Below are 144,179 nucleotides of genomic sequence, written 5' to 3'. Positions count from 1 at the left end.
TCCAACTCACCTTGCATTACTTATATATGTTGTAATATCCCAATGCATTTTTTGCATGTCTTACAGTATCATTGGTTGCCATTTGCAACACTTTCAACACCCTTTCATACTTAACCACCAACATGTGCATTCTCAAACTTTATCTCATGATTCAAATTTGCATTGTTGTACAGTATGCAGAAATCACAGCATTACATATTCCTCTTTACCCATGTCTTCACTACTTGCCAATAGTCATTTTCCTGTAGCTTTCATTAAATCTCATTTGCATTTCAATTTTCCATTTTTGCAAAATTTATTTCAGAAAACCCTGATTTCAAGGCCATAGTCTTGTTATAAGTGGCATTTTGGTCATTTTGACCACAATTTCAAAATTTCAATCTTTAATTCTTCAAATTTTCATGCATATCATCATATTTCATCATATTGTGTTTGATTTATTTCATTTGATTTTCATATTTCCAAAATTTATAAAAATTCTTTCAGAAAACCCTGATTTCAAGGTTATTAGAGGCATTTCGGTCATTTTGAGCCCAATTTAGAATTTCCAAGTTTATTTTCGAAATTTATTCATTATTTATCATGTTTATATCAAAGGAGGTATGAATCTGGGTTTATATCTAAATAATATCCGATAATTTCCAATATTTTCGGATAAATTCAGGAAAACTTACATTTTTGTGCTAACACTGTTTTCTAGTTTTACAGGAACATTCAAGAAGAAGACTTAGTTATTTTATTTCTTTTCTTTATTCATTTCAATGTAAAAAGCAATGTAATATTTGGAATAAGAGTTATATTTCAGCTTAGAATAGGATTGCATTGCATATAGTTTAATTTCTGCAAAATTTCAATATCCGATGTATCATTCATGCACATTTTTTCAAAATTCACTATGGTTGACACGAATGGCACGTGCACAAGCTCTTATGGAGTTTATAAACTCGGTGGGATTCATATTTATGGCCATAGTCAGAATGCGAAGAAAACCAAGATTTATGATCTTCATATTAGCCACATTCAGCCTACACTCTTAGGCTAACTTCAAAAATGCATTGCATTTCTTAAAAACTCAAAAGGATTTCTCAATTTCTCAATGAAATATCTTTCAAATTCATTCATTCATTCAATTTGCATTATTTTCAAATTCATTTTCCAATTCCATTTCAGAAAAATCAAATTTCCCAAAAATTTCCAAGTCTTTCTCAGGATTTGATTTTCCCAGAACTCTGAATTTTCAAATGAGATTTCAAAATATTTTCCAAGTTCAAACCATGATTTTCTCAAGATTCTCAAATCCATTTCTTCAGAAAAGCAATCCAAATCTCAAAATCAATTTTCCCAAAGTCCAAGTTTTCCTGAGAATTCATTTTTTAATTCAATTTCTTATTTTCAATGAAATTCAATTATTTTCCCAGGAATTCAATTTTCAAGTACTTTTCTAATCATTTTCCAAGCATATTTCAACTTTCCAAGCAAACATCATATTTCTCAAACTTGCATCTTTTCAAAATTTCATAGCACATGCCTGATTCTCTATGCATTCTAGGAAAATAGAGCATGATTTAGATAATTTAACTTAGTCAAAGCGCACATTTGATCCTTGGTTCAATTACCCCTAGTAAAGGCGCCAGGAACGGTTGAACCTCGTACCGACAGACGGATCCCATTCCATGGAATTTTTCCGCAAATTTTCGAAATGGAGGCGAGTAATTTTCAAAACCAATTTTCCAAACTTTGGTCGAGTTTGACTCGCGGGATCATTTCTCTCACTCTCGCAGAGGGAGGGAGAAAATTTTTGCGATGATAACAATTTCTTATACCTGTAAACATATTTTCTTTCAGTATAATACATGCACTTCATTTTACAACATCTCACTGCTCTGCTTACACTTCATTACAGCATGCTGGCACCAACATTTCGGTTTCAAGACCTGTGTAAATGCTTGCTATTATGAATTGTTATAACATTTGGGCATCTTGATTCTTGTACACCTGCTGCTTATTATTCCCAGCACAGCATTTCATTTCTTTGTCACTACTTCATCTTCATGACACTTCGTTTTAACATTTCACTTCACTTAAATTTCACAGCATTTCATGCTTTTTTTTTTACTACAACTTCAGAACCATATTCACTTCCTCACTCTCACTACACATTAACACAACATGCCATTCTCTGCATTTGCTGATTCTTGCAGTCTCCTGTAGATGTTCTACCTCTTCTCTTCTGTTTTATATTTTGCTACAGCTTTCACTGCAATTGCTTCAGTTGTTTCACTCCCCTTTTGCTCGTCACCATGTGCATCATACCATCGTGATTCATTTAATTCTTCCAAAACATTCTCACTGTGTGCACATGCATTAGGTACATATAAAATGTGTGCATATATATTGAATACACGGCCATTAAGGGCATTTCATTGGTGCTCACTGTGAACACCCCAAATTTTTCAAAGTTTTGTAAAAATGACCCTTTTGCCCCTAACCCCGTTTTCTGAGAAAATCAAGTCATTTCTTCAGATTCTCTGAATTAAAATCCATATTGATATATTCAAAATCAATTCTGGATCCGAATCCAGTGCTTTAAGTCCATATTTCTTCAAAATCCGGATCCAAATGTATTTTCTGAAGAAATTTTCTCAAAATAGCTTTTAAATTCTCAGAAAAATTCCCTTTTGTAAATATTTTTGCAAAAACACAAAAAAATAGTTTTAACCTTTGTTTTCTCACAAACTTTAGGATTTTATTCTAAAAATACAAAAAAATTGAAAAATAAAACAAAAACCAAAAAAAAATGGAAAATTTCAAGAAAAATGAATGAGTTTAAGCTTTTTAAAGTTGTTTTGCTAAAAAAACTCATTTCCCAACCATTTTTGCAAAAATTTCTTAAAAGGAGTCCTCTTATTGGAAAATGAGAAATTCTACAACGGAATCCTCCCGCGCCTTCTTCCTTCTCCTCTCCACCGTTGATCTTCCAACAGCCTCCTCTCTCCTCAACCTTCAATCCGAAACGACCTCCGTTCTCGAATTTTCCATTCCCCCTTTAAGAAGAGGCGAGCTCCTGTCTTTAGGCATCCATGATCCGCATCTTCGTCACCAAGCATCCTCCGCAAAAACCCAACACCCATTGCAATATATCTACTTTCACGCATCCATTTCTCTGGTGAATACCAATCGATCGTCGGGCTTCTCTGCTAAAATAAAAAAAAAATCCACCATCATCGCGCTCTCTGTCGAGAAGGCTTTGCTGAAGGAGCCATTACCAATATACACCCCCGCTGGATCAAAGAAGTCTTGGCTAATCCGTCATCCGTTGTTATTCAAAGTCCCTGCAGGAACGACAGGAAGAGCATCTCCGCAAGACGTCTTCTCTGCAATCATCTGTAAGAGAGTCAATCCTCAGTGCTTCTGGTAAGGCCAATACCCTTCTTCCTCTTCATCTCCTCTAGGTTAAAATTCCCTTTCGCTTAATTTCTTTTTATAGAAATCCCATTGAAGTTTTCTTGTCCCTTTGTTTCACCCTGTTGACGCACCATGGATAATGCCTAAGCTGCCTTTAGCAACTTCGACATGTCCCTGTGCAATAAAAATGGGATTAGCCCAACACCAGCTCAGATGTTCACCTTTTTTTTTTAAACTTTCGGTTGATCGTTTGCTTTATTAATGCTCTGTTACCTCCTGATAATCAGGTAGTGCATCGACCTCTTTTAATTTTTTTTTTTATCTTATTTTATCATTCTATATTTCTTTTTTTTTTATCATTCGTTGATCTTGTTCCATTACATTGATCCGAAGTTCCAGTTTACAGCCTATCCATTCCTCTTGCTATTTGATTCTCTCATCGCATCACTGATTTCTGTTATATTTTCCTTTTTGTTCTTTTCTTTTACCCTTTTTTTTGTTTTGCTTAACAATTGGTGAATGGCTGTAGTATACATCACTCTCTCTGTGCGACGCACTTCCTGAATTTCTAGTTCGCATCAGCCTATATAGTAAGAATGCTTGCTTGTATATATCTCATGCAACGTCAACCCATGTTCATATCTACTTGTAAATTAGCCTCTGCCATCTATTTGATGAATGATGCCTGTCTGCATGAATACTTTGTTAAAACGTCATGGAATTGCTTCTTTTTTTTTGGATTCCGAAAGTTCTGAGATGAATTTCTTATCAGATGATTTCATTATCACATTTGTAACAAGCCTCTCGTATAAAAAAAATCCTTAGCTAAAAGCATAAGATGGTGGAAGTCGTGAACTGGTGGAGAGAAGTGGTTCTTCTATAACAGCAGCACCCCCCCCCCTTTTTTTGTCTCAAGATCAATCACTCCCCACACATTGTATATCAACTGGGTGTATTTAGTCATTGCATTTTCTTTGTATATTAATTTATAATACCATTTGCATATTTTGCACCTGCATCATGATCTGCTAGAGGCTTCCTCTGTTTTTCTTTCATTTTCATCATCCTGTTTGCGATTCAGCATCAACATTCTTCCTTGCTCTTGTTCACTTCATCAAATTTTAGATGTTCGGGAGGCTTGGCAGAAAGTGGGAATGAAAAGGATATGACTGAAGCGCATACGCCTATGCTGATAGGCCATGTGAATAATGGAGAAATGTGTTATTTCATCTTTTTTTTTATTTACTGATGAGGTCGATGTGAACCAAGCGTGTGAAAATCTCGCAGAAATGTGTGATATTACAGTTGATGTTTTCTAAACTGTCGAATAAAATGAGCCAGAGATATAAACCCATAATTAAATCAATGCCTGATGTCAATGATCTTTTCGAGTTTTGAGTGGAGGGATTCCAGTGGTCTGTCGATTTTCTCATATATAGATAAGCTGAATGTAAATAAGTGTCAATATATCCCACATGGTGGTTCTGACGCTGATCAGGACATGGCATTAGTTGATTCATTATAACCTTAGTTTCCTCTTATGTGTATAGCCCTTCCCTTTTGTAAAATGCATCATGAGCACAGATATAGCTCCAGAAATGTTGTTGAGCAAGATCCAGGATCAGGTTAGGCATCTATATATGCACGAATCAGATACAATCAAACCATGCTCGTCTGGTCAGGGGCAGTTGGGGTCTCTGTCAGTTCATACAGGGTTGGATTTACAATGAGCCTGCCCCTGCTCTCTGGAAACCTTTTTTTTTTCTTTGAATCATCTATCCTCGATGAAAATTTTGCAGCAACGTTTGCTTTGATTGGCTAACTGAAAAGGTTGCGCAGGTGCTTCCAGACTCGAAAGAAAGATTGAGCAAATTGAAGATTTTTTTTCTGAATCTCATTTATCTTGAATGCCATCATTTGCTTATTCAGCTGACTGCTGCTGATTTGTATGCTCTCATAGCATACTCACGAGGGTAGTATATACCTCTCACATTTTTTTGCTCTTCATTTCATTTCATCACCTACTCTCACAGCACTTCCAAAACTGTTGTGATCTCACTATAACTATACTTCACCACCCTCATGGCCCCTTTCACATCTCCACCATTGCTTACACCTTTCAGCACTACATCTCCATGAAATCATCCACTCCTACACAGTGCACATGCTGAATGATGTTTTCTTGCATTTTCTGCAAATATTACCTACATGCATACACCTATATCACATGTATCATATCCCTTCACTTCCCATTCAGCACCCAGCAGTGCTGAAGCTCCCTTTCATCTACCGAAAACAATCATCATTGAGATGAGTTTTCTGCATCCACAGTAACTCCCTGAGTTGTTGTAGCTCCATTGTTGTAAATCGCAAATCAAACTTGCAGCAAACTAAGTTGGTTGTACCTGCTGAATACACTCTCATTAAGTATATGTTACATGTGATATATATATATATATATATATATATATATATATATATAAGAATATATATATATACATATATACATATATATATATATGTACTCGCATATGTGTAAGCTCTCATATATATATATGTATACAAGTACATGTGCCACTTTCCATCATTTTCATTATACATGTCTCTTCACTATTTGATTTTCACATGACATATGTGATTTTCCTTCTCTTTTCATTACTAACCTGTTTGCTTTGCAGGAAATATGTGGATAAAATTGTCATTTTGGAGTTGTAAATTTGATTCTATGAGTTGTAATAGCTAGACTTTAATGAGAATTTACATTCCTTGCTTTAGGTAGAATGAATGAGCATCGTAAATATCATTGAATTACTTGTTTTTCATACATTTTGCCTTTATTTTTCAAAATTCTCACCAATGGGAACACGAATGGCACGTGCACCATTTCATAAGAGGTAAGTTAATTCTAAGTTGATGATTTACACCAACGGCCATAGTCGGGGTGTAAACAAGACTTAGTATTTTTATCTTTTATGAAATAACACTGAATCCACATTGGATCCTTTTCAAAAATCATCATATTTTTCAAATATTTTACCTTTTATCAGAGTCTAACTTAGAATTAATTCAACATATATACCAATGGCCATAGTCAGGGTATATTGAGAGTTAATTTTATTTTAAAACTCTATAAAAGCACAAAAATGTGTTTCATTCTTCACTAGAATTTAAATATAGATTACTATATAATACATTCAATGACCATAGTCAAGGATGTATTATATCTTCAATCTTATTTTCATTCATCTGAGGAATGGAATAGCTTTTCAAATCCAATTTCAAAGTTATTTAAATTCATTCATCATATAGGATAGAATTGCATCATATTTTCAAAACTTCCTTTTCAAAATTCCAAGTGATTCTTCTTCTTAAATCAAATCTTATCCAAATTCAATTCTATCTCATTTCAATATTCAAAAAAAAAAATTCAATTTCAAAGTCCAATATTGCTTTGAAATTTCAAAATCACTTGATATTCAAACTTCAATCAAATTCAAAGTTCAATTTAACTTTGAAGTTATCTTTTGATTTCAAAATCAATTTCATCCCCTTATCTCCAATCAAGGTTTAGATTTGAATCTCAAGCTTTAAATTTGGGTTTCTAAAAACCAGATCCATTTTAAAGGTCCTATTTGGACTTCTCAAAACCCAAATCCAAAGACAAGTCCTAGTCTCAACTTGGATCCAGATTTCCAAGTATAAACTCTATTCCATTTTGGATCTCCCATCACAGATCCAAAATTTCATCTAGGATCCAAATCCTTATTCCGCTTTGGATCTCCAATTACAGATTCAAATTCCATTTTAGGATCCAGATCCTCATTCTACCTTGGATCTCAGATTCAGATCCAAAATTCCATTCTAGGATCCAGAACCCAATCCTACATTGGATCTCAGACTTCAGATCCAAACCTATCTTAGGATCCAGAATTCATTTCCATTTCGGATCTCAGATTCAGATCCACAAACCTATCTTAGGATCCAGAACTCATTTCCATTTTCGGATCTCAGATTCAGATCCAAAATTCCATTCTAGGATCCAGAACCCAATCCTACATTGGATCTCAGACTTCAGATCCAAACCTATCTTAGGATCCAGAATTCATTTCCATTTCGGATCTCAGATTCAGATCCACAAACCTATCTTAGGATCCAGAACTCATTTCCATTTTCGGATCTCAGATTCAGATCCAAAAACCATCTTTAGGATCCAGAATTCATTTCCATTTTTGGATCTCCAATTACATATTCAAATTCCATTTTAGGATCCAGATCCTCATTCTACCTTGGATCTCAGATTCAGATCCAAAATTCCATTCTAGGATCCAGAACCCAATCCTATCCCAGACTCCAAATCCGTTTTAGGATCCAGAGTTCAACCCTATCTTGGATATCAGATTTCATATCCAAATACCATCTTGGACTCTAAGTCTTGAATCCAATTCCCTTCAAAATTCCTAATCCAAAATTCTACTTTAATTCCAATTCTTGAAGCCAATTCCATTTTCATTCAAACCAAGTTCTTATTTTGGATCCTAAATCCAAAAATCAACTCGAAACTCTATCCAGAATCCAGAACTTGGATTCGAATTTCATCTTGAAATTCCAACTTTTTCAAATCCCATTTCTCAATTCCTTTTGATTTCCCACATTTTCTTCTAAATTCAAAACTTCAAAATTGGAATTCAATTCCATTCCAAATATTCATCCAAGTTCAAACTTCTAAATTCAAAGTCCATTTGTGACTTTGAAAATTTCCTTCTCTTTTTATCTCAAAACTTCAAAATCAATTTCCAAATTCCAGATTTATTTTCCCAAGCTCTTGATTATTCTAAAAACTTAGAACTTTAATCTTAAGTTCTCAGTTAGGAATCATTTCTTCACTTTATCAGATTCACTTGGAAATTCTTCAAAATATTTTCAAAAAGCGCATACATCTTTGCATTTGCACAAGCATGATTCATTGTGCATTTAGACTTAGGATAAAATACTTAGATAAATTCTTCGCAAAGCAAAAGGCATAAAATTCGACCCTTGGTTCAATTACCCCTGGTAAAGGCGCTAGGAACGGTCGAACCTCGTACCGACGAGCGAAGCCCGTCTCCTAGTTTTCCCGCAAATATTTCAAAACGGAGGCGAGTTATTTCAAAATATTTTCAAAATTAAGGTCAAGTGAGACCCGCAAAAGAATTCCTCTTCTCTTCTCCTCTTTCTTTTCTCTTCTCTCTTTCTTTCTGTCTTTTATCTTTCTCCCTTCAAAAAGGAGGAAAATAAGAGGTTGGAAAAGAAAAAAGAAGGAAGAGAGGGAATATTATAAGAGGAAAAATTTTGCGATGATCACACTCACACAGCGCAGCACTTGAGCTTTTCCACTATGTACTGCTGAACATTTCCACAGCACCATCACTTAGGCGCAGCACTTGCCATCATTCCCTGCATGTGAGCATATGTGCATTACTTACCAGCATTTCAACATACCTATTAGTTTAACATATATTAGTAGGAATTATTGCATATCTTCTGCACATTATACTTGTTCTGCACCTCTACACTTCCACTTGTTGTCATCACAATATCACCACCTCACTGCACTTGCAGCAACAACCACCAGCACAACACCCCTGCACCCTGCACTTTTACTTTTCACAGCACCTTATTTACATCCCCACAACATTTCTACCTTTGCAATTAGATATCTTCACAGCACTTCCACACTTTTGCTGTAAATTTCATAGGTATTCCTAACAGCTCACAAGCTGTTGTAACACCTTGTCATGTATACCTACAGCAGCACCTATACTCCAACACATCACCTTGCACCTTCTCACTATACATTACACGGCACCACTGACCTCCTACCACTTCATCTCACCTTGAACTTTTATTCCCTTCATCACCTGTACATTGTTACATATTTCCTGTATTTCCACATAAATATCATGTTTGCATCTTCACATGCATTTAGGTAGATGCATTTCCATATGTACCTAGGTAGATGCATTCTCATATGCATTTAGATAAATGCATTCTCATATGCATATACATTTTTCATTTAGTTTAAGCATTGCATTGCATATGCATTCTTCATTAGAAGAGGTATAATCATATGCATTTTTTTTCAATATAGCATTTTCCACTTTCTTCTATATTTTGCATTTTGCTTTTTGCTAACTCAGTTTTTGCAGGAAAAATGTAGAAAATGTCAATTTTCTTTCTTAGATTAGGAATGTCATTACTTCAATTTTGATTTGAGACTGTAATAAGTTGATATTAATGAGAATTTTTATCTTTTCAGCTTAGAATAGAATGTATACGCATATAGTTCTCATAATGGCTTGTGACATCTCATTTTATTTTTGTCTTTATTTCAAAAACTCATGAATGGTGAAACATGAATGGCACGTGCACCTTTCTAATAAAAGGTAAATAATTCTAAGTAAATGATTCACATTTATGGTCATAGTCAAAATGTGAACAATACTTAGGATTTTTATCTTTTATGGAATAACATTTTATTTTCATCATATTTTTCTAAAATATTCTTTTTCTTCCTAGACCTCTTACGAAAGAAAGAAAAAGGGGGAAATTTTGCAACAATCACAGAAATGCATACCCTAGATGAAGGATTTGAAGTCCTAGACCTCTGGCATGAACAAGGAATTAAAAATTCCTGTCTGAGGATGGAAATTGGGTATTGGATATCAGATCCAATGTTGGATCCAATCCAAATGTGAATTGAATCTCAGATATAGCTAAAATTTTAGAGAAGGAATTGATCTGAGCCCAGATTGAGAGTTGTACCAGCTTGGAAAATATCAAAATTAATGTTTTAGATAAAATAGCCTAAGAAATGATTTTGCCCCTGTAGAGCAAAGAGTGACACTAGAAAATGAGGTTTAAACTGGATTGAGCTGCATTCTAGGGTTTCTAAACTCAGATGAGCTAAAAAGATACTAACTCAACTAAACTCCTACACTGGATGACCGAGAAATGTCATCATTCTCAGAGAAATGGTGAGAAATGCATACTGGAGTGAGGTAGATTATGAAAGTGTACTGGGTTTAAGCTAAAATAGAGGTTAGTTATACTGATATGAACTAAATCTAGAGCTTAAACACTAGCTAAACTGACAAGACTTAGCTTAATTTCCACTAGAATGAGTTGAAATGCACTCCAAGACTATGGGAAACGGGTTTGAACTGGAACCATTCTACTTGAACTCCTGGTGAACTCAAGTTAGACTCAAGGGAATAGGATTGACTGGAAATTACTGACTCGGGAACAATTGGCTAGGATTTGAGCTGGATATGAGCTCATTTCGTCAGAAATGAACCAGATTCAGTTGAAATGATAAAAAATGAATAGATTTACTCATCGTCAGCTAAGGGGAGATAGAAATGACAGATATTCTAACTATTCTAAACTTAAAATGAGCTTGACTGGGTCTAATTGACAAGAGTCTAGGGTTACCTAGGAGTAAAATGATAATTTTACTGACAAAAAATGGGTAAAATGACACCTGAACTGAGACAGACCTAAAGGTTATACTCCTACACTGTACTACAGGGTTGGCATTTGAAAAAGGGGGGTGTCCGAAAATGAACAAGGAAAATTTGGGGTGTTTACAACATTACATTTTGCATTGCAATTATAAAGTTAGGGCTTGGGAGGCATTGTAGGTACATTCCATATTCAACCCTTTAGTAGGCACGCTAGGCATTAGTTAGTATGAGTTTTGGCTGTTTTTTTTCTCACTTATTGAGTTGTGGTTTCACAAGTCTCAGCTTTGTGCTAATTAACACCGTGCATCTTCTTGCTCATTTGGTTTGTAGTATGCATGTCTCTTATAACTCTTTTGTAAACCCAAACTCAACTCAGGCTAGAACATGGGTTTATAAAAATAAAAATAATAATAATAATAATAATAATAATAATAATAAAAGATCGAGCAGAGCTTGAACAACCTAAGCTCGCAGAGCTTGACTCAATGCAACCTACCATTAGGTGCCCAGCCCTAAAGCCAATACATAATGCTTCTGCATGCCAACATGAATCAATTATGTTCTGTGGTGCTAGCTTATGCAGCAAAATATTGACAATAGTTTGAAAATAATGTGCCCTATAAATCATCATTGATGAGATCACCTATCCTATAATATCATGCTTTGTTCAGATTAACACTTTCATATTCTTATACTTTTAATTTTAATTTTATATAATTGACTTTTTAAATATTTACATGTGAATGTTTTCCTGATCTTAATTTTTCTTATAGAAAAATGCCCCTAGCAAGTTTTCTTCCTCTATATATATATATATATATATATATATATATATATATATATATATATATATATATATATATATATATATATATATATATATATATATATATATATATATATATATATATATATATATATATATATATATATATATATATATATATATATATATATCTTATAGTGTGTATTGACACAGCAGAGCAAAACACTTTGCGAGTCGTTGTCGTCCCTCTCTTCTTCAGATTTCAGCTGACGGAACCCCGCTACCACCTTCACCATGAAGACCCCATATTGTATGAGTACTGAGGCCACGATTGACCAAGCCCACTATCATCTGTGTACATGGCACTATGCATGAATCTTTCTCGCCATATTCAGAACTACGAGCGCATTTTAAAAGGAAAATGCCTAGGGGCATTTTCAAGATTTTTTGCTTCTCGTAACTGCATGGATTTCAAGGTAGAAAATTTCTACACCTCTCTCTATATATTAAAATATATTTGTAAGTATGCTCCATGATTAAAATACATATATATGTCTACTCTTATACACTTACCATGTTAAATGTATGTATGGATTGAAGTGCATGAAATAAAGCTTTCACGCATGCTAGTTTTATGTATGATAATCCACATGCATACTTATCAATGTTACCTTCACATATGAGAATTTGCATGCATGCTTATACATGATGTCTTTACGTAAAATAGTTTACATACATAACAATACTTGGGAAATATACCAACATATGCTTACTTATGAGTTTACGTGCATAAAATAATGAATGATGTTACTTACTAAAAAGATGAATAATATGCATGAAATGTATGTGGCTCAAATTGGAGCCAATGGTTTAAAGAACCGGCTATGAATTATTTAATGGAATATGTGTTTTGGTTACTATAAGACGTGCATTGGCATGCATATCCGAATATTGCTCTTAAGGAGCAAGGGGTCATTGAGAACCCAGTTGGAGGCACAAGGCGCTCTTGTTCATGAAACAAGAATACACATACACACAATTAATATTGAAATCACCTTCACAGACAAGATGCTTGTTCATTTTTGACACCCAAGTATAATTAATGAGTTATAAAAACTTGCTACTTTTTCATACCCCAGAGAGGTACTTGTGCTAATGAGCCTTAGGATGCCTAGGTATGGTAGACATTAGTGAATTAATGAACAAGCTCTAACTTAACAAAAGTTTGATAACTTATTTTGTGTTTTACTTACCTTAGAGAGAGTAAGGGGTACAACCTCGAGTGACCTTTGTTGTTACTTTTCTGATGCAATGGCGTCCCTTGATCTCTAGTCACTCATAGGTTAGGAGATGGGGACTATCAAATGTGTCTTAGGTGATAGATCCTCAACTATTGAAGTTAGTCTTGGATGCATCCTACATTTTTTTATATGTTTTAGCAGAGATTTATCTCGGTCACTGATCGCCTACTTTGGTCGGTTTAAATCAGTCACCCTGGTAAAACTACAATTTCTGAATAGAATACCCTCAGAGTGGTCTGCATTATTGCATCGAATTTTCTCCATGTTCACGAGTGGATACTTATAGGTGAAACAAAGTTCTCTTTACTCTTACATATTTGGTAATGAAGATATGTCTTATTTATTCAAAATGATTAATGACCATGATATAAATGTTATTTCATATGTTGCATGAATTATATGACATGTTTTACTACTTTCGAATAACTGCATGTTGTCATGACATTCTAATGTTACAATTCTCGTAGAGTGATATGTACCTTTCATGATTTCATGAGTCTGACCCTTTTAAGTGATTTCAGTTGATTAACACCCTGGACAGTGAATGGTGGGATGCAATGATAGTGTCAGCGACCAATACTTTTATAAGATCAAAGGCCATACTTAGGATTTATTATATTTTAATCCTAAGCATTTGTTAAGTTTTTTATTTATGATTTTATGAAAAGAATTTTATAAGTAATATAAATAGTTTTGGGTTTTGTAAATAGATACTCTGATCTTATGTGGATTCACACCTATAACTCATTCCAAAGTTGTTTAAACCCTTGCATGATAAATATTGTTTTCTGCTAATTAAAGTTTAAAAGAAAATTTTCAAATTTTTAGTAAATTTTCGGGTTTGTATTATGGAGTGTTACACTTTGTCTTGTTTGATAGGGCCTACTTATCATATGTCACATGATGGGTGCTGCCCATATTGAGATATTATGAAGATTCCTGCATATAACTTAAAATCAAGGTTGCAATTGTCTTTGGTATATCTTAACAAGTTTTGATTGCATGATTTTTCCTCCTACAAAAACAACAAGTCACTTGGTTATAAAAAAGAGAAGACGAAGAATTATATCTAGAATTTCTACTTTGAACAAAATTTCTTCCATCACATCTATTATAACACCCCTAATTTTTTTTTAGATTCGAAAATTCATTACAGAGATTCAGAATTTCTTGGGACTCGCTAGATATTATAGGCAATTTATTCAAGACTTTGCTAGGATTGCTGCTCTAGTGACCAAGCTATTGAGGAAAGGAGCCAAATTTGTTTGGATGCCCTTGTGTGATGTGACTTTTTAGGTGCTAAAGAAAAAAATGATCACAGGCTTAGTGCTAGCATTGCCTAGTGGTTCAGGAGCCTATGTTATTTATAGTAATGCCTTAAGCGCCGGTTTAGGGTGTGTTTTGATGCAACATGGAAGAGTTATAACATATGCCTCCAGACAATTGAAGAATCATGAGAGAAATTATCTGACACATAATTTGGAATTGGCAGTTGTATTTTTCACTCTGAATATTTGGAGTCACTATTTATATGGAGAGACTTTCAAGGTGTTTTCATATCGCAAAAGCCTCAAATATATCTTTTTATAGGAGTTGAATTTGAGGCAGAGAATATGACTGGAATTTCTTAAAGACTATAACTTTTCTATATGTTATCGTCATGAGAAGACAAATGTAGTTGCGGATGCATCGAGTGGGAAACCATTTGTATCTTCTATGATTAGACAAAATTGAGATCTACTTTAGAATTTAATTGATTGACAACCTTTTATGAAAAAATTTGGTTATGTTTGACGTTTGAATCGGGTTGCCAAGCTAGAAATTTAGAACAGAATTATCCAATCTCAAAAATCTAGTCCAAATTATGATAAGTATTTGGCAAAAGCTCACAAGCCAGAATCTCAGTTCACTTATGATGATCTCGAGGCCGTTAAATTCATGTGAAGATTTTGCATTCCAGATGACCTCACTTTAAAGGAAGAGTTGCTTGTACCGGCACATAGATCCATGTACTTTATTAATCTTGGAAGTACGAAAGTTTTAAAGACCAACAAAGGAATTTTTGGTGGAACAGGATGAAGAGGGATATCACAGGATATGTTTTGAGGTGTCTCATCTGCCAGAGGGTTAAGATTAAACATCAGAGGCCAGAAGGATTATTGAGACCATTGGATATTCTAGAGTAGAAATGAGATGACATTACTATGGACTTTATCATAGATTACGAAAGAATCATAGATAGAATCAATCGATATGAGTGATCATAGACTAACTTACTAAGTTTGTGCAGTTTCTACTGATTAATAAGAATAAGACTCTGGAAATCCTGACAGATCTTTACATAGAAGAGATTATTAGATTGCATGGCGTATCCCAATCGATAGTGTCAGACAAAGATCATTGTTTTATGTTGCATTTTTTGAAGCACTTGCAGAAAGCCCTTGGGACAAAGCTGAGATTTAGTATGATGTTCCATCTCTAGACTGATGGGCGGTAAAAAAGGATCATCTAGACTTTAGAAGATTTGTTGAGAGCTTGTGTTCTGTAATGGTCACGCAAATGGGATAAGCATGTTAAGTTGATAGAATTTGCTTACAATAATAGTTATCATGCTAGTATCGGTATGGCTCCATTTGAATCTTTATATGGGAGGTCATGCAGATCACCTACTTGTTGGAGTGAAGTTGAAGATCGGTTGTTGCAACTATTTGAGATTATCCAACACTATTCAGACCAAGTTCTGATGATATAACAGAGATTGTGGCAGCCCAAAGTAGGCAGAAAAGTTACATAGATCGTAGACACTGAAAACTAAAATTCTTAGTGTGAGTTCATGTTTTTGTAAAGATTACACCTATCATAAGTGTTTTCAACTTAAAAAAAAAAGAGCAAGTTGAGTCCCATATATATTGGACCTTTTGGGATCCTCAAGAAAGTTGGGCAGTCAGCTTATTGACTAGCTTTGCCCCCCATAATTTTTGCAAGTGCATGATGTCTTTCATGTATCAATGCTCAGAAAATATATTCATGATCTGTCACAGGTGATTCAACATGAGGATATAGAAGTACGAGAAGAAATTACCATAGAAGAACGACCCATAAAGATTATAGATCATTGTGAGAAGGTATTGAGAAACAAAGTAATTCCACTGGTCAAAGACTTATGGCATCATCATGGATTAGAAGAATGCACTTGAGAGCTAGAAGCAGATATGTGTGAATGTTACCTTCCTTGTTTGAAAATTTTGTATAACAAACTTTGAGGATGATTATTTTTTAGTGAGATAGAATGTAACACCCTTAAATCTTTTTGTAAACCTTGTATATTTCACTAAATTAATATATATGATGTTTTCTTGCATATTAATGTGTTATTGAATGATTTATGGGTTTTTGATCATTGTCAAACCAAATTTGAGTTTGGATTTGACTCATTTGGTTTTGGAGACAAAATCATCATTATCAGTATTGTTAAAGGGTGATTCGGGCAAGGAGCATACTCGATATTTTGGAAAAAGACCATGGACAAATTTGGCATAGGGACATACATGGAATTTGGTGAAAAATGATTTGGTTTTGTTGGGTATGGCAGCTTGGTAAATAGGTTTATAACTAAGGGCAATTTTTTATAAAGGTAGGATATGTTGGAAAATCAAAGCAGGTAGGGGACATTTTGGAAATTAGGCAGGGCAATTGTCATTAAACTAAACAGCTCAGCCACCATTGTTTTACCTTAGTGAGACAAGTTATATCTTTAGGTTTAGTTTATATTAATCTAAGCTAAACTCCCCCCCCCCCTCTTTATTCTTTTCATTTTACGCAATCTATCCCCTCTTCTCTTCTTCCCTCGCCTCTCAATTGCATATTTTTTTCTTGCTGCAACCTTTGGGGCCTGCATGTTTTCCCCCATCTGGTTCCTCTCTTCTTTATCCTCTTCACGTTAGAGAGATGGAGGTGGAGGGCATTTGGCTGAAAGAGAATGAGTAGGAGCCTGGATTGTCCATCATTTTGGAGGATTTTGGGGCTATAGTTGACCTAGTACCATATATATGTTAGAATATTGATGTGGTTTATGTTGCTGTTTGTTTTTAATCAAATCAGAAAAAATGATTTTGGGGTTTGATTCTAAACCCCAATAGATTTTTTTAAGTACAACAAAAAAATGTGTTGGTGTTTGATTTTAAGAACAACAACAAAATTGATATTTGGTTTTGATTTTAAACCCCAAGAAAATTTTTAATTAAAGCAAAAAGTTGTGTTGGTGTTTGATTTTAATCACAATAGAAAATCAGTATTTGGGGTTTTAAAATTTTGATTATAACATGGATGTTGTTTGGGGTTTTAAAATTTTGATTACAACATGTATGTTGTTTGGGGTTTTAAAATTTTGATTACAATATGTATGTTGTTTGGGGTTTTAAAATTTTGATTACAACATGTATGTTGTTTGGGGTTTTAAAATTTTGATTACAATATGTATGTTGTTTGGGGTTTTAAAATTTTGATTACAACATGTATGTTGTTTGGGGTTTTAAAATTTTGATTACAATATGTATGTTGTTTGGGGTTTTAAAATTTTTATTACAACATGTATGTTTTTTGGGGTTTTAACACAACATGTACATTGTTTGGGGTTTTGATTCTTGACCACAACATATATGATGTTTATGGTTTTGTATTTTTAATTACAGAATGTAGATTTGTTTGAGGTTTTAATTTTTTATCACAACATGTATATTGTTTGGGGTTTTGATTTTAATCACAAGTACATAAATCAGTATTGGGGTTTGATTTTGAACCCTAGCAGCTTTTTTATTTACAGCAAAAATCTGTTTTGGTGTTTGATTTTTTTAAATCAATACAGGAAATATGTTTTGGTGTTTGATTTTTTTTATCACAACGGAAAAAACTGTTTTGGTGTTTGAGTTTAATCACAACAGAAAATATGTTTTTGTATTTGATTTTTTAATCACAACAGAAAATTTGTCTTGCTGTTTGATTTTAATCACAGCAGAAAAATTGGTTTTGGTGTTTGAGTTAAATCACAATAGAAAATTTTGTTTTGATGTTTGAGTTTAATTACAATAGAAAATTTTGTTTTGATGTTTGAGTTTAATCACAATAGAAAAATCTGTTTTGGTATTTGATTTTAACAACAAAAAAATCTGTTTTGGTGTTTACTTTTAATCACAACAGAAAAATCAGTTTTGGGGTTTTGATTTTTTATCACAGTAGGACATCAATTTTGGGATCGGTTTTGAATCAAGCAGGTAATCCGTTTGGGTTTACTTTTGAATCACAGTATGTAATTTGTGTGGGTTTGAATGAATCCCATCATGTCGCTTTTCTAAAATTTTGTTTTTGTGATTCTAGCATGTTCGATGTGAATGAATAGTAGCATATGCTTGATTTTTTTTTTTTAAGTTGAGCTCATTTTTAACATAAGTTCCATTAACATAAATAAAAATCAGGTTTGATAGTTTGTATATGTATTCGAAACCTAGCATTATCATGTTTAGGTAAATTTTGAACTTGATTCCTTATTAGCATGCTTTGTAAATATAAGTATAAGAGGAGGAGGATGTCTATAATGAATTTGGTGGCTCTGAGATTTGGCATTTAATTATATTTGTTTTGATTTGATGTGAGGTATGAGAAACCTATCAGAGGATGTTTTGCTTAAAATTATTTGGTGGCCTTAAGGTTTGGCTTTTAATTATGTATACAAATGAGTGTGTAAGTTTGCATATCATACTTTATGTTTGGTTAATACATAAGTTTTGCTGGGATGCCAATATTTTTCTCAGGTATTCTGTACTGCATGAGTATCAATAATGGTTGGTGCACGTGGCATATGAAATTCTACATTCTTGATGGTGTGACTTTATGTTCGAGTTGGTTTGGAATGTGACTCGGGATCTGTGTGATTTGCATAATACATGATAACAGTAACTAAAGAAGCTGCACTAAATTTGCACAATCTCCCGTAGATTCAAAATGATGGTGAGCTCTACGGTCCTATGGTCTAAAGGACTTTGTCTTCCACCACAGGAGTGTAGGAGACAATCACATAGATCTGTAATGATGGTGTGTTGGATAAACCCATCATGTAGTTTAAGAGGACCAGTCCCCCGCCACATTGGATTACTTAATATCTTTGTTTGTAGTGGTGTATAACACTATATCTAGCTCGGTCTCTGGTGCCTGCGACTTTGTGTCCTCTTGATATTTAAAAATGTATTAAAATACTTGTTTGAATTCACATGCCCTATAGGCCAGAGAGTATATAGTGACTTCGAGGAGTTGTGCCCTCGATAATGTAACAAGATCAAAACAATAACTAGGTGTGTGAGTGTCATGTAAGTGCAACATAAATTCAATATAAAGAGTTAAGATATACTCATGCATGGTTTATTGGATGTTGGTGCAGTTGACACCTGAGGGTCGACCCAGCCTAAGTTGATGGTCAATACCTTTGTGTTTTTCCCACTTAAGTTAGTTGGATCATGGAGAGTTTAAGGTCAACACCTTAGGTGGTTAGGTTGACTCTTTGTGATTGATACTTGGTTTGCCTGTGGCATGGTGTTATCTTTACTTACACTGTTGTACAAACTAGGGATGTATTGAGTTGAAAGACCTATTGAGACATATATTGTCTCACTTCTCTACTTGAATTGTTTTTAGGTGCCCAGCACTAGACAAACAGGAGACAACAGATATGCCAGACTCCTAGACTTGAGAAGATGAATCTGGGACTCTTCTGGTTGTGGTTTTTGGGGTTGCATTTTGAGATGTGCAACATATATATATATATATATATATATATATATATATATATATATATATATATATATATATATATATATATATATATATATATAAACAATGATGAATGAATTTTTGTTGAAAATGTAAATGAAAGGATATTTTGCATAAGTGTGCAATTCTTTTGTATTTTGATCCACTTTTGAGACCAATGATTTGGAAAGGAACTATAGTAATTTTGCATATCTGAAAGCTTTAAGACGTGTCTTCAAAAGAAAAAGGAAATTAGCGAAATTTAGAAATTAAAAAAAAATCATGAACAATTTGCCGATGTTACATCTATGGCCACCAAGATCTCTATGAAAATTGCCACTCGACATGTTCTCATTGTGTTGGGTTTGCTTAGAACCTAACATAAGCAACCTCTTTTCTTAATTTAACAAGAGATCGTATATCTCAACAAAAGTAGGCAAAATTTGTAATGTGATAATAGCGGTTACAAAGCTTTCATATTCTCCCTGGAGTCCGTTCAATGCACAACTGACCTAATCTTGTTAATAAACTTGGCTATGTTCAATGAATCAACAAGGAACTTCAAATGGTTGAGGTAATCAATCTTGTTCTCCTTAACATCCTGCAGGTCTTTCTTCAACTCGAGTAGACAATGACGCATGACATTTTCAATGCCCACTGGGCCTCCTGGGCTGTACTATCCCAACATAGATTTTAATATGGTGGCCTTGATCTAGCTGAGGGCAATCTGGTTAGCATGCTTCCGTAGAAGATACTCTGTTGATCTCCTTTGATAAATTGTTCAGGCATAGAAAAGGATCCATGGACGTACTTGATAAGATCTTGGCTGCATATAATGGATTCTATTTGAGATTTCCATAATAGACAATTATTCCACAACAGAAGAAAAAGCATTTCATTGCACTACTTGATGAGGAGCAAGTGCAACAAAACTTGACGAGTTCAATGACAATGTCATGACAGCAAAAGCACAAACAAGATGTTGCAGTAGGAATAAACGAACAACACAATATAACAAACTGAAGCACCATGGACAATCACATAATAACAAAAGAGCATTTTGACTATGATAACATGTCAAGGTATTAGAGAAACCACAAGATCGAATGCCAAACCATGACAACCACAAGAACACGATATTACGTGGTTCAGTCTTTTTAGACCAATCCAACCCTCTCAAATCTCACTATCTATCTTTGATGATTCGATAGAGGTGATACTCCTTGTATGTATGTTCAACATGTTACATTCATGGAGACCTTTTTGGAGTTTACAATTATATGGGCTACAAGAGACGTAACTAAAAATATGAGCATGTTGGACATTATGGGTTTTGGGTCCAACCCACAGTTCACGTAAGTGGCCAAGTAATGGAGATAGTGGGTGGGAAGCTACGAAAATGATGAGTATTCATAGCCATTATCCTGCCCGAATTCTATTCCGCATTCAGACGCGGCGGAAAGGATCCTGCTCACCGTCGACCTAAGGCCTGGGCTCATTGTGGGCGTCGACCGGTTGAGAAGAACGCCAAACTTCCTACACGAACAATGGCGAATTCAGGTACACTCTCTGTCTATGTTGTTTTTTCAGGGAATTCGCCAACATTGGGTTATGGGCCCACGATGCCACGCATTTCCGCTGCGTGTGGCAGTGTAGGCCCTTTCGGCGTTTTCGCCCCGTTGCCTGATTTCTGCCACCGCATGTCACCGTGGGGTGACATCCTGGCAGATGCAAACAGTTTGTTACAGAATTGGGTTTCAGGCAGATTGTCGCCGTGGGGCGACAGTCATCACCGGCAAATGTCACCGAAAAAGGGCGACATCTATTTCCCGGTTCAGGCAAACCTCATAAAAAATAATTGTTTTATACCTGTGGTCGTTGGGCTGCAGGGAGGATTTGTCATCGCCGGGTTCATTGCCGGAGATGTTGCCGAGGTTGAACGTCAGATGGCCGACGTCTGGGGCCTGAAAACCCCTCTTTTTCAACTGCCTGGCGTTCCATCAGGCTGCTAATGAGTCGTCGGCACCTAGGCGTCTGCAGTCGATTCCAACAGGTAGCCGGTGCCGGCAATAGCTTGCCGTCGTCGGTCGCCGATGGCCTTGCTGGAGCCGCTGGGATGTCGCCGGCGGATTTTAGGGCATCCGGAAATGGCAGCTGCGAAGTGTCACTGTGGGGAGACGTCTTTTGTCGGGGGGGCTGTCGCCAGATCGGCGTCACCGTGGGGTGACGCAGGTCGCCGTGGTCCGGCGTCAGTCGCCGTTACGGTGACGTGGGTTGCCGTGGAACCGAAAAGGGCGGAAACCCTTTTCGGTTTCCCTAAAATTTCAAACAGAAACCCATCGGGTTTCTGTTTAATTTTAATCAAGGGACCAGACCAGATCTCCATTTTGAAACGGGTCCGATCCGAACCCATTAAGAGTCGGGTCGATCCCGGGGTCCGTTTCGGACCGGGTCGTACTCGGGTTCATAAAGTATCAGGTCCGATTTGGACCGGGTCGTACCCGAGGTCCGTTTCGGACCAGGCCGTACCTGGGGTCCGTTTCAGACCGGGTCGTACCCGGGTCCATGAAGGACCGGGTCGTACCCAGGTCCGGTTTGGATCGGGTCATACCCGGGATCCGGTTTGGACCGGGTCGAACCCGGTATCCGATTTGGACCGGGTCATACCAAGGGTCTGTTTCGGACCGGGTCTAACCCGGGTCCGTTTCGGACAGGGTATAACCCGGGTTTCTGTTCGGGCCGGGTCTGACCCGTATTAAGTATAGGTTGGGTCAGACCCAGATCCCATTTAAACTGGGTTGGATCCATAAAAGCAGGATCCAAACACTATTGAGACTGAATCGGATCAGGAACCTGATCTGACCCCTTCTAGAACCGGTTCGGAGCCATTTTTGACCGGTTCTTTCCAGTTTTTCATCGGTTCCGAAATGCTGAGACCCTGTTTTCATAAATATAAAGAAATACAGGGATTTTGGCATACACTCATAGGGTTTTATGAACTTTTGTTCATATTAAGTATCGGTTTATAAGGTTTAGAACCGGTTCTGACCCTTAGATGACCGGTTGGGGGAGGTTTCATACCGGTTCAGAGTGTTTTTAGACAGGTTCCTACTTGTGAACCCTGAGTTTTACCATTTTGAGCATGCTTTTGTTATTTTTCATGCTTTATAAAGTATTTATTTTGAATAATGCATGACTTATGCATGTTAATTCATGTATTTTGCATTGGTTAAGTTATGCATGATGATTTTAAGCATGAATTGTAGCTAAATTTATGATAATTAGTTTATGCATTTTTGTTGAAGTATGAACTGATATTATGTCATGAATATACATGCATTAAAATGTGTGCATTGGCGTGCTCCATAATACGAATAGGATTTTCGGTAAAAGATTTTGATTGACTGATTCATGTAATCACCAAAGTGATCTGAATCGTGTTAATTAAGGATTCTTTAGACCATATTAAGATTCGTAATTATGATTGTGTGTGAATTTATGAAACATCGATTCTACCCAAAGGTAGGTCGTTGTGTTCCAAATTTACACAGGGTGTGATAGTAGTTGTGTATTCCAGCCCATGAAGCATGTTTGTACCCAAAGGTACAGTGCTAAATTGCCTCTGGATTCATGATCTACTAGTTTCACCAACTGAAGTCAATTCCTTGAGAATTGAAGAGACAGAGCAATTATGAGTATTATCGTTTTCATTAAAGTGAAACGATAATGGCTCAACTATGCTTGTCTCAGAAAAGGTGAAAATAAAGGGTCTCACTTTTACCTTTTCAACACGAGTCTCATCTGAGCAATAATAGTAATGTCTTTCCGTTTTCGTTCCTTGATTTATCAGGTTCCTTCCATATCGACGATTCAAGTAGTATCCCTATCTTAGACGGATTGAATTTTTCTGATTGGAAAGAAATTGTGTTATTCACTTTGGGCTATATGGATTTTAATCTGGCCCTTAGAATTGACGAACCTCCCGCTCTTACAGAGCAAAGCATAGCCGATCAGAAGGCTACCTCTGAGAAGTGGGAGCGCAAGAACAGACTTAGTCTGTTGCTATTGCAATCTCGGGTGGCTAAGAATATTCGAGGCGCCATTCCTCATTGTAGGACGGTTAAGAAATTACTGGGAGCCATTGAGGCTCAGTTTGTCACTTCTAATAAGGCAAGGGCTAGTACGCTCATGTCCAAATTAGTGTCTATGAAATATGTTGGTGACAGTCACATCCGACAGCATATTTTGGAAATGAGGAATATTGCGACTCAACTGAATGACATGAAGTTCGACATCTCTGACTCCTTCTTAGTCCATCTGATCTTAACCTCGTTACCTACTGAGTATGGACCTTTTAAAATCTCCTACAACACACATAATGATGAGTGGTCTTTTAATGACCTCTTGAGTAAGTATGTTGAGGAAGAGGAGAGATTAAAGGGTGAGAGGGTGCCAAGTGCACATATGGCCTCTCATAAAGATAAACAAAGGTCGAGGCCAAAGAAAAGCTCCTTCAAAAAGAAGAATCAGAAGAAATCCATTGAGGAGAGTTCAAACTCTCAAGCGAAAGCTAAATCTCAGTTAGGAGGCCCTTCTATAAAGTGTTTCTTCTGGAAAAAGAAAGGGCATAAGAAGGTGGATTGTTTGAAGTTCAGGAAGTGGCTCAAAAATAAAGGTAATAGGTCATTTGTTTCTCATGAGTGCAATCTAATTCGTGTTTTATTGCATAGTTGGTGGATTGATTCTGGTGCCACGGTGTACATTGTCAACTCTTTGCAGACATTTCTGAACAAAAGGGAACCAACGGAGCATGAAAGAAGCATCTCCTCAGGAAATAAGATGTGTCTGCATGTCAAGTGTGTTGGGACTTGCAGAATTGTGTTGGAGTTGGGATTTATATTGGATTTGGTTGATACTTTCTATGTTTCATCTTATAGTCGGAACCTAATTTCAAAACTTGATAAGTTTGACTTTGTATTTAAATTTGAAAAATCTGAACTTATTATTATGAAAAATTCAATGAATATAGGTTCTGCATATATGTGTGATGGTTTGTATCGATTAAGAACCAAACTCCAAATTCAGTAATCTCACTCCACTGAGAACACAATGATTGGAAATAAACGTGGTCTAAAGGATGATCAATCTTATTTGCTTTGGCATCGAAGATTAGGACATATCTCGAAAGAGAGAGTCCAAAGACTTGTGAAAGAGGGAATCCTTGGATCCCTTGATTTTACGAATATAGAGTCATGTGTTGACTGCATAAAGGCTAAGCAGTCTAACACATATAAGAAAGATGTCAAACGCAACAATGGAAAGTTAGAAACAGTGCATACGGATGTCTGCGGCCCTTTTTCACCGTGTTATGCGGGTGAAAAATATTTTGTCACCTTTATAGACGATTATGCACGGTATATATATCTCTACTTATTATCTGAAAAATCAGAGGTCTTTCAGGTGTTTAAGGACTTCAAGAAAGAAGTAGAGAAACAAACCGGTGAAGTTATTAAGGTTGTCAGGTCAGATAGATGTGGCGAATATTATGGTCGTTTCACTAAGATGGGATAAAAGGAAGGTTCATTAGCGCGGTTTCTAAAAGAGAAAGGCATTGTACCTCAGTATACCATGCCTGGTAGTGCTTACCAGAATGGTGTAGCTGAAAGGAGAAACTGTACGCTTAAAGAAATGGTTTGAGCGATGTTGAATCACTCAAACCTTCCTTTGATCTTGTGGGTGAAGCTCTTAGGACAGCAGTGCATATTTTGAATAAGGTTCCTACGAAGGTTGTTCAAAAGACTCCTTATGAGTTATGGACAGGTAGAAAACCTTCTTTATCATATATGCACATATGGGGATGTTCAGCAGAAGCTAAATTGTATAACCCATATATAAAAGCTTTTGATCCTAGGACAACTAGTGGTTTCTTCATTGGTTATCCAGAAAGATCGAAAGGCTTTAGGTTTTATTGTCTATCTCATACACCACAGATAGTGGAAACAGATAAAGCAAGATTTCTTGAAAATGGTTCTGATGGGATAGATGCGTCTCAAAATATTGATTTTGAGGAAATGCAGGATTCAGGTTCCACACTTGCTAAGGATATAGACTTGACTTTCTCTATCATTATTCCTTTGAATAATGTAAGATAAAAACCAGTCAATGAACATCAATCCCAACTAGATCTGGTTGTTGATGAGGATATACAACAACAACAGGATATAGAGGCTCATTTTGAACCACCTGTAGCACCTGTATGGAGGTCCACCAGAATTAGGAAATCTGCTATCCATCCGGACTATGTGGTGTATTTACAAGAGTCAAATGATTTCATAAACATTGATGAAGATCCCTTCACATTTGCAGAAGCCATTGAAAGTGAAAGAACAACACATTGGATCAATGCCATGAAAGAAGAGCTTAACTCTATGGCAAAGAACCAAGTGTGGGATCTTGTACCTCGACCTGATGGAGTTAGACATGTTGGTTGTAAATGGGTTTACAAAACCAAAACAGACTCTAAAGGTCGTGTGGAGAGGTACAAGGCTAGGCTTGTTGCAAAATGTTTCACACAGATAGAGGGCATTGATTATAATGAGACTTTTTCTCCTGTCTCAACTAAGGAATCATTAAGGATAATCATGGCCCTCGTAGCTCATTTTGATTTAGAGCTGCATCAGATGGATGTGAAAACTGCCTTCCTGAATGGGGATCTGGATGAGGAGGTATACATGCAACAACCTCCTGGTTTCAGTATAGATGACTCAAATAACTTAGTTTGCAAATTGAATAAGTCAATTTATGGACTTAAACAGGCCTCCCGTCAGTGGTATAAGAAGTTCAATCAGGTAATAATGAACTTTGGATTCACTGAAAACATTATTGATCAATGTATTTACATTAAGACTAGTGGGAGTAAGTTCATAATTTTGGTTTTATATGTTGACGATATTCTTCTTGCAACTAATGATTTGAGTCTTTTACATGAAACAAAAGATTTTTTTTCCTCTCATTTCGATATGAAAGACATGGGTAAGGTCACTTATGTCCTTGGAATCGAGATCCGTCATAACAGAATTAAGGGTGTCCTTGGCCTATCTCAGAAATCCTATATCCTTAAGGTTCTTAAAAGATATGGGATGGAGAATTGTTCTCCTAGTTCGGCACCTATAGTGAAAGAGGATAAATTGAGCTTGAAGGACTGTCCTCATGATGATATTGTGAAGGCTCAGATGGATGTTGTCACATATGCTTCAGCAGTTGGGAGTTTACAGTACGCGCAGACTTGCACTCGACCTGACTGGAAGGCAGCGAAGAAGGTCATGCGCTATTTACAAGGAACGAAAGACTATATGTTGACCTACAGGAAAGCGAACCACCTAGAGGTCGTTGGATACTCTAATGCGAACTTAGAAGGGTGTATTGACAGTAGAAAATCCACTACTTGATACATTTTCCTTCTAGCGGGTGGTGTTGTCTCATGGAGAAGTGGAAAGCAGTCTACCACTGCTGCTCATACCATGGAGGCAGAATTTATTGCTCTATACGAGACTACGTCACAGGCCATTTGGATAAGAAACTTCATTATGGGTCTTGGTATAGTGGACTCTATTGAGAGACCACTGAAGATCTTTTGTGACAATGAAGCAGTCGTGTCCTTTTCAAATAACAACAAGAGCTCAACATCGTGTTGACACATGGAGTTAAAATATTTTGTTGTTAAAGAAAGGACTGAGAATCGTCTGGTATGTATTGATACAATTGGGACGAAGGAAATGACTGTGGATCCCCTTACTAAAGGGCTAGCACCGGGATTGTATTCCCAACATGTAAAAGGGATGGGTCTTTTTTATTCCTTCTGATGTATGACAATACATTATGTGATCACATTTGTGTTTATGTGTTGATTCTCTAAGATTTTGTGTTATTATTGATTTTGCATAAAGAACGTCTCATATGGGTTAGAGAGAATAGCAGAATAACAATATTAAAGGACCAATAGAATAGGTGAGAGACCAACCTATTCATAAAGGTAATTTTCTACATGCCTAAGCACTAAAGGTGAATTGTAGCGTAGTACATGGAAATATGACATTTCATAAAGGGGTGTTCATATCCATGACTCATACGATTCATCCTTGTGATAAAGGGTGGCATGTGAACCCATATGAAGAATTAAATCGAGATAACGGTATACACCTCGATTTAGTACACTTTTGGTGTTAATGGGTCAAGTGGGAGAATGTTGGACATTATGGGTTTTGGGTCCAACCCACAGTATGACCCGGTTTGACACCCTCTTAGTGGGTCACGTAAGTGGCCAAGTAATGGAGATAGTGGGTGGGAGTTACGTGAATGTGGAGAGACCACATTCACGTAACTGCCTAATCTCTCATTACAAATAAGAGGTTAGGAGCTACGAAAATGATGAGTATTCATAGCCATTATTTTGCCTGAATTCTATTCCGCATTCAGACGCGGCGGAAAGGGTCCTGCTCACCGTCGATCTAAGGCCTGGGCTCATTGTGGGTGTCGACCGGCTTAGGAGAACGCCAAACTTCCTACACGAACAATGGCGAATTCGGGTACGCTCCCTGTCTATGTTGTTTTTGTAGGGTATTCGCCAACAGAGCAATCCTCCAAGTTAGAAATAATATTCTTCTTAGGATTATTGTGATCATACAACTCATCTTTCTTAAAGTCCTTGTATTGTTTTCTTATGTCATTAGCTTCACCTTCACGTTTTCTAGAGGCTTCCTTGCCGACTTGTAATGAACTTGGATCAGGATCACTTATCTTGACAGGAAAATTGTTGGGTTGGCACCCGCTGGAATGGTCTGTGCCGGTTGGTGCCAAATCCACCATTTTTTGGCCGGCAGATAGGCGAAATGGTAATGAGAGTTTTCTTTTTTTTTTATTATTCTTTTATATTTGGGTATATCTGGCTATTTTTGGAACATCCACCAGCCGAAAAATGGCTGAGATGGTGCATCCGGACCATTTTTCAAGTTGTGGGTGGTCAGAAAATAACAGACCCCTTTTTTTGTATTTTGTGAAATTTCAGCCATTTTTTTTGCCATCAACTGTCGGAAAATGGCCAGGATGGTGCTGACCATTATAAAAGATATGGAACACCATTTTCCAACCAATGGGTGGCCGGAAAATTATCACTTTTTGTTTTCTGATTTTAAGTGTTTTGGTAACCAAAAACTTGAAAACAAGGTTTTTAGCCATCCAAACAGCTCAATTAAGCTGGTTTTTGGCAAACTTGGTTTGTTAAAGGCCAAGGTTTTAGGCAAAACTTAGTTTTTGCCAAATCAGGTTTTGTCCATGTCGTCCAAATGGGAGGGTGGTGTGTGTTCTCCCCTGAAGACGGTCGTTAGCCACAATGCGTGTTCAGGGGTCCCAATGAGCACCATGTATATAAGCACATGGGGCTCGTATTCTCGTGTGTGTCGGCATCACTTAGCATCAGAGTGGTGCAGTTGCAAAGACTTAAGTACCCTTTCTTGCTATTCTCTCCATGAAACGACGGTTCGAAAAAATAACAAAAATGTCTTTCATTCAAAAAAAGGAAAATGATGATTCAAGAAAAGGACAAAAAAGTCCTCCATCTAGAAAGTCAAGGATGATGTTAACTCTTCAAAGTCAAAACGTTTCATTTTTGCCCTAAGCAGTAAACTTTTGCACCATCTTTTGTAACAGAAGCTCCTTTTGATAATGCAAACTTTGCCACCGGAATAGCAGCCTTTGTTGTTGTCTCGAGTCGAGGTTCTCGCCTTGGTTTTTAGCTTGTGTTACAAGACATTTGCCACCTGAACAATATGAATTATTTATAAATGGTCTTAGACAGAATGAGCTTAAACAAGATGTGAAATGCTTCAATACACGTCCTGTAACTTTGGGCATGAAAATATTGATGCGACTTGTAGATCTGTATACACTAACTATATTTGAATGGATTAAGAATGAGGTTATATAGGTCATGAATTGCAACATAGAAGGATGCGTGCAAACTGAAAATATGCACAAATACCATATTGTATAGGAGGGCGAAGAGCATCAGAAAAGGCAAGAAGCACATATCATGTGCAATGTTGACAACAGAACAGTTGAATGCATATGCAAAAAGTATGAATTCAAAGGTATTTTATGTCGTCATGCATTAAAAGCACTTAATCAAGAGAAGATACGAGAAATATCTGAGTCATATTTAATGTGAAGATGGAGGATACAAGCAAAGATTAAACTACTGGATATAGATAATGTCAGTCAATCCGGTGTTGATAAGAAGTGCCACACATCCTCCTGTTACCAACGATTGTATAGGTCATTTATGCATATTGCAGATTTGGCATCGAAAAGTGAAGGAGCCTATGTATGCATGAGAAAAGCGTCAAGGGAGTTACTTGAAAATGTGTAGTTAATTCATCATCAGTCCATTGCAGCTCATGAAGACCAGTCGAAGAAAATGACAGCGAACAACAGAGGTGAAAATCATGCTGCCCTTGACACTCCTGAGAAGTTACGCTGAAGTATAAACATCATCTTCAACAAGTCAAGAGTGAATGTTACAGATTATGATGAAAAAATTCATCTAGCAAAGAGTATCAAAAGAAAATTTGCCTCTGATCGCAGTCATCGGAGAACAAAGGGTGGACTAGAATTGGTTCGCAAGAAAAGATCTAAGAAGCAACCAACCTCTAAGCAAAAGCAATCAAGCCCTTCGCATGAACAAGTATCTAAGACATTATATTGTTTTTCATGTAAACTGCATTACGTGAAGCAATATTGTGAACACCTCAAATTTTTTAAAATTTCAAAATTTCTTTTTTTGCCCCTAGCACCCACCTGTTGAGTCAGTCAGAAGGGCAATTGAGTCGATCTCCAATTATTTTTTGGATTCACTTCCTTGTTGAAGATCCAAAACCCAATTTTATTTTCCATCTTTGATTCAACCTAAGATCCAGATCAGATATACAAATCCAACCTGGATCCTCTATTTTCAAAAATCCAAAATCAATTCTTTATATTGGCTCAGGTATTTTATCCAGATCCAATCTTTATTTGGATCCATCTCTCTCATGTTTCCTCAATTCAAGATCCAAACTCGATATTTGCTCAAAACCTCGGATCCAGATCCATTTTGAAACTCAATTTTAAACTTTAACCCTGTTATTTCATAAAACCTCCTTTCGAAAAATCCTTAAATTTCAAAGCAAAATATTTTATAAAACTTCTTAAAAACTTCATTTGGATCCCCTCCCTCGTATTTTTAGGTTTTTCTTTCAAAAACATAAAAGAAAAAATTTAGAAAGTAGCTTTACCCTCTTCTTGAAAATCCTTGTAATCAAATCCTCCTTTTTGAAAATCTTTAAAAGTGTGAGGGACCATTGTTGAAAAATCTGTAACGGCCACCTCCGTTGTAAACCAACGTAAGGGAAGGCAAAGGGGCCATCCATCGACCATTCACCAAGTTCTCACAACAAGCTCTTCCGATCTCTCTTCTCCCTCTTCCCTTTTCCCCTTCCTCTCTCCTCCTTCTTCTCTTTCCCATCTTTTTCTTCCTCATTAGTGAAGAACGTCCATCCGACAGTGGCACAAGAGAGAATCCTCTCAATCCAATCTGGTTCAGATATGCTTCTTTCTTCCATTTGCTTCTCTTCTTTGCTTTCTCTATTCCCTTTCTTCTTCTCTCATTCCTCTTTTCCACTGCACTTCTCATAGCATTTTTGTATCATGATTCATTCACGAATTTGTGTTGGATAGCATATTTGGATTTCATTTCCATCTATGTGGCATCCAACCATGCATGATCCAATTAAATTGCACATTGTGATTTATTTGTATTGGACAATATATTTGGACTTCATTTCCATCTGTGCGATATCCAATTGAATCACACATTTTCTGTTGATTCTTGCTATAATTCATGCATCTCATTTCAATTGTGTTGTTTGAGTAATTTGTTGCATCATATAGTATAATAAGCATTTGCCTCAAGTTTTTGTTGCACGATTTTCTGTTTCACAGCATCACATGATCTAATTTAATCCGCACAGCATTGCATTCAATTGATTCAGCAATCCAGTAGGCATCAGCTCAATCCAGCGTTGATTTATTGTGAAATCAACTGGATCTGCCGAGAAGTCTGATCTTCTGAGTTGATTTCACTGTGAAACTCTGTATTTCACCATGAAATGGTCTGCATTCACCGTGAAATACTGGTTTTGCTGTGAATTCACTATGTGCTCTGCTGTAAAATTAACGTAAAATCATTTATTGTTTGTTTTTCATCTGTGTATTTTAAACTTGTTCATTTTATTGCATTTCCTGTGTTAATCTTTCTTGTATTTTGTTTCATTTTCTGTTATGCATCTTCACTCCCTTCTCATACGCATCCCGGCATCACAACACCTCTATCATGCCATTTTGTAACCAAGCATGTTTAATCTTCGCTGTATCTGAACCACACATCGTCATCTGCATCGTGCTTCAATTCCATCATCTTCATCGCATACCTCATCAGTTGGAATCAATTGCATCGGTCTCCATTGCAACACATGATCAACAGCCTCTATGTGATTTGCATTTTAATATATCGGTTGTACATCAATGTTAAAAAAATTTTTATCTACAACGTGTTTTGCAGTCGTCAGAAATTGCTATGTGTATTTTGATTTCATCATTCTGAATTTGTATCATCATTGATTCAACATCGTATATTGTTCATTGCATTATCTTCTGCAAATTCATTGCATATGTGTGTAGCATTCAATCCAGTGTCTCCTACGCGCATTGCAGTTTAGCTGCAACTGCATCTATAGATGCTCATTCTAATTTCTCAACTGCATGTTCAGTTGCACATCTGATGTTGCGCATAGATCTGCTAGAATGGAATAATGTTTGAAGATCAATGTAAGCCTGATCTGCTGAGAATCAGTTTACTGTGTGAATTCAATTTTCTGTGAGAGATGTTGTATGAAATTGATTTGTGAAATTGATTGGTGAGGTCAATTTATGAGTTAAATCTGCTGAGTTTGCTAAGATTGATTTAGTTGTATGAGTTATATCTGAGTTGTCCCACTTTCAGCACAGCATCTTACCACTACACTGCATGTCAACATGCATTCTCTTCATTTTTTGCACACCATTTCACTAGGGGTAAGTATGTTGCTCAGCATGTAATTGCGCTCAGATATTTTCTCATTCCATTTTGATTCCACAGACAAATGTGGCTCTCTAAGCCTTTTTTTTAAAATAGAAGGCATGTTTGTAAAAGTTTTGGTTGCCTCCTTCAATATAGATTTTGGGCTTCGTGGAACCAAACCAACGCCTTTAATAATTGAAGTCGTAACACCACAAATGGGTGGGGCAACCATTTGTTGACTATAAGCCCGTTGAATCAAAGGAGTAAGGAGATTGAAACTCGTAGGCATCTCGCAACTTGTCGACCGGGGAGACTTGTAACAAGAAAAAGTACATGGAAACTCTGCATGATTTGCAGAGTCAACCACTTTATTGGTTGATTGGCTTCATTATCACTTGGATATGATAAACTAGACGATGGAATCTCAGTATGAGATGTTGATTCTGAAATTCTACAAGTTGGATTTACTTCACTGTTTATTAAACATAACAATCTGGAGACTGGAATAACAACATGATATGTTGATTCCAAAATTTTACTGGCTTGATTGGTGCTACCATTTTGCAGATATGATAAACTAGAAGATGGAACCTCAATATGATTGTTTGATTCTGAAGTCTTGGTTTCTGCCCATGGCAAAGTAGATAATAGAATTATAGCATGATTTGCTACTGCAGAATCACTGTTAGTTTGATTGATCTCACAACTTCTGAGATACTTCCCTGACTTGTTTCTTGAGCTTGATTCCTTACAGCATATCACTTGATATTTTCACAACATATCACTTAATATTTTCATAGCATGTCATTCGATCTTTCACAGCATATCACTTGATATTTTCACAGCATGCCATTTGATCTTCTACAGCATATCACTTGATATTTTCACAGCATGTCATTTAGTTTCTTACAACATATCATCGGATTTTTCACCATATGTCATCTGATTTCTCACAGTATGTCATCTGATTCCTCAAAGCATATCTCTTGATTTCTCACAGCATGCCCATGTTCTATTATAAGCTTCATTTTATGCATTTCTTCATTTAGCATAAGCATTGCACTTGGGCAAATGCCTATGCATTTCTTCATTAGCATGAGCATTACACTTAGGCAAATGTATATGCATTTCTTCATTAGCATTGCATTTGAGCAAATGCATATGCATTTCTTCATCAGCATTGCACTTGGGCAAATGCATATGCATTTTTTCATTAGCATAAGCATTGCACTTAGGCAAAAACATATGCATTTCTTCATTAGTATAAGCATTGCACTTAGGCAAATGCATATGCATTTCTTTATTAGCATAGGCATTGCACTTAGGCAAATGCATATGCATTTCTTCATTAGCATAGGCATTGCATCTTCACATGTGCATATGCATATGCATTTCCATTATAGCATACACATAATCATGTATATGTTGGTTTTAACATAATACTTTTAATTCCTTTCTGTATTTTTTCTATTGCCTTGTGCTATCTTATGTTTGCAGAAAATCTGAAAGACTCTGATTTCTTTTCATAGATTAGGAAATTTCAATATTCAATTTCAATTTAAGATTGTAATAACTTCATATTAATGAGAATTCTTATTTTTCTGTTTAGATTAGAATGTATGAGCATATAGTTGCATTTTAAATTCTCGTAATTGCTTGTGGCATTTCATTTTACTTTATTTTTCAAGAAGCACTATAGGATAACATGAATGGCATGTGCACCTTTCTAATAAGAGGTAAATAACCCTAAGTAAATTATTCGCATTTACGGTTATAGTCAAAATGCGAACAATACTTAGGATTTTTATCTTTTATGGAATAAAATTTGACCTACACTTTAGGTCCTTTCTGAAAATCATCATATTTTCAAAAAATGCTTTTTCTTCTTTTATCAGAATTCAAAGAGAAGATTAAATCAAGATATATTTGTGGCCATAGTCATGAATATGTGAAATTTAATCTTGCTTTAATTCTATAAAAGCACAAAAATTTATTTTATTCTTTCTTGGAATTTAAATGAAGATTAAATTAAAATATATTTGTAACCATAGTCATGAGTATATTAATATTTAATCTTATTTCAATTCTATTAAAGAATAAAATTTGCTTTTAAAATTCTAATTTTAAACCAACTGTTTCAATGCATTCATCATTTAAGATAGAGATGTGTCATTATTTGCCATCTTTTTAAATTATTTCAAGTCATTTTCAAAATTCCAAGTGATTTTTGAAAAAAAAATCATTTTCAAGAATTAAATTTAAAAACTATTTTTTCAATTTCAAATTTAAAATCATTTGCAAATTCAAAGTATTTATAAAATCATTTTTCAAAATCCAAAGTAAATTTCAATTTCCATTTCAAATTTCACTTTCAAATTCCTATTTCAAATCCAAACCTCAATTTCAAGTTCAAGTTCAATTCTGATCTCAAATTTTAAAATCGATTTCTAAGTTTGATTCTCAAATTCAAAAAAATCAAATTCAAATTCGATTTTCAATCAATTTCAGATTTCCAAGTTCTCAACTTTGAGTCCAATTTCAAGATCTTTAAATTTCAAGCTCTCAATTCAAATTCATTTCAAGTTTCAACCTTTCAATTCAAAAATCGATTTCTGAATTTCAAAAGTTTACTTCTTAAAACGATGTTTTTCCATTTCAGAATCACTTGAAAAATATGAGTTTCTGAAATATTTTCAAAGAGCATACACATTCTTCAAAATCATGGCACATGCATGATTCAATGTGAATTTAGGATTTAGAATAATCCCTTAGACAAATTTAGACAAAGCAAAAGGCATTGATTCAATCATTGGTTTAATTACCCCTAGTAAAGGCACCAGGAACGGTTGAACCTCCTACCGACGAGCGAATCCCGTCTCTCTATTTTCTCGTAAAATTTCAAAACGGAGGCGAGTAATTTCAAAATCTTTCTTTCAAAAAGGTCAAGTGAGACCTTGCAAAAAGTTTATCTCCTCTTTTTCCCCTCAAAATGAGGAAAAGGGGAAAATTTTGCAACGATCACAAATATCTAACTTGTGTAATTTTCAACATGCAGTAATACCCTACGAACGTAATTTCTAACATGCAGCAATACCCTACAGACGTAATTTCCAATGTTATAACCTTCAATCCTTCCGATCTGTTTTTTTGGAACGATAGCTTTAGTTTTATAAGTGTTTTGGTATGTAATCAATGTTGGGAGGATGTTTGCATTTCTTGTGAAACTTAATGTAGTGTCTTATATTGTTCTATTTTATGACAAACTCAGATCAATTCAAAAGTGAGTTATGGAACACAGGAATCGCGTGTGAATTCTGTTTAAGTCTTACCATAAAGTTAGTTGTCATGCCTCTTTGCATGACCCAATTTTCACATTGTCGAATTTGTTTAGAGTTTAACAAAACGGGAGGTGAATATGCTTATACACTGGATGGTCTTATTAAGAAGTGTTTTTGGATAAAACCATTTTTATGAATTGTGAGCCACAAAAATAAAATTATTAATATTTTTGTGGATCACCATTCATGAAAATGGTTTCATCCAAAAAGCTATGGAACAAAGGAATCGCGTGTAAACTCTGTTTAATAATGTATCTTTCACATGTATAAATCTTTGTAATATGTATTATTCACATGTATAAATCATAGTTAGTAAAAATCATAAAAATCGGGTATGAAAATCGGGTATTGTATGTGAACTCAGTGTTTATACAATTAATGAAAATCGGTGTCTCATCTAGCCTTCACATATACAAATCGTTATATATAAATTGTATCGTTCATATTGTATGGGAGGGCCTCTACAACATCCGGTATTGTCCGAGAATAATTCGTTCACAAACAAAGCCACACGACGTACAAACTTAGTAAAGAACAAATTGAGAATAATTTAATAATACAAATCGATATAACTTTATAAATACAAATCAATTTCGTTTATAAAGACTAACAAAGACATATTGTTATCGCGGTAACTTCATAAATACAAATCGATTTTCCAGCCCTAGAACTAACAAAGACATATCATTGTCGCGATAACTTTAAAACTACAAATCGATGTCATTTACAACCACAATCATTTATGAAAAAAACTAGTCTTTTTTACCTGACTACAATGGTTTGGCTTAGATAAAATACATGACCATCATCATCAAAAAAATAGATATCATCAGCAGTAGGTAATTAACGAGACGTCTAATTGTATAAAAAAAATAGATGTCTTTATTTGTCTATGTGAACGATATTGATATGTAATATAGCGATTTACTCATAATGTTTTGCAACTGTTACTCAATTGAATTTGTACTTTACTAAGACTACGCATCTTGTTGATGCCTGTACACGTGTGTAAAACCATACAAAATGTAAAACCCTAATATAGATCTATATATCAAATCCAATATGACCCAACCCGACCCTACCCAACCCATTGTCCAGGTCTAAAACTCTAATCTATTTAACCTCTCTTCCTCTTCCTTTTTTATGGCAGTGCAACTTCTTCTTCTTCTACCTGTGCTTGATAGATAGGGTTTGGATGTTGATAACGTAGTTGTTTCACACCGTGAGAAAAGATTTGTATAATCTTTGATGATGATTATGGTGGTTATCTACATGGTAAACAGGGGGTGATGTAGATGTCCATCTATTTGATTTATTCCTACTATCGGACCCTACATTGTTCACAAACCATACTTCATAGTTGAAAAAATGTTTGTCTAATCTTCGATATACTTCATGACAAATACATAAAAGAGATTTATCATGTAGCCCGTCGGCTCCTTCAAGGGAACGGTTCCTGACCTTTGAAGCTTATTGTCAAGAGCACACCAATGTTAGAGTTTCTAAGAATCAGCCTCAGTCTGAGGAAAATGGTGCAGTGGGCTGCCATTACTAACGAGCTCCTTTGTTTGGAGAGGTTGTATCCTCAGCATAGAAGGACACGATGATGAACGATACAGATGTTTTGGTGATCTCTTTTGTAAAAATTTGAGTCGATAAAAGATATGTGTTTGATGGAATTGTCCTCCTATAGATATTGTAACTAAATACTAATAATTTTTCTATATGAATGTTGTTGTAAATCATATGGATTTGTAGTTGTGAAGTTACAGAGAGAACGATGTTTTTGTTTGTATTTGCAAACGAAATTGATTTGTATTTAAGAATTTAACTATTTTTGTATCGTTGAAGTAAAACCCAAAATCCTTAAACCCTCAACCCCAATCGCCCATAAAAGCGATTAAGAAATTTTGTTGACATAGACATTGCCCATAAAAGCAAATCGCGATAGCACGTAGCCTTCATACGTTATTATGTAAATCGTGATGGTACTTATGGCTCACTTAGACAAAGCTCATTGTCTTAAATACAAACTTCATTGTGTAAATTGTGATGGTATAACGATTTACACAATGACGTCTATGTCGGTCACAACTCGATAAAAATTGCTTTGTGCATGAGTAAAAATCGTGGTAAAAGTGCATTGTCAATGCTTGTGCAAATCGTGATTGTCGTTTATGATTGTTTGTGCAAATTGTTTAAGCCTTATATAAACGCTTGTTCAATTTTAATTTATGAAGGCCGATCATTATAACTATTTGTTCAGTGACATTTGTGTGCTACTAATTAAAATATTTATACACTTATAGAAAGTCACGTTAAAGAAAATCACTTGTTTCCACTTTACACAATGTTAATCGCTTTTACAATTTTCAATTATGAAGGTCGAACATAACAACAATTTGCTTTTACTATATAACAGTCCAACTTATTTGTCGTGTTTGGTGAAATTGAAATTTTATTTATTTCAACTTAGAGATATTTACATAATTTGTATACATAGTCTTACAAAAAAATTTATACAAAATTTGGTTATACAATCTATAAAATATGTTAGAAGTCGATGTACATCATATTACTTCTAGGGGGTCGCGTTGTTTGTTGCCTTCGAGGTATTTTTGTCAGTCGAGTTTTTTTCTCTTTCGCAATTAGAAACTTCGTCAATTTTCCACATAGTTCTATGCGGAATCCAGGCATATCAACCTGCAACAAAAATGTAATGTGACATCAATATATATTGAGTCCCCAATAATATAGGGTAATAAACAACATACAACGTGGAAATTAGGTTCTTGCCCATTGTATATTGTTTTAATATACTTCATTACAAATACGCCACAATTGACGCCATTATTTTATAAAGGAGCATCGTGTGCTGAGCGAAAGATCCACTCAACAATGTCAACACCCAAAGCATCTTTGACGAATCCCACCTATGGTTAATACAGAAGAAAGTAAATTCTTGGCCATCGTATAAGATACGATATCCTTATAGATTGAAACTTATGAAATGCAAAATGTCACAATATACACTACTGTGTAACTCCAATGAATTATAGCACCATAGTTGTTTTTCATGTAAATCCATCATGTATAAGACCCAATGTGCTTCAGTTTGCCAGAGTGTTGGAATCAATATCTGCAAATCGATAGGACAAATCGTGTTAGGATTGTTATGCCTAAACCTTGCACAAGAGGTTTGTTCACTTACCTTTTCACTTGACCAAAAGTCTATGCAATGATCATCTACCTCAGTATTGTAGTCCATCTTGAAATCCAATGGAGTATGGCAATCGACGGACAATACTTTGTTGAACGAAACAGTGATAATAGTAATTGTGATAGAATAAATTGTTGCAGTGTAATCGATTTGCAACTATGATTTAAATCGGCATAAAGTTGTAAATTGTGATAGTTCATATAGACAAAGCTCGTCACCCTAAACACTAAACCCAAATACCTAAACCAAAAACATAAAATATAAAGCTCGTCAAATCCCAATATTATATATCACTATTGTTCACAAAGACAAACAAAGATATATCATTGTTGTGGTAGCTTCTTAAAACCCTAAACCCTAAACTCTAAACCCTAATCCTAAACCCTAAACCGTAAACTCTAAACCCTAATCTCAAAAGCCTAGACACTAAACCCTAAACCCTACAACTGAAACCCTAAACACTAAACCCTACTACCTAAACACTAAATCCATACTATCTAAACCATAAACCATAAACACTGAACCCTAAACCCTACTACCTATACCCTAAACCATAAACCATAAACCCTACTACCTAAACCATAAACCATATACCCTAAACCCTAAACCATAAACCCTACTACCTAAACCCTAAACTATATACCCTACTACCTAAACCCTAACCCATGCTACCTAAACCCTAAATCCTAAACCCTAAACCCTAAACCCTAAACCCTAAACCGCTTATGAAAGTTTTTGCATGAGTACAAAACGTTGTAAAAGTGCACGGCAAATGTTCATACAAATTGTTTCGGTCGTTTATGAAGGTTTGTGCAAATCTTTTCAGACTTATATAAACGCTTGTTCAATTTAAATTTACGAAGGCCGAACATTACACTGATTTGTTCACTGTATACATCGCTAATCCCTTTTGCAATTTTCATTTATAAAAGGAAAACATTACAGCGATTTGTTCACATAGACAAACTTTGCAAAAAGCAAATCATGATAGGACAAATACTATTTACAAAATGGCATCTATGTCAGAGCCAACATATGTATTGTATAATGAGGCATAATGCCTTCTTCTTTTAGAAACCACACTTATGGCCTGAAATACTTCAGATTTCTCTAATTGTAAGTAAAGATACATGTACAGAGAGTAGTCATCTATAGAGGTGACAAATAACAGTCCAACTTATTTCTGTGTTTAGTAAAATTGAAATTTTATTTTAACCCAGAGAGATTTATATAATTTGTATACAGTCTTACAAAATTTGTATATAAAATTTGGTATACACAGTCTGTACACAGCGCTAATCGCTTATAGGATTTTCATTTACGAAGGGCGAACATTACAAGCCTTTGTTCACTGTACACAATGGTAATTGCTTTACGATTTTTATTTACGGAGGGTGAGCATTACAACGATTTCTGAACAGTACGCATGTTTAATCGCTTATAGGGTTTTCATTTACAAATGGTGAACATTACAAAGCTTTGTTCAGTGTGCACAACGCTAATCGCTTTACGATTTTCATTTACGGAGGGTGAGCATTATAACAATTTTTGAACAATACACATCTTTAATTGCTTATAGGATTTTCATTTATGAATGGTGAACATTACAAGGCTTTGTTCACTGTATACAACGGTAATCGCTTTACGATTTTCATTTACGGAGGATGAGCATTACAACGTTTTTTGAATAATACACATCTCTAATCACTTATAGGATTTTCATTTACGAAGGGCGAACATTACAAGCAGTTGTTCACAGTATACAACAATAATCACTTTATGATTTTCATTTACGGAGGGTGAGCATTACAACGCTTTTTGAACAGTACACATCTCTAATCGCTTATAGGATTTTCATTTATGAAGGGCGAACATTACAAGCCTTTGTTTACTGTACACAATGGTAATCACTTTACGATTTTCATTTATGGAGGGTGAGCATTACAGCGCTTTTTGAATAGTACACAACTTTAATCACTTTTACGATTTTCATTAACAAAGGGTGAACATTACAAGGCTTTGTTCACTGTATGCATCGCTAATCCCTTTTATGATTTTTATTTATAAAAGGAAAACATTACAACGATTTGTTCACATAGACAAACTTTACAAAAAGCAAATCACAATAGGACAAATACTATTTGCAAAATGATGTCTATGCCGGAGCCAACATACGCATAGTATAATGAGGCATAATGCATTCTTCTTTTAGAAACCACACTAATGGCCTAAAAGACTTCAAATTTCTCAAATTATAAGTAGAGATACATTTACAGAGAGTAGTCGCCTATAGAGGTGACAAATAACAGTCTAACTTATTTGCATGTTTAGTAAAATTAAAATTTTATTTCAACCTAGAAAGATTTATATAATTTGTACACAGTCTTACAAAATTTGTATACGAAATTTGGTATATATAGTCTAAAACATCTGTTAGAAATCTCTATACATTATATTAATCCGGGGGGGGGGGTTGCATCGTTCATTTCCTTGTAAGTACTCTTGTCGACTAATTCTTTTTCTCTTTTGCATTTAGAAACTCAGCCAATTTTTGGCATAGTTTGGTGCAGAATCCTCATATATCATCCTGCAACAAAAATGTAATGTAACACCAATATATAAATTGAGTTCCCAATAATAGAGGATAATAAAGAGCATACAACATCGAAATCAGGTTCTCATTCATTGTATATTGCTTCAATATACTTCATTACGAATACGCCACAATCGATGCCATTAATTTATAAAGGAGCATGGTCTGCACAGAGCAAGCTCCACTCGCCAATGTCGACACCCAAAATGTCTTTTAGGAATCCCTCCTGTGGTTAATGCAGAATATAGTAAAATCTGGGCCGTCGTAAAAGATATGATACACTTATAGACAAAAAATTACCAAATGCATAACGCCATATTGTACACTAGTGTGAAATTCCAATGAGTTGTAGCACTATAGTTGTTTTTTTCGTAAATGCATCATGTATAAGACTCAATGCCCAGTAGTTTATCAGAGTGTAGGAATCAACATCTACGAATCGATACAATATATTAGAAATTGATAAACAAATCGTGTTAGGAATGTTAGGCCTAAACCTTGGACAAGAGGTTTGTTCACTTACAACGCCACTTGACCAAAAGTCTATGCAATGATCATCGTTACCCCAGCATGGTAGTGCATCTTGAAGTCCAATGGTGTATGGCTTTCGGCAAACGTAAGTCTGTTGAATGAAAGAGTGATAATAGTAAGGTTAAAACATGAAGCAACAAGAGTAAATCAAAAAAGAAAATAAATAAATAAGAGTACAAATATACCATGAAATAAGGGGTAAAAGTTGCATCAAGTATTGCTTATTGTGTTACTTTTAATATACATGATGAAATCAGATATAGTCTGTTTGCAACAAATATGAATTTGTTAACATGCATACCCATGGCATACGTAAATATATAACTGATAGTGATTTTATACGTACAAAATTATTGATAGTGTTCCCTTCTGTAAATTCATCTTGTAGTCGATTGATGTTTTGTTGGAGCTCTTTGTAGCGTTTTTGCCTATTTTTTTTGTGGATGTTTCACTTACATGAGCAGAATATTCAGTAAACGACATTGAAATTGACTTCTATAGTAGATAACACAAATCAAATATATGCCATAAAAGAGGCAAATGTTGCAGAAACTAGTCATGAGGTTTAGAAAATATATGTCTGAATCACCATCGTTGGTCATGTATTTGTGGTCGTTTCTTTCGTTGCCATCACTGGCCGTCTAGCCATCATCGTCTTCTTCATCGACATCGTTGGTTGTGTAGCTGTTATCGTCTCCTTCCTCGATATAAATACCCCCTTTGGACGAAGCAGGTTATATGTTCATTTCACGAACACATCATTCTAAAGGAATCGTCGATTCGCTTGTTCCTTAATCATGAAGCAAAGCGAAGCGACATCCTCTTGAACTTGTGCGACGTGTCATTCATATATAAAGGAAACATTATTTCACCTACTGCCCATTTTCAAAAACCACACGCAAATTAATTGCATTGCGCATTAATTAAATGAAAAAATATTATTTCATCTGACTTTTACAAAACTAGTCAACCCGATATGACATATCAGTCTAAACATCATGTCAATTTGTTTATTATTTTCTTTTCTATCATTTTTGAATCAGTCATTGTGTAAATCACGATAGAACATATCGTTCATATTGACAAAGCTCATAACAACAAATCACAATAGAATAAATATTGTTAAATTATGAAACTTAAAGTATTATGGTTGTAAGTCGATTTGTATTTATTAAATTACGTAGATTTGTAGTCTGAACAATGTCTCAATTTGTGTGATTGATTTAGGTGGGGGAGTGACCCGACCTGACCTATTCTCCTAGTCTAAAAACCTAATATATTTAACCTCTCTTCCTCTTTCTTTTTTGCGGCAGAGCAACATCTTCTTCTTCTTTTTTCTCTTACGCCTTCGTCTTCTTCTTCTTCTTTTCCTTCTACTTCCTTGTATTTTTCTTTCTTCTTTGTTCTTCTGTGTTCCTTCTACCTTTACTTGATGGATGGTATTTGACGTTGATGTCATAGTTGTTTCATGTTGTGCGGAAATATCTGTATAATCTTTGATGATGATTATAGTGGTTATCTTCTGTGGATATATTGATATATTCATGACACATATGACTATGGTGTATTTGTCGTGATGTATATCGAAGCTTACACAGAATATAACGACCATAATCATCATCAATCTTTGCCGCCATACCAAAGTAAGCACATATATTCTGCATGATAGACAAGTGGGTGTTGATGACCATCTATTTAATCTATTCCTACTATCGGACTCTCAATCGTTTGCAAACCATATTTTTCAGTTAAAAAAATATCTGCTTAATCTTCAATATACTTCATGACAAATATGCTAGTCGTGCAGACTGCATCTTCTCTGCCTGTTGGGATCCATACCTTTATCTGCTGCCAATATACATCGTGACAAAAACTTGCAAACAGATAAGTACCTCCATTGGTAGATAGATTTGCCTTCAATCGTTTCAAGTGACTACCGAAGGCCACTGAGTAAACTCAAAGTGTTGATGCTGATGATGATGTCTATTTCGAAGCACATCACTATTTGGATGTAGGTTGATGCTGATGATAATGTTTGTTTTCTTTGATGATGATGATGGTCATGTATTCTATCTAAGCCAAACCATTGGTCATGATGTATTGTAACTAAATACTTATGCAAATGAATGTGGTTGTAATGTATCGTTAAAATTATTTATAATAACGAATGCTAAATATCTTACAGTTGTTATTAAGAATCCTAACAATTACAACAACATACACTAATGAAAGTTAAATGCTAAAGTGATAACAATTTGTACTAAGGAATACAAATTCATGCAACGATCATTACTTATGAATGCAAACAATTATAACAATTTACAATACTGAAAGTTAAATGCTAAAGCCATAACGATATGTACTAAGAAATACAAAATTGTGCAAAGATCATTACTTAAGAATGCAAATGATTACTACGATTAACGATACTAAAAGTTAAATGCTTAAACGATAATGATTTGTACTAAGGAATACAAAATCCTGCAATGATCATTACTTATGAATGCAAACAATTACAATGATTTACAATACTGAAAGTTAAATGTTGAAGCCATAACGATATGTACTAAGGAATATAAAATTCTGTAAAGATCATTACTTAAGAATGCAAACGATTACTATGATTTACAGTACTAAAAGTTAAATGCTTAAGCGATAACGATTTGTACTAAATAATACAAAATCCTACAATGATCATTACTTATGAATGCAAACAATTACAACGATTTACACTACTGAAAGGTAAATGCTAAAGCCATAACAATATGTACTAAGGAATACAAAATCCTACAAAGATCATTACTTAAGAGGGCAAATGATTACTATGATTTACAGTATTGAAAGTTAAATGTGTAAGCGATAACAATTTGTACTAAGAAATACAAAATCCTACAATAATCATTACTTAAGAATGAAAACGATTACAACAATTTACAATACTTAAAGATAAATGCTAAAGTGATAATGATTTGTACTAACGAAGACAAAATCTTGCAACGATGATTACTTAAGAATGCTAAACATTTCAACGATTTATACTAGTGAATGATAAATGCTAAAACAATTGTAAATGATTTTAAACCATTTATCTCATTTAATTGTAGACCATCTAAAATGAACTTAGCATTATCTTGCTTTACATTAATTCTAGACCACCAGCCGATCTTTGGAAAACCCCAAATCGCAGGGCCACAATAAGGCCACAACGCCACAATATGCTCCCATGCCCATGTCTACAAAATAAATATATTAGTAAAACTATAACCTTCAACAATTTTTTCTTTCTACTTTTCAATTTTTATCAGTCATTGTATAATTCGTGATAAGACAAATCGTTGTACATGTATTGTATTTGAATCATTATACTAGATATTGTCTCAGAGCGATATACATAATAATGTCTGTATCGGTCAAGTTAACTTGATTTGTTCTTTACTAAGTCTAAACATTGTGCTGATTTGTTTATTTTTTCTTGTCCACCATCTTCGAATGTCATTGTCTAAATCACAATGCAGCGTATCGTTCCCTAGGACAAAGCTCATGAAGGAAAATCATAATAGGATATTGAAATAGATTTGGCTCGATTATTTGATGGATTTAGGTGAGATAGCTGTACAGATCGTTATAGAACACTTTCAATAAAAAACAAATTACGATCTCTTATATACAATTGATTGCAAGCCAATCGTGATCTCTTATAAAAAATAAATGTGATTACTTATATTTATAAAGGTCGAACATTATAACGATTTGTTCAGTGGCACTTGTGTGTTACAATTATTAAAAAAAGAATTAAAGAATGTCACATTACAAAAAATAATTATAGAATTACAACAAAGAATTATAGAATTACAATAAATAATTATCGGGATAAAAAGAATCACTATCGTTTATTCAGTAGCACTTGATGACTCATATTGACTATGACATATAAATCGTCTTTTTCTTTTTCTTGGTGGACTCTCTATCCTCGGTGGCATCTTGATTCCCTCGGTCTTATTATAAACACCGGTCATCATCTCTACCAGTGACCACATTTGTCTCCCCAAATTGCTCACCTCCTTTCGTAAGTCCTTATTCTCCCTCTCCAATATCTTGAACCTTGTGTCGGAGACTACGTTCTATTTTATGAGTTGTGTTCACTCCTCATTGTGTACTGTTACTGAGGTAATCGTTGTTGTAGCTGGAGGGAGACAATGGACGTGTTTTTTATACTGGGATGCGACATGATAGGAGATAGGAGAGAGGCATGAGTTCCCAATATTCTCAATCTCCAGATTTCGACATATGGGTTTCTAATATTTTTAAAAATAGTCAGATCATATTGTCGTTCTTTATAATCATACACTATGGCACGAACAACTCCTTTGTTCCAGCTATATAATTGTTCCCAATAGCATTCGTGCCAATTCACGTTCTTGGCCCCACCATTATTCATCTTCCTTCTGACTTCCACGGGCTTCTTTGGAATAGACTGTTCCAAGTCAGATTGTAGGAGAACTCGACTACCATGCTGCAACTCGGCTTCATAATTGCTAAACAGCCAAATATCGCGGTCAGACATTCTCGCACCCTCAACAACAAGTTCTTGGTCCTCGTCCTCCCTATCTTCATACAGTCTCCACACAACCTGTACATTGGAGATTATGGTTTAGGTATAGAGGATTATTCATGCTAATGAATGTTAAATATTAAAATTATTTATAATAATGAGAGATAAATATATTGCAATGACTGTTACTAAGAATGCAAATGATTATTACGATTTAGAGTACTAAAAGATAAATGTTAAAGCAATAACGATTTGTACTAACGAAGATAAATTAAATCCTGCAGCTATGATTACTTAAGAATGCTAAATATTTCAATGATTTATACTATTGAATGATAAATGTTAAACCAATTGTAAACGATTTTAAACCATTTACCTCATTTAGTTGCAGACCATCTAAAATGAACTTAGCATTATCCTTCTTGACATTTATTCTAGCCCATCGACCGATCTTTGGAAAACCACAAATTGCAGGGCCACACTGAGGATGCAACGTGACAATATGCTCTCATGCCTAGGCCTACAAAAACAATATATTAGTAAGACTACAACCTTCAACGTGCTCAGTCTATAAGTACTAAATATGTAATAAACAAATACCTGAACAAATAGCCAAAACCCTCTAACGGTTTTCGTACCTTTATTCGCACGATAAAGTTGATTGTACAAGTGTGCGAACATAGCAGCACCCCATGCATAGTTGTCGACTTTATCTAAATCTTCAAGGAACTGCAACCACAAGTAACTTATTCTTGAACCAGAACAATCAAAAAATAAAGTAAGACAAAAAAATAAAGAAGAAAGTCGCACAACTCTTGGTCAGCTCTTTCAGATATACATGTAGCGGACTGACCTTCCCATTTATTATGGAAAGAATAAACTTTCATCGACGTAGAATTACTTTCACCAGAAATATATTGACTCCAGTCGTTCATCGACATTCCTAGAAGAACCGTGCACTTTTCTCTTGCGTTATAGTTTGAATCCCGTAATAAGACAACACTGCCAATGCACTTAAGGCCTGTAATCTGCGCCACATCTTCTAGGGTCATGGTGATCTCAAAAGAATCAAACTGGAATGTGTTTGTCTAATGATTCCACTTATTTACCAGGTGGGTCATGGTGTTTCAGCACGTTTCAAAATAATGATGGTCGAGAAGGCCGTCAAAGTGCATATTTCATAATCAATCCTTCTGATATTCACTCAGCTGTCCATACCACGATAGAACTACAGGCCACTAACACCGCCCTTCGAGATTTTCACTTGGTGCTCTACTTCTCTTCTGACCTTGTTGTAACACAAAATAACATATTATTCATATCAATTATAAATTAGTCCCATTTATACTTCTATACCTCACTGTAGACAGTAATCACTATAAATAATAATTATTACACATACACTATCACAGTAATCACTAACACAATAATCATTATACATAACTATCGCTATACATAGTAATCAATATCACAATAATCGTTATACATAATAATACCTATCACAGTAAATCGTTCACAGTAATCGTTAGCACAGTAACCACTATACATTAATCGTTATCACAATAATCACTATACATAGTAATCACTATCACAGTAATACCTATAATAGTAAATCATGACAGACAAGATGATTTACGTACCTTGATCATAATTTTCTCTTTTTCATCCTCTCCCTCCATCCTCTGTCTTTCTTGTTGCTCCGCCACCTTCCACTGCTTTTCTACTTCTTCCGTCCTTTGCTCCATCGCCTTCCACCTCTGCTTTTTAATTTCTTCCTTCCTTTCCCTTTTCTTCTCTTCCTCCTCCTGCTTTTTCCTTTCCATTTCCTTCTCTTCCTCCTCATGCTTCTTCCTTTCTCTTTTCTTATCTTTCTCATCCCCCTTCTCCTTCCTTTGCCTTTGCCTTTCCTTTTCTTCTTCATCCTCCTTCTTCTTCCTTTGCCTTTCTTTCTCTTCCTCCTCCTCCTCCTTACTTTGTCTTTCCTTTTCTTCCTCATCCTGACGCTTCTTCATTTGCCTTTCATTTTCTTCTTCATCCTTCTTCTTCAATTACATTTTCCTCTCATCCTCCATATTCTATTTTTGCCTTTCCGTCTCCTCCGCCTCCTTCTTCATTTGCCTTATCCTCCTTTGCTTTTCAAAATATTTCTGCTTTATCAGTTGCCTTTCCTTCTCTTCCTCCTCCTTCTTCTTCTTCAATTGCCTTTCTTTCTCCTTCTCCTTTTTTTTTTTTTGCCTTTCCCTCTCCTCTTCCTTATTTTTTTTTTTTGCCTTTTATTCTCCTCCTCTTTCTTCTTTCTTTGCCTTCCTCTCTCCTTTGCCTTCTTCTTTTGCCTTTGCTTTTCCTTCCCTTCATCATTTTTCTTCTTCTTCTTCTTCTTCATCTTTAGTTCTTCCTCATTCTTCCTTTGGTCTTTAGTTCTTCCTCATACAATAATATAGCTTTGTCCCTATCTTTATCATTCTCAATCTTCATTATATTTTGGTACCTTTCATAACGCTCATATAAATATGACTGACAGATAACTTCTTTAATATTCGTCTCATAGAACGAAAAGGGATTTCTTGTCTGAGGAGCTTTAGACATTGCTAACCTGCACAACACATAAATTTAATCACATTATTATATGTTACAACCACCTCCCCAAGTATACATTAATACAAAGTATCCCATTCGTTACACAATCACCAACATTACAAATCGTCACAATATTTGGCTTCATAAGTAAACATCGTTGTAAGATTTAGCAAACTTAAATATAAATCGAGGTAACTTCATAAATACACATTGCTAGTGCTTTAAAAGTATAAATCACTGCTGCTTCAAACTTACAAATCATTGTATAAATCACAACCTTCATAAGTACATATCATTATAATGTTTGGCTTCATATGTATACATTGTTGTACGATTTATCAAACTTAAGTATAAATCATGGTAGTTTCATTAAATCGTTACTGTTTCAAACATATAAATCATTGATGTATCAAACATACAAATCATTCTAAAAATATAGCCTTCATAAGTACACATCGTTGAAATGTTTGGCTTTCATAAGAACAAATCATGCTAACTATTTTTCGACGGCCAAAAGATGGATAAGTACAAATCGATTTGTTTCAGTATGAAAATATGTGTTATTTAGCATGAATAATAAAATCAATTGTAAGATTTAGCATTCATATTTATCAATCGATTTGTTTGCATAACGAAACCTTGGTAATCCAACAGTGAAGGAGAAACACCCAGAAGGTAGACGTAGCCGATGGTGGCAACAACGCTGCCATTGCATAGACGACGGCAAAGGATGCTTCAACGACAACAGACGATGGAAAAGGGTGCTCTGGCGGCAGCAGGAGATGGTACAACTGCTACTCCGGTGGCAGAAGACGACAAGAAAGTTTGCATCGTCAAAGGGAGATCCTATTACAACAGATGGTGCAAAAGTTTATTGCTTAAGGCAAAAACAGAACGTTTGGACTATAAAGAGTTAACATCATTCTCGAACCGACGTTTCACTTTTCTAAATGGAGGATCTCAAACCGTCGTTTCCCTTTTTTGAATGGAGAACATTTTTGTCATCTTCTCGAACCGTCGTTTCATGGCGAGAATGACGAGAAAGGGTACTTATGTCTTTGCAATCACACCAGATTACGATGCTAAGTGATGCAGACATACATGGGGATACGAGCCCCACGAACTTATATACGTGACGCTCATTGGGACTCCTGATCACGCACTGTGCCTAACAACCATCTTCAGGGGGGGGATATAACTTGCTTCGCGTCCAAATGGTATCTTAGGTCCATGGTCAACGTAACAATTCTCAACATGCAATGGGGCACACAAATTATAGCAGAGGTTCCTCGACGCTAGGCATGTTCGGTTGGATCAAATAAGATTTCCTTTCTCATTTGAATGAGAAAGTGAATCTCATTTGTATAAGCAGTCGAATTGCAAATGATACTCACTTTCTAATTTGCTTGTGATTCAATATCACATTAAGACCCCATGCGATCCTAAATCATGTTTTAAAAGGAGCAGCCAAACTAGGGATGGCAGTGGAGCGGGGCGGGGCATGGTGGGGCGGGGGACAAGGTCTCCACCCCGCCCTACCTCAAGATTAGAACCTCCATCCCCGCACGGGATGGATTTTAACCTCCACCCCCGCCTTCATCCCCGTTTCATGTCCTCCATCCCCGGTTCAAACAGGGATGAGGCGGGGCAGGGCTATTGCGGGGAAAAGTGGTAGGGTGGGGATGAGGTGAGGAAAAGTGTCCGTCCATCTCCGCCTCCATCCCCCGGTCCAAACGGGGCGAGGGGGGGTGGGGCCCCGCTTTCCCCCGGTCCAATGCCATCCCTAAGCTGAAGGTACCCTAAATAAAAAAATGTGTGATCGTTGGCAAATAAACCAATTACTATTGGGGTGGTTTACCCGTTCGCATGGAAGAAACGCCTAAGGGCAAGCTGAGGGACAATACCACGGGGGGATTCGAATCAAGATCACCGGGTTATGATAGTGGGAGATTGCGACATAACCAACTGGCTGTATGGACTGGGGAGTGAGAGGTTTTCATTTTTTTCTTTCTTAAGTTAATTTTTCCTTTAAATTGCAATTACTCCCTCTCTCTCTCTCTCATATATAAAAACAAACAATAAAATCGGCCTTCCTTCCTCTATTTGCATCGCTCCTCTACGGATTTCACAGATTCCCTCCTGTCTCTCTCCTCTCCGGCCTATATCCTTTCCGGAAAACGTTCGTCTCCTCCTCCGCCTCCGCCCAGGAGGTGGCGGTCCTGTTCTCCTTCCTCTTCTCCTCCACGTCATCCTCCTCCTCCTCCTCGTCGTCCTCCTCCTACTCTCGGACGGAGGGATGGCCACAGCGATCTGGCAGCCGCGGGAAGAAGGCCTGCAGGAGATCTGCGCCGTTCTGGAGGAGTACCGCTCTCCAACCTCCGATCAAGCTCGGATATGGCAGCAGCTGCAGCACTACAGCCAGTTCCCGGATTTCAACAACTATCTCGCTTTCATTCTCGCTCGCGCGGAGGTATCGGCGTTGCCCGCGTAAATCTAGGGTTTTCATTTCGGCCTCTTCGAGTTTGTTCCGTGGTTGCATTTTTTTTTTCCAAATTCTGGCTTCGTTCCTTCGTTTGTCGATTCGTTTCGGTCTAAGCTTTGTTCTGGATTGCAGAGGTTCATGTTTTTTTGTTAGAAAATGGAAATGGAACACGTTTGATAAATTTTTCCTTGATACGTGTAAAGGGGGGAGAAAATTAGGATTCGTTTTCTAAATCATTCTGCTGTGTATTGTGCGGTTTTACTAATCCTTCTATGGAGTGAAGTCAATATGACTCTTAGTATATCACGGCTAGTGTTCCCCATATTGCTTTTGTTGTCGGCAGCTTCGTATCATTGCCTTTAAATAGACTAATCCAGATGATTCTCTCTTCTTGTACTATTTCGATGGGTATCGAGTGTATTTCATTGAGCTATTCTCATAATGATTTTAGCATTGTCTCTATTGAATCTGCCGTCTAGCCGTTTCTTGCAAAATGATAGGGAGTGGTTGCAAGACTGATTGTCAAATATGAATGGAACCTTTCAAAGCGGAGGTTTAGAAAGCAATAAGGGGTGGTTGCAATGCATGATGCATGTTCACATGCTACCCATGGTGTAACCATGTGTCTCTAAGTTTTTGGATAATGAAGGGGAAAATTCTAGCCACTGACCTTAGAAGACAGCCTTCTGTAGAGGTGCTACATCTTGTTGTCTACAATCTTGCAGGAGTTGAACCTCATGACATAAATAAACTGTTGTGTTGGAGGTGTTTTGAACAATACCTGGACTTCCAAATCCCAAAAAAGTTTATTTTCATCCTTGGGTCTCCCACATGAATCCTTCTCCTCCAATCATTTCTATCCAATGCCATGTCCTCAGTGAGGTTCGAAGCATTCATATCCTTTCCTATCATCTCCATCCAAGTCTTCTTAGGCCTACCCCGACCTCTTTTAACTAATATATTTTCCCATTTCTCCATCCTTCTATCTGGAGCATCATTAGGCCTTCATCGAATATGTCCAAACCACCGTAAATGATTCTCTCTCATCTTATTTTCAATGGATGCAATGCCTACCTTCTTACGTATCTCCTCGTTTTGAATCTTATCTTTTATTGTATTTATACACATCCATCTAAGCATACACATCTCAACTACACTCATTTTTTGAATATGATGTCTCTTGGCAACCCAACATTTCGTACCATATAATAAAGTGAGCTTAATTGTCGCCCTATAAAACTTTTCCTTCAACCACAATGACATTCTACGATCGCACAACACTCCAGTTGCACTTTTCCATATACAACAATAACAACAACAACAACTACGCCTTCATCCCAAAACAATTTGGGTCGACGATATGAACCAAAAAAGAAAATCATTCCGGGTCTTCCACATGAATCCTTCTCCTCAAATCATTTCTATCCAATGCCATGTCCTTGGTGAGTTTCAAAGCATTCATATCCTTTCCTATCATCTCCATCCATGTCTTCCTAGGCCTACCTCAACCTCTTTTAACTAATATATTTTCCCATTTCTCTATCCTTCTAACTGGAGCATCATTAGGCCTTCGCCGAATATGTCCAAACCACCGTAAACGATTCTCTCTCATCTTATTTTCAATGGGTACAACACCTACCTTCTTACGTATCTCCTTGTTCCGAATCTTATCTTTTATTGTATTTTCACACATCCATCTAAGCATATGCATCTCAGCTACACTCATTTTTTGAATATGATGTCTCTTGGCAGCCCAACATTCCGTACCATATACTAAAGCGGGCCTAATAGTTGTCCTATAAAACTTTCCCTTCAACCGCAATGACATTCTACGATCGCACAACACTCCAGTTGCACTTTTCCATTTCATCCACCCAACCTTTATCCTATGATTTACATTTTCTTCAATTTCTCCATACTTTTGAATGATAGATCCCAAATATTTGAAACAATTATCCACTGGTATTTCTTGCTCACCAAGCTTCACTACACTCCCATCACTACTTCGTTGCTTACTAAACCGACATTCCATATATTCTGTCTTACTCTTACTCAACTTAAAACCTCTTGCTTCTAATGCCTGTCTCCATAATTCTAACTTAGCATTAACCCCAGCTTTAGGCTCATCAATCAAAATCATCAACAAACAACATACACCACGACACATTTTCTTGAATTGATCTCGTAAGCTCATCCATCACTATAGCAAATAGAAAAGGGCTTAAAGCAGATCCTTGATGTAACTCAACCGTTATAGGAAAATTGGTTGTCACCCCTCAACAAGTGCGGACATTGGTTACTACTCCTTCATACATATCTTTAATTATACTTATGTACTTGAGAGAAACACCTTTCTTCATCATTGTCTACCAGAGAATGTCCTTAGGTACTCTATCGTATGCCTTCTCCAAATCAATAAAAACCATATGCAAATCTTTGTTCCTCTCTCTATTTCTCTCAATAAGTTGTCTAAGAAGATGTATAGCTTCCATAGTTGATCTTTCAGGCATAAAACCAAATTGATTCTCCGATATCATGACAACCTTTCTCAACCTGAACTCAATCACCCTCTCTCAAAGTTTCATAGTATGACTCATGAGTTTTATACCACGATAGTTTGTGCAATCTTGTATATCACCCTTATTCTTATATAGAGGCACCAAAGTACTCTTCATCCACTCATTAGGCATCTTATTTGTCCGCCAAATCTTGTTAAAAAGATTTGTCAACCATTTCTAAATTTTTCTCTCCCAAGCATTTCCAAGCCTCGATAGGTATATCATCTGGGCCAACTGCCCTTCTTGATTTCATTTTCTTCAAAGCCTCTGCAATTTTTTTCTTTTGAATCTTGCGCATGAAGTCACGATTCATCTCATGAAAAGGAATGGAGAAGTCTCCAAGATCCTTAGCATGACTTCCATTAAATAACTTATCAAAATAATCTTTCATGAAACCCCTTTAAGTAACCATTAGTGGTAACGTCCTTATTTTTTTCCATGATGACGAGCAACATGTATCGGCTAGTATTTACCAACCAAACACAAGTTACAAGAAGCAAACAAGTACTCCATCAATCAGCCATTTTTTTGGGTCCAAAAATTGGACACAAATGACCCTGGGTGCGTTGACCGCACCCAGGGTCCGGCTGACCACACCGGGTGCCGCACGCGCACCCGCGTCGCGCCGGTGCGGGTGCGGCACCCGGTTGGCTGAATCCCTGTGACTTAGCATTCAAGCGTGGCCACACACATGCCCATACATATATACATACATTAGTATGCACAACTGTGTATAATTATAAGTATATTGCTCTTCATAACTGCTTCTCAATATAAACTAATTGCTATCTCAACAATATATAGTTAATTACTAATTACTAAATAGTAAATAGGAAATAAATGCTAGAAAGTAACAAATTGTGTCAACTATATGAAAAATTGAACAAAATGGGCAATAAAAAGGGAATCGATGCTACAAGGTAACCAAACATGTCAACTATATGAAGTGAAGAAAATGGACAAGTCAATCTTGAGTGAACAAGGGACAAACATTGATTCAACTAATTTTTGGTTGGGCGCGTATTGGCTATGACTGGAATATGGTTGACCATATTGAGCTGTAACCTTATCCATACCCATGTTGCACTATATTAACCTGGCTACTTGGGCCTTTTAGCAGCCAATGCTCAATAGGTTGCATTTAATGTGTCCTTTACAACTTAGGTCATACTTGGCAACTTATGTTGTTGTGTTCTTTCTGTGTGTTTAATTTTTGTTAGCTTCTCTATTTTAGGTGATGACCCATATTGGAGTATACCACCTGAGGTCCTGGTTTTCCATATATGGCTAACTACACAAACTGCATTGTTATACACAATTCTTACACACATGATGGCTTACTCTACATCTGCCTTTATTCACACTGGATCTTTTTTGATCTAACTGTTAACTATGCAGTCAAGAGATATGACAGCTGTACAAAGGAATTTGAATTTGGCAATGTAACCTGGTAATAGTAAAAAAGGTAATGGCTTACTCTTACCAAGATTTGCTCTCATTTGTGTAGCTGTTGATGTTTTACATGCATTAGTAACTGTTAGATTTGAGAAGACCTAACGTTGATAGAAGGACACATGTATATGCTTGCGTTTGCATGTTTGTATGAAGTGTGTATATGCTTGTGCGCGATTCATGTGTGCATGCATGTTGTGCGATCTTAGGTGTCTAACTAATACATCAAAAGGCCTTAGGGTGATTAATGTACATAAAGTCAAGCCCTTAAACTATCATGATTCTAACAATCCACAACACTCCACGACTGGTGCCTCAGCGGTCCACTCTAGGATGACTCTCACTCTAGCCTTAATTCCAAGTAGCCCTTTCCATCTTGGGTGGCTTTTCCTTTGGTCCAGGTAACCTTTTCTTGGGTCACCCCTTCTAGGAATTGAACTTTAGATGTGGTGGTTTCTCAGATACCAAATGTAGGTGCCTAACCATTACACCAAAGGGCCCTACGGAGATTAAGGTGCGTAAAGTCATGCCTTTAAACCACTAGGATCGTAACACGTGTGTGTGCACTCGCTCGTGCGCTTGCATGCATGTGAATGTGCATGTGCGTACTTGCGTGTGCACATGTGTATATGCATTTCATAGATATCTTACTGAAGGTGTAGCCTTAACATAACAACGTAAAGATCTCTGTGTACTGTATAACATGCCTAATCCAATATATCGAGGTCTTAAGCACTTGTGAGGTTGTTTTAATCTATAACCTGTTGTGCACAAGCCACAGCCAGAGCAGTACTTCCTGATTGTTCAAGTGAACCTTAGAATATTCATATAAAAGAATAAATATGGGCTTCCTACTTACATGTAGTGATATATGTAATTTGGAGTAAGGAAAACTATATTAGTTATTTAGAGTTGATGTGTTTGACAGTGGGGTAATTGATATGCCATTCGACTAATTTACAAGTAAACATCTCTTTTGCCTCATTAACTATTTTTTAGCCTTATGGAAGTTCCATTGGTTACCTTTTAGCCTTATGGAGGTACCAAAGTTGGGAGAGGTGGTCTGAGATATTTGATGGGAAGATTTTATCAACTAACTGTTGAAGTCCCAATTTTGACATTTGGATAAGGTGCTGCATCTCCGGCTTGAAAGATTTCGTTTAATCTTAGAAAACTGTGCTTTGCTGCAACTCATATCATCATTTGTATGGGATAAATACTTAGAAGATAGCGGGTCTGATATGTTGAGGTGACCTATGAAATTATGTCCTTGTATCAAAGGTACAATTTGTTTATTCCATACAAGAAAATTAGTAGAATCAAGTTTCTTGGGAATGAGCTGGGATACAGTGGAAGAATCAAACGATGATTAAGCCATAAGATAAAATGGAGAAGAGGACACAATGCTAGAAATGCAGGACTTATGATAGACGGTATGCAGTAAATCACAAGGTAAGCTATATTTGAGGTTTGATGGTGTCAGCAAAAGGTGATGAGCAGGTAATGAAAGCTAACCAGTTAGCGTGCAGATTGACTGATGGCAGAATTTAATTTGAACCTTCAATGCCTCTGGTCCTGCTTATAGTGCTATCAGTAGGAACCATCCTGATGTCAGCTCCAAAGTGCCCAGATAGGTTTGGTTAACTAGATCTGCCTTAGATAATACTGCATCACATCTGGCTCAGTTCCTAGGCTGACTGTTCTATCTGATAGTGCTGATGCCATCAAAAGTGGTGTTGACATAAGGCCTAATGGGTTCAGATCTATGTCACATGGGTGCGGGTACGGGTGCGGAGCAATTTAAAAAATTTTGAACATGGGGACACGGCTATATATATATATATATAACAATATTAAGATTGTAAAATTTGAAGCAAAAATAAAAAAGTAATTCTATTGAAGTAACAACACAAACTTACCAAAATAAATGGACAAAAATAGACTCAGTCAAAGTTGACCGAGTCCAAAATGTGGATGGACTCGGCCCCGGTGTGTTGACTGAGTCCAACACTTAGTTGACCGTGTCCACCCCGTGTCCGAAGCCTTACTTGTGTCCGCACACCCGTGTCGGGTACGGGCGATGCGGGTGCGTCGACCTTTCAGGCGAGTCCGTGTGACTTTGGTACAGATAGGTCGGCCTCTTGGAGCATACCAAATCTGCACAAAATCTGATAGATTTGTACCTCTTTCAAGAATAAGAAGAAAGGAAAGAGGACATAAAACAAGTAATAAAGAAAAGAAACTTGATAAAGAAGGTAAAGAAAAGAGATCATGAACACGACGATAGAGGAATACTGGATAGAAGAAACGACAAACCTCAGTAGGTCCTCTAGGAAAGCTTCTGCTTTGATGTCATGTGAGTTTTAAGGAAAAGAAGGAAAGATTAGAGAGAAAAGGAAGAGAAACCCCAAGTCTCCAGCAATAGGAGGCCAAAGCTAATGAGCTGCCCTTGTAGGTCATTAGATTTATTTAGATGTTGGGGCTAAGATAAAATACCTAAAGTACCCTTGCCACTAGTAAATATTATAATTCTGCCATTATTTAGAGATTGCACATTAGTACACATCAAACTCCAATATTACACAAGTGCATCAAACTTAATTATCAGCGGTGCCTAGGCTGCCTAGGCGCAGGGCCACTGTCTAGGCTTATAGATCTAGCTAATAGGGCCATGTTTTCCTGCCTAAGCGCTGCCTAGGCAGTAGGGACATGGTTGTCATTTTTTTATCTCTTTCCTTTCTTTCTTTTTCTTTTTCTTCCTCCTGCCCCCAAATGAATTTTTTTTCTTCTCATTTTCCTTTTCTTTTTACCTTATTTTGTTTTCTTTTTTTCTTCTCCTTTTCTAATTCCTCCTTCTTTCACCCCTCCACCTTCTTCTTCTATTTCTTTTTCTTACTTTTTCCCTTTTTTTTTCTTTTTTCCTTTTTTCCTTTTTTCTTTCTTCCTTTTCTCCCTCCTTTCGCCCCTCCACTCTCTTTTTTTTCTCTTCTTCTTTTTCTTCCTTTCCTCACTTTTTTTTCCTTCTTTTTTTATTTTTATTCTTTACATGTATGCCTGTGTTTTTCGTGTGTGTGTGTGTGTGTATAATGTTTTATGTTCAGTGTTATGCAATTTTGTGAATTTTGCAATATATTACATTGAATTACACACCTCATTCATACTTACAATCATACATTTGTTACTAAATTTAACTATTTATTATAATATTTATGATTTTCTTGATATTTTATGTTTTTTGTCCTGCTTAGGCCGACTAGTCCAGCATAGTCCACGACTAGTCCTTTTAGGGGTCTTCCGCCTAGGCTCTGTCTAGTGCTTTTGACAACTAAGGCATCAGGTCTAACACTCAGAACTTTACAAGATTTGATCTCCAATTCCACCTTACCCAGGTTTAAACTTTGCGGGTTTGACCAACTCATATCTTAATTTGATCTATCTACATTCTATTACTTATCAAGGTTTGAATCGGAATTAAATTATATCAGGTAACAACCTAGGTCCAACCTATGCATGTCCATTATGATCCTGCTTAAGATTTTTTACAAGATTTGATCCTCCCGTTCCACCTCATGTAGGTCTGAAGAATGCTTGTTTGACCAACTTGTATCCATTTTCATGTAGATTTTATCATCACATAGCAAGTCTTACTAGGTTTGGCTTGGATCCCAGCATGGGCCCAGTGAAGCCCAACCAAGATGCTTGTTAACTAATTATACTTACAGAGTTATCTGGGTGTACCGTGCATGTCTATCTTGTGGATGTTAATATTCAAAGACTCAAGTCAGACTTCTGATTGGGAGGCTAGCCGGAGTGATTGGGGTGCTATCATACTAATTCATGCATGTATACATGCTTTGGTTGTTTTCTTCTTTTCCAAGTGAAGCCAGCCTTTTTCACCACTCTTTTCCTTCTATAGTATTACTTGGTTTTTTTACTTTAGTAGAAACAGGAAGGAAAAAGAAAAGATAGATAAGTATAGCCAGTGAAATTGCACTCATTAAATTCTAAAATTGCCGTTTCAGTAAATAGCATTTTGAATTACATTGCTTGTTCATTAGGGAAGCCTGTGAAATTCGTGCTGATGACTGTTTTATCAGTTTGTGATAGGCAATTTTGTTGTACATGAGGGTGTCAATGGGTCGGGTTTGGTTCGGACCCACGTAGAACCATACTCAAACCAGATTTGAGATGTTGGTACCGGGTCTCGACCTGGGTCTAGTCGGACCCACCATAAAAGAAACCATACCCGGATCTTATATGAATTACATTTACCAGACCCGGTAAAATAATATTTTTTTATCATTTTTACATTGAAAATTTGTGGATCTTAATCGGAACTCGGGTTGGGCCCGGGTCTGGTGTAAAATTTCACAAACCATACCCAGCTCCATGTATTAATCGGACCCTTCGGGTCTGACCCGGATTCTAATTTGGTCTTCTTATTTATCACCAAACCCTTTGGTACGGGTCGCGGTGACACCTCTGCATGAGATGGTGAAGTTGTTTTGCATTTTTTTGGCTTTCATTAATTTGATGCAGTTCGTTCATTTGTTGTTCTCAGTTAAGTGGTTATATTTGTAACAAACCAAGATATGAAGTGCATCTATGCTTTCTGGTAGTAATTTTTATTGTAGTATTCTTGCAATATTAGTATATTGTGGATTTTGTTAAAATACATTATATATATGAGGGGTATTTTAGTCATTTCATATATTGTAATAAATACAGTCTAATAGGGATTGTATGGTCTTTTTAGATTTTTAATTTTCTTTTCTTTTTTAATGTAAAACAGTTTGTGACTGTTGGGAAGCAGCCCAACTGCTCGCAACAGTCGTTGGACTGCCTCCCCCCTCCCTTTTTGACTACTGTATTGCTCTATAAATAGAGCCCTTTGTAAGTGTTTAGCTATGCTTTTCCAAGCATATTTGTTGAGATTATAAAATCATTATTTTTACATTGTGCTGTTGTGAAGTTTGTGTTTTGTATATCTCCTTTGTGATATTGTAATCTGTCCATTAGAGACCATATTGTGATTTGTGCATTTGTGTAGCCATTTGTTGGCATTGTGATTATGCACTTATTGTTTCATTTCATGGTATCAGAGCCTTGGGCTCGGTTCTTGTAGTGTTTAAAAACATCTTGGGTGTGCTCTCTTTGTGGTGGTGGTCTTCAAGCTTTGTTCTTCAACTTCAAGGTCAATTCTTCACTCTTAACATGGGTGAAAGAGAATCCGCCTCTGTCATCTCCTACAAGCCCAACAAAAGCAACTACTTGACGTGGGCTATCGTAATGAAAAACCATATCAATAGAAAAAAGTTATGGGGATTTGTTAATGAGACCACTAATGAACCCCAACTAAAGCTAACAAAAAGAGAAGGAGATCAAATCAAAGCTCTTTTCGAAGAAGAAAAGGAGAAAGCTTTGCAAGAATATCAAGACAAAATGGAAGATTGAGAGGCTAACAACGCTCAAACACTCCTATCATTCATAAATACCATCGATTTCAAGATTTCTACTAACATCACCAAGTTTAAAAAAGCGTGTGATGCATGAATCTTTTTAAGGAGCACATTCATTTAAAAAGACAAGGCTAGACTATATTATCTCCAAGAGAAGGTACGAACTACCAAACAAGGGAATAAGGGCGTAAGAGATTTTTATGGTCTCTTATCTCTTATTTGGGATGAGTTAGTTATGTTGGAACCAAAATGGAAAGTTACAACAATTGAGATGAGAAAGCAACAAGTTGAAAGATAAAATCTTTTGTCTTTTCTATATGGTCTTCAATATTAATTTGAGCAAGTTAGGTCCTCTTTACTTCATAGGTCTTCGACTCCTATAAGTGATGCCCTTGCTCAAATATGTTAAGAAGAAATTAGAATTGAATGCAAGTCTAGTGATGAGGTGCTTGCCATATCAAGCCCATTTTTTTTGTAAATTATAAACCTCTTCATTTTGAGAAAAAATTCAATAGAGGACATAATGGGCACAGATACAAGGGTGGTAACATTACTTGTCACTATTGTAAAGAATCAGACACATAAGACCAGATTGTTCCAAACTTAAAAAGGTGGACGCGGTAAGTTAAGAACATCAAGAATCAAAGAAAGGGGGCAACTTCAATGACTTGACAATTGCTCAAATTGCGGAGGTCGTTTCACAAATACTAAAAGCCATTCCATCTACATCCGGTGCCACCGTCTACTCTTCTTCTCCTCCCGGTAAGTCCTCTTAGATTTTGGATTTGAGAGCTTCTTTTTATATGACTCATAATGAGTTCCTACTATCCGATTGCACTAGTTCATATTTTTCATGTGTGTCAACCGCCGATGGTACTTCTTTAAAAGTTAAAAGTATAAAAAACCTTAACAATTATTCAAAAAATTCTTTGTTCTAAATGTAAGAGTTATTCCAAAACTTGATTTAAACTTTTTTTTTCGGTTTCTCAAATTTTCGATTATGGGTGTAAAATATTTGAAGATTTGAACAAATATTTAGACCTCCAAACAAGTTTATCTCGTATGAATCTTTTTCTTTAAAATACAGGGCATGTCTTCTAGCAATTCACTTATATCATGAGCCGTCCAACTATAAAGAAGCCAAAGACATAAAAGAATGAGTATAAGCTATGAAAATATAATTAGATGCTTTACATAAGGTCAATACTTGGGAAGTTCAACATTTTTCTAAGGGAAAGAAGACAATAGGATGTAGATGGTTATTTAAGGGAAAAACAAAGAGTGATAGGTCTCATGAATATGATATAGATTATGAAGAAACCTTTGCCCCAATCGCTCACATAACCACATTTAGAACTCTGGTTGCAATAGCATCCGTTATTAGGAAATGACCTATATATAAGTTAGATGTTAAGAATGCTTTCTTAAATGAAAATTTAAATGAAGAAGCTTACAAGGATTGTCTCCCTGGTCTGACGATTGAAAATGGTATAGTTCTTTGCCTTCGAATGACTTTATATGAGCTTAACTCCTAAAGCATGGTATGATCGGTTTAGTGGGACTATGATAAATTTTGAATTTAATTCCTGCGATACTAGCACTGTTCTTTTTATAAAATCTACATGTACTTTACTTATCATTTTGCTCTTGGATATTGATGATATGATCATCACTGAGAATGATCAGAAGGAAATTAAAGAGATTAAAATTATGCTTAAGAAATCTTTTGATATGATTGACCTTGTTTTTTTAGATATTTTTTAGGTATTGAAGTAACACATTCGCCAAGAAGATATATTTTGTCTCAAATAAAGTTTGCTACAAATATTGTTGCGCTTTCGGGAATCACAAACATAAAATATGCTGATACTTCTGAAGTGATAAATGCTAAAGTGAGAGCTGAAGACAATTTTATTAGATGATCCAACTCCTTATAGGCAACTTATTAGACCACTAATGTACTTATCTATTACTAGACCTGATATTGCGCATAGTGTAAATACATCAACTCAATTTTAGCATGCGTCTACATTAGCTCACATGAGTGCCGTGTTAAGAATAGTTCGGTGCATCAAGATGACTCTATCTAAAGGCTATTTTTATCCTTTTCATCATCCTTAAATCTTATTGCTTATACTGATTATGATTGGAGAGGGGATCCCAATAACCGACACTCAACTACAGGTTTTTCATTTCTTAGAGATGCAAAAAAAACAGAAAGTGTCTTTATCTTTCACAGAAGCTGAATATAGGGCGATGACTACATCAACAACCGAGATTGTGTGGATGAGATCCTTACTCTCAGACTTGCGTGTTGATGTTTCAGATCCTTCAAAGTTATGTTGCTATAACAAAAGTGTTATATATATAGCCAATAATCACACATTTCATGAACGAAAAAAACATATTGAGATGAATTGTCACTATGTTCGAGAAGAATACTTGAAGGGAACAATTACTTTATTGTATGTTCAGTTCAAGTTTCAGATTGTGGACTTCTTCACCGATACTCTTCCACTACCACGACTTCTATTTCTTCTTGACAAACTTTTTGGTGATCTGACCGTAAGTTTGAGGAGTGTTAAAATACATTATATATATATATATATATATATATATTCATACAATACATGTATATGAGGGGTATTTTAGTTATTTCGTATATTGTAATAAATACAGTCCAATAGGGACTGTATAGTCTTTTTACATTTTTAAATTTCTTTTATTTTTTAATGTAAAACAGTTTGTGACTGTTGGGAAGCAGTCCAAGTAGTCGTTGGACTGCTCCCAACGGTCATATTCCCTCACTTTTTGACTGCTGTATTGCTCTATAAATAGAGCCCTTTGTAAGTGTTTAGGTATGCTTTTCCAAGCATACTTGTTGAGATTATAAAATCATTATTTTTACATTGTGCTGTTGTGAAGTTTGTGTTTTGTATATCTCCTTTGTGAGATTGTAATCAGTCCATTAGAGACGATATAGTGATTCATGCACTTGTGTAGCCCTTTGTTGGCATTGTAATTGTGCACATCTTATTTCATTTCAGATTTGGCATCTTATGAATTATTGCACTCGTTCTCTGGGAAAAGTTGTTCCTTGATACCTTCTATGATTGGTGTTTCCACACTCTTTCCTTCATTGGGCCATTCTTGCAATAACTTTACTTGTATTTTGCATAAACAGGGCAAATTGGTGGAAGTGCGCCAAGCAGCTGGGTTACTTTTGAAAAATAATCTGAGAACCAGTTTTCAGTCTCTGTCTCCTTCATACCAACAATATATCAAATCTGAACTGCTGCTTTGCCTAGGGTCAGCAGATAGGCATATCAGGTCTACCGTTGGAACGGTGATCAGTGTAATTGTGCAGCAAGGACATGTTTTTAACTGGCCTGAGCTTCTCCAATCACTTGTGCATTGCTTGGATAGCAATGACTTCAATCATATGGAGGGTGCTATGGATGCCTTATCAAAGGTAAAAGTCATTCACGTTGGATGATCATGTTGTTGATGTTCTGCCTTTTCTGCTGAATAATGGTTTCATTAGCAGCAAATACTTTTTCATTAAAATATCCATTTTTTGGATGATGCATCTTTAAGAATCATTCATGGCTCACTAAGAATTGATTTTATCTTAGTGAGGTATACACATATCAATCATTATATATGCACTTTATATATGAGGTATACACTATAGTAAAGTTTCTTCCCCCCTCCCAATATATTGACAAGAGTGTAGGCCCAGTGGCTTGGTTACAGCCTGAAATATTATGTATTCACCTGAACCAGTAGAATGCTTTAATTGTTCATTATATCTTGGTATGCCAGTAGCTAATGTTCACATGGAGAAACTTGAATTACAAACAACAATTCTTTGAAAGGGCAGTTCATCTCTCTCTTCTTTACTGATGGTTTATTCTCCTCTAAGCCAGCTACCATTCTTTGTTGTCTTCCGACTTCCTGAACATGATGATGAGGAAGATGCTCCTAAAGTGGTTTCCCTTACAGGCTTACAATATTTCAAAGAACTCATTGTTATAAGCTTATGCTCTCATCTGCTCAATGTTGGACAGAAAATTTGATATACTGTTCAAATGGTACTGGACTTCTTGTTTGGTGTGTGCTGTTATTGTTCTGGTGCGTCTGGACTCTGGTTATGGTTAATTAAGTTATGGTCGATGAACTGATCACAAGAGAAACCTCAGATTTGTGAGGACGTTCCAGAAGAGCTTGATTCGGACGTGCCTGGGTTGGCAGAGAGGCCCATCAATGTATTCTTGCCAAGATTACTTCAGGTTGGCTTTGGCGCTTATGATTGTTGGCTAGCACACCTTTATATTTCTTTTCACAATTTCATTGTGAAGCTCTGAACTGGATTTGGAAAAGCAGGACATTATTTACTCAGTTTTCTCTGTGCAGTTGTTCCACTCACCTCATGCTCCACTAAGAAAGCTTGCTGTAGTCTCAGTAAATCAATTTATTGTGGTCTTGCCTGCTGTAAGCATGTGCTGGTTCCCTTTCTCAGTTTCTCTGTGTGTGTGTGTGTGCGCGTGCATGCGTGTGTGTCCGTGTATGTGTATTTATATACTTCGATATGCTACTTATGATTCAATACTTGGTTGTGATATTTTATTCTGTTTCAGGCATTACTTATATCAATGGATCAGTACCTCCAAGGCTTGTTTCTTCTTGCTCATGATCCTGCTGCAGATGTTCGAAAACTGGTATGGTTGCTGTTTCTTGTCATTGTTGTCAGCTTTTGGCTTTCCTTTTCTTCTTTAAATTGGAATACATACTCTACTTAAACTTGTCAATGTTTCTGCATCATACTCTTGAGTTTCTATAGTTTTCATGCCACAAAAAGCCTCATTCCTTCTTGAAGTTTTGGGAACCAGCTTTCTCTGGGATATGGGAAAGGTCTGGGATTGAGTTTACCCATGATATTAGTATTCCATAAGGTGAAAAAGAAATACCTGAGCTTTCTGCGTTTCAAATAATTGCCTCTATGCCCCAAAGGGGTTTGACGTAGTGGTATGGGACCTAGGCCACTAGGCAGGTGGTCTAGGTTCAAATCCCATGGCGCCACCCTTTGCGTAAGCCAAAGCGTGGTGACTAAGCCCACAGAGTTTTACGCTGCCAGGACTGCGACCGTAAGTACGGCAGGCAGATTCAGCATGGCTAGGTGTCTGATCATGGGGGTGGTTTCTCTGTGTAAATATCATTTTTTTTTGCCTCTATATGTATTGTTTTCTTGCATGTAATAGCAGCTATACCAATCTGAGGGACCTTTTGTTTGTCAATGATGTCATAGTAATCAGAGTTAGCAATATATGAAATTGAAAAAAATTGTTGAAGTGCAAATTCAAGAGTGAGGTATTTAGAATCTAAGAAGATGGATCAATAACACAAAATAACAAAATACAAAAAACCCTGAAATGTATACATGGATTTAACTGGGCTATCTCCTTTTTCTGCTGTGTCTTGTTTTCCTGTTGTGCATATGGATATATGAGATTCTTTTCACTAATATCTAGTGCGATGCAAATGTTGGAAATAAAAGGATGAACATATGATGATTTTAATTGCAGGCTTTTCATCATCTAGTTCAATAACCTAGAGAAAGAAAAATGTTTGAGTTATAGTAGTCAGTGGCATTCTGGCAAGAAGTATATCATGATATGTATTGAAATGGGCAAAAATGAAGATTTTTCCAGCTTGCTTAAGTAAATTTTTTTTTATGATGAGGAATCCTCACCGAGACCCATGCCCTGAGAGATAAACCCCAGGTGGGGTCACCGATACCCAAGCCCTTACGAAGCCCACCAGTTAAAGGCACCCACACACCCAATGGGAGTCAAACCTGGGATGAAGGGGTCAGCACCTTTACCCCAAGCCCGCTGTCACTTGTCAAGCTTGCTTAAGTAAATTTCAACTTATGTCAAATGTTTGACTGGAAATGTCTTATAAGGTCAAGGTGAGAATGTTTATGCGACCTTATCCTCCCATGCATCTAGACCAAGGTTGCCAAACTAGGAAGTGGAAGCGGGAAACAATACGAGAAGCGATGCATTTTCAAATTTATACGAAGCGGGAAGCGAAGTTTCAATTTAAAAGTGAAATATGAATAAAAAATGAAGCAATATGGAATCAAACAATAAACAAATAAAAACTAAAAAAAAATTGATCATTCTTATATTTCATGATTTTTTGTAAAAGAGTTAAATTTTTGTTAAAATCTAATAATGATGGTTACCAATTTAAAGAAAGTACATGGAAAATGAGTGAAAGCGTGAGAGAAAGTACATGAAAAAGATGAAAAGAAACGTGAGAAAAGCATATAGTATGCATAGACCATGTGTATGAGAAGCATAAAAAAAGCGTGGGGGAATCGAGTTTTCCATGAAGTTTCGGAAGCAAGGAGTATCGCGCTTCCGAAGCGAGTTTCCGGGAAGCGAGCTTCCCACCTACCTAAGAACCTTCCGGTAACTCTGATCTAGACTCTAGAGAAGAAGTGTACAATGTAGTGGTATTGTATTTTTCATATTTAAAAAATAAATGGCTAATGCAAATACAAATAAATAAAACAGACAGTTGCGATTTATCATTCCATTGAGTTTAATTGTGCTTTTGAAAAGTCATCTTAATTCTGATTACAATTATTCAAGGCCAAATTGATTTTTTTTTCACTCTTAAATATGCATATGCTCAATTATGTTCCATGAATTTCCTGATAAACTGATTGGTTCATCTCTTGGCAATCACCGTGAAACTGGTCCATGCTAACCATTCTCATCCTTAAATTATTTTTAGTTTTTTATTGGTTTTAGATGAGTAAGTTATGGTGTAGCTGCCTTGTCATCTCTAATCTCCCTTATTCTTTCTTAACATTAGCACTTATGACACTATCATCTCTGGAAATCAATTGCCTGAACCAACCTGTTAACTTCAATAGTCACATTAAATTACAGATGACAGGTAATTCTGCATCTTTTACAAGTTTAGATGAATCCATTGACTTCTAGAACGTTGTACCTAAAGGACAATGGACAAAAAAGTTTGAGTGTTTCCTCATTATCAATCCATCCATCTAACATTATGGAGCACCCGTATTTAGCCCAATGGTCCTTGTACTTTCTTAAAATCGTTTTTTATTTTGGCTGCCTCCTCTAACAATAGTTCTTCAAGTTCATGGCACATGGCACATGACACCTTCATTCGAAGGCGAAACTGCCCTTTTGCCTCAATCATCTGAAAGCTGTGAAATCTTGCAGCGTTAGCTTGGTAGAATCACTTGCTGATGTACTCACATGCTATTTTCTGTTCTTTCTTCTTGTGTGGATTTTCTATGGTAGTTTGCTTTGTCCAATGCTCCCTGATGATTGCTTTCTTTCTCCAAGTCAACACAAAATACATATCCATTGGTCCATTGGTCCTTTGGGTTGTGGAGGTCATAACTGAAAACCACTAGCCGCATACTTCCAATTTGGCTCTTCACTTGAAAGCATGTTATTAGATCTACCCTGGTATATCATAGTTCTTTCATTCTTCTTATCCTTCTTCCTTGAACTTGCATATATTTTAAAAAGCTATTGTTTGATTTCTCATGATTTTCTGACATGCTCTAATATTGCCCCCCTATTCCATGTAGATGTTGCATAATTTTGTATATACGTACAAAAAGCGTCCCTAGAAAAAGACCACATGTCATCTATTAAAATCATTCTTTTTTGTGCAGAACAGCCAATTTCACATCGGGTCTTTTGATTTACTCTTCAAAGCCATGATCTATGAGTATCAGCTGGCAAACTGAGAGTAGAACCATTACCACTTGCAGAAGAATAAGACTCCATTTCTTATTCTATTTAGAAATAATTTTAAAATTTAATGAGAGCCATAGAAGGTCAAAGAATCAAATATATATATATATCATATACATATGTATGATCTAAAGAATCAATTATACATAAATATGGAGAGTAGGTGGTAGCTGTCTACCACTTTTCTGGCCTACTTCCAGCCTACCGGGCTTTCAAAAGTTTTTTTTCCCATTTTTTCTTAAATCTGACAGTAAAGATGTGTTCTACATGCTTAATTTTATAGGAATCGACTCTTGGATTGTCCGATTCCAACACAGGTAGGTTTTTATAAGATTTAAAAATCGACAATCTAAATTTTCATAAATGCTCAAGGCTTAAAAAATCATGTTTTTTCTTAATCGAAAAACATGATCCAAGTGTCTTTTCCTAGCGAATCGACCATGCCGAACACATCTGCAGGGTTAGATTTGCGAAAAACAACCCGAAAACGCCCGTTACCTCGTGGCAGCTCAGAAAAGTTATAGGCAGCTACCACTTTTCCTATATATATATATAGCCAATACCATATATACATAAAATAAATAGACAAAACACAAAATAAGCATGAATACAAGAACCGTGAAAAAATCTCATATATATATATATATATATGTGTGTAACCAATAATGTGGTATACATAATATATATATATATATTAATTTAGAAATAAAAAACAAAATAAGACATGAATATGAGAACTATAGAAGATCAAAGAATCAATATATACACACACATTATACAAGCAATATATATGGTGGTTCTATACCATGGTACCTATGTCACATGGACTCTTCTAACAGGGTACCACACCCGTGTCGCACCCGCACCCAGGCGGGTGCGACACTTGGACACTGCTTCCTGGTGAAGTCAACCACACTGAGGTCCATTTCTATAAAGGTAGATTCAGTTAACCCTAATCAAGTTCATTTTTATCTATATTATATATATAAATACATAAATACACAAATAGACATAGTGTTAACTTAAAACTATTAAAAATTATATATATCCTCCCCGCACCCAAGTTTTTTTAAATTGCCACATTGTCGCATCCGCACCCGCACCCGCACCTATGTGACATAGCAAAGTACCATATGGTGGTACACACTCTTGTTTGCATAGATCTATCCACCAAATGGTAAATCTAACCGGACAGATGTGTTTAACATTATTTATTTAGTATATTATATGGTTTGATCATGTTTAATACACCATAAGATTCCATTTTCAAGACGGCGAAAATCAATGGCTCACAATTCATGAAAATATGGACGGTTTAAAAATGATACTGTAACATGAAAATAATAAATAAAATATGCTAAACATGATTCAACGGTTATATTTTTCTTTTTTGGTGCTTAGATCTATGTAAATAAAGTGTGGACCACCATAAGCTATGGTGGCACAATACCACCTTAGAAGCACCCTATATATATATATATATATATATATATATATATATATATATATATATATAAACCAATAACTGCCATTGCGGTTGAAGGAAAAGTTTTATAGGACGATAATTAGGCTCGCTTTACTATATGGTACAGAATGTTGGGCTGCCAAGAGACATCATATTAAAAAAATGAGTGTAACTTAGATGAGTATGCTTAGATGGATGTGTGGAAATACAATAAAAGATAAGATTCGAAACGAGGAGGTACGTAAGAAGGTAGGTGTTGCATCCATTGAAAATAAGATGAGAGGGAATCATTTACGGTGGTTTGGACATATTCGGCGAAGGCCTAATGATGCTCCAGTTAGAAGGATGGAGAAATGAGAAAATATATTAGTTAAAAGAGGTCGGGGTAGGCCTAAGAAGACTTGGATGGAGATGATAGGAAAGGATATGAATGCTTTGAACCTCACCGAGGACATGACATTGGATAGAAATGATTTGAGGAGAAGGATTCATGTGGAAGACCCAGAATGATTTTCTTTTTTGGTTCATATCGCCGACCGCAATTGTTTTGGGATGAAGGCGTAGTTGTTGTTGTTGTATATATAAACCAATAGCATGTATACATCAAATACACGGATCAAAAACAAAAAGACATGAATATGAGAACTATAGAAGATCAAAGAATCAATACACACTTTTGGTGAAGCAATCCACCATGTGACTGGCGGTCGCATTGTACGACAATGAAATGGTTCCCTTCAAGTAAGCTGTACGAGTGAAGTGACAATCTATCTCATTATGCTTAGTTCTCTCTTGTAATTTTAGATTTTTTGCATAGAGAGGTGACAATCTATCTCATTATGCTTAGTTCTCTCTTGTAATTTTGGATTTTTAGCTATGCCATTAGCACTTTGATTGTCACAAGGGAATAGCACAATCAATAGCAACACCCACATCGTCCAACAACCATCTCAACCACATAATCTCTATTGTGACTTGCACCGTAGCACAATATTCTGCTTATGCTGTAGAAGGAGCAACTCTTTGTTGCTTTTTGCTCTTCCATGATATCAAAGAATCATCCAAGAATATATAAAACCCAATGATGGAAAACCTGTCATGAGATACTCTTCCAAAGTCTGCATCAGAGTAGGCCCTCAACTCATACTTGGCAAACTCGTGACTCAGACTCAAATAGGGGTGGCAAAATCTAACCCGACCCGCTCTTAGCTGGGTTAGGGTTTGGCTTAAACGGGTTCGTGTCGTAAACGAGTCGACCCGCCTAACCTGTTTATTAAACGGGTCGTGTTCGTGTTAGGGGTATGCCAACCCGCCAACCCGTTTGACCCGTTTAATAAACGGGTTAGGCTGGCGGGTCAACCCGTTTACACGAACCCGTCAACCCGCAACCCGATTCCCGCCAAATACACAAACACGAATCCTATTATGGTAATCGGGTCCCATCACCAAGACCGGCAGGTTCCTGAGCGAGATTCCGACCGATGACAGCCCCGCCGGAACCCTAATCCCCCACCTGAAGTTGACAACGGCGTGCTTCCTCACCGGAAAGGCGCTCCTCGCACGGATCTCAACACCAGAGAATAAGCCGTTGATCACGCCAGCAAATGATCCCGATGCCACCACCAATCCGTCGCGCTGCTCGGCCGCGACCACTCCTCCATTCTCGCAAAACCCTAGCCGAAGATGATCAGCCGATCCTCCGCCGTCGTTCTCCTCCAAGAGGCCGTTTACTTCCAAACCCTCGCCCATCTTCCTGTCAAAGAAGGCATCGGGATCATCAGAGAATCCGATCAGCGGCGATCTGGCCATCTTCTTGATGGAGAAATCGCCGACCGGGGGTTGAACCAGACGAAGAACTTGGGGTCGCTGCCGCCGCGGAGGAGGTCGAACTCGGCGCTTATGGAGAGCGGGGAGGCAGCGGGAGAGCCGAAGGGGCCGATGCCGGTCTTGACGACGAGGCAGAAGGCATTGGAGGGGTCGTTGGGGCGGTACGAAAGGCGGGCGGAGGGACCGACGTCGAAGGCAGTTGCGAGGCTCATGCATAGCTTGGCGATGGAATCTCCGGTCGAGACCCGTTTATTAAACGGGTTAACTGTGTCGTGTCGGGTTACCTGTTTAATAAATGGGTCGTGTTCGTGTTTGCCACATCTGACCCGTTTAATAAACGGGTCGTGTTCGTGTTGAGGTATGCTGACCTGCCGACCCGACCCGATTGCCACCCCTAGACTCAGATATCTCGACCATTGACTCGTGGGTCAGCAGGTCGGACACATTAGGACCAAATTTTTTAATGTTTTTTTACATAATACTTTAAGTATTGAATATAACACTATGTTTTCTACAATGCAAATGCAAATAATCAAACTCCAAGCTACAAATTCACTAAATCGAAGCATCAAAGAATGAAAACTACAAAATATATGCATAGCTATGTCACATAGGTGCGGGTGCGGCACTTTAAAAAAACTTGGGTGCGGGGAGGATATATATATATACACACACACACAACAACAACAACAACTACACCTTCATCCCAAAACAATTGGGGTTGGCGATATGAACCAAAAAAGAAAATCATTCTGGGTCTTCCACATGAATCCTTCTCCTCAAATCATTTCTATCCAATGCCATGTCCTCGGTGAGGTTCAAGGCATTCATATCCTTTCCAATCATCTCCATCCAAGTCTTCTTAGGCCTACCCCGACCTCTTTTAACTAATATATTTTCCCATTTCTCCATCCTTCTAACTGGAGCATCATTAGCCCTTCGCCGAATATGTCCAAACCACCATAAACGATTCTCTCTCATCTTATTTTCAATGGATGCAACACCTACCTTCTTACGTACCTCCTCGTTTCGAATCTTATCTTTTATTGTATTTCCACACATCCATCTAAGCTACACTCATTTTTTGAATATGATGTCTCTTGGCAGCCCAACATTCTGTACCATATAGTAAAGCGAGCCTAATTATCGTCCTATAAAACTTTCTCTTCAACCGCAATGGCATTCTACGATCGCACAACACTCCAGTTGCACTTTTCCATTTCATCCACCCAACCTTTATCCTATGATTTACATCTCCATTAATTTCACCATACTTTTGAATGATAGATCCCAAATATTCGAAACAGTCGTCCACCGATATTTCTTGCTCACCAAGCTTCACTACAATCCCATCACTACTTCGTTGCTTACTAAACCGATGTCTGTCTCCATAATTCTAACTTAGCATTAACCCCAACTCTAGACTCATCAATCAAAACAATATCATCAACAAACAACATACACCATGACACATTTTCTTGAATTGATCTCGTAAGCTCATCCATTACTATAGCAAATAGGAAAAGGCTTAATGCAGATCCTTGATGTAACCTATGTCACATGGGTGTGGGTGTGACACGGGTGCGGCGTAATTTCAAAAATTTTGGACACAGGGACTCGGCTATATATATATATATAAGACTCGGTCAAAGTTGTGCCCATTAGGGGACAAGTGATGAGTTGTGAAGCCTGATTCAGGGGTTTTTTCCTTACAGGCGGGGGAGTTCCCCCAGCGCGGGTAGCGGGGGGGGGGGGGTTTATAGGGGGGCAGCGCCCCCCCCCCCCCCCCCCCCGATTTTTTTTGTTAAAATTCCGTGGCCCATAATTTAAAAAAAATCCAAAAAATGGACCAAAATGACCCTGGGTGCGTTGACCGCACACAGGGTCGGGTTGACCGAGTAAGAGCCGCACTCGTGTCGGTGCGTGTCGACGCGGGTGCGTCGACCTTGGAGCCGAGTCCGTGTGACATAGGATGTAACCCAACCGTTATAGGAAAATTGGTTGTCACCCCTCCACAAGTGCGAACATTGGTTACTACTCCTTCGTACATATCTTTAATTATACTAATGCACTTGAGAAAAACACCTTTCTTCATCATTGTCCACCAGAGAACATCCCTAGGTACTCTATTGTATGCCTTCTCCAAATTAATAAAAACTATATGCAAATCTTTGTTCCTCTCTCTATTTCTCTCAATAAGTTGTCTAAGAAGATGTATAGCTTCCATAGTTGATTTTTCAGGCATAAAACCTGAAAGATCATATACTTCTCCAAATTCTCATTATCATGACTCTTAGATTTCTATAACACTCTCTTTTAACCTTAATAGCTAATTTGACATCCTTGTTTCACCATGATGTATCCTTACCTAGCGGTGCACCGCCTTTAGACTCACACAATACCTCCTTAGCCACCTTTCTCATGCCACCCACTATCTTATTCCACATTGATTCTGAATCCTCCTTGAGACACCAATCAACTTCCTTAACTACCTGCTCTACAAACACTCCTTGTTTAGCTCATTTAAGTGCCCACCACTTAATTCTAGGATCTATCCTATGTCTATCCCTTTTGCGGTATTTTCTTATTATAAGATCTAAAATTAAAACTTTATGTTGTGTATTTACGCTTTCTCCTGGTATAACCTTACAATCGATGCAACAACCCCTATCTCTCTTTCTAAGTAGGAAAAAATCTATCTGACTTGTATTAACCACACTTTTAAATGTTACTGGGTGAGACTTCCTCTTCCTAAACCAAGTGTTTGCTAAGATCATATCATACGACAAACCAAAATCTAAAATCCTTTCTCCACTTTCGTTTCTTTCTCCTATACTATAGCCTCCATGGATACTCTTAAATCCATCCCTACTAATGCCTACATGTCCATTAAGGTCACCGTCGATGAATTTTTTTTTCTCCATGAGATATCCCTTGTACTACTCCATTTAAATCTTCCCAAAATTGTCTCTTAATGGAATCATCTAAACCTACTTGAGGTGCATAAACACTAATAATATTAATAATATCCTTACCTAATACTAATTTAATAAGTAAAATCCTATCACCCTTCCTACGGACCTCAACTACATTATCTATAAACTCACGATTAATAACAATCCCTACTTCATTCCTATTCCTATTTATTCCTATATACCAAATCTTATATCCTCAAGGTTCTATCAATTTTGCTTTCTCACCTACCCATTTGGTATTTTGTAGACATAAAATATCTATCTTTCTCCTGCACATAACATCTACTAACTCTACCAACTTACTAGTTAAAGACCCTATGTTCCAAGTGGCTAACCTAATTTTATAGTCTTGAACTATCTTCTTTACCCCCACCCGTCCAACAAAGTGAGGGAACCCTTGCCTATTTGACACCACACCCGGGCGTTGGTGTGACGCGTCGCTTCTGGGCGACGACCTAGCAACCCTTGCCCATTTATCACTGCCTCCGGGCCTATAGAGTACAGCTCGTCGCTCAGTAGGGAACGCCTCAACGAAATTCTCATATTGGTTCATATTCATAGGGTGTGACTAAGTTTTTATGCTGGCTGTCACTGGCCTACCACAACCCTCCTCCTTTATCCGGGCTTGGGACCGGCAGTGTATAACTAAACAGTTATACACATGTATATAATTTTTAACAGTTTTAAGTTAACACTATGTGTATTTGCGTGCATTTATGTATTTATATATAATATAGATAAAAATATAAAAGAATGTTTCTTGGATTGTCCCATAGTGGACTTGTGCATGTGCACTTTGTGATTGCGTTCTTCATAAGCCCTTAGTGGTTTTTGTACTTTGAACGATTTGTGTGTGATTTGTGCCTCTTGAGTGAGGTGTGTGAAGGCTCCTTATTTCATTAGAGACTAGGCCTATTTTTGACTACTAACATTGGGAGCGTGTTCCTGTTGGTTGTATTGATCTTGTTTTTCTTCTGCTAATGTTACTCGGTTTTCTGCTCACAAATGCTTTTCCTTTTGACCTTATGCATGTATTCTCACTTATTGTGCTTCAATATTTCACAGTTATTAACATGCCTTTGAAAAGTGGTCAATGATTTGTGACCTTTTGATATTGTAAAGTGATGTTCATTTTAAGTTTTTCTTGATGCTGAAGGCTGAAACACTTGTCAGTTAATTTTAAGTCCTATTCAAGATTGTTTTTTGCACAGTGATGCCTAAATGGGAATTTCTTTGGTTAACATTCATTTCCTTGATGTTGTAATTCTCAGGTGTGTTCAGCCCTTATTCAACTTATTGGAATCCGTCCTTCTTTCTTGGAGGTAGGCATTATCAGATGATATTTTGGTTGCTACCCGTGAGTTTATGTAGCTTTCTATTGTATACATGTGTGCAATGAATGGTGCTGCTAGTTTGATGTCCTAAACTTCTTCATAGTAATTGTCCTTATTTGCTATAGTAATTTAAGTGCTGCTTCTTTACCCTGGATCATTTTACAGACTTAACTATGCTTTTATGGGTATGCCAAGTATTTTTGCTTGTGTCATCCTTTTAGCTGAGTCATGCCCTTTATTTAATTTTTATGCTTTTTTTTTCTCAGCCACATTTAGGAAATGTTATAGAATATATGTTGCAAGCCAACAAGGATACTGATGATGAAGTTTCACTGGAGGCTTGTGAATTTTGGTACTCATTCTTTCCACCAGCTTTGTCGATAGCTTTTTTATTTTCTGTTTTTTTTTTTTAGTCTGAGCCAGAATAACGATGTAGCTTTGGAAAACTTATTATATGGTTTAAAGATTTATAGTAAGATTGCAGTGAATAAATTCAAACTATGGGAACTTTTTCTGTTATAGTTGATAAATCTACTACTTTTCTTTCTTTTCTGTTTTTGGTTTCCTCACTGTGCTATTTGCTGGTCATTAGGTCTGCATACTGTGAGGCTCAACCACAGCCAGAGAACCTGAGAGAGTTCTTACCACGTCTTATACCGGTAATGTATTCAATGTATTGTCCTGAACTCAAAAGCATATCCACAAGATTTGGTGAATATTTTGACAGTTTTTCTGTAACTGTTCATTCAAATTTTAGGTTTTACTGTCAAACATGGTCTATGCTGAGGATGATGAATCTCTGGATGATGCTGAGGTGGTCCTGTTGATCCATACACTGTTCTTTTGTTTACTGGATTTCTTTTCTCCAACTGTTGTTGATAGCTTGCATGTATTTCTAGGATGATGAATCTTTCCCAGACAGGGATCAGGTAATTGTGATGTCTTACACTGAACTCAAGTTGCATATTCTTTTATTCTGTTTTGATATTGTATTATCTTTACAAGTACTGGACTTGGATATCACTAATCTGATTTTTGTTTGGCATAGGACCTGAAGCCACGTTTTCATTCTTCTCGACTACATGGAGTTGATAATCCTGATGAAGAAGATGTACGTGTTGAATATTTGAGCTTTGATGTCTTTTCATCAATTAGCACACCATATGTCTGGTAGTTTGCATCTTTTATTGTCTATGCAAGAAATGAATAAATATCATTGATTTTTTTTTAATTCAAAATGTCATTTGGCTTATGAGTTATGACAAGTCCTCCAGTAAATCCTTCAAGTTATAGCATTGTTTTAAAATCCAGTGATTTGCGATGTGGCTCAACATGGGTTGACTTGTGACTTGCTGGGTGAACATGGTGACTCAGCCGAGTCATGAGAACTTTATATTTTCTATAAAATATGTTAAATGTGTATAAATATGTTTATATATGTTGTAATTCTAAATGTTACATATAATAAGTATGAAAATATACATAATATGTATACAAAGTGTTTATATATTATATTATGCAAATATATCATTTATATATAATATACATAATGTGCATTATATATATATACATAAGATACATCATATATGTATGACTTGGCTGAGTCATGCCAAAATCGGCTGACTAGGCCAAGTTTTGTTGATTCCGGGTCATTCAATAATTTGACCAGGTGAATGGCCAAGTCACCTGAGTCACATGAATTTTTAAACACTGACTTATAGTGGGAATAAGCGGAATACATCATAATTCTCTAATCGTGGGTAGGGGTGGTGACTCTGTTAAAATATGATGTATATACATATATATATCTATATATATAGATTACGACACATACACATATATATTATCATATATATATGTCTATGTGTCTATCTACATATATAAATATATATATTTATTTTGTAAATACCCGATAGGGGTATTTCTGTCATTTCACATATACACGCATATTCTAGATATGCTTTCTCCTTCTTTTTCCCTTTATTCTTTTTTCTTTTTTACCTTTTTTGTTTTTCCTTTTTTTATTGTTGGAGAGGGGTCCACATAGAGTCGTTGGACCCCTCCAACGGTCATAAATATGACCGTTGGAGGGGCTCCAACGACTCTATGGGAGCCCCTCCTTGGGTCCCTTGCTGTGTATAAATAAGGGGCATGACCCCATGTATTCTTCAAGCTTCTTATGAAGCATTTTATGAGTGAAATATAATTTTTTACCTCTTTGTGTGTTTGACCACTTTTTGTGGTTTATTTTGCCCATTTGTGGCCTCTTGTGTATGTGCGTGCTTCCGTGCTTTCTCTTGGAGATTTCATCTCTCTCATTTGGCACTTCATTACATGGTATCAAAGCCTTGGTTGAAAAAGGCTTCATCGGATTCTCTCTTGACAAGTAATATCTCTCCTCTCTCGTCTCAATACTCTTTTTCTATAAATGGCCAACAAAGATGCAAAAATCGATCTCTCATTCAAATTGGATGGGACCAATTACCGCATGTGGGCGGCCGCTATGGAAAATAATCTCAAAGGTAAAAAACTTTAGGGTTACGTATGTGGAACCATTCCGGAACCACAATTGAAGCTAACCAAGTTTGAAGGAGACGAAGAAAAAGCATTGAATGAAGAAGAAAAGGAAAAAGCTATTCTTGATTACTCTTCAAAAATGGAAGATTGGGAAAGTGATCATGCTAAAATCTTAGCATGGTTCATGAATAATGTCGAATTGAAGATTTGTGCAAATCTTGCAAAATTCAAGAAAGCTAATGAAGCTTGGTTTTTTATGAAAGGAATGTACACCCAAAGAGACCTTGATAGGCACTTTTTTCTACAAGAGAAGGTAAGAGCTACCAAGCAAGGAGATATGAGTATTAGAGACTACTATAGTGCTCTATCCTCTTTATGGGATGAGCTTGTTCTTCTCGAACCACAATGGGAAGGAAGTGCTATTGCCACGAGACAAGAGCAAATAGAAAAAGAAAGGTTCTTTCAATTTATTCATGGGCTTCGTCTCGAATTTGAGCAACTTAGAGGATCTCTTCTTCATAGGGCCTCTACTCCTCTAAGTGACATTTTGGCCGACTTGTGTCAAGAAGAAACCCGTTTGGCCTTAAAAAGAGATGTTGATGAAGTACATGCCGTGTCTAGACCCGACAACAATGTTAGATCATATAAACCACCACATTTTTGGAAGAATAATGGTGGTGGAGGAAGAAAAATCATTTGTCATAATTGTAATGAACCGGGCCATATTCGTCCGGATTGCCCTAGATTCAAAAAGAAGGTGGCCTCCGTGGGGGAAACTCCTCCAAACATCAATGAAGATTCAAAGAAGGATGGTGACATAAAGGAGTCCATCGCTCATCTAACCGAAACTCTTCAACAATTTATAAAGTTGAACTCCTCTACATCATCCTCTTCACCTTCCACTTTTGGTGCCGCCATCTCCTCCTTTCCAGGTATGACTTCTTGGATTCTTGACTCGGGTGCCTCTTTCCATATGACTCCAAATGCATCACTTTTGTCAAAACCAAGTCTCAATAAATTTAAATCATATGTATCCACCGCCGATGGAACATCCTTGAATGTGGAAGGCATTGGAAATCTTGAGAAAACTTATGACCAAAACAATGAATTTTTTGTTCCAAAAATCCGAATTATTCCAAAACTTAATCTAAATCTTTTTTCCGTTTCTCAAATTACCGATTTTGAGTGTAATGTCTCTTTTTCACCAACCCATTGCTATGTGTAGGATCTCCGGTCCGGGAAGCAGATTGGGCAAGGCCATAGAAGAGGGGACCTTTACTATATGGATTTTTTGTCTTTGCCATCCAAATCATTTTGTAATCATGTTCAATCTAAAGATATTGAGACTTGGCATAAGAGACTTGGACACCCTAGTATTTCCAAGTTGTACCTTTTTCCGTTTTTGAAAAAATTTTGTAATATAAATACATTTACATGCAATGATTGTATTCTTGGTAAAATTCACTCTCTTTCATATTCACATAGTAATTTTGTGTCAAAAAGACCTTTTGAACTTGTGCATTCCGATGTATGGGGACCGACACCTGTTATGTCTAAAGGGGGCTATTCTTACTATGTTTCTTTTATTGATGACTTTACTAGATACACGTGGGTTTACATTATTAAGAATAAATCCGACGTCTTCACTAATTTTAAAGAATTTCACGTTCTTGTTCAAAATCAATTTCAAGACAATATAACCATATTTAGATCTGACTCGGGAGGTGAGTACATGTCTAAAGATTTTCAAAATTATTTTAAAACTAATGGAATTTTGCACCAACGATCTTGTCCTAAAACCCCGCAACAAAATGGTCTTGCGGAAAGGAAACATAGACATTTAATTGAAACTACAAGAACTCTTCTTATGTCTAAAAATGTTCATAAAAACTTTTGGGCCGAAGCTCTTCTTACCGCAACATATCTTATAAATCGTATGCCCTCTTCTTCTTTAAAAAATGTTTCACCTTTTGAAAAATTATTTAAAATTACTCCATTAATAGACTAAGAATCTTTGGATGTAAATGTTTTGTACTTAGTCAATGACAAGATAAATTATCACCTAAAGCTCTTGAATGTGTGTTCATTGGCTATGGTGAGAATAAAAAAAGCTATAGATGCTATGATATTCGAAACAACAAACTGTATGTGTCGAGAAATGTAACTTTATTGAAGAACAAAATGGTTCGATATCCACACATCTAGGGAAGACATCGATTATTTTTTTTTTTTGACTTAGCTCCTAGAATTGAGTCGCCTGAGGCAATTATTTGTGATACTACTTGTGATGGCATCTTACATTATAATGATATTCCACAACATGATGATGTTTCCCAAACTGAAAACCTTAATGACATAAATGTATATATCCGGCGGTTAGGAAATGAACATCAACCTGCTATTGATAGATACTCTCAAGACTTCTCTTTAGAAGAATCTATTGACAACAATCCACCTAGGAGATCTTCTTGTACTAGTAGGCCACCATAAAAATTTGTGTCTTATGAATCATTTTCTCCGAATTATAGGACTTGTCTCATGTTAATACATTCGTATCATGAGCCTACCTCATTCAAGGAAGCTAAAGATCATCCACATTGGATTGAAGCTATGAAAATCAAATTAGAAGCTCTTAACAAAGCCCAAACTTGGAGCATTATTCCTCAACCTTTAGGAAAAAAAGGCTATTGGGTGTAGATGGGTATATAAAGTCAAAACCAAATGTGATGGGTCTCTAGAAAGATACAAAGCTCGCTTGGTTGCAAAAGGCTACACCCAGGAATATGGGATTGATTATGAAGAAACATTTGCTTCTGTAGCCAGAATGACTAGTGTACAAACCTTAATTGCTTTAGCCTCCATCAAGCAATGACCGATATATCAACTTGATGTTAAAAATGCGTTCTTAAATGGAACTCTGTGTGAAGAAGTTCTTATGGACCCTCCGCCGGGTCTTGACATTGGGGAAGGAAATATTCTAAAATTGAACAAAGCTCTCTATGGTCTTAACCAAGCACCAAAAGCTTGGTATGATCTTTTTAGCAAAGTAGTTCTTGATAATGTTTTTTCCTCATGTTACACAAATACTGTTTTATTTGTTAAATCTTCTAATGAATACATAACAATTTTGTTGCTATATGTTGACGACATGATTATCACAGGTAATGATAAGAAAGGTATTGACCTTATTAAAAATATTTTTAAGAAAAATTTTGATATGTCTGACCTGGGTTTTCTAAGGTATTTCTTAGGAATTGAAGTTGCATACTCCCCCAAGGGGTATGTCCTATCTCAGATGAAGCTTGCCTCTGACATTATTACTAGGTCTGGACTGACAGATGACAAAAGGGTGGAGACTCCAGAAGTGATCAATGCCAAGATGAGAGCCAGTGATGGCACTCCTTTAGCAGACCCCACGCCTTACCGTCAATTGATTGGATCTCTAACATCTTTATCTATCACCATGCCTGACATTTCACATGCAGTTCATAGTGCAAGCCAATTTTAGACTGCTTCTTCTACCATTCACATGGCAGCAGTAATGCGAATTATCAGATACTTAAAAAATTCCATAACTAAGGGAGTATTCTTATCCTCTTCTTCACCTCTTACTTTACTTGCGTATACTGACTCCGATTGGGGGGGTAACCCCGATGATCGTATTTCTACCACAGGTTATTGTGTGTTTCTTGGTGAGTGACTTATCTCATGGAGGTGTAAGAAGCAACATAAAGTCTCTCTCGTCTACCGAAGCAAAATATCGGGCGATGACCACTACCACAACGGAGATTGTATGGTTAAGAAGCTTACTTAAAGATATGGGTGTCTCATTCTCAACTCCTTCAAAGCTGTGTTGCGACAACAAGAGCTTTATCTATATTGCTAGCAATCACACCTTTCATGAACGAACAAAGCACATTAAGATGGACTGTCATTATGTTCGTGATGAGTTCTTACGGGGCACCATTCAACTCCCATATGTTCCTACCGAATATCAGTTGGCGGACTTCTTCACCAAAGCTTTGCCATCGCCTTGCTTTTACTTCCTCCTTAGCAAACTCTCGGTGATTTCACCGTGTGTTTGAGGGGGGGGGGTGTTAAAATATGATGTATATACATATATATATCTATATATATTACGGCACATACACATATATATTATCATATATATATATGTCTATGTGTCTATCTACATATATAAATATATATATTTATTTTGTAAATACCCGATAGGGGTATTTCTGTCATTTCACATGTACACACATATTCTAGATATGCTTTCTCCTTCTTTTTCCCTTTATTCTTTTTTCTTTTTTACCTTTTTTGTTTTTCCTTTTTTTATTGTTGGAGAGGGGTCCACATAGAGTCGTTGGACCCCTCCAACGGTCATAAATATGACCGTTGGAGGGGCTCCAACGACTCTATGGGAGCCCCTTCTTGGGTCCCTTGCTGTGTATAAATAAAGGGCATGACCCCATGCATTCTTCAAGCTTCTTATGAAGCATTTTATGAGTGAAATATAATTTTTTACCTCTTTGTGTGTTTGACCACTTTTTGTGGTTTATTTTGCTCATTTGTGGCCTCTTGTGTATGTGCGTGCTTCCGTGCTTTCTCTTGGAGATTTCATCTCTCTCATTTGGCACTTCATTAGAGACTCATTATGGCATTTGAGGGTATTGATGGAGCATCTTAAGAAGTTTTTTGTTTTGTTGAGTCAAACTTTCAAAATGTACGTAATTTTTGGGTGATAATAAAAAAGGGCACCTATTTTTCTCAAACTTCTTTCTTTGATAATTGAAAAATCCGATGTCTTAAATAGTCCAACCTACTGTTGAATATTAATATTTTCTCTTGTAATAAAACTCCCCCTGTGTGTGTGTGTGTGTGCAATGTTTTTCCTCAGTCACTATCATCTCTTTCCTGTCCATTCTTTGAATACTGATGCAGCACCACTATCGATCATCACTTCCTCTGTGCGTGTGTGCAATTCTTTCCTCTTCTTTCTCAGCCACCATCTTCTTTTCCACTCTCTCAATATCGATTTAGCACCACCACCCATCATCATGTCCTCCTTCATCTATTGCTGCAATTTTTTTTCATTTGTCATTGCTGATGAATGCTTCATTCTTTTAGGCCTTCGCAACCACCCATTTTCCTTCTTCCACTATCATCTCCATCACCATCTTTTTTACCTTCTATGAACCCTGCTTGACTTCTCCCTTTCTTTTTCTTCTTTTTTCATGTAAACATAAACTTAGTAGCAGCAAAGAGAGGTGAAATGGAGAGAAAGACTTGGTGGCAGCCATTGCATAATGCAACTGGGGCACTGGATTATATATATTTGAGAAGCGGGGATGGTCCACCCACCTGTTCTCCCCTTTAAAGTCTGTGGATATGTTTTTTTGGCAAATCTGACCATACAGATGTGATTTCCATGGTCAAAAACCTACAAATAGTCTCTTGGATCAAACTTTTTTGACGTGTAGGTAGGATTTTACAATGATCTAAAAATTAATGGTTCTGAAATTTTCTACATTATAAAATCCTACCTACACAAAAAAAAAGTTTGATCTAAGAGCATATTTATAGGTTTTCGACAATGGAGATCACATCTGTGCTGTCAGATTTGCCAAAAAACATATCTACATACAGATTTTGAAGGGGAGGACAAGTGGGTAGACCACCCCCCTTCTCTCTCTGTGTGTGTCTATATATATATATATATAGATAGATAGATAGAGAGAGAGAGAGAGTAAAAATGTGAACTTAAAAGCTTAAACTCAGTTGAGTTGATACTATAGTTGTAAGAGAAGAAAGCTGAAGGGAAATTGGATTAGGGAAGCAATCATTTCAAACCTTCAGAAGATTCGAGAAGCTGAAAGTGAGTAGGAAGCAGTATGGGTGAATTGCTTAAGAAGTGATATGTGGAATCATGTAAAATATTGATAATTAATAGAGGTAAGAAGAAAAATTTTATGAAATGAAGATGATAGTCAATAACCATATCATTCTATTAGGAAATTTTTAGATCATTTAAGAGAACAATGCACAAATATGCGTTCAATAAAAGTACAAAATACCCAAAAGCGCACCTTAATATGCTTACTTTGGACACTAACCATTGAAATAATAAAAGAATTTGTGCAACAATGTGTGCATATCTTATTATCACATATATTACAAATCTAAGAAACTTCAACTATGCGTATATGATACTTTTAAGCAACAAGAAGATATGGTAAGGGTAGAAAGTGTTTTATAGATGGATCCCTACTTGTAAAATCATATCCTATGCCACTTCAAAGTAGCCTTTATTTCTTCCATCTAAAAGACAAATTTATGAAACAGTAACAAAATATATTCATATTATCTCAAAATTTACAAAAGAAATAAAATCCAGCATCTAAATCGTGACATATTTATGCCATTATTATTTTACAAAAAATCTCATATCCAAATAGTGTCATGATTGGCAACTAGGATTTCCACGACTGGGAATTGAGACTCTCATAATTGGGAATTAGGGTTCCTAACTGCTTTCTAAGAATCGAGATTCCTACTCACTTTGAGCACTTCTAATATCATGGTTAATGCAAACCCAAAGTAATCTGCCAAACAATTTGTCTTTGATTCATGGAGAAAAGGTTCAACTTGTTTTTAATTATTGCTCATTATGTAAGTGCTATTTTAGACATTTCCTTTTTTTATAATTTCTTTACAAGAAACATCAATTGAGTTCTCTGGAAGAGGTGAATCTATTAAAAGATAAAGGAAAGAACATTTTAGTAATACTCTAGGTGGGAGAACGGGGTGGGGGGGCTCCTATGTCATAAAAGGCAAGCCTATTTGTAGAATTATGGATTAGTGTTGCAAAGTTGAAGGTGGAAATTCTTTTGATGGGCCAATTAAGGAAATGTGATATAACGTAGAGAGTACTTCAATGAAGGTTACATTTGTATTATATTTTTTCAAGTCACCATATTATCCTCATCTATGTCACATAAGTGCGGATGCAGGTGTGAAAGGTGCGACACTATAGTTTCAAAAAACTTGGGTATATATATATATATATATATATATATATATATATATATATATATATATATATATAGTGTGTGTGTGTGTGTAGATAAAACAGGACCCGGTTAGGGTTAACTTAGTCCAATTTTGGACTCCGATGCAGTTGACCGCACTTGATATTGTGTGTATGTATCATGGTTGCCAGTTGAGGAAGCGGGAGCGGGAAGCGATACGGGAAGCGGGAGCGGGAAGCGAGGCACTTTCAAAATTTTAGGAAGCGGGGAAGCGTGGGACCACTTAGGAGCGATTCGGGAAGCGTCTCGGAAGCGACCTAGGAAGCGTCTCGGAAGCGACCCAGGAAGCGTCTCGGAAGCGAGGGGGAAGCGAAAAAAATAAAAATAAAAAATAAAAAATACAAAAAATTTGAAAAAACAGGGGAAGCGAGGGGGAAGCGAGGGGGAAGCGTGGGGGAAGCGTTGGGGAAGCGTGGGGGAAGCGCGCTTCCCATTAAAGGGAAGCGCGTCCCCCATTAAAGGGAAACGCGTCCCCCATTAAAGGGAAGCGCGCTTCCCAAAAAAGGGGGACGCTTCCCCCCACGCTTCGGAAGCGCGACGTTTCGCGCTTCCGAAGCGCGCTTCGGGGAAGCGCGCTTCCCCTTTTAGCTAGGCGCTTCCGGTAACTCTGGTATGTATAGATAAAATAGGACTCAGTTAGGGTTATCTGAGTCCAATTTTGGACAAAAATGGACCCCTATGCAGTTGATCACACCTGACACTACGGAAGCCATGTCCAAGTGTCGCAACCGCATGGACATGGGTGCGTGGATTGTATGGTGGGTCACAAATTGGGAGAATTTGCACCTACTCTGACTTTTTGGGGACACACGAAAAAAGATAATAGATCTCGATAGTAATGGTAATATAATAAATGTAGTAATGTAAATAAAAAATTAAATAGATGCTCATGGTTTATTCTTATTTTGAAGAGGACTTGAACCTCCACGCTCTTTAGCATGAGATTTTGACTCTCGTGTGTCTATCATTTCACCGTCAACGCATCTTGAAAGTGAATCATATTCTATGAATATGATATCTATCTAGTATGATATATGGAATATATGATAAAGATAGAGTGTTGGAGTATTTCTATCAATCGGTCATGTCATATAGGGTGCAACGCCTACCTTCTTATGTATCTCCTCATTCCGAATCTTATCTTTTATTGGATGTGTGGAAATACAATAAAAGATAAGATTCGAAACGAGGAGGTACGTAAGAAGGTAGGTGTTGCATCCATTGAAAATAAGATGAGAGAGAATCGTTTACGGTGGTTTGGACATATTCGGCGAAGGCCTAATGATGCTCCAGTTAGAAGGATGGAGAAATGAGAAAATATATTAGTTAAAAGAGGTCGGGGTAGGCCTAAGAAGACTTAGATGGAGATGATAGGAAAGGATATGAATGCTTTGAACCTCACCGAGGACATGACATTGGATAGAAATGATTTGAGGAGAAGGATTCATGTGGAAGACCCAGAATGATTTTCTTTTTTGGTTCATATCGCCGACCCCAATTGTTTTGGGACGAAGGCGTAGTTGTTGTTGTTGGTCATGTCATATAGGGTCGAGTTGGACATCAAATTAGTTCGATTTGAATTATCTGGAGGAGATTTTTCTTTGATAAATAAATCAACAACCGTTCACGTTTTTCCAACATTTTCCGGAGACCCCTCTGAGATAAATAATCCCTTATGTGCAATTCCAAATACGAAGTAAGTCTCTCTATCTTATTGATAAAACTAAATACTTGAAATTCAACAAAACCCCTTTTTTCTTCTTGCGGAATGACTGATATGGACAAATTCTTTACCATACAAATAAATTCTTCTCAGTCTCGTTACTTGCACCTTTTTTGGGAATTCCCAAAAGGAATGCCCCAAACAGCCCCTGCCTTGATTCTTATTTTTATCCTCATTATTCCCTTTTTTCCTCATGAAATAAAAAACAAAAACCCCATAATTCCATTGACAGAGTATGGAGCCGACGTTAGTCGCGCTTATCGATTAATAAAGCATGGCCATAGTGGTCGATTTAAATTATCTGGAGGATCCCTTATATATATATAAAAGATGTACAATCAAACCTATTTCTTGATTCAATAGAAGCCCAAAGAAGTGAATATGGTACCCAAATAATGATAGATACGTAAAAAGCAGGCCCGATTGCGCCTCTTCTTAATCCTAAATGAAATGCAACGACGTGGGGATCCGTATCTGTATCTATTTACATACGTTCGAATAACCCCTTCTCATAACATAATGAGAATGTACATAACCCTGTTCCGTTCTGGTCCGGTATTGAATGAACTTATAATTTGTTGATCTTTTAGAAGAGTACATGTTACATAGATCCTCATTAATACATTCATTTACCCTAGAAGGACCTATAACCCTTGATTAAAAACTGCCACCTTTTTCCATAGTATGCATACCCTTGTTCTTTATGATATAATGACTACAATTAAACGAACAATTATCATTCTTCATATTTTCCCTAATCCTTTGTGTGTATGTGTGATGAAGATGGGTTGGAAGCTCTTCACATTTAGTCTTGAGAAAAAGAAACATAAAAAAAGGAAAAAGGTCAAGTTAGTATGTCATAAAGGGGCAAGCTTATTTATAGAATTTATGGATTAGTGGTGCAGAATTGAAGGTGGAAATCCTTTTGATGGGGCAATTAAGGAATGTGATATGACACATAGTACTTGAATGAAGAGTTATGTTTGTATTATATTTTTTCAAGTTGCCATATTATCCTCATTAATACCTTTATTTACCCTAGAAGGACCTATAACCCTCCATAACGATATATACCCTTCTTGACCTTTGTGATTAGGGGTGGCAATCGTGTCGGGTTGGCGGGTCAGCATACCTCAACCCGAACCCGACCCGTTTATTAAACGGGTCGGTTGTGGCAAACACGAACCCGACCCGTTTAATAAAAGGGTAACCCGCCACGACCCGCCAACCCATTTAATAAATGGGTTGGGTCAGGTAAACGGGTTCTCAGGTTGGCGGGTCAGGTTGGCGGGTCGGGTTGACGGGTCAGGTCGGCAGACGGGTTGGTGGGTTGACCCGCCCGCCTAACCCGTTTATTAAATGGGTCAGCCGGGTTGGCGGGTTGGCATACCCCCAACCCAAACCCGACCCGTTTAATAAACGGGTTAGGCGGGTCGACCCGTTTATTAAACGGGTTGGCTTAAGCCCAACCCGAACCCGCCTAAGAGGCGGGTTGGCGGGTCGGGTTGGCAGGTCGTGTCAGGTTTTGCCAACCCTATTTGTGATATAACAACGACAATTAAACAAACAATTATTATTTTTCATACTTTCCCGAAATCTGTGTATGTGCGTGCGATGAAGATGGGTTGGAAGCTCTTCACATATAATCTCAAGAAAAAGAAACATAAAACACGAAAAAAGGTCAAGGTTGTCTGAAAAAGCCAAATTTTTGTTTTTTGTTTACAGAGCTTTTTGTTTGATTGATGGTCTTTGAAGTGGATACCATGTGAGGTACTAGTGTCAATCTAAATTTCTACGCATTAGTTTTGCTATGGAAAGATTCTGCATCTCATATATCATCATCAACCCAGTCTAGTTGTTACCGTTGGCTGGGCTTTTCTCACTTGTTGTAATTTGTAAAATCTATTAGCCTTTGTGTTTTTTGTAGGATGATGATATTGTCAATGTTTGGAATCTGAGGAAATGTAGTGCAGCAGCTCTTGATGTTCTCTCGAATGTTTTTGGTGACGAGATTCTTCCAACTTTAATGCCCTTGGTTCAGGTAATTATGTCTCATGTTCTTAATTACATGGTTTAGGTGTTATATTTTTTGGAAATAACATTTTATTGTTGTGCAACACATCAAAATTATTTTTATAAGTATCTACCAGCCCATATATGTATTCTTTGAGCTCTATTTTGTGCAAGTCACTGTTGACATAATTTAAACTTTTCAATTCGTAATGTAAGTTTGGAGCTTATAAGATCACCTGTCCTAATGCATTCTCACTGCCTTTTTTCTCTCTCTCTCTCTCTCTCTCGGAGTCTCCTGCTTCTTTGTGCAAAGTATTCACACACAGTTACTGCAATATCTTGGAGATGACAAAATTTCTCACTGAACATGAGCTCTAGGCTTACAAGTCAATATATATTTCCTCCTATGATTTGAAGAAATTTCTCTGTGGGTGGGTTGTTCTTAATTGTATCCTATGTAGTGGCATCTCATCGTGCCGTGCTGAGCATGAAGATGTCTCCACTTCTCATGTTGCTCATATTGTGCTTAACTGCAAAGATCTGATGCCTTGCTTTTTGGTCCAGAACATACATCTTTCTTGTGTTTTGCTATTCCTTCTCAGATCTCTGTTGTTGTGGCATTCTTGTGTTGCTTTCTGTGAATTCTGTTTCATCCAACAAGACCGGAATATGGTGAAATATGCTAGAATTTAGTCTGTCATCAATGTGTTAGGTTTACACATGCCCCTCAATCCCTTTCTTTGAAGTGGATAGTCATTCTGGAACCTTTTGTTTTTCTTTTTTCGGAATAAGATTATTGGTGATCATAATTGTGGTACATCCACTGATCAGTAATCATTATTCCAAGCAGGTACTTTGAGAAATTTTAGTAGTAAAGATTATAACTTTGTGAAAATAGAGAAACTCCTCAGTAAACCCTTTTCTTTTGTAACTGGATGTTGGAGATTGTCATGTGTTCTCTGTTTCCTTGTTTGTTGTTTATTCTGTAATCTTACTAGATGCTAGATATTATCCATTGGTGGCTTTCTCTGCTGGCAATACAGCTCAAGAAATGTGGATAATAATCTACCTCAATGCTTTTCAAGTTTTGTGTTTTTTTGCAATTCCATGTTGCTATATGGGTAGTATGCATATCCTACACTGATGCTGCATGTTTTTTTAAGGGAAAAAATTAGTGGCCTTATATCCTGTGTGTAACTAATATGTTTTCTAATCTAGGTGCCATTCCTTAACCTGTTTTAATTGTTTGCAGACCAAGTTAGCCACTTCTGAGGATGCTGCATGGAAGGAAAGAGAAGCAGCTGTATTGGCATTAGGTGCTGTTGCGGAAGGCTGTTACAATGGCCTTTATCCTCATTTGCCTGAGGTAATCCCTTAATTATGCTCATTCTTTGAGAATGGATGGTGAAGTCTTACGAACTTTGCCTTTGCCTACTACAGAAAATGCATCTTTTCTGCTGAAAAGAGCACTTTTTCTGTTTCGCAGATGCCTCCCATTAGCTGTTTTAAGCCTGGGGAAGTTTTTTTCCACTGAAGTCACCCCTGCTACATGCTGAACTCCTTGATCTATACTCACTTCTAGTTCCATTGTCATGCGTCCACCTGCTAGAAGAAAATACTATTTGAGAAAAATCAAAATGCAACATTAGGAATTCCCATTCTTAATATTCTTCCATCATTGTCATGCACATGTTCAATGTAACAGGCAGTAATTCTATACTTCCATTGTTGTCATGCATCTGCCTACCCAGAGAACATATTATTTGAGAAGAATGCAATACTGGGAATTTCCATGGTGATCCTAGGCAACCTGACTCCACATCTTCCAGACACTCCCCTCAAATCTTAAGTAATCCTCCATGGTGGTCCTCTTCTAATTGCATATTGCTCCTCTACCATGATGATTCCTCATTTGAATTTTGGTAAAATACACCATTATTCTTTATCTTTGAAGACAACCCACCGTACCCGTGTCAACAAGCCTGGGTGCAGGTACGAGTATCGGGTTCTGCACGGGTATATTGTGGGTCATTTGGGTCAGGTCCAACTATGACCCAACCCAAAACCCAGTTTCTTTTTTTACTTGAAACTCATTTTTCTTTGTTAAAAAAATGAGAGAGAGAGAGAGAGAGAGAGAGAGAGAGAGAGAGAGAGAGAGAGAGAGAGAGAGAGAGACGTCACAAGCCCCCTCCCTTAGCATTTTATTTTATAAACCAAAATATCAAATAGCCACCTTTTCTTTTAAATAAATTTCGTCCAACCCCTCCAATCTCCCTAAAATATCATCCTCTCATATATGTATATATACACGATGGATTGGATCCATCCCGATCCAAAGTCCACACACACACACACACACACACACACACACACATATATATATATATATATAGCGGTGTCCCCATACCGACAATTTTTGAAATCGCCGTGTTGTACCTGCACGTGTACCTGTACCATTGTTTTAAAACTCGTTCACTCATCACTTGGCTCGTCCTTGAGTGACCTATGACTTGGCCGGGTCAACTCGGTGACTCGGTAGGGTCATGTTAACTTCATATTTTATATAAAATATATAAATATATGTATATAGTATGTATATAGTATGTATATTTTATAGTATTTTATCAATATATTATATATAATATGCATTATATAATATTTTCTATAATATGTTTAATGTATAATTTTATTAATATATGTATAACCATATTTTTATATATAATATACATAATATTTATATTTTACTTCATATAATATATGTAATTATATATAAAATATATTATATATGTAGATATGTGCATGACTCGCCCATGACTCGGCCTGGTCAACTCGGTGACTCAACTGAGTTTTGTACAAAATGAGTTTATTCTCGTTTTTGACCCAGTGACTGGGCGATCCGGGCCGAGTTAACCGAGTCGCTGTGTTGACCGGGCGAGTTTTTAAACTATGACCAGTACCCATGTGACAGCCAAAAGCATCTCTCTCTCTCTCTCTTGTAGGTGTTTATTTTATGTCTTCATTCAGTATTTCAAGTTTTACACATTGAACATCTATTTTTTTAAATCATGTTCCTTTGTTTAAATGTCTTTGTGCAGATAGTGGCATTTCTCATTCCTCTTTTGGATGCCAAATTTCCCTTGATACGGAGCATCACATGTTGGACTCTTTCACGTTTTAGTAAATGGCTTGTTCAGGTAAAATAAATTCTATTTCGAGTTGCCAGTTTGTTATTTGGAGAGTCGTCCTGCATTTCCACATTCTAAGTTGAAACTTGAAAGTTAATGCCTATATTTATTTGAAGTGTGAGTCCTTATGGCTATAGAAGGCTGAGCATTTGTTTTCTCTGTAGCATGATGACCAATCAATCATAATAGTCCACAGCTGTGACTATGTGACATAACATGGTTCTGGTACCTTGGGAACTCATGATTGGCTATGAGATGGTTGCAGAATATGGAAAATAGTATGTCTGTAATCTTCAAATTGTGATTGGGAGGGCGTGTGCCAATCTTTTTATACACTGAAAAGGACTAGTTGGGAAGTGCTTCACGGCATTGGTTATTGCTACAATATAGAGAACAGACTTAAAGTGAAGAGAAAATCCAAATTTTTTCTATTTTAATGCTTGGCCTTATTGAATAGATGCTTGCCTAACTTGCTGGAATGATGACATACATCTGACAGATGGTTCATGTGTATTATTTACACCGTGCATTCATTTTAATATGTCAGAAGATATCTAATTGAAACTTATGGTCCTATGGACCACTTGTATGAACTAAGCATAATTTTTTGTTGGTTCAGAATATGATTTTACCACTAGATTTAAGAATCTGCATCTGAGTCTGGTCTTAGAGGCTGAAAACTCGCATCTTGCTATGGATTGAGGTGGGCGATAACTTTGGTCATTGTCTTGGTTGAGTTATATCTGCTTATGCTTCTTAGAGAGCTTTGAGTTTGTTGCATGAGCTCCTAATGAGGATTCAACTTTTTCTTAGTTACCTATCTAAGACTGTTGACTTCTAGATTAAAGCAGTATATTAGAACACTGATTTATGTTCTTCTCACTTGGGTTTTGAAATTGCAATTTGTAAATGCTTGAACAACTCTTGAAAATTGGAAACAGGTCATGAATGAGCCAATGCATACTATAAACTAGTGTCTAATCAGACATTTATTTATCCATATAAATCCTAACTATTAAACAATGAACAACTGTATGAAATGAAGGGATGCAAATACGGGTAGGAATGGAGATTGAAAGAAAGAAGAAATAAATATACATTAAAAAGCTATGTCACATGGGTGCGGGTGCGGGGATTCGGCACTTCCAAAAAACCCGGGTGCGGGGGTGCGGCAGGGGCAAAAATGTAATATATATATATATATATATATATATATATATATATATATATAAAGGGGGTCGCTGTTTCCCCCCAGGTTTTTCTGCTGACAGCTGCTGTCAGCAGACTTTTTTTAAAAAAAAATCGCTGTTTCCCCACCGGTTTTTCTGCTGACAGCTGCTGTCAGCAGATTTTTTTTTTAAAACAAAATTCGCAGCCCTGACAGACAGCTGCTGTCAGCAGATTTTTTTTTTAAAAAAATTCGCAGCCCATTTCATAGGGCAAATTTAAAAATAAAAATAAAAAAAAGGACCTAAATGATCCTGGGTGCGGTCAACGCACCCAGGATCGGGTTGACCGCACCCGGTGCCGCACCCGGTGCCGCACCCGCGTCGAGTCGCGTCGACGCGGGTGCGGCACCCTGCTAGCCGAATCCCTGTGACATAGATTAAAAGCATGTGATAATTAGATATCATTATCATACCTGTCTTTCTGGAAGCCCTTTAAGCATGTAATTTGGTTATGCCAATGCTGCGGACAGGCTGTTGGAAGAATGATCTAAATGGTGTTATCAGTCTTCATAGTCCCTTAAAAGTAAACTCCCACCTTTTCAAATGTCATAGCTGATAAGGAATTACTTTTAGTATCTTCAATATGGCATACATTTATTTCTACGTTTACTAGTAAGAATTCAAGTCACGGTATAGCTAAAGCATGACCATACAACCATAGGCATATATGCATCATAGTTACAAATATCAGTCTTGACAATTTGTCTGTATGTTAGACATCTTCAGTAAAAATATACAAAATACTGCAAGAGATGCTAAATAACTTTTTTTACAAAAGTGTAAGGTATATTGGCTTTCAAAATGCAGTATAGGGAAAAAATGAAACATTTTAAAAGTATGGAAAAGCTTATATAAATAAAACCCTATAAACCACTTCCGAGTAGCACGTTACTCGAAGCAGTTGCTTGGCAAAAGAATTTAGGCAATTGACTATATCCATAGTTGGAACAGGAGATCACTAACAAACATGTCCCTCTTGTGTCATCAACATGAGAAGTTCTCTTGGCACTTCTTTTGTCTTTTCTTTCTTCTCGAGTTGAACAGGCTAGCATGGCCTAGAAGGAGTGAGAATTGGTAATAAAAATAATAATGGTTATTTGGTTAGAAAAGAGATAAAAATCTAAGGTTTTTTGAAAAATAAAGCTGGCAATATTCACACCATTCACTCCCAATTTAGATATGCTCCTCTTATGAGCCATGGATAGAAAGCTGCAGAACTTAGATTTGATAGGTTACCTGATCTGGTGTTGCTCATGCGTTTAAGTTCTCATCCTTCTCGTGTTTACAGTTTTCTATGTCCCGTTTTGTACTTATGTTGTTTCTTTTTAATAGAATATTTATTTTCTTTAAAAAAATTCAAGAGGTGAAAAAGGAACCTTCTTGTTTTGGTAATTCAGTAAAGCCAGCAAAGAAAGCGACCTTTGTTCAGTCACTCAACAAAACATAATAGTCATGAATTTCTTGCACTGCAGAGTTAAGTGCAACATCAAAATTTCCTGGATTTTCCTATTGAAATCCTATTGATATTGATGTCATGTCAATGTGAAGGTAATACAAATATGAAATCTTAAACTATTGATATAACATCTTAACATCATTACCTGTATGAGTGCTATGATGCATTGTTATTTAGGTGGGATTTGTAATTCTATTGTTTTTTTTTTCGTTTTCTTCGGAGTAGTCCGTGGTATGATGCATTTTATGATCCTACTATGTATATGCTATTTTTCTGCCATTATTTTGCATACCCATTTCTAACCTTATCTTTTCCTGTTAAAAACCATGTTCTCTTGCTATTTTTGTTCATGTTCTTATTAGCTTTTACTGTATAGGGTATTGGCCACCAGAAGGGTCATGAGCAATTTGATAAGGTTCTTATGGGCCTGCTAAGAAGAATATTGGATACAAATAAGCGTGTTCAGGAGGCTGCTTGTTCTGCTTTTGCAACACTTGAAGAGGTTTATATGCGTCACTTGATAATTGTTTGATGGGTTTTACTCCTACTAGCCAGATTTTGATTGTGTTAGTTGACAGGAGGCTGCAGAAGAGTTGGCTCCTCGCTTGGAAATTATTTTGCAGCATCTTTTATTAGCCTTCGGGAAATATCAGGTCTTTTGGTATTTGCTTTGCTGAGGTGTATATTTTCATTTTTAATTTTGAGACCATCTTGTGTGATTGCTGATCTGCTGTTCCTCTATCTCTTTCTCATTCTATAATTATCTTTTTTATTTTCAAAATTTTGATTGAATTATCAGAGAAGGAACATTCGAATTGTATATGATGCAATTGGTACTCTGGCAGATGCAGTCGGAGGAGAGCTGAACCAGGTCTGTCTCTATGTGATGCACTTTTGTAATCAATCATCCGAACACCATTCCTCTTTTTTCTTTTAACTGATTCTAGTTATAATGGCCCTTCAGCCGAAGTATCTTGAAATTTTGATGCCACCTCTGATTTCTAAGTGGCAACAGCTGTCAAATTCAGATAGAGATCTATTTCCATTACTCGAGTGCTTTACATCAATAGCACAGGTATGCCTTCTTTAGCTATGTTGTACTTGAAATATAGATATGAGTTTTTGACAATTTTTTAATTTCATACCTTGCAGTTTTGCTATCTCATTGTCTGCAATTCTTTTGAAACTGATCCATAGATATTATTTAACCCTTTCATACTGCTTCTGTGTATGCTTCTTTGAAAATAAAGTCACAATAGGAAAGTAGCCATTTTACTGCTTTCCTGTATGTTATGGTACTTGAAGAAGTGAACAGTATACCTGATACTCTACAAAATTTTTTTGAACTAACCTGTCAAGAAAGAGATTGGTTAGCTCTTGGTAGGTTACCTATTTTTTATCTTTTAGAACCAAAAGGTGTTTCTTGTATTACATGGAGCCTTTAGATCTTATTTTTGCAACTTATCATCCTTGATATGCTATATATGCAAACAATTTTCACTAACCATGAATTGTTAAGAACTTTGCCGATATTATCTTAATAAAAGTTTTCTTTCCTTTATTTTTTTTTATTTTCAGCTCCTTTCGTGCTACTTTGGTCTATGACTTACATTTCCCTGTCATCACTTATCCTGGTATTCTGTTGGCTTCTTACCTTCTCCTTTTGGGTGCTTCAGGCATTAGGTCCTGGTTTTGCACAGTTTGCTGAACCTGTTTTTCAGAGGTGTATCTACCTAATCCGAACACAACTACTTGCTAAGGTATATTTCAGTTTTTGGTGCTTATGACAGAGATAGATCATCCTTTATATAATACAAGTTCCTCTCTTTATATGGCATCAGTTATTTGCATATTAGCGTCCTTTCTTTATCCCTAATATGGACGCTAGTTTTAGAAGCAGTTTATTATATGCTGAGGGGTCTCTCATTTGTTCTCTTATTTTATATAAACAATGAGTCTGTTCTCACTGTAAAAGCGGTCTTCTTTTCTTGTTTCTGTTCCTTTTTCTTTCCAGTTTTGATTTGAAGCCCTATTTGCAGGTTGATCCTGTCGCAGCTGGAGTTCAATATGATAAAGAATTTATCGTTTGCTCCCTGGATTTGCTTTCAGGGCTTGTGGAAGGTCTTGGCAGTGGAGTTGAGAGTCTGGTATGTCTATATGTATATGTTCATATTGTTTGGATGATGCATATTTAATGTATTATTTTTTAAATATAACATAGATTCTAATTTTCAGTTGGCTTCCTTAGCTTAGTTTTGTACATCATGTAATATGGAAGTTTCAATAGTTCCAGGACACCATGGTTGCACACACATTGTGTACACTCATACACACATATGCAGACACAAGGGCGGGCCCCCTACATGCCAGCAACAGAAAGGGAGAGAGAGAGATGGGGAGGGGAGGCAGGGGGCCGTCGGCCTCTCGGCAAATGCAGAGAGAGGGGGGAGGCGCGACAGGGGGTCGTTGGCCTCCTGTCGTCCTCCCGACACACACAGAGGGAGAGGGGAGGCGCAACAGGGGGCTGTCGGCCTCCCGACGCACACAGAGAGAAGGGAGGAGGGTGCATACCTTCGAGGTCGCTGACGATGGCGACAACAGTGATGATCGGTACAAGAGGGAGGAGGCAACATCGGCTCCCCCGAGAGGCAGTGGATGCGAGGTCTTCGGTGCTGAGGTTCGGTCGCACGCCGGGAGGCGGGAGCGAGAGAGGATGAGTGAGGCGCATGCAATGGAAGCCCTCCCTCCCCTCGACGTGCCTTTAATGGGGATCGGGGAGGAGCCCAACAGGGAAACCCCGAAGGGTTTCCTATTTTGCCGCGTGGAGAGGGAAACACAGAGGCAGAGGGGAAGTGCGGCGCACAGGGGGAGAAGAGGGTTTAAAAGAAGCCCTCACCCCCGATAATCCTAGCAGGTCTGGGTCAGATCCGGGTCCGAGCTGGCTCTGATTTTTTTTTTGAAAATGAGGGTTTTATAGTAGTGGTGCCACTTACAAAGGATGGGGAGTTAAAATTGCTCTCTTTTTGAAAACAATTATTTTATTCTTTAAATAATTACTTCTTTTATATGTATATATATATAGATAGATAGATAGATAGATATATAGGAAAACCCGTATCTTTGAACTGGTTTTCCTTCAAACCATTATGCGGTGTAACACTGTCCATCTTTTTGTTCGAAAAAAAGACTTTTAGCAGCGGTCAAGACTGCCACTAAAAGTCCATAGCGCACAAAAAAATTTTAGACGCAGCATCACCATTTGATCACGTGCGATCAATGGCAACGCTGCATCCAGAGAGAGAGAGAGAGAGAGAGAGAGAGAGAGAGAGAGAGAGAGAGAGAGAGAGAGAGAGAGAGAGAGAGGCGCTTCTATGGTGGTACTGTACCACCCATAGGTTATAGTGGTACACCTTACACACTTGATTTACATAGATCTAAGCTCCAATAGAAAAATCTAACCATTGAATCATGTTTAGCATATTCTGTTTATTATTTTCATGTGTTAAAGTTGGCTCAGATATGATGTTCTATACCATTTTTTAACCACCCTTATTTTCATGAATTATGAGCCATTGAATTTCACCTTCTCAAAAATGGAATCTTATGGTGTATTAAACATGATAAAACCTTCTAATATACTAAATACATCATGCTAAACACATGTGCTGTTAGATTTACCATCTGGGGGCTAGATCTATGCAAACAAATGTGTGTACCACCGTCTGGTATCATGGTACATAACCACCAGTGTTGATGCCCAAGTAAAAGATGGGTCCAATTCTTGCTAATCTTGATTCGGTAGCCTTCCAAAGGAAAACTAGTGCTTATATTGTGCATCACTGCCATCACGTTAAATATTAAGAGTTCATAGTGCTCAATGTGTACCTGATGTTTGATGTCTTGAAGAACATACTATCGTGCAAGTCGTCATTTTGCTGAGGGTTTTGACCACTACTATTTCAAGCACGTGTACTTTTTCTAAAGGCCTTGCCTTGATAAGAAGGTTTATGGTTTTAACCCTTGGCATTAGTCTATCATACCAATCCTAATAGATTGATAGTACTTTGCTATCCTTCCTGTCTTACATAAAATGTAATGGATCTGCTACAATTGTGATTCTGAATGTTTATCTATTCATCTGTCTTTGTTATTTAGGCAAAAGAACAATTCTGACTAATAGAAGTTTCATGCTTGTGTATATTCATGCAGGTTTCACAAAGCAATTTGAGGGATTTGCTCTTACAATGTTGTGCAGATGCTGCTGCTGATATTCGGCAAAGTGCTTTTGCACTTCTTGGTGACCTTGCAAAAGTGTGAAGCTTTTACTTGTTTATCGTTTCTTCTATTTTTCATTTCTTGCATGCAAGCTAATGTCTATCCTGGCAACGGCTCAGGTTTGCCCAGCTCATCTGCACCCTCGGCTGTCTGATTTTCTTAATATTGCAGCTAAACAGTTGGTACAGAATCATTGTTTCGTCTGAACTTGTCTAACCACTTTGTTTGGATGAATTGGCTTTAATCTCAGTTTTTGCCTTTTGGTTTGTCACAGAATACTCCTGAGCTCAAAGAGACAGTTTCAGTTGCAAATAATGCTTGTTGGGCTATTAGTGAATTGGCTGTTAAGGTAAAGCTCCTTTCCTTTTATGCTATGATCCTATTAAATAAACAAATTAATATATTTTGTTATTTTTGCGTTTAAATCATTTTGATTTCTTGCTTTATGTGGTTAATTTCTCCCATAAATTAATAAGGTGAAATTCAGGTATTAGCATCAAGATTGCTAAAAAAATTCACTTGTTGCAACTTGCAACTTTTGTTTTGGTACAGTAAGATGTACCTAAAGAGATTGATGACATTTCTGAGTTTGAGGATGGATCTATATCAAGGCTACCAGCATAATAGCTCTGTCACACAATGCAGTTGACAGCAACTGAGACTTAGAAGTCTGTGTTATCAATAATGGTTATGCCTTGTGTTTCAGTCATCTCTATCTATAAAAGGTAATTTCTCACTGCACTTAAAATATACAAAATTAAAAAAGTTACAAAAATATTGTGATAATATCACAATATTTTCATTTTGGCAACATTGTGATATTTTTCCAATATTATTAGCCTAGGTGAAAATGCTGATCATATCGTGATATTTTCAAAATATCAGCGATATCAGTAACATTAGTTTCTATTTCTGTCACATGGATTCAAATATGCTTGGTACGATATGACAATTCTATATATATATCTATATATCTATCTCTCTCTCTCTATATATATATCATCTCAAGTGCAAACTCTTAAACAACTTCTAAATCACTTTAATGGAAAACGCCAAATACTTTTAAAAGAAAAAAAATGCAGGTGAAAAAAAGATAAACAATGAGGATCATAGAAGGAAATTGATAAAGTTAATGACACAATGTTGACAGTGTCCCTGTAATGAAGCAATGCACACTCACAAAGCCATTAAAGGCACAATACAAAAGCCATTGTATTAATTAGAAAATGCTTAAGAGAAGCATAAGTAACAAGGGACACAAGTCCCCTACTTGTATACAAATAATGGGAGCCAAATAGCTAGCTCCTGACAACTAGAAGTCCTAATGATTAAAATGCCTTTAAGGGCAAACAAAAATAAAAAAATATAAAAGGAAAGACTACATAAAATACCCTAAATACATTCTAGACAAAAAACATTAATATATATATACACACACAAGTGTGTGCTGTATACACTCACATACATTAACACTCTTCCTTAAACTTATGGTGATATCACTGAAAATTTAAGGAGAAAGTAAAAACGAGAAGGGAGTGTGTTGGTGAAGAAGTCAGCCAATTGATATTTTGATGTAGCATACGACAAGGTAATGGTTTTCTTCAAGTATTTTTCACAAACATAGTGACATTCTATCTCAATATGTTTGGTCCTTTCATGAAATATGTGATTGCTAGTGATGTAAATTACACTTTTGTTATTACAACACAACTTTGAGGGTGACACTAAGCAAATCTCCATATCCGCAAGTAGGCTATTTATCTACACAATTTTTGAAGTCATAGTAGCCATAGCTCGATATAGAACTTTAGTTGATGACATGGATAATTTTTGTTGTTGCTTCTATTTCCATGAGATTAGAGTCACCTAAAAAGACACAAAAACCAAAGGTCGAATGACGATCATTAGAATCTCTCTTTCAATCAGAATCATAACACTTCAATCATTTGATGGTAAGGATTGAGGTCCTTTAAAGGTGTTCCATAATTGATCTTCATTTTGCGTTGACCACTTTTGGGGTATCAACTATCTTTCATCATAAATTCCTGACCTCTAAGTAATCTCATTGGCAAACTTAGTTTGAGTAAACAAATATCCTCGAGGAGAATAGATAACTTCAATTCCAAAGAAAAATCTAAGGAATCCAAGATCTGTCATTTCAAAATTTTCTCTAAGAACACTTTTAATATAGTTAACTCCTTGTTTGTCTTGTCTAACGATGATCATGTCTTCTACACAAAGGAGTAAAATAATGATACCTGTATTAGAAGACTTAACAAAACAAACAGTATCAATGTAGCGAGAGTTACATCCGAGTTTTAACATAACACTATTAAATCTGTCATACCAAGCTTTATGAACTTGTTTTTAACTGTATAAAGCTTTCTCAAGATGAAAAACCTTTCCAGAAGGAATCTCATAACCAAGAGGTAGATTGTAATGACCCCAACAGACCCTCGTAAAATTAGTAGAATATATATTTTTTTAAAACAATTGTCGAAACTCACCCAAGGATCCAGGGCATCACAAATTTAATATACCAAACCACAAACCATATCGTCCATTGAATCAATTGCAGAAAATAAATCAAACTTTATTAATTTATCAAAAAGTCAAAAAAATTCAAGAACATAAAAATCGACTGTCCAATCAAGTTGTTCTGTCAGAAACGAGAATACCAGTCACACATCTCGTAGTCTCCATCCAGCTAGTCAGGACATCACTGAGCATCCATGCTTGTAAAACAGTTTTAAAAAAACGGGTAATAATCAAAGTCTTTTGTACGAATTCCTCTAAAAATCCAAACAGTAAAAGAAATAGCATAAACAAATTCTTGCATAAATTTCAGAGGAATATTACAAACAATCACTTACCACAAACACTTTATCATTCAAGCATTTAAACCAAATATTATGCAGAAATAAATATTATGTAAGGCCAAATATGCATAAAATGCATGAACTAATGTTGAACAATAAAATATGCATGATTCATTAAGTTATTTATCAAAGTTGTTTTTGCATGCATGTCCCTATTAAATGCACACATTTAATTTTCTCTTTTTCTTAAACCCGCAGATACGGAAACCGGACACAAATTCTTGAAGTTCAAGTTAGGTTCCTAGTTGTAACTTAACACATAATTTGTATTTTATTACTGGGTTCCACACTCGTTCCTCCATTGATATAATGAATCAACATCATCTATCAGAATATTAGAAATCAACATCTAATACTAGGATATCAGGGAAATCAACATTCACTGACGTTACTTTCTTGTTGTACCAAAACTACAACTGAGTCAACACCCTCCCTAGGCAAAGTGGTTGAATCTTCCTAAAATCGTGGTTCAGAGATGAACCATCATATCGGGTTTAGGAGCATAATTGCACATAGAGTTTTTGTATCCTCGTGGTCCCTCATGACCGCCATCTAAGATTTTTACACTGTGGAAGGGATATCGAGGAAGAGATTAATTACACTGTTTGATTTTTTTTACCATTTTAAATTAATTTCAAATTCTTTACACAAGAATCATTTTGTAAATCAACATGCAAAAACAATTTCGGGTCCTGACCCTCACAATTTAACAATGTAATATAATTTGAAAAACCAATAATTTTCAGAAATAAATTTTGCAATGCATAAATAAAATCAACATTTGGAGCAACACATGTTCCTGACCTACATGGCCCGCAGTGGTTCACATCTGACCACCAACACAATCTAAAAAATAATTTATGCAACTTGCAAAATTTCAGTGAACATGCACCACATTGTGCACATTCAAAACACATAAATATGAATACATAAATATGAATGCACGTTAAGCCAAAAACATACACATGCAAATAGATGCTTGCAGAAGACACTATTCATGATCAATTCTATGCATAATCAACCAAACTTGTATATGATCATAGTTGTGTCAAATAAATTTCAGGTTCATGCATATGACATACACAATTGCAAACTGATCAAATCAAGATCAAGTTTATGTATTATCTCAAAGGGAATACATATATCAATCTTAAACATGTACATGACCAATTTCATGTAGTCAATCAGCTATGCAAAAAATTTACCTCTTCTGGTTTGATTGGCTTGCTAACAACTGGGGTTGTTCCATATACATAATCAAAATCATGTATATGGGTGGGCTAAGCTGAAAAAATACATATTTTCAGCATGCTGGCTGATCCATGTACATGATCATAATCATGTACATGGGTTAGCCAGACAACAATCAAACATGTACCAGCCTGCTGGCTAATCCGTATACATGTTCACAAACATGTACATGGGTCGGTCAGTCCAAAATACACATGCATGCAAGACACTGGCTGATCCATGTACATGTTCTCAATCATATACATGGGTCGGCCAGACTTGTACGCACTTGGATAACTCCATGGCTGATCCATATACATGATTGTACTCATGTACTTGGGTCTTCCAGACCAGTACCAACGTGTACAACATGCTGGCAGATCCATGTACATGATTAAAATCATGTACATGGGTCAGCCAGACCCAAAAATATGCATATAACAGCCTCTGTCACATTCTGGCTGCGTATATACATGAGTATAAAATCAATAAAACTGAACATATAATTATATGTAGATGCATGAGCATGTAATTTGACTAATATAAATCAAAATGCATTCAGATGCATGAGCATATATAACTGGACAGATCTGAATCAAAATAAAATATTTACATGCATAAACACGCACTTGACATATCTGAACCAAAACAACACCTGTATTCAAATACATAAGCATGCAACCAAACAAATTTGAATCAAAATGATATGAGAACGAACTTGACAGATCTGATCCAAATCAGTGCATATATTTACTCAGCAGATCTGAACCAAATCAGGTTTACTAACTCGTTAAGTCTGAAACAGTATATTCAGGTTTATAGAAATCGACCAACCTGAAGTATATTTGTATATACATATATATCCAGGTTTGCATAAACATGAGAAAATCGACAATATTGGCATGATCAAGGGAAATCGTCAAGCAAGAAAATAAAATTATATATATATATATATGTATGTGTGTGTGTAAAATCAACAATACATGTATATACAAAATTTTGAAATCAGGATCTCCGGCACATGGAGCAAAATTTTCCCTCACTGTTTGATCTTTTTTACCATTTTAAATTAATTTCAAATTCTTTACACAAGAATCATTTTGTAAATCAACATGCAAAAACAATTTCGGGTCCTGACCCTCACAATTTAACAATGTAATATAATTTGAAAAACCAATAATTTTCAGAAATAAATTTTGCAATACAATATATACATAATTGCACATGGAGCAAAATTTTCCCCAAAACCTATGTCCAAATCGATTTATACGTATTCCTTCTTGTGAGAACTTAGAGAGAAATCCGTACCTTGAATCGAAGATCGGAAAAAGATGGGAAATCAATGGATGTTTAGAAAAAAACTATTTTCTTTTTTTCTTTTCTTTTCCTTCTCTCTACACGATTTTTGCTTCTAGTGTTTTTTCTCTCTCTCACTCTCTCTCTCTAGAATATGAATTCTAGAGAGAGGGAGAGCCTAGTCCCTTTTTATATTGTGTTTAATGGGTCTAGAAGGGGGTGACGTCCCCTCTAGAGCCTTCTTATGGGTAAAGTTCTACTTCATGTAGAACTCTACTCTTATCTTCTAAATTATTAATTATATTATTATTAATATCCAAAGGAATATTTCAAAGGGTGTTGCCCCCTGTGGAAAGCCCTATGGAGTAGAGTTCTATCCCAGATAGAACTCTACCTCATCCTATTTAAAGATTGATTTTAAAGTTTTAAAATGGACATGGATGGATTTTGGATCTAGATTTGGATCCAAGATCCAAAACCATATGGATCCTACCTGCACCAGATCTGCCGAGCACATGCTCATCTAGATCTAGGTAGGTGTCAGAATTCTCTAGAACGGTGAACAAGAAACTGCAGAGAAGAAAGATAATGGGGATGCAACTGCTCACGTTTTTCTAATTGGAAAAATTGTGATCTCTTCCTTTAGTTTATAAAACAAAACCTAATACATGGTACTTTACAAGTAACTCTAATAGGTTACAAGTATTTACAAGTATGCCCCAATATTGGCTAGACATGTTACAAGTAGTTTGGATTCGGATCCAGATCCAAACTTAAATACAAATACAAATGCACGATATTGGCCCTGTCTAACAGTCCCCCCTCAAGTTGTGCATGATTTCGAATCATGGACAACTTGCTCTTTAGGAACCAAAAACGACACTTTGTGAGTCCCTTAGTGAACAAATCAACCACTTGGTCTTCCGTTCTAACATAATGAGGCTCAATCTCTTTCTCTTCAATCTTTTGCCTGATAAAATGCTGATCAATCTCAATGTGTTTGGTCTTGCTTTGATGAATAAGATTAAGAGATATTTGAATAGCACTTTGGTTGTCACAAAGAAGGAAGCAACTAGCAATCAGTTCCTTTAATTCTGTTAACAAATGTCTAGTCCATGTTACTTCTGCCGTAGCAGCAGCCATCGCCCTGTATTCGGCTTCCGTGCTAGATCTAGCCACTGCCTTCTGTTATTTACTACTCCAGGAAACAAGATTGACACCAATGAAAACCCCATATCCTGAAACTGACTTTCGATCATCAGGATCTCCGGCCCAGTCTGCATCTGAATAAGTAATGATGTCATGAGCATTATTCACGAATTTGCTTTTGGTATACAAAAGTCCATCTCCAATAGTACTCTTCAAGTACCGCAGTATCCTTTTTACTGCATCCATGTGCCCCGTCCTTGGCTCATGCATGAATTGAGAAACTTGATTGACTGAATATGTGATATCAGGCCTGGTAAATGTGAGATATTGAAGCATTCCCACTAGACTCCGATATTTGGTGGGATCATGCTACAAGTTTTCGTCTCGTACACTTAGTTTCTGGTTAATTACACTAGGAGTAGCAAGAGGCTTGCAATCTTTCATCCCACCCTTTTCTAACAGATCCAGAGTGTATTTATGTTGAGTCAAAGTAAGTTTATTTTCTTGATTATCTACCTCTACTCCAAGAAAGTACCGAAGATTTCCAAGGTCTTTCATTTTGAACCTTTGACTCAGAAGATCCTTAGTTTCTTGAACATGGTTCTCACTGTTTCCTGTAATAATTATATCATCAACATATATCAACAAGAAGGTAGTAAACTCCTTACCTTGAAGAATAAAGAGAGAATGGTCCAATTGTGATCGATAAAAACCATGTCTTTGAATTTCTAGGGAGAAGCTCTCAAACCAAGATCGAGACGCTTATTTCAGTCCATAGAGTGCTCGATTTAGTTTGCATACATATTCCTTTGAATCTCCTTTTGTATATCCTGGCGGTTGTTCCATGTATACTTCTTCCTTCAAATCCCCATGAAGGAAAGCATTCTTCACGTCTAGCTGACTTATTCTCCAACCATAATCTACAACCAATGAAAGAACTATAAGGATTGTGCCCATTTTCACAACTGGACTAAAAGTTTCATCATAGTCGTGCCCATGAAGGAAAGCATTCTTCACGTCTAGCTGACTTGCTACGATACGAGCTTTGTATCGTTCAACACTCCCATCCGGTTTGTATTTGATTTTGTAGACCCATCGTGACCCAACAACATTTTTATCTGAGGGTCGAGGAACAACTGTCCATGTTTGACACTGGTACAAGGCTTCCATCTCTTCATTCATGGCTTGAATCCATTTTTTGGAGTTAATGACTTGATGAAAATGTCTAGGCTCAGTCTCTTTCTCAATCTGTGATAAAAATAACTGAAATTCCATGGTAAAATTCTCATAACTGACCCATCTTTCAATGGGATGCCGAGCTCTTTCAGATCGCCTGGTTGGAAGTGCTACTTTGGAAGTGCTACTGTATTAGATACTGGATAAGTAACGTCATTGGATGAATGAAGCGTATGAGCTTCTTGTTCAATACCATCTGTAGTCAAGAGTGAGTCCCTTTCTCTTCTCCTATAAACTTGTCTAGCAAACTTGTTTATCTCTGGAGGATGTTCTATTTCAAGTTCCTGTATGCCACTGTTTCCTTCTTGACAGGATATTCCTTGATTACAGGAGGAAGAACACTGATTGTTTGTTTCATGAAAAAGCTCTGCACTGAGCCATGGATCATAAAATAGCGCACTCATATTGGTTTGGGCAGAAACATGTTCTCCATCTCCAAAATCACTTTCATAAAAAACTACATTCCTAGATATCTTGATTCGTCTGCTGTCAGGATCATAACACCTGTACCCTTTGTGATGATCTGCATATCCAACAAATTTGCACTTTGATGCCTTAACTTGAAACTTATTTCGCAGAGAAGAGTCAATATGAACATAACACGTGCATCCAAAATTTTTTAGTTCATCATAATCAGGATGTTTCCCAAACAAGACGAAATAAGGGGATTTATTTTTTAAAAGCTTCATGGGTAGGCGATTAATAATGTAAACAACAGAGTGAAAGGCCTCTGTCCAGAGTCCTATGGGAGTACGACTTCCGTGCATCATGCTCATAGCGCTCTCCACAATGTGACGGTGTTTCCGTTCTGCAACTCCATTCTGTTGGGGCGTATGCGGACAAGATACTCTCCGATTTATCCCACTATCTTTGAGATAATTGATAAAATCCCTAGAGGAGTATTCTCCCCCACCATCACATTGGAAATGTAAAATATTACAAGAAAATGAGTTTTGACAAATGCATGAAAGCAACGAAAAATAGAGAAAACTTCTAATTTATTCTTCATGAAATATATCCAAGTGAAACGAGAGAAATTATCGATGAAGATAACATAATATTTGTTGTCAGAGTTAGAGGGATTAGGGGCTGGTCCCCACACATCAGAACAGATGATTTCAAAAGGCCTTGAAGCTCTCTCATTTATTGAATGAAAAGGAAGAACATGACTCTTACACATTTGACAACTTGAACACATTTTATTAACTGAACTAGGAATCAAGATAGATTCAGGAATAAGACCATCGGATACTAATCGCTCAACAAAGACTTGACCACAATGACCAAGACGTGAATGCCAAAAATCAGGCTTATTACATTTATTCGAAGATTGCAAATTGAACACATGAACATTCTTTGACGACATAGACTGAGGAGAGGACTTCAAGGTAGGTCGAACACAAGTAGAAGGATCCTCCTGGAAGACATACATATTTCTCCGGCGTTCCCCTCTAGCGAATGTCTCATTCGTTTGTAGATCCTTGACATAAACAGAAGATTGCAAATTCAACTGAAGAATTGGTATGATCAACAAGCTTAGAAACGGAAACAATATTTTTTGTAATATCTGGGGCATGAAGAACATTGAAAAGATGAAGTGGAGATTTAGGCAAGGGAATGAAAACATTTCCAATGTGTGTGATGGGATGGTGTGACCCATCTTCAGTGACTATGCTACTTTTTTCAAAATAGGGAGTTAAAGTAGAGAATTTACCCGCATTACCTGTGACATGAGTAGCTGCTCCAGAATCAATATACCATACTCCTTTATCGTCGTGTTTCAGATCAAGTTCAGACAACGTTGCCAAGAGAAGCTCTTTCACATCTCCACCAAACTTTGAAGAATTATCCTTGCGTCCTGACGAGCTCTCAAAACTTTCCTTTGTTCTGCGGATTGTGCCAACAATTGACTTTTATATGGCCTCGCTTGTTGCAAATATAACATGTGGGTACGTTTTTCATATTATAAAGAGGTGAAGCATTCGGGGTAGGCAATAGCCCACGCCCTCCTGGAGTACCTCGTCCTCGTCCTCGTCCTCGTCCTCTGCCGCCACCAAAATTATTATCACCACGTCCCTGACTAAAGGAAACACCAGTAGCAAGAACCTGTCCACCAGTTTCATCTAACATCCCTTTCAGAGTCATCTCATATTGAAGTAATTTTGCTTGCAAGTCCTCAAATGATGGTAGATCCGGTAGGCATAGCAGTGAAGTCGAGAGAATATGAAATTCATGAAATTCCAGTCCCAATCCATTCAAGGTTTGCCTGACGTTGTCTTTATCTGTCACTTCATACCCTACAACGACAAGTTGGTCACTGATAGTCTTAACCTTGTTCAAATACTCCATGACAGACATGGAGCCCTTAGTTAGAAGTTGAAATTCACGCTGAAAAAAGAAAATTCTAGCCTCTGATATCTGAGAGTACGTCTTCACTAATGTGTCCCACAATTCTTTTGCTGAGCATTCGTTTGGAATCCCCACCAATACTTCTTGAGAGATAGTAGAGATAATAAAAGCAACTGCAGCCTGATCACGCTTCATCCAAATCTCGTACTGGGGATTTGGAATTTGTTGTATAGAACCAGCCTCATTTCCATCCTTAGTTGTTTAATAAATTCTGAAGGGGCTGGGATTGATCCAGTGAGATGTCCAGAGAGACCTTGACTTTTAATAAAGGGAAGAATTTGTCTTTTCCAGATTAGGAAATTCGAATTGGTAAGTTTTTCAGAAATAAGTTGACCAAGAAAATTAGATGAGAGAAATGACTGAGAAAAAGAATCCATGAATAAAATTTTTGGCGTGTGCAATCACGATGCAATACAATAAGACTCGTCTCTTTTTTTTTACAGGAGAAAGCTCGAGTACTCATCGTGAATGAGAAATCACAGGCCTGCTGTACAAATGTAATTTGATTTCAAATTTATTTTTTTTATGATTGCACACAGCAGTAACGAATGCAAGTAAGCAGCAACATAAATCGAGGATTAGGGAAGACAAGCAAATCTAAACTCGATATGGAATCGTGAAACTGAAAGAAAAGGTTTTCGTGAAACTGATTTTACGTAAACCCAAATCAGTTTCAGGAAACAAAGGAATCGTGGATTGTGAAACAGGTTTGTCCCAGACCCAACTGGTTTGAGGGAGATAATGGTTACCGTGAAACTGGTTTGAAAAACAAACCCAATCTAGTTTCAGAGAAATGAAGATTAGGGAATAAATTTAACGCAAATCAGAATGGAGTAATCTGGAGAAAGAAATAGCAGATGGGGAATAAAAGAGGATATTTAGAAAGGGGAAGACGCAGAATAGTGAACAAGTAGAAAAGAAATAAGGAGGGGAATAAGATCTCTGAGAGACATACCTGTTGGAAAAACCTTCAGCCCTCGGATCAAAGCTGCTCTGATACCATGTCAGAATTCTCTAGAACGATGAACAAGAAACTACATAGAAGAAAGATAATGGGGCTGCAACTGCTCACGTTTTTCCAATTAGAAAAATCGTGATCTCTTCCTTTAGTTTATAAAACAAAACCTAATACATGGTACTTTACAAGTAACTCTAATAGGTTACAAGTATTCACAAGTATGCCCCAATATTGGCTCGACATGTTACAAGTACTTTGGATCTGGATCCGGATCCAAACTTAAATACAAATACAAATGCACGATATTGGCCCTGTCTAATAGTAGGATCATGCCGAATGAGTTCTGTGGTTGCCCACCCCTGCAATCCATGGCTGAAGTAGAACAACCGATTTGCATCACCATGTCCTCGATGTCCAACATTATCAAGGAGAATGCCTCGACATAGTCATGAACTGACCCTGTCTACTTCAATGCCAGCAACCTATTGCGGGCCAATTTTTGTTCATTCTTGGGCAAAAAGAAATCACATAAGTCTTTCTTAAGGTCCTCCCATGAGACTACTGCGATTAGCCCACGTCGAACATCACCTAAGTGACGTCTCCAACAAAGAGTCGCTTCATTCGCAAAGTACGTTGTTGCGTTGCACAACCTATCTGCATCTTCCTCTATCCTAGCAACATCAAGATACTGCTCCGTCTGGTAAATAAAGTTCTCGAGGTCTCTCGAGTTTTGAGTGCCCCTATACTTTATGGGCTTAGGTAGCTTGATACGCGACCTATTCACATGCGCCATAGCTCCACCCGTTGGGATAGTCCTCAACTGTCGTACAACATTCATTTTTGTATCCATGATGTTGAACCGACCCGACAAATCATCTAATTTGGTGGCAAGGTCATCTACTGAATCCTTAAATCTAGTGGCAAGACATTCCACAGTCTTCCACCCCCTCTACTGCATCTTGATCTCCATGTTGAGACCTGTAAAAGCAACACAAGTCCCATTAACCAACTTCTCCACGTTGATCACTGTTCCTGTCAGCTTGGTGACGCCATACACAAGATCTGACACACGATCATGAGTCATGAACTCTTCTTCATGAGGAATCATACTACCTGAAGGAGTCATGACATTTCTCTTCAGAGCCATTGTCAATCCTAATGTTGACAAGGCTTTGGTATCAACTTGTCACAGGCTTAGAAGCAAAGGTCACTATGGCGTAGCTTCATGTAATCGCAAACACCGAAAACAAGTCTTTTAAGTGCACAAGCAACTCGCAGCACACACGTAGGAGCCGAAGCAACAATACACACATGAATAATACAAAGAGAGCAAGGATGCATAAAACTTCTTTTATAACAACTTGTAAGTAGAGGACATAAAGAAGGGAAGAGAGGGGCCCAGATACACGAGATTCTTAAGCCAAAAGGCCATATGCAACACCAGAGAGTGCCAAGGAGGTATATACATCAGAAACAAAAAGGTGAAAACATGGCAGTCCAGATCAGTTAGTGTGTGTGTGTGTGTGTATATATATATATATATATATATATATATATATATATATATATATATATATATATATATATATTTCTTGATGTAATAGGTAAAACCCATTAGGGTATTTTAGTTATTTCATCCTATGTAATAGGTTGTGCCCATTAGAGGCACAACAATAATCTGATTAGGTATTTTAGGTATTTAACAAATGGCTAAAATTGAGCCTATTTGGGATGCCATTGATGCTTGTCGTAGGAAAAATCAAATTCTTGGTGAGCAATTTTTTCAATTTATGAGAGCGCTTAGACCCGAATTTGAACATGTTTGAGTTTCTATCATCCATCAGAACAAAAATCAAGAGGATCTTCCTCCTTTACATGGGATTTTAGCCTAAGTTTGCATGAAAGAAACAAGGCTAAAAGCCATGACCGAATCTAGAGAGTCTAAGGACAATGTATTGGTGGTTGCTAGACTCGGTGCCAATACTTATTCCTATAAGCCTCCCCACTTCTACAAGAATAATTCTTGAAGTCAAGGAACAATGATAGGAGGTATAATGAGAGAGATGATACAAAAGGAGAAATTACTTGTTATAACCCTGGAGAGCCAGGGCACATCAAACCTTTTTGCTTTGAATTAAAAAAGGATGAGAAAAGAGTAGCTACCCTAGAAGCTCTTCAGGAAAACAAGGAAGCCTCCAACTTTGGTTACCAAGGCATGTCCTTGTCTCAACTTGCGGAAGCTCTACAACTGTTCCTCAAAGGCTAATCCTCCTTAATTGGTGTCCCGGTCTCCTCCTCCTCACATCTTGGTAAGATTTCTTGACTCCTAGATTTCGGTACCTCATTTCATATGACCCTTAATAGTACTATGCTCTCCAATTGTGTTGTTAACTCAAGTAGATCTAATGTTTTTACTACGGATAAATCATCTCTTGAAATTAAAGGAATTGGAAACTTTTCAAATTCTTCAAAAATTTTTATTCAAAAAATTAGAATTGTTTCGAAACTTAACTTAAATCTTCTTTCAGTTTCTCAAATAATCAACCATGGTTGCAAGGTCTCTTTCACATCTGACTATTGTTTTATACATGATCTCTGAAAAAGGTGGACCCGATCCACGTCGATCCATGGATTGTGTACAGCCATGTACACATATCCATAGTTATGTATTATAACCCACTTAGATCATTGGGTCTGGATACACCAGACCCGGATCCATATCATTGTGTTGTAACATTATAAGACATCTTTTAGGTCACGATTTTAAGTGATGAGAAAAACAGAAAGCGTAACAACTGAAAAAAAAGCTTGCGTTTCTTCTTCGTCTCCCTCTCTCTTCCTCTCTCTCTTTTCTCTACAGGTGAAAAACTTTCATGGTATCAGAGCATAGATCCGACTGAGGCTGAGAAGGATTCCGGCAAGAGCGAGTTTGGAAAATCGAGGTTCTTCTTTCCCCTTCTTCCTTTTTTTTCCTGTTCCCCCTTTTCCTCTTTCTTTCTCTTTTGTTCTTCCCCATTTCCTCCCCTCTTTCTGAAATCTACTATGTACCCACACCTCACGTGGGTTTTTCTTTTGTTCTTCCCCATTTCCTCCCCTCTTTCTGAAATTTACTGTGTACCCATGCCTCACGTGGGTTTCTTCCCTTGGTGACACCGTGATCCACGTGACCTCTATTCACGTGGGTTTCAGTTTTTGTGAATCTGTGATTCACGTTTACGTGAACAAAGACACCCACAGTCTCTCCTTAATTTCAATCTGTGATTCACGTTTACGTGAACACAGACACCCACAGCCTCAGTGCTGTCTTTGCACATTCGTTTGATCTGCCTTACCTAATCTCGTTTTTTTTATTCTTGACTGCTATACTGTGAAACTTATCCTTTGATTATCGATTTCTATTCTTATAAAAAAAGGGGGTTTCTTTAACGTATGAAGGCATCCTTCATCTCATCAATCTCAGTTTCTGGACTGCACAAAAAAAAAGGTTCAGAAACCGAGTTCCCTACATCCGACAGCTTGCGATTCTATTAAAAAAAAAGGCCTGAACTTTTTGTGAACACTCTGGTCGACATTCTCGTTGTTTCTTTTCAAATGGACCCTTATCACTCTCAATCAAATCTTTCTTCAAGCTTCCTCAACCAACTCGTCTCTGAAAAGTTGAATACCTCAAATTTCTTGATTTGGAAGAGACAAATTATTACTTTTATAAGAAGTCAAGGTCTTTTAGGTCATCTGGACGGAACCACTCTTGTTCCACCAGAATTTGTCCCGAGAGAAGAGAAAGATGATCAAGGGGTGAGTTCGATCGTGTATGTCAAAAATGTTGAATTTCTCAATTTGGGAAAGGAAAGATCAATCAGTTGTTGCATACATCACCTCAACACTGTCTCAAGAAGTTCTAGTTGCCATTCCCGACAATTGTACATCGCTACAACTCTGGGAGCGACTGGTTCAGATGTATTCGCAGGTTTCTCAAGCAAGGATGGTTTTCCTTAAAAGGGAATTTCAGTTGTTAAGAAAAGAATCCATGACCATCATGGAATATTTGAACAAGATAAAGACCATCACAGATTAGCTTGCAGTTATAGGATCTGCCGTAAGCGACAACGACATGGTGCAACAAACTCTGAGTGGATTGGGATCTGACTACAATATGATAGTCACTTCACTATTGTGCCTTCCTGCTCTTCCTTCCTTCGATGCGTTACGGGCGAAATTGATTCAGTATGAAATGACTCTGAAGGGATTCTTTGAAGAAACTCACATCCACACAAATTCTCAAGAAGTTTTTGCCACAGGAGTGACTTATGGTAGAGGACGAGGACGAGGACGAGGACGAGGAGGACAAGGGCGAAATGGATACGGAGGGCGTGGTTTGCTTCCCACTCCAAATATGTCTGCCCATGCGCAGGGATCAAGATCCGTCCCCACTTGCTTCTTTTGTAACAAAAATGGGCATATCAAGGCGAATTGTTGGCACAATCCAGAGAATAAAGGAAAAGTCCCACAGACAGAAATGAAAAGAAAGTTCACAAATACCAGAAATAGTGGAGACATCAAAGATCTACTAATATCTGCCTTGTCAGAGTTGAAATTGAAACAGAGTGATGAAGGCACTTGGTTTGTTGACTCAGGAGCAGCGACTCATGTGACAGGTGATGCAGGTAAGATTTCTAATCCTATTCCTTATTTTGGAAAAAGTAAGATTGTTATTGGAGATGGATCCCACCATCCTGTTACTCATGTTGGAAAAACTGTCATTCCCATGCCACATTCCACTCTTACTCTTTCTGATGTTCTTCATGCTCCTGACATTAAGAAAAACATCGTCTCTGTCTCCAAGCTTATTGATGATAATAATGCTTTAGTTGAATTTACTCCCTTCTCTGTGCAGGTCAAGGACCTACGCACGAGGGAAACATTCGCTGAAGGAAAAAGACAAGGCAATATGTATGCCTTTGAAGAAGCTCCATGTCATGCTGTCCGCCCTGCTCATCTGAATTCAAAGCTTTCGTTAGAGTTGTGTTCATCTTCTTCTGCCAGTGTTTTTAGTATTTCTGAATGTAATAAGCCGTTCTTATGGCATAGTCGGTTAGGACATTGTGGGAGTCATTTCATTAAGAAACTTGTTTCTAATAATCTCATTCCAAAAGAAAGTCTTAATGGGAATGAGAGCAGTCATAAGTGTTCCAGTTGTCTTTCATGTAAGAGTCATGTATTGCCTTTCCATTCCATTAATAAGAGAGCTTCAAAACCTTTTGAGATTATTTGTTCTGAGGTATGGGGACCCGCCCCAATTGTCTCTGGATCTGGGAGCATATACTATCTAATCTTTGTTGATAGTCATTCTCGATACACTTGGATATATTTCATAAAGAATAAGTCGGAAGTCTTCTCTTTGTTTCAAAATTTTCTTTCCTTGGTCAAAAATCAATTTTCTGAGTCCATTCAATTTTTCCAATGTGATGGAGGTGGGGAATTCTCATCCCGTGATTTTGTTTCTTTTCTTCGAAATAATGGAATAGGAAGAAGGGTGTCCTGCCCCCACACCCCTCAACAAAATGGGATTGCTGAACGAAAACATAGACATATTGTTGAAAGTGTCATGAGTATGCTTCATGACAGTCATCTCCCTATCAACCTATGGACAGAAGCCTTTCATTCTGCCGTGCATGTGATAAATAGGCTGCCCATGGTTGTTCTGGAAAATAAGTCTCCTTATCACTGTCTTTTTGGAGCTCATCCTAGTTATCATGATTTGCGTGTCTTTGGTTGTGTTTGCTATGTGCATATTGATCAGTCCCTGAGAAACAAGTTTCAGGACAAAGCCCAGAAATGTAGGTTTGTGGGATATGCAGATGACTACAAAGGATATAGGTGTTATGATCCCATCAACAAACGTATCAGAATCTCAAGAAATGTTGTCTTTGATGAACAAAATTTTGATGACGGAGCTGATGCAACAAATATGCCAATTGAAGTTTACTATCCGTGGTTGAGTTCAGAACTTTTTGTTGACTCCAACGAAGCATGCTCCTCAGATTGTGTGCAACAAGAAGAAGAGAGTTTTGAAGACACTAGGACGTCAGGATCACAGAATACAGAAGAAGTACCAGGCAGATACAAAGGCATTGTCTATTCTAGACAAAGACCGCCAACATCAAGTCATTCAGATCATGTTTTAGACGACAATCCAACTCATTCTCGTACTCTTGAGGTCAGAAAATCAAACCGCATACGACATCCCATTGACAGGTGGGTCAGCTATAACAACTTCTCATTGGATTTTCAACTCTTCTTAACTGCTCTCAATAAGGAAGAAGAGCCCACTATGTACTACCAGGCAACCACTTCTACCAAGTGGGTAGAAGCCATGAATGATGAAATGCAAGCCTTGCATGAATGTGGAACCTGGGAAGTTGTTCCCAGACCACCTGACAAAAATGTTGTTGGATGTAAATGGGTCTACAAAATAAAGCACAAGCCAGATGAAACTATTGAACGGTACAAGGCAAGGCTTGTGGCAAAAAGGATTCACTCAAGAAGCAGGACAAGACTATGATGAGACTTTTAGTCCGGTTGTAAGAATGGGAACAATCCGAATTATTATTTCCCTGACTGTTGAACATGGATGGAAGTTGAGTCAGCTTGATGTAAAAAATGCATTCTTACATGGGGACTTAAAGGAGGAAGTATACATGGAGCAACCCCCTCGGTATCAAGAACAAAATTGTAAAACTCATGCGTGCAGGTTAAAAAGAGCCATCTATGGTCTGAAGCAAGCATCTCGCTCATGGTTTGATAGCTTCTCGCTAGAGATTCAGAAACATGGATTTTCACGTTCCATGCTGGACCACTCATTATTTATCTTTAGAAGTCAGATTGTGAGCACTCTGTTATTAATTTATGTTAATGATATTGTCATCACAGGAAACTCTGTGACCCACATCCAAGAAGTAAAAGATTTACTAGGTCAGAGGTTCAAAATGAAGGATCTTGGAGTTCTACGTTACTTTCTTGGCGTAGAAGTTGATAACCAGGCTCATGACTTGACACTCACTCAGCACAAGTACACCGTAGACGTTCTCGAACTCCGAGTGTGCTTCATCAAAAACTTAGCTCTCAGGATGGAGATCTGTGTGATGATCCCACCAGGTATCGAAGCATAATAGGAATGTTACAGTACCTCACATTCACCAGACCTGATATTGTTTATTCAGTCAATCAAGTGTCTCAATTTATGCATGCTCCACGTACTGGACATATGGAAGCGGTCAAGAGGATCCTTAGATATCTAAAAGGGACTATTGGAGATGGATTGATATATTCACCACAGTCATATGACAAAGATGAGCACAGACTCACTGTATATTGTGATGCAGACTGGGCAGGAGATCCTGATGAACGAAGATCTACATCAGGATATTGCGTCTTCATCGGAAAAAAATAGTCTCTTGGAGCAGTAGAAAACAAAAGGCCATCGCGAGATCAAGCACTGAGGCTGAGTATAGATCTATGGCTGCTGCTACTGCCGAAGTCACATGGATCAGGCACCTACTAACCGAAGTAGGAGAAAAGATTTCCCATACTACTTTGCTATGTGACAACCAAAGTGCTATCAACATGTCATTCAATCCAATACATCATAGTCGTGCCAAGTACATTGAGATCGACCAACATTTTGTGAGACAAAAGGTTGAAGAAAAAGAGATTGAACCTGAGTTCGTCAATACTGAGAGACAAGTTGCAGATCTATTCACCAAAGGGTTAACAAATGATCGTTTTTGGATGCTTAAAGGCAAGTTGTTCATGGTCCAAAACCATGATCAACTTGAGGGGGGGTGAAAAAGGTGGACCCGATCCACGTCGATCCATGGATTGTGTGCAACCATGTACACATATCCATAGTTATGTATTATAACCCACTTAGATCATCGGGTTTGGATACACCAGACCCGGATCCATATCACTGTGTTGTAACATTATAAGACATCTTTTAGGTCACGATTTTAAGTGATGAGAAAAACAGAAAGCATAACAACTGAAAAAAAAACTTGCGTTTCTTCTTCGTCTCCCTCTCTCTCTTTTCTCTACAGGTGAAAAACTTTCAATCTCCAATCCTTCAATCTGATTGAAGGACATAAGGGAGATCTCTACTACATGGACCAATTGATCATTCCCAAAGATTCCTTTTGCTTCAATGTAAAAAAATTGGATATTTTTTTGTCATAAAAAACTTGGTCATCCTAGCATTTCTAAATTATCCAATGTATATTATTTGAGAAAATTTTGTAATGAAAAAATCCAATGAACTAACTGTATTCTTGGAAAAATGAGCCACTCCTTATCAAGAGAACTTTGGTTGCCTCCAAACCTCTTGAATTAATACACTCGGATATTTGGTGTCCCGCTCCTCTTGCCTCTAAAGTAAGATTTACTTATTTTGTGATATTTGTGGATGATTAGTCTTGGTTCACTTGGATTTTCTTTCTTAGGGACAAATATGAAGTTTTTGAAACTTTCAAAACGTTTCACAACCTTGTTAAGAATCTTCTTAAAACCAATATTTCTATTTTTTGGTCTTATTTAGGAGGAGAGTATATGTCAAAGGACTTTAAAAATTATTTGGAGAATCATGGCATTTTACATGAAACATCTTGTGCACACATGCCTCATCCAAGTGGTTTGGCCGAAAGGAAACATAGGCATATAGTGAAAACTGTCCTGAAAATGACATGAATCCCGATGCGTTCCGTAATGGTTACGAAGAACAAAAATACAATGTATTTGAATACATACTCACCATAGAATTAACCTTCTTATATCTAAACATGTTCGAAAACACTTTTGGGCTGAAGCTGCACTTATCTCGGTTTATCTCATAAACAAACTTCCTTCAACCAAACTTCAAAATATTTCTCCCTATAAGAAACTTTATGAAACTACCCCCGACTATTTCAGACTAAGGACTTTTAGATGTAAATGTTTTGTCCTTACAAATAAAAATGACAAACTTTCACCAAGAGCCATTTCTTGTGTTTTTTTGGTTATCGAGAAATCTCAAAAGGATTTAGATATGATTTTAAACATGATAAACTCTATATATTAAGAAATGTTACCTTTATAGAGCAAAAAAGTTTCCTTGATGTGCCTATTAATGAAAAAAATGATTACTATTTTATTGAATTACTTCCTGAATATTTTAATGATATATTAAACAACAATGATGTTGTTAATGATGAACCTCAATCCAATATCCAGTATAATAAGTCTAACGGTGAACCTCCAATTATCCCATATGAAAGAAGAACTGGTGATAGACATCCAAATGCCTTAGAACAATATTCTAGCATAGAACCAAGCACTCTTAGGAAATCCACCAAAATATATAGGCCTCCAGGTAGATTTATATCCTATGAAAACTTTGTTCTTCGATATACAACTTGTTTTGTAAAGTTTTTTTCTTATTTTGAACCCTCTTTATACAATCAGGGAAAAAAATTGTCTTGAATGCTATGTCACATGGGTGCGGGTGCGACACAGGTGCAACACAATTTTAAAATTTTTGGACACGGGGACTCGGCAAAAAATATATATATATATAATTATATATATATATATATATATAATTATATATATATATATATATATATATATATAATTTCATTTTATTTTTAAAATGCCACAGCACAGTCACAGTCTGTGACTGCAGCACAGTCACAGTCTGTGACTGCAGCACAGTCACAACACTGTGCCTCTTTATATATATATATTTTTAAATAAAAAATATAAAAAATTGGTTTTTTAGGGACATTTTTGGACTCGGTCAAAGTTGACCGAGTCCAAAATGTGGACGGACTCAGCCTGGACTCGTTGACCGAGTCCGGGCCGATTCCGAAGCCGCACCCGAGTCCGCACCCGTGTCGGGGCGTGTCGACTCGGGTGCGGCACCTCCTTAGCCGAGTCCGTGTGACATAGCCTGAATGAATGAGCGCTATGAATGATGAAATACACGCCTTAAAAAAAACCTAAGATATAAGAAGTCTTTCTCATGGAAAGAAGACAATCGGTTGTAGGTGGGTCTTTAAAATCAAAACCATGGGTGATGAAACTTTAGAAAAACATAAGGCGAGATTAGTGGCCAAGGGTTACTCTCAAGAATATCGTATAGATTATGATCAAACTTTTGCCCCAATTGCTAGGATGACCTTTGTTAGATCTTTTATAAATGTTGCTGCCATTAGATGTTGGCTTATTTATCAAATGAATGTAAAAAATGGCTTCCTCAATGGTGAATTGAAGGAAGAAGTTTATCTGGACCCACCACCTTGATACGAGGTTATTGTTGGAAAGGTGTTTCACTTAAGGAAAGCCTTTTATGGTTTGAAAGAGGCACTTAAAGCTTGGAATGATCGTTTTAGTTCTGTTATGGTCAAATTAGGCATTACTTCCTTTTATACTGTATTAAGAAATCTGATGCAAATATTGTTATCCTTCTCTATGTTGATGACATAATCATTATTGAAAGAGACAAATAGGAAATTAATTTTATTAAGAATGTTTTAAAACAAAGTTTTGAAATAATTGATTTAAGCTTTCTTAGATATTTTTTAGGGATTGAGGTTGCATGTTCTGCTCGTGACTATTTTCTAACTCAATCCAAGTTTGCTTCTAACACCATAGACAGGTCTGAAATTACAGATAAGAAAATGGTGGACACACTTGAAGTGATAAATAAAAAAATGAAGATAGATGACGACACACCTCTGGATGATCTACTCTTTACCGCCAAATGATTGGGGCACTGACATACTTGACCATTACCAAACCTGATATCTCACTTGCATTTCATACTGCCAGTCAATTCCCAACATTCCCTTACTACTATGCACATGAGTGTCATCATGCATGCCATTAGATATTTACAAAATTTTATTTCAAAGGGGATTGTTTTGTCTTCCTCTTCTCCACTCGAATTAATTGCTTATATTGACTCCGACTGGAGATGAGATCCTAATGATACACTCAACTATAGGTTTCTGTGTGTTTCTAGGTGACTCATTAGTGTATTGGAAATGTAAAAAGCAGTAGAAGGTGTCGTCGTCTATCAAAGCTGAGTATCGTGCCATAGCCACCACGACATCTGAAATTCTATGATAGAAGATTGTTGGAAGACATGGGGGTGCATATGCAATCACCCTCAAGGTTATGCTTGTTAAAAAATGTAATTCTTATATATATATATATATTGATCATAATACCCGAAAAGGGTATTTCTGTATTTTCTCATTTTACGCATATTCCACTTAGGAATATGATTGTATTCTTTTTCTCTTTTTCTTTTTTACTTTTTTCATTTTTTTTTGTTTTTATTTTTGTACTTTGTACCTACCTTGGGGGGCCCAATATAGTTGTTGGGCCTCTCCAACGGTCACCGTTGGAGGGGTTCCAACAACTACATTGGAGCCCCTTCAAGGCCTCCTTTAGTGGGTTATAAATAGAGGACTTCCCCTTGTATTAAGCATTGCTTTTGAGTCTCAAGCTCCTCTTTTTTATTCAATATATTCTCGTTACATGAATTTGTGCATGTTTGCATTATTTTATGCCTTTGTGCGTATTTGTTCAAGTGTTGTTTGAGTGCCTTTGTGCACATCTTTTGTGAAGTATTAGTGCTTGTATGTGTATTGTCTCTTCGTAGACATTTTCACATGGTATCAGAGCTTGGTTTGAAGAAGGAAGGACGTGTGGTTGAGTATCTTGAAAAGTGCGCCTTCAAGTGTTTTGTGATTGACGTGGAGACTTATATTCATCCTATATTTTAGAAGTTTCCTACCACAAGTAAGATCTAAAATCTTATTACGATACATGATTTTTTCTCTATTCTCTTCTCTCTAATGGGTGAAAAAGACTTTCATTTCTCTCTTGGCTTCAAGTTGAATGACTCAAACTATCATGTTTGGGCCAGGAACATGGAAATGTAAAGGTCTTTGGGGATACGTTCTTGGTTCTATACTGGAACCCGAAGTAAAGATTACTTTGGTAGAGAAAAGTGAAATTAAAATCCTCGAAGGAGAAGAAAGAAATAGAGCTCTTGAAGAATATTCCAAGAGACATGAGGAATGGGAAAGAAAAACTTTTAATATTCTTTCTTGATTTTTTTTATCGGTTGAAACTAAGATCAATGCCAATATTATTAAATTCAAGAAAGCATCGGAAGCTTGGCATTATCTTGAGAAAATGTACACGTCAAGAGACTTATCTCACAAGTACTATCTCCAAAAAAGGGCTTTGACCCTTTAACAAAATGAAATGTTTATAAGAAAATATGTTGCGGAATTATCATCCATATGGGATGAACTTGATATGCTTGAGCTTAAATGGAGTGGAGAAGTCATTGAGCTTAGGTACAAACAATTGGAAGAGGACCATTTTTTCAATTTTTTGAATGGGCTTAGACTCGAGTTCGAGCAAATTCGGTCCGCTTTTCTCTCCTCTTTTGTTCCCCCCTCCCTTGAAGATGTCATTACAAAGCTAAGTGGGGAGGAAACGCGTATGAACACTAGCAAAAACAATCCGAGTGTTCTTGCAACTTCAACTAATGAAGAAAGTGGTGTTGTTAATGCCGTTTCAAGACCGGAGAACAATGTTCGAACTTATAAGCCTCCTCACTTCAAAAATCAAGGATCAAGTGGTCAAGGAGGAAGAAAGGACTACAGCAAAATTTTGTGCCATTTTTGTAAGGAACCAGGGCACATCAAACTTGTTTGCCCTAAATGAAAGAAGCTGCTTGCCATGACCACCACATCTCAAAAGAAAGAAAATATGACTCCCTCAAATGAAGCTCTTTCTCTACATCAGATTGTGGAAGCGCTTCAACCACTTCTTAAGGGAGCTGTTTCTGGAGCAACTACATCTACCTATTCTTTTCTTGGTAAGACCTCTTGGTTCTTAGATTCAGGTGTCTCTTTTCATATGTCCCCCAACATATGTTCTTTATCCGATTTTTTAAAGAATTCATCACCATCTTTTGTTTCAACTGCCGATAGCACTTATCTTGAAATTAAAGGAACTGGAAATTTTGAAGAAAAATGTTTTTTTATTCCTAAAATTAGATTTATTCTAAAACTAAATTTAAACTTGCTTTCTGTATCTCAACTCTCGGACCATGAATGTAATATAAAATTCTCATATGATAAATGTTGGATACAGGATCACCGGTCTGGGAAATTGATTGGGGAAGGCTATAGAAAAGATCTTTACTATGTGGATTTTCTTCAAATTCCAAAAGATTCTTTTTGTAATGTGCTGCATTACAAAGACATTAATGTATGACACAAAAGACTTGCCACCCCAATGTCACAAAAAAATTGTATCTTTTGTTTGCCAAACATTTATGTAAAGAAAATTTTGTTTGTAATTATTGCACACTTGGAAAAATGAGAAGTTTGCCATATTATAAAAAATCCATGTCTATTACAAAACCTTTTGAACTTGTTCATTCAGATGTTTGGGGACCGACACCTATTATTTCAAAAGGAGGGTTCTCTTATTATGTGATATTTGTGGGTGATTTCTCTAGATTTACTTGAATATATTTTCTCAAATATAAACACGAGGTTTTTGCAACATTTAAATCTTATCATATGATGATTAAGAATCAATTTGACAAAAATTTAAAGATTCTTATAATCAATTCTGGGGGAGAATATCTTTCAAATGATTTTAAAAGTTATTTTGAGAAATATGAGATAATTCATCAAAAATCCTGTCCCAAAACACCCCAAAAAAATGGTTTGGCTGAAAGAAAACATAGACACATTATTGAGACAACCAGAACCCTGCTCATTTTCCAAAACAACCCTAAAAGATTTTGGACCGAAGCCGCCCTTGCATCTGTCTATCTTATCAACCGTCTTCCATCCAAAAACTTGGATAAAATTTCACCATTTGAGATTTTGTATAAAAGAGATCCTGATTATAGTAGGTTAAGGGTTTTTGGGTGCAAATGTTTTATTTTGACAGATAAAAATGATAAACTTTCTCCTAAAGCCATTTCTTGTGCCTTCTTTGGGTATTCCCAGACTCAAAAAGGATTTCAGTGCTACGATATCAAGAATGATAAATTATGTGTCTAGAAATGTAAGCTTTCTAGAAAATGTTAGTGGGTTTGAAAAATCTGAATCTCATGAGGAAAATATGGATTATTCCTTCTTATTTGATCTATTGTCAAGAGATGATGACATCAATGATGAGGAATTCACACCAAGTGAAAATGAAGTAAAAGAAAATGACAATCCTCTTCAGCCTTTTATCTATCATGAGGCTGATGATAGATCTTCTAGGGAACCTGTTGTATACAAACGTAGAGACCAAAGCAATTTTAAAAGCGCTATAGAGAAATATAGTGAGCCTAGTGAAACAATCACTTTGGGAAGTTCTCAAAGAACTGAGAGAAATAGGAGACCTCCTTCTAGATTCATATCTTATGACTCCTTTTCTCCCAAACATAGAGTGTACTTTAGTGCCATACACTCATACATTGAGTCCAAATTTTTTGAAGAAGCCAAAAAGATGAATGTATGGGTAGAAGCCATGAAAATGAACTAAGGGCTCTTAGGAAAGCTAGAACATGGGAGTTTCAAGATCTCCCTAAAGGAAAGAAAAGTATAGGATGTAGGTGGGTTTTTAAAGTCAAAACCAAGAGTGATGTAACTCTTGAGAGATATAAGGCGTGTCCTATGTCACACGGACTCGGCTAAAGGGTTGCCGCACCCGCGTCGACACACACAGACTCGGGTGCGGACTCGGGTGCGGCTTTGGACTCGGCCCAGACTCGGTCAACTCCGAGTCGAACTCGGTCAACGAGTTCGGGCCGAGTCCGACCACATTTTGGACTCGGTCAACTTTGACCGAGTCCAAAATTGTCCAGTTCGAGTTTTAAATTTTGTTTTGGATCCGGGTCGGGTCGGGTCCAAACCCGACCCAGATCCAAATTTTTTTTGGCAGCCGAACCCTAAAAGGGGTTTATCGACAGGGAGAGGGGCTTACCCTCTCGATTTTGCCTCTCCCCCTCAGCCCCTGCAGCTTTCTCCTGCAACCACGCCGGCGATCCGAACTCCGGCGACAGGCAGCCACCGGTTCCCCCTCCGTCAGGTATGTTGACCCTGCTCGTAGCCTCCCTCCCTGCACCCTCTGCTCGGAGAGGAGGGGCTCGGCCCCCCTCCCTGCACCCTCTGCTCGCAGAGGAGGGGCTCGGCCCCCCTCCCTGCACCCTTTGCACGCAGAAGAGGGGCTCGGCCCCCCTCCCTGCACCCTTTGAACGCAGGGGAGGGGCTCGGCCCCTCCCTGCACCCTCTGCTCGGAGGGGAGGGGCTCGACCCCTCCCTGCACCCTCTGCTCGCAGGGGAGGGGCTCGGCCCCCCTCCCTACACCCTCGGTTCGCAGGGGAGGGGCTCGGCCCCCCTCCCTGCATCCTCTGCTCGCAGGGGAGGGGCTCGGCCCCCCTCCCTGCACCCTCTGCTGGCAGGGGAGGGGCTCGGCCCCTCCCTGCACCCTTTGCTCGCAGGGGAGGGGCTCGGCCCCTCCTGCACCATCTGCTCGCAGAGGAGGGGCTCGACCCCCCTCCCTGCACCCTTTGCACGCAGAAGAGGGGCTCGGCTTCCCTCCCTGCACCCTCTGCTCGCAGGGGAGGGGCTCGGCCCCTCCCTGCACCCTCTGCTCGCAGAGGAGGGGCTCAACCCCCCTCCCTGCACCCTCTGCTCGCAGAAGAGGGGCTCGGCCCCTCCAATATTCCCTGTTTTATTAACATTATTGTATTTACTTATTTAATTATTTTCTTTTCAGTTTTCACTTTTCAGATATAATGGCGAGTTCTAGCGGTAGTGTCAATACATTTGGTTCAAGTTCTAACCCTGAATTAGATGTTTCTCAACCACTTTGGAGGCTTGTGACAAAAGGGATAAAAGCTAGTAGTGGTGGTGGTGGGAATGTGCAGTTTCATTGTAATCTATGTAAGACTGTTTTCACAGGTTCTTATACGCGTGTGAAAGCACGTCTTTTGCATATTCGTGGTCAAGGAATTAGGGCATGTTCTGGGGTTGACAAAGACATGTTAAAGCAATTAAAAAAAGAACAAGAGGAAGCTGAAAAGAAGAAAATTACAGAGATGAAAAGCGATTCGATTAATTTGTCTTTTCCTATTGCTAGTGATACACAAGAAGTGCTTTTAAAGAAAAGAAAGATGGAAAGCAATAAAACAATACAAGCGTCATTCAAAAACATGGCAAGAGCAGAAATTGATAAAAAGATTGGTCGATTCTTTTACTCAAGCTCAATTCCTTTTAATGTAGCTAGAAATCCATACTGGAAAGATATGATTACATCTTTGGCTAATTGCAATTTGAGTGGTTATGTGCCTCCTAGTTCAGAAAAACTAAGAACAGTAATTCTTGCAGAGGAAAAAAATAGAATTGAAGACTTGCTAGAGACCCCAAAATTTGCATGGAAACGACATGGAGTGTCGATTGTTTCTGATGAGTGGACTGATATACAAAGGCGACCACTGATAAACTTCATTGCTTACTCACTAAATGGGCCAATCTTTTTGAAGACTGTTGATGCATCTGGAGAGTATAAAGATGCTGAATATTTAAAGAGATTATTTGTTGAAGTGATAAAAGAAGTGGGTGAAGAAAGTGTGGTGCAAATCATTACTGACAATGCTCCAGTTTGCAGTCGTGCAGGAATGAATTTGGCAAGTGAAGATACATATTCACATATTTTTTGGACTCCTTGTGCAGCACACAGTTTAAATTTGGCACTTAAGAGTATATGCAATCCATCAAAAGATGATGCACATGCACATGAAATGTGCTTATGGATTGAGGAAATAGAGCATGATGTTCGAAATATTGGAAATTTTGTTGTAAACCATCATCATGCCCTTTCTATATTTAATAGGCATTCTGATCTCAAGTTACTGAAAGTTGCTGAAACTCGTTTTGCTTCTCTAATTGTTATGATAAAAAGAATTAAGCAACTCAAGAATGCATTGATGATGATGGTGGCTGATCAAGATTGGGATTTTTATCATACTGAAGATGATTTCAAGGCTCAAGCTATCAAAAAATGCATCTGTGATGATTTTTGGTGGGATAAAATTACATATTTTGTTGAATTTACAGAGCCTATTTGGGAAATGCTGAGAGAAGTTGACAGAGATGTACCCATGCTTCATAGAATTTATGAAATGTGGGACAATATGATTGAAAAAGTTCACAGTATCATTTTTAAACATGAGAAGAAAGATATTGCACTTGATGATTCAGAATTTTACAATCATGTACATTCAGTTTTAGTGAGAAGATGGGATAAAAGCAATACACCTTTGCATTGCATGGCACACTCTCTCAATCCAAAATACTATGCAAAAAAATGTTTGACAGCAGGTGTTGGTCGTGTTTCTCCAAATGAAGATCCTGAGATATCAAGAAATAGAATGATATATTTGGGAAGAGTTTTTAATGATCCTCACATGTTTAAGGTTGTAAATAGTGAGTTTGGCAAGTTTTCTACTGGAAGATTTGATTCTTTAGCAGCACTTGTGACAAGGGACGAGGAAGATCCCCTTAATTGGTGGGCAACATATGGATCAGAGACACCAAATCTGCAACGTCTTGCAATGAAGTTGTTATCCCAACCTGCTACATCATCTTGTTGTGAAAGAAATTGGAGTACATATGCTCAAATTCACAACATTAAAAGAAACAAACTCACTAGTAAAAGAGCTGAGGATTTGGTATATGTTCACTCAAATCTACGATTAATTTCTCGCCGCACCAAAGAAGAGTATAAGTACTTTTTTTTCTTTGTATTCAAAGTTTGTATTTAAATATTTCATATTTGTATTCAAAGTTTTAAGTTAGATACTAATATAGTGATTTTTTGATGCAGTTGTGGACCATCCAAGAATTGGGATGTAAATCCAGAAGATTTTGGAGGGAGAACATAATTTACATACTCTCAACATGGACTACCTCGATCCTGTTCTTCCTTCTAATTCAGACGATGAGGCAGATTTATGATAAGTTTTGTTGTTTATCACACTCACAAGCTTCTTTATGTGTTATATTTTGGTAAGTTTGTGTTGTTAAGAATTGCTTTTTTTTTGCTTTAAAATTTACAATCTTTATGTGTTAATTTATTGTTATATATATAATTATAATATTTAAAATATATATATTTATAATATATATTTTTTAATATATATATATAGCCGAGTCCCCGTGTCCAAATTTTTTGGAATTGCGCCGCACCCGTGTCGCACCCGCACCCGCACCCTCACCCGCACCCATGTGACATAGGGCGTGTCTAGTTGCTAAGGGATATCGACAAGAATATGGGGTAGACTATGATGAAATGTTTGCCCCGTTGCTTGAATGGTTACAGTTAGATGCCGTATTACCATCACATCAATTAAAAAATAGAACATTTATCAAATGGACGTTAAAAATGCTTTCTTAAATGGAGATTTAAATGAAGAAGTTTATATGACTGCTCTTCCTGGAATGGATTGCTCTAATGGTAAAGTTCTCCGTTTACGAAAAGCTCTTTATGGTCTAAAGCAAGCTCCCAAAGCTTGGTATGACCAATTTAACAGTTTAATGATAGAAAATGGATTTATCTCATGCTATACTGACACTGCCTTATTTGTAAAGAAATCTGATTCAGGAATTGTAATCTTGCTGCTATATGTTGATGGCATGTTAATTACAGGTGATGATATCAAGGGAATTAAAAAAATTAAGTTTGCGCTAACTGAAAAATTTGAGATATCAGACTTAGGTTTTCTGACATACTTTCTAGGCATTGAAGCTGCTTTATCTCATAGAGGATATTTTTTATCCCAAACTACGCTTGCTTGTGAGATAATTGACAGGTCTGATATGATTGATGACAAAATTTGTGAAACATCCAAAGTTGTTGGATCGAAGATGAGGATCGATGATGAGATTATTTTGGATAATCCTACTCCTTACAGACGGCTGGTTGGGTCATTGATGTATCTTAATATTACTAGGCCTGATATATCTCATGCAGTTCACATTGCAAGTTAATTTCAACATGCTCCTACATTGGTTCACATGAGTGCAGTCCTTCAAATCATCAGATATATAAAGGGAACAACAAATAAGAAAGTATTTCTTTCTTCATCTTCTGAATTAAATTTAATTGCGTATATTGACTCTGATTGGGGAGGTGACCCTAATAATCATCACTTTACCATTGGTTTCTGTATCTTTTTAAGTGAATCGCTGGTCTCTTGGAGGTGTAAGAAGCAACAAAAGGTCTCTTTGTCCTGTATCGAAGCTAAGTATAGAGTCATCGTATCTATAACCATGGAAATAATATGGATTTGGCGTCTGCCAGAAGATATGAGAGTTCATATTCTAGAATCGACAAAATTATGTTGTGACAATAAGAGTGCAATATACATTGCCAAAAATCATACCTTCCATGAGCCGACAAAGCACATAAAAATGGACTGCCATTATGTTTGGGAAGAATATTTAAAAAAAATCATCGATCTTCCATATGTGACATCGGAGTATCAACTAGCAGACTTCTTCACTAAGGCGCTTTGCTCCCCTCGGTTTCATTTTCTTTTGGGCAAACTTGCGGTTATCGCACCGTAAGTTTGAGGGGGGGTATTAAAAATGTAATTCTTATGTACGTATATATATTAGTATATATATATATATTTTAATCATAATACCCGAAAAGGGTATTTCTGTATTTTCTCATTTTACGCATATTCCACTTAGGAATATGATTGTATTCTTTTTCTCCTTTTCTTTTTTACTTTTTTCATTTTTTTGTTTTTATTTTTGTACTTTGTACCTACCTTAGGGGGGCAATATAGTTGTTGGGCCCCTCCAACAGTCACAATTGTGACCGTTGGAGGGGCTCCAACGACTACATTGGAGCCCCTCCAAGGCCTCCTTTAGTGGGTTATAAATAGGGGACTTCCCCTTGTATTAAGCATTGCTTGAGAGTCTCAAGCTCCTCTTTTTTCATTCAATATATTCTCATTACATGCATTTGTGCATGTTTGCATTATTTTAAACCTTTGTGCGTATTTGTTCAAGTGTTGTTTGAGTGCCTTTGTGCACATCTTTTGTGAAGTATTAGTGCTTGTATGCGTATTGTCTCTTCGTACACATTTTCACAATGTTGTGACAATAAAAGCGTACACGTTTCATGAGCGCACTAAACATATTGAAATAAATTGCCACTATATTCATGAAAAGTACCTTAAGAAGACCATCATCCTGCCTTATGTAGCATCGGAAATTTATTTGGCCAGCTTCTTTATGAAAGTTCTTCCTTCTCCCCGGAAATTCATTTCTTGCTTCTTTACGAAAGTGTATATATATTGATGTAATAGGTAAAACCCATTAGGGGTTATTTAGTCATTTCATTCTATTAGATTGTGCGCATTGGGGGCACAACAATAAACTGTTGATAACTGTACAACAACAACAAGTACTACTACGCCTTCATCCCAAAACAATTGGGGTCGGCGATATGAACCAACAAAGAAAATCATTCCGGGTCTTCCACATGAATCCTTCTCCAATTATTTCTATCCAATGCCATGTCCTCAGTGAGGTTCAAAGCATTCATATCCTTTCCTATCATTTCCATCCAAGTCTTCCTAGGCCTACCCCGACCTCTTTTAACTAATATATTTTCCCATTTCTCCATCCTTCTAACTGGAGCATCATTAGGCCTTCGCCGAATATGTCCAAACCACTAAACGATTCCCTCTCATCTTATTTTCAATGGGTGCAACACCTACCTTCTTACGTATCTCCTCGTTCCGAATCTGATCTTTTATTGTATTTCCACACATCCATCTAAGCATACGCATCTCAACTACACTCATTTTTTGAATATGATGTCTCTTGGCAGCCCAACATTCTGTACCATATAGTAAAGCGGGCCTAATAGTCGTCTTATAAAACTTTCTCTTCAACCGCAATGACATTCTACGATCGCACAACACTCCAGTTGCACTTTTCCATTTCATCCACCCAACCTTTATCCTATGATTTACATCTCCTTCAATTTCTCCATACTTTTGAATGATAGATCCCAAATATTTGAAACAATCATCCACTGGTATTTCTTGCTCACCAAGCTTCACTATACTTCCATTACTACTTCGTTGCTTACTAAACCGACATTCCATATATTCTGTCTTACTCTTACTCAACTTAAAACCTCTTGCTTCTAATGTCTGTCTCCATAATTCTAACTTAGCATTAACCCCAACTTTAGGCTCATCAATCAAAACAATATCATCATCAAACAACATACACCACGACACATTTTCTTGAATTGATCTCGTAAGCTCATCCATCACTATAGCAAATAGGAAACTGCTTAAAGCAGATCCTTGATGTAATCCAACCGTTATAGGAAAATTGGTTGTCACCCCTCCACAAGTGCGGACATTGGTTACTACTCCTTCATACATATATTTAATTATACTTATGTACTTGAGAGAAATACCTTTCTTCATCATTGTCTACCAGAGAACGTCCTTAGGTACTCTATCGTATGCCTTCTCCAAATCAATAAAAACCATATGCAAATCTTTGTTCCTCTCTCTATTTCTCTCAATAAGTTGTCTAAGAAGATGTATAGCTTCCATAGTTGATCTTTCAGGTATAAAACCAAATTGATTCTTCGATATCATGACAACCTTTCTCAACCTAGACTCAATCACCCTCTTCCAAAGTTTCATAGTATGACTCATGAGTTTTATACCACGATAGTTTGTGCAATCTTGTATATCACCCTTATTCTTATATAGAGGCACCAAAGTACTCTTCCTCCACTCATTAGGCATCTTATTTGTCCGCCAAATCTTGTTAAAAAGATATGTCAACCATTCTAAACCTTTCTCTCCCAAGCATTTCCAAGCCTCGATAGGTATATCATCTGGGCCAACTGCCCTTCTTGATTTCATTTTCTTCAAATCCTCTGCAATTTCTTTCTTTTGAATCTTGCGCATGAAGTCACGATTCATCTCATGAAAAGGAATGGAGAAGTCTCTAAGATCCTGAGCATGACTTCCATTAAATAGTTTATCAAAATAATCTTTCCATCTCTGCTTAACCTCCTCATCTTTGACTAAAACCCTTTGCGTTTCATCTTTGATACATCTAACCATACCAAGATCCTTCGATTTCCTATCTCTCATCTTTGCAAGCCTATAAATATCCTTCTCGCCCTCTTTGGTATCCAACTTGTCATAAACCTCCTTATATACCTTATCCCTCGCGTTTCGAACTGCTTTTTTAGCTTCCTCCTTTGCTATCATATACTTCTCCAAATTCTCATTATCACGACTCTTACTTAGATTTCTATAACACTCTCTTTAACCTTAATAGCTAATTTGACATCCTCGTTCCAGTATGAAGTATCCTTACCTAGCGGTGCACCGCCTTTAGACTCACCCAATACCTCCTTAGTCACCTTTCTCATGCCACACACTATCTTATTCCACATTGATTCTGAATCCTCCTCGAAACACCAATCAACTTCCTTAACTACCTGTTCTACAAACATTCTTTGTTTAGCTCCTTTCAGTGCCCACCGCTTAATTCTAGGATCTATTCTATGTCTATCCTTTTTGCGGCATTGTCTAATTCTAAGATTTAAAATTAAGACTCTATGTTGTGTATCTACACTTTCTCCCGGTATAACCTTACAATCGATGCAACAACCCTTATCTCTCTTTCTAAGTAGGAAAAAATCTATCTAACTCGTATTAATTTCACTTTTAAATGTTACTAGGTGCGACTCCCTCTTCCTAAACCAAGTGTTTGCTAAGATCATATCATAGGACAAACCAAAATCTAAAATCCTTTCTCCACTTTCGTTTCTTTCTCCTATACCATAGCCTCCATGGATACTCTCAAATCTACCCCTACTAATGCATACATGTCCATTAAGGTCACTGCTGATGAAAAGCTTTTCTCCATAAGATATCTCTTGGTACGACTCCATCTAAATCTTTCCAAAATTGACGCTTAATGGAATTATCTTAACCTACTTGAGGTGCGTAAACACTAATAATATTAATAATATCCGTACCTAATACTAATTTAATAAGTAAAATCCTATCACCCTTCCTACGGACCTCAACTACATTATTTATAAACTCACGACTCATAACAATCCCTACTTCATTCCTATTCCTATTTATTCCTGTATACCAAATCTTATATCCCCAAGGTTCTATCACTTTTGCCTTCTCAGCTACCCATTTGGTCTCTTGTAGACATAAAATATCCATCTTTCTGCTACACAACATCTACTAACTCTACAAACTTACCAGTTAAAGACCCTATGTTCGAATTGGCTAACCTAATTTTATGGTCTTACTAACTTCTTTACCCCCACCCGTCCAACAAAGTGAGGGAACCCTTGCCTATTTGACACCACACCTGGGCGCCGATGTGATGCGTCGCTTCCGGGCGACGACCTAGCAACCCTTGCCCATTTATCACTGCCTCCGGGCCTATAGAGTACAACGCGTCGCTCAATAGGGAACGCCCCAACAAAATTCTCATATTGGTTCATATTCATAGGGTATGACTAAGTTTTCTATGCTGGCTGTCACTGGCCTACCGCAACGAAATTCTCATATTGTTGATAAGTGTGTTAAATTAAAAAAAAAGAGTAATTAACAACAAAATCAAGGAATTGCAGATGCAATTGTCTGAAGTTATGGGCTTGATGTTTACCATGTTTTGACACATATTTGTCTCTGTCCATGAATTAATAATGCATTTCAGGTGTCAATCCCTGTTGGCGTAGGTATTGCAGACTGAATGATGTACAAGAAATAGTTCACTAATATTCAATATATATATATATATATATATATATATATATATATATATATATATATAATCTTGACACTGACTTGTCACTATTTCAGTTTCACCTGAGGATTTCTGGTTTACCATGTTACTTAAATTCAAGTTTTACCTAATGAGCACCAGTTATCTCTGTCTTCAGCAAACACCTGCTCACTTTCTGGTATCTGACCCATTGCCTGTCATATTTCTAATTGTATGGTTACTTTTTCTTCCGTGGTTTCTTCTTATGGTTAAACTCCATGCTTCTGTTTGTGCAAAAGTTGCCAAGAAACCTCCTTCATGACTTTCTAATGTGTCATCTAAGATCCTGACAACATTTGACTGTAATTGGTGACAAATTACTTGTCTGTAGCATTTTTCTTCATGTCTTTCATCAAGATTATAGAGAATGGTTTTGCTACCTATAAAAATAAAGAGTGGAACTAGAAATCGGGATTCAAGGTGACCTAATGAACAGAATGGCTGTTCTGACTTTTGATTGCTTGATGAGGAACATATTTCTTTACATTAAGATTGTTGCTGAGTTTGAATGTGTTAATCACTATTGAACTGTACATATTAGTAATATATTGCTTATTGACATGGAAACTGCTTATTCTAATCAAATACTGTATGTTCAGGTTCACCAAGAGATTTCTCCGATTGTCTTGACGCTTGTCTCAAGCTTGGTTCCCATACTAATGAATGCACAGGTGTGATACCCTTCTGTTTATCTACTGTGACGTTTACATCTGGAGATTTATTCTACCTAGGCTCAATCTGCAATCACCCTATTGACATAGCAGGGTCTCAACAAGTCACTGCTAGAAAATAGTGCAATCACGCTTGGGCGGCTTGGCTGGGTCTGTCCAGATATTGTATCCCCACACATGGAACATTTCATGCAATCATGGTGTGCCACTTTATGCATGTAAGTGTTAGTTTGTTTCAGGGTAATGCCAACCTCTCTCTCTCTCTCTCTCTTTGCTGATTGTGACAATGAATTTGAACATCTTGGAGCTATCTGATGGGGCTGTAGTCATAATGTCAACTGGCAGGAAAATCCAACCAATGTTTTTCTTCATTATTTATTTTCCATGCTGAAAAAGAAAATGGAGGAAAAGATGGTTTGGTGACATTTAGGCCTATGTTCTTGATTAAGTTCTTTTCCACATTGAATCTGTCGATACTTATGGTTATTTTCAGATTTAAATGCCCATTGATTATCAACATTCTCCCCTCCCATTGGAGAACTAATTTCACTATTTATTCTTAATTCTTCACAGCTGAAATCCATCATGTGCCCTTTGTGGTTCAAAGTGAATGGTTTCTACAGAGATTTAGAATAATACAAGTTATAAGATATGCTCAACATGCTCTTCTAGTGATAGCAACTTCAAACATGTGGGTTGATCATGAGTTTCTGTTTAATTAGCAAAACAGTGTAGCTATGCTATTACATGCTATATTAAAATTTGTATGAGTTGAGACTTTAGTTCTCTGTTTCTCTTTTGCACTTGTATGAGCATTTTAAAATGTTTCTTATGAAGGAAGCTCCTGTGCAGGATACGTGATGATATTGAGAAAGAGGATGCTTTTCGAGGTCTCTGTGCTATGGTATGTAGTTGCACGCACAAATGATGATGTAATGTATCATTAACTGTTCTTGCTTAAGGGATTCACTTTTTTCAGGTTAGGGCTAATCCATCTGGTGCACTAAACAATCTCATTCTGATGCTCAAAGCTATTGCAAGCTGGCATGTAAGGAAAATACTCTCTCCAAAGTTTGTATCTACTAATTAAACAAGAAACAATCCTAAGGAGGCAGGCAACATCTTGCTTGACCTCCTAGATGTTGTCCCAGAGATGGAGAGTGCCTGATACATGTAGCGGCTAAATGCCTGACACTCACTGCTATCAGCTGTTGAGCATAGTGCATCTCTGTAGAAAAAGCATGATATTTTCTGTGGCTCTTCTTTTCTATCATGACATCTATATACTGTTCTATGAAAAGTAAAAGCATAGACACACACGTCACACACATGCTTGCACAGTTTCACATGTACATAGAACATCCATGCGAGTTTTTAGCTGATCTTTATGTTTAATCTGCAGGAAATAAGAAGTGAAGACCTACACAATGAGGTTTGCCAGGTTTTGCAGGGCTACAAGCAGGTGCACAGCTCATTCTTCACACTTTTTTATACGTTTACTGTAATAAATAAGTTTTCTGAGATGCAGCTATTTTTCACAAGCATTATAGAGAGTAAGTCTGCAATGCCAGTAACATGAATACCTTCTGCAGATGCTAGGGAACGGGGCATGGGAACAATGCGTGTCTTCATTGGATCCCGTTATTAGGGAAAAGCTGTCAAAGTATCAAGTGTAATATGAATTAAACATATTCTTGTGTGGCACACCCCATTTTGTGAGCTTCTTCGGGATGTATGTGTGCATCAGTGGACCCAGTGATCTCAGCTGTTTCTGTTTGTTGATCACGAGTAAGGTTGCTGTATGGCATGTTGGGTTCAGGGAAGTCATCATTTGCCCAGGCTTGGCATGGATGTTGGAGCAAGACTCCCATCCTGTTTAAAGCTAGAGGAAGCCCTGGTATTGTTTATCAGGGGTGGTGGATGCATGTCCAGGTGTGCGGATTTTCAAGCGCTTCTGGGAAGTTTGACCCCCTATTTACATGTATACAGTGATTCCCATTCATCCTCTCTTTGTGATTTTTTTCTATAAAATTTCTATAACCGTGGTTCTTTGTTATCAGTAGGCCAGTTTTTTGTCATTGTTTAGCTAATCCAGTTAGGGAGTTACTAGAGTTCGAAAGAGTTGTCTGCAGTTCTTTGGAGTTTTGAGGCTTGGTAGTCTTTGAAGGAATCGTTGTTTTGAGCTTGAATGTTGTAATTTGGGCTTGTAATTTGACACCTTGAATAATTTGATGCAAGGGATTTTTACAGTGTTTAATAATTTTGATTTCACTATTTGTAAAGTAGTTCATGTCTTGAATGTATTATTAATCTTGCGTGTACAGTTCACATCCTTTAACAATTATGCTTTTTACACAAACTATGACAATGAACTAGAACTTTCATTTGTTATTTTTATTGATTACACGGGAAACTCTCTCTCTCTCTCTCTCTCTCGTGGTACTGAACCTGCGTTATACACTTGATTTACATAGATCTGTTTTTCAAAAGCAAGAACCTAACCTTTGGATCGTGTTTTCATGAGTTAAAAAGTTAATTCCAGCATGATGTTTTTGGGCCATTTGTAAACTCTTTATTCTCGTGAATTGTGGGCTCGAAAATTTTCATTTTGAAAATTGGTTCTTATGGTATATTAGATATGATTAAACCTAATATAATAAATAAGCCGAGTCAGACACATTTGTAGGGTTATATACTTGGATCTAAACATGTTCTCCTTTGATAGTTAAACTGGGGATTCTTAGGTCTAACATTTAATGGTTAGATTCAGGCAAACATGAGTATGTACCACTGGATGGTATTGTGGTTTCGAACTGGCTTGTAATCTCCTTCCCCCCCCTCTGAATAAACATTTTCTGAATAAATCTTGTCTTACCGAAATTGTCTCGGCATCAATGATTCTCAGTCACCAAATTATTATGTTAATATCGTTTTCAGTGTTTTATATTTCTTCAAATATTTGAAAGTCCTGTATTTGCAGTTAGATTTTCAGCTATTTGTTTTCTGATTTTGAGTTTCTAGGTCATAAATATCCTTGTATCTTTCTAAAAATAACCAATTTGCTGTTAGAATTTGTCCGGTCGTTTTAACTCTGATTTTGATGAAATAAAAGCCGTTCTTGAAATTTTGATGTGATAATTATCACATAATCGAAATTCATAAAATATGCTTAACATTTTTTTAATATTCTATTAAAATATTTATAAAAAAATCTTAAATATTATATCCTTCCCTTCTAAAAAAAAATCTGTTGTTGAAATTATCACTCAAGGATTACATGAATAAACTAAAGTATTTCTCCTTTGCACTGGATTCAGGTTCTCAAGTCCATTCTTTTATGTTGCTGTCATCTTATTTTGACAAGAAAAATGTTTTTCATTCTCAACAGATTTTTACACGCTTTTTTTTATGGTAAAATCTTTTTGAATGTTCACATTTTTTTAATGAATGATGTGCAATGGGTTATAAATGTATTATCTCATGTATCTGCGCATATTGCGCATATTGAGGAGGTATCACTATATGATAAGTTGTTTTGTCAATATGTTCAAGGATTTTGAAATGCCCGATGAATCTAAAATTCAATTTTTTTTTCTTGAATCAACACTCTTATTTAATGATATTTTGATAAAAATTAAATCTCCCACAACAAAAATGAGTTCTCTGCATCATTGATCTGCATAACTTTTTTATTGACGAAAAGCAGTGCATCGTTTCTTTTTAATTATTTATACTTGTTGAGTGTAGTGTTGTAGTACTAACGATGAATTGATAGTTCACTCACCAATTTTATTTTATAGACTAGTACTATCGGTGAATTGATAATTATAGGCGAATTCAATGAGTACTACATATACATCTCAATCACCTTTTAAATCCATCGTACAAGCTCATAGCATGTTTTCTAGAGTCTGTATGATCTATTCAGAGAATTCTTCAGTTTAGAGATGAAAAGCCGTACTAAATTTTAACTTAGTACTAAATGCTTTCTGCAATTGTTCATAAAATTGTGAAGTAAATCGAGAGTTATGATCATGTATGATCTAGACCAATATTCTTTGCAATCACATTATCTTCCTGTGTAGACATAATTTTTGACCAAGTCATTTTATGTGATAAGTCTTGTATCAAAATCTAGTGTTTTCAGTATGTTCTAGGGTTCTGCTGGACTCAACCTCATTTTTTTTCATCTAAAATGATATCCTTAAAGTTTTTGTTTAAAATTAAGATTAAACAAGAGGATTTTAGCTTTTCAACGAACCAAAAATAAGGTCAATTGGACATCGGTGTGAAAAGTTATAACCAAAATAAGTTGACTTGTTTAGTACAAAAACTTATTTTTCAGGTAGGGCCTACTTTGAGCACATTTTTTACTTCAAAAATGATTGAATTTGATTTTTTTACGTAAAAAATGAATTAAAGTTGATGATGTTGGTTTTCAAATGCAATAAAAATCACCTTAAACAAACATTCAAGTAAAAAGTTATGGCTAAAACAAGTTAGCCTGTCGGCACTATTTTATTCGATGTCACTGACGACAAGTCAGGTTGTTGTTAGCATTTTTGCTCAAGAGTGTTATTGACATCGTACGTTGTCGTTAGCTCCCTTTTTGACCTAGAATTATCCTTAGGTCTTTTTTTGGTCAAGAATTGTCGTTAACTCAGTTGTCATTAACACTAGTTAGAAACACAGGTTATCGTTAACACCGCGTCGCCCTTTTTCATCGTGCCTATTGAGTGTGATTCGCCCTCTCAGCCTTTGAGCCTTCCGAACTCGAAAATGGAATGCCATTCATTTTCAAAACCTCTTTCCTTTTTAAAACCCTTCATCCAAGAATATAAACCATGGACGAATCTCAGTCTTTTATTCAAGTCGTTCATCTAGATGGATCTCGAATACACATAAAATGTATCAAGATCTGCCTAGAAAACTATAAATGAGGGTGCTCCCTTCCCCCTATTTGAGATATGGTCGTCCCTCCTAGCACCATCACTCTGCGAAAATCCTGATAGACCTAAACCTAGCCCACTTAGCCTAGCTGACTAGCCTAGTCTAAGCTTCCACTACACATGGTCTAGGACCCAAATCTCCTATCTTTGAAACCTGCAGTAAGACCGTGTTGCTCATGTTCCCCCACTCTTCAATGTTGTAGAAAGGGCTACTTAAGCTCGATGTGAGTTGTTTTCCATGTTTTTGTATTTTATCTATTTTATGCATTTTATAAAGTTTAGATTTATCTAATGCTTTCATATTTATTGTTTTTTTTTTATTTTCTCGAGTTTTGGTGGCTCCTACCTCTGAACTCAATTTCTTTTAGGTCATATCTATAAAGGCATGAAACTCTCAAACGTTGCCACCCCAAAATGAAGATCGAGGATTCTTGGTTCGGCTAATCCCTGTTCGTCATAGGAGGAATGGCTCTTTACCTTGAAGAACGGTCCCCATATTTGCTTGAAATCCAAATCCATTTTGGATCCATTTTAAGAACATATTTTAAAGTGAAAAACTCTTGTTTTTGGTTTTTAAAAAAATAAAGGTGTCCATAGAATGGCGAATCACGATGGGATCGTTCGCACAATCCAAGATTAGAGTTTATAGAAAAATGATGTTGTGAGGTTAGTAGTTTCATAGTTTTTTTTTTTGTGTTTTTTGGATTTGGATTCACCTTGGATCAAAATCCCATTTTCTGTATTATGTTTTGTCAAACCCTTTCATGTCACTCTAATTTTATGTTTGCTTTTTTTTTTAAAGTTCTTAGGCTCATTAAAAAGTAGATGAGCGGGGATTCATTTCACATGTTCAACCCATTTTCGGATTCTGTCATTATGGTCTCTAAAAATAGGCATGAACAGTGAAAAACATTCATTTTGTGAATGTTTTTCATTAGAGTTGTCTATTCTTTTTCGTGTTTCTCAATGATCTAGCAACAAAACCCTGTATTTTTTATCTCATTGGAAAGCTAGGAAATAGATCTAACTTTGTTTAGTTTCAGGCCATAGCCAAATCCTCATATGGAGCATTCATTTTTCTGACTCAAAAATGGGTACAATTTCTTTAACTATACGGTGAAACAATCAACCAGTTTGCCTTTCAAGATGCATATTTCCCCATCCAGATTGTTATGATTCCAGTGGCATTGGAAAGACATCAAAACTTTATTTCTCTTTTTATTTAGATTGCTTTTCTTGATTTCTGATGCAAGTACCCAGAAAATGGATATTTTTAGTCGAAACAGGGGCAGCCACTCCTGTTCGACACTTATTTTAGGAGTGATTTTGGGGCCGAATCTCGGCACATGTCTGTCAAAATCTGGTGGGCCATACACTGTTGAAAAGGTATTTTCGTCCTCTATATTTTCTCTTTTGAAGCATTCTTCTTATTCTACCATTTTCTCAATCGAAAATCAGTAGTAATCCTTTGATGTTGTTTCTCGACTTAGAAATTTTTTTGAGGAAAGTTTTTCCATTTCAGATTGGGTCAGATTTTGTTTGAATTTTGGGGTCCTGGTTCTAAAATCCTTGTTTGCATCCTGATTTATTGTGCTCTTTGTGTCATTTGAATTCATATATATCTTTTGGATAATATCCATATTCAGATTAAAAAACCTGATATGCTTTTATTTTTTGCTCGAAGAATCTATTATGGATACAAAACCATACGGTTTTTCCATGTGATTTTTTTTCTATTTTAGGTAGAAACCCTAGGTAGATTGGGTGTTTTCTTTTGTCTTAGATTTAGGTATTTAATTTAGAAACCCTTGTGGGGTTAATCGCATGTCACTTTGTTTTTTTTAGAAATATTTCAACCCCCGACAAGTTAGGAAACTTAATCTTGTGTGAGACATTGCTTGTTCTATGTGTGCTCCTTTTATTTTTATCCTATCTCCTAGGATTATGATTATAGGGCTACTATTTTGTATTTGGTTTTTAAAACCCTATCCTTATCCTATATTTTAGATCTTCGAATCTCTCACTAGTACCATAAGCCTTCAGCTTGGGTATATCAGTGGTGGACCAAGAAGATCGTGAACTCGCTTACAGTACCATGACTCTTAGTTTAGGTATAACGCGAAAGGTCCGATACAGAGAAAGCTTATCCTATTAGATCCTATTTAGAGTGACCTCACTGATCCGTGGAGCTTTCAAAGAGATCTAAGATCCCTGTTTTCTAAAATCTTGATTTGTGTGTTGTTTATTTGATTTGAACTCTTATTTGTTCATAAATCCTAAGCCATGGTTCTGCAAAATGATTCTACGAATCTGAACATGAACCCGAACATTGAGATGGGTCAGGGTTCCCAAAACCCTAACTGACTTGAGTATGCGACCCAAAATCCATCGATGAATCCAAAGAAACTACCCATAGGTTCTCAGGAATTGCGATCCTTGATTATGGAAGATACATTTCAAGGACTAGGAGGCCCTCCACTAGGATCCTACGGTTATCTCACAGATGAGAAATTGGATCAGCTAATTAGAAAAGAAACAAAATTTTAAGATCAAGAAGAAGAGGAAGAAGATGAGGTCCAATATGTAGAAACAAATAAAAGCCAATGAATAGCCTATGAAATCCCAAACAGATCAGTTCTGAAAGAAATAAGGAATTTAAATGCTACCATGAGAACCTTGATGCAACAGATACAATAAAAGTTTTAGGAAAATGACACTCAATTGAGACGGTTCGGTTGGAGTCACAAGCAGAAAGTCTCGAATGTTCAACCCAAGTAGTCTAGGTCTTTCAGACTTTCAGAAGTTGTCGTCAGGATCACGAATCCTCAATCCA

General features: G+C 36.8%; 1 protein-coding gene across 1 annotated transcript; it reads left to right on the top strand.

The window, feature by feature from the left end:
- Positions 1 to 51,852: 51,852 nt before the first annotated feature.
- LOC149816979 (transportin-1-like) lies at positions 51,853 to 138,654 on the top strand. The gene is made up of 29 exons (XM_089987635.1): positions 51,853 to 52,203; positions 64,869 to 65,156; positions 65,887 to 65,976; positions 66,101 to 66,178; positions 66,325 to 66,405; positions 77,037 to 77,087; positions 77,366 to 77,451; positions 77,692 to 77,758; positions 77,857 to 77,913; positions 77,999 to 78,028; positions 78,148 to 78,210; positions 90,361 to 90,474; positions 91,699 to 91,812; positions 93,542 to 93,640; positions 96,693 to 96,818; positions 96,895 to 96,969; positions 97,116 to 97,187; positions 97,281 to 97,391; positions 97,993 to 98,076; positions 98,356 to 98,463; positions 100,526 to 100,627; positions 100,711 to 100,773; positions 100,866 to 100,940; positions 136,326 to 136,397; positions 136,491 to 136,615; positions 137,250 to 137,301; positions 137,377 to 137,445; positions 137,800 to 137,859; positions 137,990 to 138,654. Exons 1-29 carry the CDS (start codon positions 52,030 to 52,032, stop codon positions 138,071 to 138,073), a joined length of 2,670 nt encoding a protein of 889 aa, XP_089843761.1. The 5' UTR covers positions 51,853 to 52,029; the 3' UTR covers positions 138,074 to 138,654.
- The last annotated feature ends 5,525 nt before the right edge of the window (positions 138,655 to 144,179 follow it).

Source organism: Nuphar pumila, chromosome 14 (assembly GCF_984573655.1).
Source record: "Nuphar pumila chromosome 14, dmNupPumi1.hap1.1, whole genome shotgun sequence".
Classification (NCBI taxonomy): Eukaryota; Viridiplantae; Streptophyta; class Magnoliopsida; order Nymphaeales; family Nymphaeaceae; genus Nuphar; species Nuphar pumila.
The sequence above is the reverse complement of the archived record's forward strand: the minus strand, read 5'-3'. Positions and strand labels throughout refer to the sequence as shown.

Bases quoted from the DNA above. Each gene is read 5' to 3' on its own strand.
- LOC149816979 (XM_089987635.1), top strand. From the start codon at position 52,030: ATGGCCACAGCGATCTGGCAGCCGCGGGAAGAAGGCCTGCAGGAGATC. The intron at 66,179-66,324 runs GTAAGCATGTGC...ATTCTGTTTCAG, and splicing joins TTATTGTGGTCTTGCCTGCT to GCATTACTTATATCAATGGA. The intron at 66,406-77,036 runs GTATGGTTGCTG...TGTAATTCTCAG, and splicing joins CTGCAGATGTTCGAAAACTG to GTGTGTTCAGCCCTTATTCA.